General features: G+C 46.8%; 1 protein-coding gene and 1 long non-coding RNA gene across 14 annotated transcripts in view; both read right to left on the reverse strand.

Annotated features, from left to right (window-relative positions):
- Positions 1-17,513, reverse strand: part of PTPRT (protein tyrosine phosphatase receptor type T) — a 1,067,282-nt gene extending 1,049,769 nt beyond the window's left edge. For all 12 annotated transcript variants that reach the window (XM_047746505.1, XM_047746499.1, XM_047746504.1 and 9 more), the window contains exon 1: positions 17,420-17,513. In XM_047746505.1, coding sequence (XP_047602461.1) covers positions 17,420-17,507 — 88 coding nt within the window. In that variant the 5' untranslated portion in view covers positions 17,508-17,513. The remainder of the gene's footprint in view (positions 1-17,419) is intronic.
- A 9,955-nt stretch (positions 17,514-27,468) lies between these two features.
- Positions 27,469-121,231, reverse strand: LOC125110045 (uncharacterized). Of its 2 annotated transcripts, none has more exons than XR_007130429.1 (3): positions 121,013-121,231; positions 30,040-30,235; positions 27,469-27,607 (listed from the first exon to the last, which is right to left on the reverse strand). It is a non-coding gene; the product is annotated as an uncharacterized LOC125110045 (long non-coding RNA). The 2 variants fall into 2 exon arrangements; XR_007130430.1 differs by lacking the exons at positions 27,469-27,607; positions 30,040-30,235 and adding exons at positions 87,080-87,260; positions 113,464-113,643.
- Positions 121,232-142,200: the final 20,969 nt, after the last annotated feature.

Consider the following 142,200-nt stretch of genomic DNA (forward strand, 5'->3'; position numbering starts at 1 on the left):
CAACAGCTGTGCAACTTTTGCCCAGTCGGTTGAGCATCTGACTCTTGATTTCAGCTCGGGTTGAGATTGCGGGGTTGTGAGATCGAGCCCCAAGTCAGGCTCCACACTCAGCGTGGAGCCTGCTTGAGATTATCTCTCTCCCTCTCCCTCTTTCTCTGCCCCTCCCCCCTGCTCACACTCTGTAAATGAATAAAATCTTTTTTTAAACAAGTAAAAGGAATAATGAGTCGTACTGCATGTGCCATGGTCCCTGCCACCGGGAATGTTTTTACTCTTTCCTTAATACATCAATTATTATTTTCCTTTACAAAAAAAAAAAAAAAAATAGAGGTAACTGGTTCAATTTCAGAGTGACCGATTTAGGATAAACCAGCCATTACTGTATAATAAAAAATACAGAATCTTCAAATCAAGAGTTAAAATGTTGGAAGTGATCTTAGGAATCATTGAATATCCATTCATTCACCAGCATTAAGTGAGAACCAACTATGTAAGGTGTTATGCTGAGCACGGGAGATCAGCAGTGAACAAAGCGAACTCCCTGCCTTCACAAGGCTTAAATTCTAGTAGAAAAAAATGTCAGAAAATAAACACCTAAGTAAACAAGGAAAATCTTTAAGAAAATCAAGTACTATGAATGGAGAGAGCCAGGCTCCCTCCCATTTGGCTTGTAAGGAAAGTGACCTCCAACCACAGGGGACTTAACAGGCCAAAGGCCCCACAAGGGATTCGTGGTGCATCTTTGCTCTCTAGACCAGTAGCTCCCAAATTTTCTCATGCATCAGAATCACCTAACAGGCCTGCTAGACCACAGATGGCTAAGTCCCACCCACAGAGTTTATGATTCAGTAGGTCTGTGGTGGGGCTCAAGATTTTGTGTTTACAAAAAGCTTCCAGGGGATGCTGCTGGTTCAGGGACCACACTTGGAGAACTATCACTGTTGAGGAATAAAGCCATATGAGAAAGAGGCAAGGTAGAAAGGGAGACCCCCAACCCTTCTCTCTCTGTTCTACAACCTCCTCTCAATGCTCCCCATCTGCTAAACTCAGTCAAAAACCAGAGGGCAAAGGAGTCAAGGTCATGTGTCCTCCTAGAACTCAGATCAGTAAAAAGAAGGACTCCATTAATGCAATTCCCTCCCCTTACCCCTTTCCAAATTAAAGGGCACTAATGGCCATCTGCTGTTCTGAGTCTCTAGATGTCTTAGCATCCCTTCTGTGGTCCCTTAACCCCAACCTACCCCATAAATAGTTCCTTCATTAAAGCCTCCTGACACATTGCAGTTGAATTGTTTTCTGTCAGGATCTAGAGGGATATACCACAGACCCCAAACAGCTCCTCTAGTGATGACAGTTTCAGAAACTGGCAAAAACTATTCTATTTCTTCCTACACCAACATCTATAAATTGCAGGTCAAATATCAGATCACCTTCTTTGCTACATACATCTGAGTTGTATATGCAACTTGTAGGAATCTGCTCAGCCCAGGCAATGAGCTCACTCTGAAGAGAGCCTTGGACAGACATTGGAGAAAACAGCCCATCCTGGTTTACCCAGTACACTCCTACCTCTAGCGCTGTAGGTCCCATATCCTGGGAGATACCTCCACCCTGAGCAAACCAGGACAACTGGTCACCCAAGCCATGTACCCTGTACACCAAAGAGCCCCAGCAAGATTGTTTGAGCAACAGTACCACCATCAAAAATGGTTAACATTTACTGAGCACTTTCCATGAGCCTGGCCCCATGCTGAGCTGCTTACACACATCACTTCATTGATTTCTCAGAACCACACTACAGGCAAGTTACTGTTATTAGCCTCATTTCACAGATGATAAAATTGAGGCTCGGAGGGCTCAAAGAACTTGTTCAAGGTCATGCAGCTTATAAGTAGCACAGCACCGACTTGAACCCACACAGTCTGAGACCAAAGGCTGCCCTTTTAATTGCTATGGTTTCTGTCATAACAAAGAAGATGGGTCCACCTACACCAGACCGGATTCCATGAGAAAGATAACCAAGAACTACCAAAGGGTCATTTTCAAGACAGAGCTTGAAAACTACAGTCGCAAGAGCAACAGAGGGGATTTACACATTCTTCAGTGTAGGAACCAAAAGGGGATTTACACATTCTTCAGTGTAGGGCACATAATGAAAAAGTCACTGGGGACGTACTTGGTGTTTTTGGAAAATTGCACAGGCCCTTCTATTTCAGAATCAGAGATTTCTGCAGCAAAATCTGTGACATTTAAGACCGGATACATCCTACAGATTCAAAGGCAGTTCCACCTGATGACTTAAGCCTCAGTCTCTCATACGTAAGACTAGAATAATAATCAGCTCCCTTAAATCTACAGGGGGCTATCCTGTGGGCTAAATGATCTCAATTAACTGTGTCCAGTCAAAAAGTGTTTTCCCAAAATGCTTTGTTTGCTGGAGACCCAGAGGTCCAAAGTCCAGAGTCTGGGTTGAACCCCTCGTCCCATCTGAGATTCTGGGGGCTTTGGCACCCTCCACTGCTCAAGTTCCAAGGTCGAATCAGCATCCGCCACCTCCAGGGGCTCAACCTTTGTTCCAGGACAAGTGGGGGTCCTCCCCTATGAATCACCACCTTTCAAGACTGGGATGATTAAGACAGACTGATTTGGGGGAAGAAGATGGAGCTTCTCTCACAGAAAGATAACCCCTCTCTTCCGTACCTCTTCCTGCCATTAAAATCTTCTAACATCCAACATCACATGGTGGTTAAGATCCTGGACTCTGAAATGAGATGACCATGAGCATGACTGTGGACAAGCCCTTACACCTCCACAAAAACAATCCCTTCTCTGATACGTGGGATTGCCATGCCTGCTTCATGGGATCACCATGAGAATCTAACAAAGCCTTGGAAACCCCTGAAACGAATTCTCCTTGCACATTTTGAAGAAAGGCTTTCTGCCCAGGAATTTCAAAGAAGACCTAAGTTTTCCCCCTACAGGTGAATTTAGCACAGCACCTGGCACAAAGTAAACCAGAAAGAGAGCAGAACATTGTGGCTAAAAACACAGATTCCAGCCTCGTCTTACTTGGGTTCAAGTCCTGACTCTACCCCTGGCTAGCTGGATGACCTTGGCCTTGCTACTTAACCACTTTGTTCCTCACTTTTGATGATAACTGAACCCACATCATAAGGCTATTAGGACGTTTCTATAAGTGACAATGAGTAAAGCCTTTGAAAAATGTCCGGCTGGTTTTAAGTATTTAAAGCATACAATAGCGTTCGTGTTTGCTATTTGGTAGACATTTCCTCTCCTGTATTGATTCCCCTGGTGTTCAGTTTGAATCCTTCCTGCTCTGCAGACATACCGCACTGCACCTATGATTTTCATATCTTTAGAATCTGTTTCCCTATTATTATTCTGCTATCATCCATCACCTCACCAAATTACTTGTCATCTCCTTGTATATTCTGCTTCCCATTCCAACATACGCCAAATGCTCCTCTCCTCCGTATACTCTTCAGGGTTTAGAAATCTTCATCCCAGGGGAGTGAAAATTCCTTCTGTCTTATTCTAATCCAGACTGTTCCAATGGAGCTGCTGTTTGAAATGAACAATCCTGGCAAAAGATTCTGTTTGTATCATCTCCTAGATGTGGGGATTCCAAACACATATTCCTTTTGAAAACAAACTATGGATAGCATTAAATAATAAAACCGATTGATCAGGAAGGGGTAGATTTTTATATTATGTAACCTCTATAAAGATTTCAAATGATCTGATCATCAGGGAAAAAAATAAAAATACTAAAGTCAGGCACCAGAACTTGAGCCCTTAAAAAACAGACATCAAAGCACCTAGGTGGCTCAGATAATTGAGTGGCTGCCTTCAACTCAGGTCATGATCCCGGGGTCCTGGGGGAGAGTCTCTCATGGGGCTCCTTGCTCAGTGAGTCTGCTTCTCACATCTACCTGCCGCTCCCCCTGTCTGTGCTCTCCCTCTCTCTCTGACAAATAAATAAATAAAATCTTTAGGAAGGAAGGAAGGAAGGAATGAACGAACGTACACAGACATCATCAGGTCATTTCACATATAGTAAACTGTGCCCAGGTTCACAGCACCTCCTAACACTGAAAAGATTGTGCAACATGACTCCTCTATCTCAAATGTGCCTTTCTGGGATCCCAAACAAACCCAGGGGCAGAGGCTGTCCCATGGCAGAATCTCTGTGATTTCTCCATGGAGGTACCGGGAGGGGAAGGGGGTGTTGCAAGGGGAAAGGCACTGATACCTAATAAGGTCCCCTCCCTCAGGGCCCCAATCACTCATGCTCCAGTGTTTCCCTATATCTGTGACACAATTCTCTACTTCTTTCTTTCTAACCAGATGCAGGGGTCTTAGAATTCCCCATAGGAATCCTAATTACAGACTTTAAAAGAAAGCAGTCCATATAGAAAACAGTACGTAAATTTGTTTCGAAAGAATGAAGGAAGCAACACATATGTTCAAAATCCTTATCATCTGCACTTTACTGGCAAACTTTAAATTCCAAGGGGATCACTTTTGATGGAAGTAATTTAAATGCAGAAATATTACACAGAGAAGTGTAATTAACACCTATGTTCTTCTCTATCAAGAAGTATCAACTAACTTTAACAAATTTTCTTTAAGTGTATTCCTCTTTCCAAAGGGACTAGAATATTCCAGATAAAGTCAAAATGCCCTTCATCTACCACTTCAGCTGCATTTCTCCCCAGACCTCTTCTACAAAGCATAGCATTCCATTCTGCATTTTATACTAAAATAAACATGCATAGTTCGGTTATTAATATAATAGTTGACTGTTATGCTTAGAAAATCGGTTCTTTTTCCTTCCAAAAGAAGAGGATGTGGCTTTCCAGATGCTGAATTTGCTTCATGAACCAGAAGGGCCCAATAATACTTGCAAATATGCCTTAATAGATATGCAGATTTTTAGTATAAGATCTTCCAAGATGCTGATATAAAAGGGCAGTGGCACATCAAAAATGGGGCTGTTTCTGTGCATAAGCAAGATTCTACCTGATTCACTAGCAACTATGCACCCTATTAGGGAATGGAGAAGCCAGAAAAGGTCGGGCCAAGATATACTAAACCTGCCTCCCCTCTGTGTAGTCAACTCACTTCCACGATATCCTGTGTCTCTGACTGAATAAACAGGGAATATAATTATGGAAGTTCTGGAGCACATACCAGGTCTCTGCCAGATAATCCATAATCCAATTGAAACCACGCCACTGGTATCAGAAGTGGGATAGGCATGACTAGCTCGCCATGATGGCCAGATTTAGTCAGAGATCAGAAATGCCAAAGTAGGAAGCATTAAGTAAAAACATGCCTGAAACATAAGAATTTTCATGAAAGAGCTCAGTCAAGTGGTATTCATTTCCCGTTCTTCTGCCTCCAACCATTTGGACCAGACATATAATAAAAGATGGCTCAAGATGTAACTCCTGGAATCTTCTATATGACCCAAAACAATGGATAGGACTAATGATCTCCAAAGGGAGTTAAAACCACAAAAAGCAGGAAACATCTGAAGTTTGAGCCAAAACCAATGGATCACAAAGATTAGTCCCCTAGTTAGACATCTGAAAAGGTAACGTGGCATAGGGTGGGTACCAAGGACTCCTAGAGCTCCAGGTGGAACAGGTGGGCAGCAACTTTCCAGGGACAAATGATAGCTGCTGAGGTTTGGCAGGTGAGAAGAAATGAGAATGGAACTGAGAGACGCTTCAGTACTTGCTAAGCCAATTCTCAGGTAAAAGCAGTAACAATATGCTTTCACACACAAGTGAATTTAAATGCACGCTAAATGTTTATATGTGGGAAGAGATAAAGATAAGAAAGGTAAGAGGGCTGACTTCATCAGCCTTCACTAAAAAAGTGACCAACAAGGGGAGTAGTCCTAAGTTACACTAAAACTCTGTTTTAACGTATGTGGACAAGAGTCACATCTCGGAACTCTGGGATTTGTTCAGGTTAATCGTACTCCTCCACCAAAAATGATGTTCAGAGAGTCAAGTCCCAGAAATAATGTTCTACTTGGAACACCCATCCTCTGTGCAGAAAATTTAAAAGATTAAATTGAAATGGGAAATTTGCATAGATAGGTATTACCCCCCCACAAAAAGTGTTTTGAAGCTGTGTTTGAAGCAATGGCAAGAGGGCGTGCATGTTTGAGCTGAGCATCACAGAATTTGGAAACTGTGAAGTTTCCTCTTTTTCAGGAGGCTGCACGGTTCCTCTGTGAAGCTAATTTAAATGGCCTCAAGGCAATACAACCCCAGTATTAGAGAGCTGGCCTCTGCTTTGTTCCAGACAATGCTGTTTCGAGGACGATAACCATCCTAAGCCAGACGGATAAAGGGAAGAGGTTGGCAGTGCTCCCAGCTTCTGAACAGAACTGATCAGAACTCCCCTCCCCCACCCCATCCCTAGTTTGAGACAAGTTAGAATCTTGCCTTAAATCTTGGGTTCTGAAGTTTCTGAACTGAAAACTGGGTTCTGAAGTTTCTGAACTGAAAATCACCCCAACATACACACGTTTCTGAGAACAAAAAGCAAAAAATAGGGATGCCTTGGTGGCTCAGGGCACACCACATCCCACATCAGTCCCACATCAGGCTCCCTGCTCAGCAGGGAGCCTACTTCTCTCTGTCTCCCTCTGCCACTCCCCCCCAACTCATGCACACTCTCTCTCTCTCTCATATAAATAAACATACATATATATTTTTTTAAAGATTTTATTTATTTATTATATCTTTTCATTTATTTATATATACTTAAAGATTTTATTTATATATTTATATTTGTTTATATTTATATATATTTAAATTTATATTTATAAACATACACACACATATACATACATACACACACACACACACAATGCAACAGGTGAAGAGATGGTATATGAACAACAGTCAGCACAGGGAGGAATCAATGAATTAAAAAAAAAACTAGCAGTGAAAACAGCAGATGGTCCAGATCTGGAACTAGGAGAGGGGCGGACATGGAAATGACTGTGAAATCAACACTGGCAAAGTGGACCGGCACAAAGGCCGTGACCCTGCCCCATAAGTGTGGCTGTGCAGGAGCTATGACCTAGACCCCCTGGGGAAATTGGGCCCCCACCTCCCTCACACTGGGGTACCTGGCCACCCAACTCTGCACAGCCTGACCCAGCAGGACTGAAGATGACAGTTAATAAATGAGAATGTACTCAAAAATCCAAGTCCCTAAAAGTGTTAGAAAGACAAACATTTTTCCCAGGGGGATGAAGGGTGAACTCAAGGTGTCTTAGCTTCCTCCCTCCCCAGGGCCACCTCGTGGAAATGAATCCACGAGGGCTGGGAATCAGGGCCACAGTAAACCAGTAACCCTCCTGCCTAACAGCAGATGTCACCTTGGCCAACACAATGGGGGCCTTGGCACCACCCCTCCCACTTGCCAAGGCAACAGGTCATCTACAAAATCAGGGAAATTCCTGGAGCAGGTCCCCACCAGGAAGTCCAACGTCTGGTCAGCCCATTTTGATTTTTGACAAAACCATCCTTCACTGGAAGATCTTATGGTTCCAAACCACCGCTGCCCTGAAAAACATACTATGACTGAATTCCTTCTGGAATGACTGTACTATTACCACAGCAATCAAAACTTAGAGTACAGGAGGACGTGTTTTGAGCCATAAAATTATCAATATATTTACATTAAATCTTTAAATCACTGTAACTTAGTAAATTCTCCATGCTTATTTTACGTGACAATAAAAAAAACCCTCTGGAAGTGGGTCCAAAAGGTCTAAAATAAGTACCAATTTTTAAAATTGGGATATCTAAATGTAATAAAAATATGAACTTCCAGCTAAATTGTAGCCCTAATCTATTGGTGTTTGCTACAAACTGGTTCTTGTGCAACCTAGATCCTAGTGTGACAGTTTTATAGTCTTACAAAAATTTGATAGTACTTCAACTTTTTAAAGTTGGAGAAGTTTTCTGACGGGTCTTCATGTTAATTCAATTTTACTTTCTGATGCTCCTAATTAACTTTTTTTTTTTTTTTTTTTTAAGATTTGGACCAAGGCAATTCAGAGCCAATAAATCTCTGTACTCAAAGGCCTTTAAGAGCAAAAGCTTGACACTGAACTGACACTGATTGCTGAAATAATAAAAAGAATTAAAAGATTTGCACACACTTTAAAAGTTATATTTGTATTTTCCTCCAAGATACAAGGTTTCCTACACTAATCTATTTTTCGAGGTTCCTGGAGTAGGCAGCTCCTGAAATCATTCCTGACGATCACCACTTCCTTCAAGCCCATATTTGACTCCCTCTCCTTGCGAGGAGGCCAGACCCAAGGACTCACCTTGGACACACAGACGCTGGCAAAAGTGAGGGATGTCACTTCCAAAATTTGGTTACAAAAGGCTGACTTCTGTGTTGCTCATGCTGTCTCCTGCCCTGTCAATTGTTTGCTCTGATGGAGCCGGCTGGAACCATGATAGGATAGGGGGCTCCTAGAGCAAGGAAGTCAGAGCAGCCTCTAGCTGACAGTTCACGAGGAACTGAGCCCCTCACTCCAACCACAACCATGCCAGTGAGGCTGGAGCAGAGCCTTCTCCATTCCGGCTGAGCGGACTGGAGCCCCAGCCAACAGCCTGTCTGCAGCCTGCGGAGAGATCCAAAGCCAGAGAAGCCAGCTGGGCCACACCCAGACTCCCGACTCCAAGAAACGGTGAGGGATGTAACTTGTTATGCAGCAATAGGTAATTAACACGGTTCCCTTAGAGGGACATGGGACTGGGGTGTTTTTGTTTTGTTTTTTGTTTTTGTTTTTTTTTTTCGGGGGGGGGGTGTTTTATTTTTTTCTTTTCACAAAGTTGGTACCTAAGAAACACTGACAGGTGAATTCATCTGGACCCAGGCACTTAGGGGCCGACTGAGAGATCCTTAAGAAAAAAAGAAGCATTAGCATCAACTTTAAGGCTATACTCTAAGCAGTGACAGTGACAAAATTATTTTTAATTAGATCAATAGGTCTCATGCCCAAAGCAACCCTAAAAAAACTAAGAGATAAGCAGTAATAAACACATGCTATTTAAAATATCTTTCTTAAAAAAAAAAAAAATTAAAAAAATAAAATATCTTTCTATCCCTAACATTACTGCCTGCCCCTGTTTTATTCCATTCTCTTCCAGAGTGCCCCTAAAACTCAGACTCTGATGTCTCCACAAAAAGGAGCCACAGCTCATTAAAATAAAAAAATAAGTGACCACATGATTGGGACAGAAAACCTAACCTAGAGGTGAGCCTGGGCCCGCTTGTTGTCACAGAAAAATAAGGACGCTCTCGAAGACGTCCGGAAGCCCTGAAGAAGGATCTGGTTCAACGGGGTTCCTCTGACCAACCTGTGACAGCAAAAACAAGTCATCATTACGGTCAACGAGAGCAAGTCCGGAGCATCCAAGACCGCTCGTGCCTGATGATCTAACATCAAACTCTCTTTAAAAAGTTCTCCTTGTAGCATAACAAATAGCATGGAGGACAAGGGGAGATGGAGAGGAGAAGGGAGTTGAGGGAAATTGGAAGGGGAGGTGAACCATGAGAGACTATGGACTCTGAAAAACGATCTGAGAATTTTGAAGGGGTGGGGGGTGGGAGGTTGGGGGCACCAGGTGGTGGGTATTGTAGAGGGCACAGATTGCATGGAGCACTGGGTGTGGTGCAAAAATAATGAATACTGTTATCCTGAAAAAATAAAATTTAAAAAAAAATAAAAAAAAAAAAGTTCTCCTTGTTGCATGGAGGTTCCTCAAAATGTTGAAAATAGAACTACCCTATGACTCAGCAATCGGCACCACTGGGTATTTACCCTAAAGATACAAACATAGTGGTCCGAAGGGGCACGTGCACCCAAATGTGTATAGCAGCAATGTCTACAATAGCCAAACTATGGAAAGAACCTAGATGTCCATCAACAGACGAATGGATAAAGAAGATGTGGTATATATACACAATGGAATACTATGCAGCCATCAAAAGAAATGAAATCTTGCCATTTGCAACGACGTGGATGGAACTAGAGGGTATCATGCTTAGCGAAATAAGTCAATCGGAGAAAGACAACTATCATATGATCTCCCTGATATGAGGGAGAGGAGATGCAACATAGGGGGTTAAGGGGGCAGGAGAAGAGTAAATGAAACAAGATGGGATTGGGAGGGAGACAAACCATAAGTGACTCTCAATCTCACAAAACAAACTGAGGGTTGATGGGGGGAGGGGGGTAGGGAGAGGGTGGTGGGGTTATGGACATTGGGGAGGGTATGTGCTATGGTGAGTGCTGTGAAGTGTGTAAACCTGGCGATTCACAGACCTGTACCCCTGGGGATAAAAATATATGTTTATAAAAAATAAAATTAAAAAAAAAAAAGTTCTCCTCGCGGACATGAATCCATGATTCCATGCTTTGTTCCGAAGAGACAAATGGACTCAGAAAAAACGACTATGTAAACCCCCAGTTTGAGTTTCGGGAGGACCAAGAGAACTGGTTTTGTGAGCCCGTGATCAGTTTCAGAACCACTGGGATTTAAAAAAAAAAAAGAATTAAAAAAAAGAGGGGTAAAGCAAAATCAAGGTGATCTGAGAGAAAACAAGCTGCCCAGGGTTCTGGGAAGCTGGAGCTGGGGATGGGGGTGGGGGTGTCAGCACGGCTTCCTCCCTGGGAAGAGGATAAGCTTCATGAGGCTAAGAAAAGTCTGAAGTTAGTAAACATCTTTTTAAGGGCAGCATATGGACTGCCAGTGCGAAGTTCTCCTGGGATGTGGATGGAAGCCCCCTAGAAAAGCAGGGAAGAAAAAAAAAAAAAAAAAAACCGCAGGTAGGGAGCTGTTGCCTTGCTTCTCCCAGCTGTTCACCCTGCTAGGAGACTAAAGGGCCAAAAACGTGTTGCATCTGCCCCTGAGACAGAGGAGCATCTCCTCTTCTGTTAGATTTTACATCCTGGCTTAAAGAGAAAGAAAAATGAATGAATGGTCTGTTCTCTCCCTCCCCCACCAATCCATACCCTTTGAAAATACTCCACATACACGCTATTCACATCTGCAATTTTAATAAAATTAGCACTCCAAAAAAGCGGTTTCCTTATTCACTACTCAACAATGAACAAAGACACCTAATTGCTCAGATCCTTGTCACAAACTTGAGAGTCGAAAACTTTTTCGTTTTTTGCCAAACTGATGAAAGGTAAGACATGTTAGCTCATTGATTTAACTCAGTCTAAAAAGTTCCGAGGAAAAAAAGAAAAAAAAAAAAAACAAAAATAATGCCTCGCAAATAACTCATGCAAAAGCCTATTTTGGAGACTGACAAGGGACAAGTAATAACGATGCCTGTTTTGTGCGGGCACCTGGCTTGACAATGTACAAGCGTTATCTCTGGCTCCTGCGGCAGTGAGGGAGGCACTGGGGTGCCCATTTTACAGATGCAGAAATAAAGGCTCAGAATAGGGATGTAACAGCTTATCAAGTTCATATCCAGGGCGCCAGGATTTGTAGAGTTATACAACCACCACCTTCTTCCAATCTTCCCATCTCTCCATCACTCCAAAATATTCTCTCGTGCCCGTGTGCTATAAATCCCCACTCCTACCACCACCAGCCCCAGGCAGCCACTGATCTGCTTTCTATCTCTAGAGATTTGCCTTTTCTGAATAGCTTATGGAGTAGATAGTCTTTTGCATCTGGCTTCTTTTGCCCGGTATGTTTTTTTGAGGTTCATCAACGTTAATATATATCAATAGCTCATTCCTTTTCATGGCTCATGGCATCCCATTAGGTGGATTCCTAGTCGATGGACACCTGGCTTGTTCCCAGTTTGGGGGCTTCTGTGAATTATGCTGCTGTGAACATTCATGTATGTATCTTTGTGTGGATGTCTGTTTTCATTTCTGATGGCTATACTCCTACAAGTGGACTTGCTGGATCCTACAGTATATGTAGGTTTAACTTTCTAAGGAAACTGCCAAACTGACATCACGATTTTTAATTCCCTCCAGCATCAAATAAAAAATTTAAGCTGAATATTCAAGAAAATTGAAAAGATTTCAGATCTGGTCCACTTTGGCACCAGGGGCTGTGTGTGTGTGTGTGTGTGTGAGTGTGTGTGTGTGTGAGAGAGAGAGAGAGAGAGAGAGAGAGAGACATTCTTCAGCAGCCCGACTCCAGTGTGGAGAAAAAAATCAAGACTGTAACACTGGGGACTTTAATTTGTTAGTTACCTTCAGTTTATTAGTTACCTGCCAGTCTGGTAAAGGTTCTGAGGAGCTCTTGCCTGTGTAGATAACTGGCATAGGTCAAGGGAAATAACGCTGACATTTTGGGATAAAACTGGCCAAATGATCATCATTCCTGAATGGTTCCTATCATCTTCTCACCATTATGCCTTTTTTTTTTTTTTTTTTTATTTGACAGACAGAGATCACAAGCAGGCAGAGAGGCAGGCAGAGAGAGAGGAGGAAGCAGGTTCCCTGCTGAGCAGAGAGCCCGACGTGGGACTCGATCCCAGGACCCTGAGATCATGACCCGAACCGAAAGCAGCGGCTTAACCCACTGAGCCACCCAGGCGCCCCATCACCATTATGCCTTTTTGACACATTTTCCCATTTTCCCAAAAATTCCCATTTTTCACTGTTGACTTCCAGAAGGTCTCTTAGGAGCGATGCCTAGAATATACCTGGGTCTATCATCTTTAGAACTACAGTTCTTCGTAATCATAAATAAATGGCATTGCCATCTCCGTGTCCGCATTGCTCGGGCAAATAAGAGTGTCCAGCAAGACCACATCAAATGCTAAATCCCATGACCGCAACTTGCCACCCCGACCCAACTGGCCATGACACCAACGACCACTACGGCATCTGATTGTTATCAGTTTTCTTCCTCTGCCAACCAATCTGAACCCATTTTATAAGATTTCATGAGACACTCTATTTGCTGTTATCTACATGGTGTTTCCTCCTAGCCCCAATTCTGCAATTCTGTAATGTGCTTGCAAATGCTATTATACTTGTAGGACATGGTTTGTTTTCAATAATCTCATAGCTTTTTTTTTTTTTTTACTGGAATGCCATAGCTCTCTACATGTTTACTTATTCTTTGCTTGTTTATCAAGTGCACAAAGCATCTCCCACCTTCCCACTGCCTCCAGAGCACCAGGCACTGCATTTCTACGTCAGGTAAGAGAGGGACATGGAGCAGGGGAGGCAAGGAAGAGTGGGTGAGGGACGGGGTAGGAAGGGAAGGAAGATATTCCCAAATACTCTCCTGTTACAACGTGTAACCATCTGGGTTTTTATCAGTTTTCATTTAGAAGGTAAAATGTGCTTAAAACTAAACATTCCCTATCTGAACTCTTGAATGGCCAAATGTATCAGTGTCAGCTGTTTGGTACTAAATTACTTTCTAAAAGCAGTTGCAGGGGCACCGGGGTGTCTCAGTCTGTTAAGCGTCTGACTCTTGATTTCAGCTCAGGTCATGATCTCAGGGCTGTGAGATCAAGACCCAAGTCGCCCTGCATTGGGTATGGAGTCTCCTTCAGATTCTCTCTCCCTCTCCCCCTCCCCCTCCTTCTCCGCAACCCCCCCCCATAAAAATAAACAAAATAAAAACAGTTGCAAAATCAAGTGCCCCCCAGCAGGAAAAACTAAACATCATCACCAAAACCCAGCCATGTAATTTTTTCTACTCATAACTGAGCTTACCACCAATGCCCCCTTGACCTGTGTCCACACACCAATGCCAAGGCCAAGTAACAGACCAGGCTCCCCTTTAGGATAAGGCACTACTGTGCACTGGCCAACTACTCACTCTGCATACATCATCTCTAGTCTTTACAAACTCCAACGAGGTGGCTACAGTTATCCTCACTTTACAGATGAGAACCTGGGGATGGGAGAAGGTAAATGACTTTCCCAAGCTGACATGGCTGGAAAGAGGCAGAGTGGGATTCACATGGAGGACTTTAGACTCCAAAGCTCTTACTCGGTTCCCTAAGTCAGGCTGCCTCCCGAGTCCAACTCCCCAGGCCCCTACGAAGGTTGCCACAGACTCTACCATCTCTTCATCATCACCAATAAATATTTATGAAGGACCCTCCGCCTACATGCCATTGCCCTTGTTTCCACAGCAACGTGCTGTCAGAGAGTCACGGGAGTATCCCGTGCTTAAAGGAAGGATGCTGTACCATCCTGTGATCGTGGCTCTGAAAGGTGACAGTTACACTACTCCCGCGGATGCCGTCACAGCCGGCAGCCACAAGCCCGCAAGCGCTATGCTAGGGACCAGCAAGAAGGAATGGAATAGAGTGGAAAGGTAGTAGGTTTTTACCCAAGAAAATGGTCTGCTCTCATTGTGGATGCGTTTGTGATTGCTGCTGAAAAAGATTTCCAAGCCAGGTTTGCACATTAATTATTCTTTTATTAGGAAAGAAATCAAGCAATCCAGGAGAGAAAATAAAATTTGACTGTACTGCTAACAGCTCCCCAGAGATAACTGGCGATGAGAATCGAGTTAAATGACTACATTGCTAACAACTGCAATCTCAAGTCGGTCCCCTCTACGATCCATTTTTGCTCTCAATGTACAGAGAGGCTGAAATCCACTAGTAAATGGACTAATTATCCCTTTATCTGTTTGTTTGTTTCTCTCTTGCCCTATCCTAAATGATGTTTTGCCACACTCTCAGCAAGCTGATTTCAAATGCTTTTATTATCATTCTTTACAAACATCACCCTGGCTCATGAAACACATTTTAGAGTAGGAAGAAGGAAACTGCCTTTTGATGACAAGCTCTCACCACTGACCTTTGGACATGGTGACCAACATGTTACAGCAAAGCCTATCACCCTGTGTATTAGAAATTAGCTTACAAATTTGAAGTGCTTTTAAGACTGGGAATTTTCAGATTAAAACAATATGGAAAGCATGCCACCGAGTTTTAAAATGTACTATTTACCCAAACTTGCCAAAAGTTTTAAATAAGATACTTTAAAGGAAATCAAGACATTGTCATATTTGTACTAGATTTGGATTCCAGCAATTTCAGCATTTAGAAATAAAGTAAGATGGTAAATCCACTTTAAAAAGTCAACACTTGCAGAATTCCTGCATCTACAAATAGAGATCTTTATGAAGAAGTCTGGGGAAAAAAAAAATCTAATTTAAATGGCCCAAGACGTCAGCATTAAACCAAAAAGCAGACAGATATGCACAGAAAATCCCCATTTTTACAAATTAATGAGGCTCTCTCGCACACAAGCTACTCCCGCATGTTTAAGGAGTCCCTGGAACAAACGCAGTCACTTGCAAAGTATATGCTCTAGTCGGTTTGCAGAAGCCAAAAGGCTCGGGTAGAACCAAAAGAAACCAGAGGAGCCTTCAGAGTAGGTATCTTCCCAAACTGTGGTCCTGGATTGCTTTTCTTCCCCTTGTGTTCCAAAGAGCAAACAAAGAAAAGGTGCTTGCTCCTCACACCTCTCTAAATGTTTTAACAAAAGGCTGCTGAATAAACACATTACTCATTTAAAATTTGAAAAGAAGTTCTATTCCTGCGATGAAAGCAGCTCGATTTGCATTTTAACAGTTGTGGGCGAGCGCCACCTGGTGGGAGCAGCGCGAACAGCGCGCTTTCTGCCTTGGACAGTTTACCCAACCCGGCAGGGTTTCACCGCTTGCTACCAGAGAACAGCGGCGGAATATTTTTAATATTTGGAGATTTGGAGGGGTGGGCGAGGGGGTTGGCTGGGGGGAAGGAGGCTTCGCCGTGGGAACGTGAGTACTGTTAATGCGGGACAGGCCGGCCAGGCCCTGGAGGAAAGTAAGAATTTAAGTCACAAATCACGCCCGAGCCCCCAGGGCTGCCCCCAGCATCCCCTCCTCCTCTCCCCTCTGTAGACACCTTATACAGACCCGAAATGGGACAGGAATTGGACACCATCTTTAGAATGGGGCGGTGCCTGCTAATCCACTTGCTAATCCAACCTTCCAGCCTCACACACCTCAGAAGTGTCCTAGTCACCTAACTTCCCAGCCCGGAAACAGGCTGTCCCTTCACAAACTCCCATCCCCAGTTCCCCTTTTGCTCTGGCGCGAGAGAGACGCCAGTGCATTTCCACTGGAAGGTCACTCCAGCGGTTCCTAACCTCAAAGGCAGCCTGTTTAAAGAGGTTTCACTCCACCGTGAAACCTCTTCTTTTTTTCTTCTTCTTTCTTTGCTTCTTCATGATAATATACGGGCACCGCCGTTACTTAGCAATCCGAAACTAATCTTTTCCTAAATCTCACTTGTTTATCTCGGCCTGTCCCTGGGATCCCAGCAGTCTCCGCTCCGTGTGGTCCCACCAAAGCCAATCGGTGGTCGGAAACTTCAAGGTGATTTTGAACTTGGAAGCATACCTACGCCACTCCTTCCCTTCTCTCCGCCCCCCACCTGCCGCCCACTCTTGGAGGGCTCGGAGCTGGAAGCGGCCTGCGGCGGGCGGGGTTTGGTGAAGTGTAAGACCCGGGATGGTGGTGGTCTCCTGGGCATGCCAACTTACCATTAGGAGCACACCAGCCCCCCCCCCCGCCCCCACTGAGAACTACCTCTGCTCACCTCCTTCCTACGGCCAAATGAGTGTCCGTCCCCACCAAAAAACAAACAAACAAACAAACAAAAAAAAACCACAACTTTTCGGGAACAGTCAGCCTCACAGGTCGAAGCCACTCTTGCTTGAAGGGCCTTAACTGGGGCGCCCATACACTCCGCTAAAAACCACGGGCTAGGAAGGAGGCAGTGCTGTCTCAGTCGTTAACATCAACACCCCCACGGTGCCTTCAGCGGATTGCTTCAGGACTAGCTGAGGGGCGCGGCGTATTTAGAGCAAAGTCTGAAGCTTGCCGTCTCTCCCTGGAAAAAAGAAAAGCCACCGCCCCGGCAGCCTCGGCCTGCAGGCGACCAGCGCTCCCCGCGAAAAGCGCGCGCTGCCCCAGAAGCTGCGGGAAGCGAACGCTCCACCCCGGGCGTCGGTGCCGATGCTCGTCTCGCCGCCCCAAACACTCCAGGGACGGATTCCGACAAGTGGGAGGCAGCAAGTGGAGACATTCGCAACAACCGCGAAAGTTCCTCCAGCCCCGGGGCCGCCAGGAAAGTCGGGCGGGGAACTTCGCCAAACGCGGGCTGCCGGGGGGACGCGCGGGCCCGGGCGCATCCGGACGCAGCTGGCGGCGCGGGCGGCGGGGAGCCGGCTCCGGCCCTGGAGACGCGCCCCCCCGCGAGCCCGCGCAACTTTCTCCCCCGGGGGCCCCGCGGCGGCGGCGGGAGCGCCGGGGAGGGAGCGGGGCCCGGCGGGCGCACTCACCTGCGGCGCTCTGTGCGCGGGCGCCGGGCAGCGGCGGCAGCTGCAGCCGCAGAAGCAGGCTGAGGGCAAGCGCGGCGAGGCTCGCCATCCGGGCGGCGGCGGGAGGCTCAGCCCCTTCCCGCGGGGGCCGGGGCCGGGGCCGGGACTGGGGCGGGCGCGGGGCGGCCCCGCATCGCCGGCGCGGCCGCACGCAGGGGCTCCGCGGCGCTCCCGGAGCCGGCGCCGCTGCGCTCGGAGCCGAGGCGCGGCGCGAACTGAGGCGGGCGGCTGGGCGGGGGCGGGACGCGGGGGGCGGGGGCGGGGGGCGGCGTCCCCCGAGTCCTAACGCCGCCGCCGCCGCCGCCGCCGCCCGCCCGGCGCTCCGCCCGGGCCGCGCACACACCCTCGCGCGCACGCCCGCGCCCCGCACACGCCCGCGGCCGGCACCCGCCGGCTCCCCCGCGCACCCTCGCCGGCGCTGGCGGGCTCGGGGCCGCCGGCTCCGTCGCGCTCCCACACGCAGCACCGCCCCCCACTCCGCGCTGCACCCCCGCGCCCCCACGCGCGCCGGGGTCCTGGCCTCCTCGCCCCGCGCCGCGCGGCGCCGCCAAGCATCGTCTGCCCGGCTGGGGCGCAGGTACCGGGGGCGGTGGGGGGAGGCGGGAGAGGGGGAGCAGCCGTGTGAACTCGGAGTGGGGGAACAGGTGAGTGGGGGCCGGGTGGGAGAGGAGGAAGGGAGGGAGCGGCCGTCTCAACTTGGGATTGGGGGGGAAGGGGACAGGTGAACGGGGGGAGGGGTCATCTGCCCAAAGCTGGGGCGGGCATCTGCCGGCGAGGGGCTGGGGCACGCCCTGAGAGGAGAATTTCATCCAAGAGTCGACACCCCCCCTCACCGTACGCCCGCGCACACACATACACACACGCTCTTCTGGGGGCATCCCACCTCCTCGGCCACCCAAGCACCCCTCTTTATTCACCCCCATCTCTCCCCGTCCCCACCCCCACGCGGGAGGGGGAGAAGACTGGGCATGAGGCATCCCTCTCTCGCTCACTGCCTTCCCCCCTTCCAGTTCTCGAGAGACAGAACCGTGTAGCTTTTTTCCTTTTGCTTCCCGGTCTGAACAAAGACCTGGTTGGAAATGAAAGCCTAAAACCACAGATCAGAGTCCGAGCTGTCCCTTGCAGCTCAGGGGCTGGGACTCTGCTCTCCTGCGAGCCAGGATCTCATGGACAAGACCTGGAGCCGCTTGGGTCCTGGCTGGGAGCACGGGCTGTAAAAGCTGGGAACAGGGACACCTAAGCAATGCTCCAGGAATTCATACTTGGTGAACCTGGCCAAAGCCTTCCTTCTGTTCCAGCACACCCTCCCCACCCCCACCCCCACCTTCCTTGCTGGGATTTCAAGGATTGGATTGGACGGACTATGGGGCAGAAATATGAAAGTCAGGCATGGTTAGGGTTTCCAAAAGTGGGAAACCTCAGGCTGCGGTTTGAGTGGCGGTGGCAGAGAACAGGAGGCCTCACTCTCCCACCCCTCCAGTTCCCTTGATGTTCAGTGGACAGGAATGCTGCTGGTGAGCCAGGACCAGGGTCCAACCTTGACACCAGGCTGTACCTGCCCAGGGTGAACCCTGGCCCTCTATGCTTTCCCAGCTGTCCTCCATACCTGGAAACCGTCCCCTCCATTCCTTCAGGAGTGCATGTTCTCACCTGCTGCTGCCTGACTAGGCTCTGGTGTCCAGTCACACGTCGTGCTTTTGGACCTGCTGTTCCCTCCACCTAGAAGGCCCTTCCCTGCATCATCTCCCTGGTAAACTCACACTGGTCCTTAAGGCATCTCTGGGAAACTTTAGCTGAGAGCCCATTGCTGATTGGGAAAAAGGGGGAAGGGGGCTGCTTTCCCCATCTGCCTTTCATCAGCCTGAGAATCTGGAGAAACCTGCCCACATGCTCATCGCTGGCTCAGGACTGAGGTCAGTGTCAGTACTGAAGAGGGGATGCTGGGGCCTGGGGTGAGTTTGTGATATCTGGAAATTGTGGAGTGACACTCTGCCCTGTATCTCCTTTCAATTCCAGTCAAGAAGATGACCTCTTGTCCTCAGGATGACTTTACCCTTAACCCCACAGGACCTTTGGGATAAGTTTCCCCATCTAAACAGTAGCTTCCCTTTCAGCTCTGTGGAGGACCAGAAGCAGTCAGACATTTTAGCTGCAAATCTCTTAATCTGAGCACAGTTTCAGGGGAAGCTTAAACCATTCAGCATTCTTTCAACAAGTGAACTGGCTGCCCACCATATGCCCAGAATGGCAAGACTGTGGGTTTGCAGCTTACAATAGATGTGGTCTGTTCCCTCATGAAGTTTACAGTCTGGTGGGAAAGACTGGACAAAGAGAAGAGCAGTAAAGGACCTGGAGATGCAGAAATGGCCTCCATCTCCCCAGCCCCTCCCTGGCCCACAGCGGTGGGCCGTCCTCCAGTGAGGAGCAGAGAATCAGGGGGAAGACATCTTGGGCCATGGTGTCTCACTTACCCATAGGGAAAGCCTAGTAATATAACCACTGTTTTATGCCCATCTTACACACCAAGAAACTAAGGCTCAGCGAGGGCAAAGATCCTGTGTAGGGAGGCAGGGAGGAGTGACTGCCACGTTGGAGCCTTCTGTCTTCTTGCTATGGCACAGGATACCACTAGCCATTTAAATTTAAAATTTAAAAATTCGGGAGCACCTGGCTGGCTCAGTCAGTGGAGCATGTGACTCTTGATCTTGGGGTTGTGGGTTCAAGCCCCAAGTTGGGTGTAGAGACTACTTAAAAAAAAAAGAAAATCTTAAAAATAAAATAAAATTTAGAAATTCAGTCATCAGTAGCACAAACCACATTTTTTTAATTTATTTATTTGACAGAGAGAGATCACAAGCAGGCAGAGAGGCAGGCAGAGAGAGAGGAAGGGAAGCAGGCTCCCTGCTGAGCAGAGAGCCTGATGCGGGGCTTGATCCCAGGATCATGACCTGAGCTGAAGGCAGAGGCTTAATCCACTGAACCACCCAGGTGCCCCCACAAACCACATTTTAAAAGCTCAGTAGCCACCTGTGACTGGTGGCTGTCATATTGGCAGATATAAACATTTCCATCATTACAGAAAGTTGTTAGTGCTGCTCAAACTATAGCTCGTGAGCCAAATCTCACCCACTGCTTGTTTTTTTAAATAAAGTTTTATTGGGGCACAGCCACGCTATTCATTTGTGTACTGCCTATGGCTGCTTTTTGCAAAAGCTCTATTAGACACCGCTGCTCTGGAGCGGGGGTCAGCCATCTACCAACACTGGGCCAAACCCGGCCCCGTCTGTTTTTTCTATAAATAAAGTTTTATTGGAACACAATCCTGCATATTTGTTTACATATTGCCTATGACTGTTCTCTAGACTACAGAGGCAGAGTTTAGTGATTGTGACAGAGATCCTGTGGCCCACATCTGAAAATAATTACTATCCTTGCCCTTGACCAAAAAAGTTTGCCAGCCCCTCCTGTAGAGGCAGTCTCACAGCACAATCTTACAATCACTGGTCTAGAACTGGTTCTCAAATTGTGGTCTTCGGACCAGTGGTATCAGTGTCTCCTGGCAATGTGTCAGAAATGCAGAGCCTCAGGCCCTCCCCTGGACCTACCCAGTCAGAAACGGTGGAGGTGGGGCCCAGGAATCTGTGTTTTAACCAGCCTCCCAGGTGAATCTGACACACACTCAAGTTGAAAACCACCAACCTAAAACACCCATGATGAATGTGCGCATGTGACGGGCACAGTAGAGGTGCCAGTGGGCTCTCGTGGGAACACAGCCATTGGAAATTTCTCAGCCAAAGATAGCCCTTGTGCAGCAAGGCTTTTGACGTCCCCTCGATGAGGCCATAGCAGCCGGGAGAGGACCCCTCACCAACCACCCATGCCAGTGTCCAGGCCCCACTGCCTGGAGGTCCACCTTCCCCCCGAGTTGTCAGCACATTTGGAGTTGTCTCTACACATAAATTTATGGGCCAGCTGTCTCTTTTAATCTGGTTGCAAGACAAAACCATCAATAGATGTCAGACACATTGGCAATGATCTCTTCATTAATAATTTCCTCCTTTCTGAAGAAAAAAAATTAGTAACAAGCAATCATCAATAATTCAAAAATACAAGTTAACCTTTCTATTCGCGAGTGGCTTTGCACACATCACGGACTCTCTCAGAGCCAGTAGTTCTGGCCTGAATAGTGTTCTATGGCACAAATATTAGTATGCATTAATGCTGTCTGTCAAGACACACCAATATAAACAACCCGAATGCAACTTAGAAACCATGAATAGTTTTCAAGTGTAACCTCGTGATCCAGCCGTTTTGTTCTGTGAAAACATGCATTATCCAATAATACGGCTGTGTCCAAAAGCAGGACTTCAGGAAGGAATCGTTTTCAGCTTGAGGCGCTGGTGGTTAGAAAGATTTCCCTTGAGCTGAACCAACACTCCCACTCTGTAAATCTCCTCCTTTGGCAGTTGGCTCCTCTCTCTGGGAACACATGGGAAGAGCCTGGACCCACTTCCAGGGGACTCACTTGGACGCTGGTGTGCTCTAGGTTAACATTCTCGATTCCTTACACGCTGCTGTTTCCTATATGATTCCTGGTCTCCCGCCATCTGGTTCCTCTTCCTGGACATGCTGTATTTTGTGTAACACCCCTCTTTGGGGTGAGGCCTCGCACCTGCCCACACTCCCCTCGCCTCCGTTTACCACCCAGGTGACCACGAACTCGGCACTCTTCCTCTCCCGTTCTGTTTCCCCATCTGTGAAATTGGGGTGATTATTCCCACCTCGCCGAGCTGAGTGAGAATTACATGAGTTAATGGATGTGAAAACATCTAGAATAGGACCTGGCCCACTCAAGAGATCATTTCCTTTGCTTTCTTTCCTACTTGCAAGTCTTGAACTAACATACCACCCCAGCCTTGATTCCAGGCCAACTATTACAGACACCTGGTCGGCAACACAGCACGGACAGCCAGCTGCTTCGCCCGCGGGCCCAAACACCAGCGCATGGTCCAGACTATTGGCAAGTAGACCTACGTGCTTGGGATGCCCTGGATTTAATGCAAGGACCACATCTCTCTTTCTGCCTAAGTGGGATCTGCCAAACAGCGGTTTCTTTTAATTAAAAAAATATATACAAAACAACACTAAGTGATGTGTGCCACGTACCCACCACGGATGATTTGTCTCTAACCTGCGTCCAGCCTCATGCTGAGCAGTGGGGTGCCAAGATACCATAGCCCCTCCCATAGGAGCCCACGGTCAGCCCACATGGGGAGGTCACACCAGCCCACTGGGGACAGGGTAGTTTGTGTCAAGGTCTGAACAATGGACATCGATCCTGACTAAGATATGGCTCCAGCCTTGACCTCTTCCTCCCAGCAGCGTCATTCTCTGAAGCCACAGAAAAGCCATGTGCCCTGGAGCTACACAGGAGCACTAAGGTCCCCAGACTCTCAGCCCCTCCAGACCCAGGTTCAGAAGGATGCAGGCAGGGATGCGCTCACCAGGCTGAGGCGGAGTGAACCTGTTGCTTCTCTGTACGCTTCTCTGCCCTACCACAAGATTGACTCAAATTTCAGCCAGCCCCTCTCTGCCTCCAGTCTCATCCTCCCAACTCACCAACACAAAGCAGCCAGAGCCATTGTTCAAGGACACCATCACCCCACTGTCCTGCCCCTCAGCAGCTTCACGCCATTCATGAATGCCCCATCACCCTCCAAATCAAGTTCAAAATCCTAAACATGGCCAACAAGACCTTCCACTGGCTGGATTTAGCCTGCCTTTCTCAGCCCACCTTAACTTTAATTCACTCAAAACTTGCCCCACATGGAGCCCTCACCAGATAGAAGAGGAAAGAAGGGCATCCTGGGTCCCAGGGACAGGGACTGCTCGGAGTTATGAAAGAGTCTACACATTCAGAGAGGTTGGGATGGGCCAAAAGGATCAAGGTCTTATGAGCAGTGGCTCCCTCTGTCCTAACTCCATGACATGCATCCTCTACTCCAGGCCCCTTGGGGCCTTTGCGTGTGTCATTCCTTCTCTCTGGAGTGCCAAATTCCGAATCCTAATCTTCCCGTCTCCCTATCTAAGCCTCCAAATCTTCAGCACTCAGCTTTGGGCAGGTATGTAGTGGGCAGGGAAGAATTCGTTAGCTCTGATCCCAGGTGACCAGGGCGCCATTGGCAGAGCTGCCTTCTCAATGAGGGTGGCAGCATCTGGGGCTCCTAGGACTGTCTTACACACTGCCATGCCCTCCAAGCCAAGCCCTGGCATGCATACAGTAAGCACTCAATAGATGCTCGCAGGGACCAAATCTGCCTGCCGGGGTAAAAGAGGAGCTCAGGATGAGTGGTTTTCAGACACGGAGGTTCACTGGCCCCTCTATCAATCTGTACAAGAAAGTTGGTCATCAGAAAAGCTGGAACAAGATTCACAGGTGCTCAAGGTGAGATGTGTCCCAGGTGACGTTTCCCAACTGTCCCTGATCCTAGGAACCACTGGAGCTCTACTACTCAGTAACCGCCCAACTGATGAACCCAAAACTTGAGGAAAGAGCTTGGAAGTTTTCTCTTTTATCAGGTGGTGCACGGGGTGGGGTCACATGGAAGGTCTTCGAAGGGTCATCTGTCCCGGCCAGCATGAAAGCAGTAGGGTCTACATGGTGGTCAGACTGCTGGTAGCACTTGGCCCAGGCTCAGAGCCGCCACAGGCCTGTCACTGGCAGAAAAGATCCAGAAGAAAAGCTCTACAGGCTTGACGGGCCTGTCTGCTCACCATGCAGAGCCTCCTCCAGATGGGGCCCAAGTCCCAGGAACAACGAATGCCGGAATTCTGAGAAAAAAAAAAAAAAACAGCACCAAGAGTTTTGAAACAGAAAGGGTACAAAAAGAGTGTCTCATTTTTTAAAGAAATGTTTTAAACTTCTTCCAGACCTGATGTTGATGGAACGGGGTTCATCAGAATCCTTGATTTTTAATAAACTTTCATGTTTCTCTGCATCGCCCTCCCTTAGGAATATTCCTTATTTGCTTATGTTTATTATGATTTGTGATCATCTGGGCTGGGTATTTTACTCTCATTCATTTCTTATTTTATCAGTGTATTTGGAGAAGGTACTGGGGACCTCCCACCCACCATCAAAACAAGGCCCCTGATGGTAGCAGAACTTCGGCCGTTGGAGTCCAGCCTTTGGGTGCTGCCCCAGTCAAAGCAGGTTGGTCGGAGGGCCTTTGTGGGGAGATTCCAGAGCCCGGTCATTCCTGGGCTCCCACAGGACAGCCAGGTTTCTGCGGCAACGGTTCTCAATACTTCTGCCTGTTAGCATCACTTGCGGCACCTCCCTTCAGCCCCAGCATTTTTTGAACCGGAGCCAGGCAACGGTATTTTTTTAAATCTCCCTAGTATTGCCACTAAGAACCACTGCCAGGGCTCCTCCCTTGGAGTCTCCCCACCCCTGGGTGGGTGAGATATGAATCTAAAAAAAAATTGAGGGTGGCGGATTGGGCGGGGGCGACACAGAGCTCTACCCCCTTCATATTCTTAAACCCTTATAAAAATGCCCCACCGCCTTGCCCATCTCGAGGAATCCCCGCATGCAAGGAAAGGATCATCACGGATGAGAGATGGGTAAGTGGACAGCACACTTCCCAACATGGGTCCCCGGGACACACCCACTCCAGAGCCACTCTGGGGAGCCGTTCGTTCATTCCTCATGCAGCTGAGTCAGAATCCCTTTTAATTTGCACACCAGGGGATTCTAGGGCACATGAAGTTTGTGGAAGGCTGATACAGTGTTAGGAATGAGGGAAGTTGAAGCCTCCGGGTACAGCTCTGAGCCTACTGAGGCTGGGTCTGTATCTTGCCCATTTTTGTGTCTCTGAAACCTATAAGGGCTTGGAGGATGAATACCGAGTCTAGAACATAAACACACATTGTATTGCAGGAAAAACTCTTTTTCTTACAAATGACATATCTAGCTTAAACAAGCTTAAGAGAAAAAAGGAATCCAGTGGCTTATTTAGGTGAGCAATCCATGAGCACCTTCAGGCACGGCTGCATCCAGGTGTTTGGCTACCTCTTTGTCTCTCCATCTCTCAGTGGTGTTTCTGTCAGTGGGCAGTCAGGGAAACTGGGCAATAACCACTCCATATATAGCTCTCATGGCTAGCATCCTCAGAAAAGGGGTGGGGGGAAGAACCTTCTGCAACACTCCTACCAAACTCTAGTGAAGACCCTGGCTGATTTGGGTCACATCCATTTCCTGAAACAATTGATTTGACCAGGGAAGTGGTAAGGAGGGCAGTATTGTAATTGGCCAGCGTTGGCCATTTGTCTACCCCTCCATATAGGGGATGGTCACCATAACTGACAGCCCCATGAAGACCAAATGGAGTGGGGAAGGAGTGTTTTCTCTAAAGGATGTTGGGCAGTCAGGTAACCTCTGTCCACCCCACAATGTTCATAAACCCCTTTAATAAGTGGTCTGCAGACCTAACTACTTACCCAGGGTCTGCCCTCTGCTTAACCTCCTTCTCCACTCCCTCTGATACTCTATTCAACCCCTGATACCCACGGAGACCCTGTGAGTTTTACACGACCTGCCCTTCTTCTGTACTAAGGCCTAAGTGTTAGCCTCAAAATATTTTCTTTTTTTTTTCTTTTTCTTTTTTAAAGATTTTATTTATTTATTTGTCATAGAGAGAGAAGCGAGAGCGAGCACAGGCAGACAGAGTGGCAGGCAGAGGCAGAGGGACAAGCAGGCTCCCTGCCAAGCAAGGAGCCCGATGTGGGACTCGATCCCAGGACACTGGGATCATGACCTGAGCCGAAGGCAGCTGCTTAACCAACTGAGCCACCCAGGCGTCCCATCCTCAAAATATTTTCAACCAGCGAGCTACTCCACAGCCAATCCCGTGGAATAAATACTGGTTCTTTCAGTTTCAGAAAAGGACAGCTGTTGAAGAAATATTTTACTCCACTGCACAAGAAGGGATTTCACCCAAAATGATAGCCACAAACTTCAGCCCTCAGAATCCCCTCGCCACCCCTGGAACCACGCTGGGTCATGGCAGAAGTCTCCCCCAGCGCCCCCGAGATCTTTCGTTGGCTTGACAGGCCAGACTGCACACGTTTATTCAAGCCATTCTCATGTCAGATAAAACGTTGAAAAATCATTATTTCTACAAGCTTAAAAAAATGCTAATAACTCAAGGCAGAATAAGGGTGAGTTTGTTGAGATGAACGTGAAGAATGGAGGGGATAATCTTGGAATTTAAAACCACAGAAAATACCACCTGGGAACACAGAAATCATTTGTCTTATCTGGAAACCTGTCTCCAGAGCAGCAAATTTAGGGATTGGTTTGAGGACAGAGTGTGCCCAGTGCCTTGGGGAGGGGGCTGAAGGGCGGGGTGGGGGGGGGCAGAGGTGCTGCTTTACCCAAAAATACCATTTATCACTGTCTGCCTCTGAAGCTTAACGATGGATAATCTTGAGCTTTTTTTCCCCTTTGGTGTTGCTTCTGCCTTTCTGAAATGTCTGAAGGTGCATTTGCCATGGGCCAAGCCCATAGCTGAAAGTCCCCAGTGCAGGATCCACACTACAGTTCTCATTATTCCTAATGTATAGGGGAGGGAGGTAAGGCACGAGGAGGTTTGGTGGTTCAGGATGGATGCTGGTCTGAGGCTGTGTTTTCCTCTCAACCTGTCTCTTTTAAAATCACTCTTTTAAAATCACTGTAATCATGTCCCCAACCGTGAACCAAGAATGTTGGAATGAGCAGGGAACACCGAGCCCAGCCATCTCTAAACCCTTTTCATTTTACAAGACATTTCAACAGAGCTTGGTAGTAAACAGAAAGAAAATTCCGTTTAGCCAGAAGCCGGTTCCTTTGCAATAAGTTCCCACCTAGGTTCTCCCCAGAGCACGAAAATGTGCTGTTATAGTCTGGGTTGACTTTGTTTTCTGAAGCCTTCAGGGTTTTTAAAAAATTTTTCAGGCCTTACCTACCCCAAGAGGAACTGACAGGTGATAACAGAGACAATGTAGCCCTAAAAAGTCCCCAGATTAACAAAGGCAGATCCTCCTCAGTGCTCAGGTGGGTCAGGGCCTCTGCTTTGAAAGACCAGACTTCTGCATAATTCTTGTTTCCTGTGAGAAGAATATTAAGGGCCCATGAATGTTTCAAAATATGAATGTATGGAATTTTGTGACCGCTCAATAATCAGATTTCTCCCTCTGATAGGATTCAAAAAAAAAAAAAAATCAGGAACTGACAAATGTTAAATACTTCCTGACTGATGGTAATGCCTCCCCCTCCCTTCCCCTCTTACTTCTCCTGTAACTCTTCGAACATGAATTTATTTTCGATTTGAAAGCCAATCTCACTGGTTATTAGATATTCTCCCTGCTGTCACTATCAGTAAATTATTAAACAGCTGACCAAGCTTTGTTTTAAAATTATCCTCTTATGGGGCGCCTGGGTGACTCAGTGGGTTAAGCCGCTGCCTTCGGCTCAGGTCATGATCCCAGGTCCTGGGTTCGAGCCCCACATCGGGCTTTCTGCTCAGCAGGGAGCCTGCTTCCTCCTCTCTCTCTGCCTGCCTCTCTGCTTACTTGCGATTTCTCTCTGTCAAATAAATAAATAAAATCTTTAAAAAAATAAATAAATAAATAAATAAAATTATCCTCTTATGAAGCCCAGTGATCTCTTTGCCGTGAGTACTGAATGGTGTCGCGGTCTCTAAGGACACATGAACGATTCCTACTTACCACCTTTCGCAAAACGTGTGCGCAATGTGCAGCAAGCACTTGACCTGAATCGGTTACTGGAGATGCCTGTAGTTCAGATACATGGAGCTCCCTTCACGCCTTACACTCTGACTGGGAGAAGCACGTGTAGTTACACCTCGAGGCTGCGCTGCGTCAAGAAATAGCACCCAGACTTCCCTTTTGTCATTCCTCACCTCCTTTCTTGTCCTGCCAGCTCTGAGCCTTGACATACCTCGAGGGCTCTCTTCCTTACTTAAAGCAGCAGCTGGTTTTCACTGGGTTTCCACATAAAGGAAAGAAGCCAGGTGGGGATAAAATTAAAGAGTCTGTGTCTTCGCTCCTTCATCTATAAAACGGAGATTACGATTCCGAGTGCATGGATCCTATAATGTACACCATGCACTAGCACTGCGCCAGGCATATAGTAAGAGCTCAGGGTCTCGTAGCTACGTTTTTGGCCTATTAATGCCTGCTTGAGTCCAGACTCCCAAGGCTGTGACAGAGACCCGTCTCAAATTCACTTAAGCCAAAGAGGAGAGGCGCTGGCTTACTCGATCATACCGTGGTATCAGGAAGACAGAACCTGCTTCAAGTATTTACAACAGAGGGAATTTAATTTAGGGAATTGGCTATAGAGGGGATGCGGGACCTGAGAGACCAACAAGGGACAGGAACTTAACTCAGAAATACACAAGAGCAAGAAGCTACTCCCGCTCTTAAGGCAGAGGGACAAAGGTACTGGAAGCCTCAGATTATGGTAATGCACGGACACTGGAACCACGGCAGCTGTGTCCAGAGGAAGCTAAAAGCAAGGCGGCTGCTTCTTTGCTTCTGGCCAAACCCAGCTGAAAACCAGCAGATACAGGAGCCCAGGAAAACACAACTCCCTGATTGTCTAACCTAGAGCATGTGCTCTTCACCACCATAAAATAATGTCTCCCTTGTACGACCCCATGAATACCACCCCCACTGGCCCTTCCCTTCCCTTCCCCAGATGCTATAACTGGTCCTTTTCTTGGTGATGAAGTATTTAAGGGGCCCCGGTCAAGTAGTTGGTCCTTCTATTGAGTCTACTTGCTGGGAATGTTCACCAGATTTCTGGAAAGCCCCCTGAATCCAGTATGAAGTTGTCAGCCTTGGCATCCTGGATCCGAGTTTCCAAAAACACCCATTAGGGAGACATGACCAAGATGTCGTGGGACTCCAGGGTCAGAACATTGTGTCTTAGGGCTCAGCACTGGGTATTGGCTGGGTCAGGAAGGACCAGGTAAGTAACTCAAGAAAAGCGAGCACTGTTATTCACTCTGCTGCCACAGGAGTTTTTGTTTTTATTTTTTTAATTGAAAAGTGGATGCTCCATTTGGAAGCCAGACTCAGCAAGTCCCAAGCGCAGAATCCGGTTTGGAGAAGTCAATCCGGTATTTTAACTAATGATCATATCTTGCAGCAAACTCTGAAGGCAAAGAATGAGATACGCTGTGTCTTGTCAAGAAATCTACGAAGGAAAGGGGATTCCGTGGAGATTATGGAGTCAAGAGTCAGTGGTATTCATCTTCAAAGGGACTGGCTCACATAACACACGCTCCTTCCGCAACTTCTGAATCCCAAAGCCACAAGTGAAAACACTTCCTATCTGATGGAAAAGTATTCCAGTCTGCGGGACCAGGCTCTTGATAAGGCAGTAATTACCAGAGAGAATTTCACAGATACAAAGGCATTTTGAAATTATTTTAATTATTCAAAAGCCTGATTAATTATCTAGCCTAAGGATCAGAGGCCAAAGAAGGAGAAAACTGTATGGAAGACCTTACCATGACCGGGGAGGGGCAATTTCAATTGCCTTCAAACAGAGAGCTGTTCTCTGCAACTTCGTAGCTACATCTTAGAGCCCCGCAGTGCTCACAGAGGATGGACCGCTGGACTGGCCATTAAGATACCGGGCTTCAGGTCTGCTCCCAGCACTGACCCACTGCATCCTTGGCTAATTGCCTTCCCCTTATCAGAACTCTGTAAAATTAACAGGGGAAAAGATAGAGGGGGATACTATAGCTCGTCCCCGGGCCTCTGTCAAGTGCTGTATTCTATAGCAATATGAGACTTTTTTTTTTTTTTTTAAAGTACAGACACCACTGGAATTTTTCCTGAGACAATACAAGTCCAGGGAAACTTTATGAGCATGGAAGGGCTCTGATCATATTCGAAGCTGAGAAAACAGTCAGACACTGGTTTGGGGTATATTCAGATGGGAAGAGATTAGATTAGGAGTGGGATAGCATGAGACTTGTCAAGGAGATGGGTGTGTCCTAAATCAATGTCTTCCTTTGGATGGAAAAAAGTCCTCCCAGCCATGGAGTGTTTATTGAGCATCTCACAGACACCTGGGGTCCTGTATGAGGTACTGTCTTCAAGGAGTTTCCTAGGGAAAGGATGCCTTCCTTAGATGGTAGCACACTGAAAGGTCTATTTGGATGATGATGTCAGAATATTCTGGAAGCAGAGACATTATCTACTTTTACTGACACGGTAAGTCATGCCCCAAGCCTCTCTGCAGACACAGTGGTGAGATTATCTCCTCAAGCACGCGCCCTGTGCGGGCTTGATGGCTTTCCTCACCTCCAGCCTAGCTCCCAACACTCATCCCTAGCTTTTGACCAGGGGTGAGTGTTGGAGATCCCATAATGTTTCCCATGGGAGAAATTTTCAATCAGCATTGGGACAGTTGATGGAAAGCTTTCCATTTGTTCCCTAGATGGTTCCTCTGACAACCCACAGAGAGTTCCTTCTTGTCTGTTTCTAAGAGCACAGCACAGGGGTGAAGAGCATGAACCCTGGAGCTAGATTATCTGGTTTGAATCCTTGCTCTGCTGTCCCCTGGCTGCATGATCTTGGGCAAGTTAGGCAACCTCTCTGTGCCTCAGTTCCCTAGGTATAAACAAACTTATTGTGATAAAGATTAAAGTGTGTGCATGCAGTGGATGTGATACAATGATGTACAGACAAAAAGCTATGTTCCATCCTACAATTCTCTTCAATTATAGGATTCAGTTATCCCGTGTCTAAAATGGGACAATAATTCTTATGCATTTATTCAACAAATATTTGCTGAGGTCTTATTAAGTGCCAGTCATTGTTGTGGGAGCTTAAAATACCACACTAAATATAACAAAGTCCCTGACCTGAAAGAGTCTGCACTTTTGTGGGTGGAGGGGGCAGTCAGGACAACCAAAAAAATGTGTGATGTGGAAAAAAATATAAAGCAGATGAATGTGGTGGTATGCACTTTTAAAAAAATTTTTTTAATTTATTCTCAGCATAACAGTATTCATTGTTTTTGCACCACACCAGTGCTCCATGCAATCCGTGCCCTCTCCAATACCCACCACCTGGTTCCCCCAACCTCCCACCCCCCCACTCCTTCAAAACCCTCAGATTGTTTTTCAGAGTCCATAGTCTCTCATGGTTCACCTCCCCTTCCAATTTCCCTCAACTCCTTTCTCCTCTCTAACTCCCCTTGTCCTCCATGCTATTTGTTATGCTCCACAAATCAGTGAAACCATACGATAATTGACTCTCTCTGCTTGACTTGTTTCACTCAGCATAATCTCTTCCAGTCCCGTCCATGTTGCTACAAAAGTTGGGCATTCATCCTTTCGGATGGAGGCATAATACTCCATAGTGTATATGGACCACATCTTCCTTATCCATTCGTCTTTTGAAGGACACTTTTTAAGATATATTGGTCAGGGAAGAACTTTCTGAGGTAACGACATTTGAGCAGGGATCTGAGTCAATGGAACAAGTAATCTGAAGGCAGAAGGTAGACTGAAGTCCTAGGGAAGAGCAAGTGCCAAGGGCCTGAGGCAGGACCAGGCATGACACAGGCAAGGAACAGCTATGAGACCACTGTGGCTGGAGAAGAGGAGGGGAAGAGAAAAGGGTAAGTGAGCTCGCCAGGGAGAGTTTTAGGGCTTAGAGCACACAGAGCCTCATAGGCCAGGTCAGAACACGCAGAGTATCCTAAATGTGCCTGGAAGCCATCAGAGGCATTTGAGGGAAGGGTGACAAGTTCTGACACATACACAAATTACCACTCTGCAGGGCAGAATGTGATGCACTGGGAAGAGACACGAAGTGTCCAAGAAGTTAGAGGAGAGGAGTTATTTCTGACTCCGGAGAGCAAGATAAGCTTCAAGGAGCTGAGAAGACGTTAAGTGGGAGGAAGCCAATATTTCCCATCAAGGTGAACCTGCAGACATGATACGTGTGCGATGAAGCTGTTAATCTGTTTGTTCCTTCACTTCTCAGTGCAGTGTCCTGTATTCAGCTCTGATGACACAGAGATGACTGCCATCCAGCTTGTGCCTGCCTTCAATGAGTGCACAGCACAGGCCCAATGGAGAGGAGAGAGGACACAGGTGTTCATTCCTCTGACGCTACTAAGACTCTGGGTGTTGGTGGCCTCCAGGACTGAATGAGGTGCCTTTCATGTCCCCACAATTCCAACGGATTGGCAGGTATTTTTCCCACAGGCCACGATCTGATGATACTCCCCCTGATGGAGGCAGCTCCATCGCCAAATCCATTTCACAGATATGCAGTCATCTTCAAGAAAACCTGAAATCCATTTGGCTACCATTACAGTACCAAGCTCCTTACCACGGCTTGCTGTCCCAAAGGAAGAAAAAAAAAAGTTAAAATCCATACTGAGACAAGAAGTGGTCCCAAAGAACAGGCCATGTAGCTTCAGCGCTAATCAAGCTCTTGGAGGTCCCAGTGAAAACTCTGCCGAGTGTTTCACAATAATTAACTAATCTAATCTTCGAAATGGTCTGCCACCCTGCACATCCAGACATGTCTCCCAGGGCTCCCCAGCAGGATTCAGTCCCGGTTCCCCGCAGTGGTGGCTTGCTCAGTAACTCGCTGTGTCTCGGCCATTCTCTTTCCTGTCTTCCTTGCCCTTTCATCTACCTTTACCTCCCAATTAACTTCTTGCTCTTAAATCCATGTCTCCAGGTCTGCTCCTGAGAGATGAAGATTAAGATACTGCCAAGGGAGGGAGGGATAGGAAGTACCATATTATTATCCTTATTTGGCAGCCAGGAAAACTGAAACAGAGAGGTTAAATAATCTGCCCAAGGCCACAGAGCTGGTAAGAGGAAGACAGATCCTGGCTCAAACCCAGCCAACCACGCTCCAAAATCTGTGCAATTAACCCTGACATGCTGCTGCTTCTGCTGGGGGGACAACCCAGACCACTGAGCACCAGCCTCATTTACTTGATTTTGTAAGACACGCAGGTTGGTGAGCTACACAGATTCATCTATAATCTCCTCTTTGGAGATCCAGCATGTAATTCGGAAGTGTGTTTGAGAAGGTATTTGATGTTATTTTCAATGCAGTGGCAGCCACACGGTGATCCATCAGCCAACCCTCTTTGACAGAGAATTGATCTCCCAGGTCAGGAAGCAAACCTCAATTTACGTAGGATGCACTTGGAATGCGCCCTCTTAGTAGCACACGGAAGATAAAGCAGAGTCAATGACAGTTCTTATCAATGAGTTTGTTATGGCAAGAGGCTCTTTGGGCTGAGGACCACGGCTGACACTCCAGATGTGTGCTTTTTTTTTTTTTTTTTTTTGGTATGATAAACACGTTGCCTGTGTCTTTTAGCCCCACTTGTCAATTTCTTGACGTTTCCAAGTCCTCTTTTGATCCAAGCATCTCCATCCAATGGCACAAAGGCAAAATGAGTACTTACTTGGTTCCCAGGCCATCAACCATTCTTTTTCCTTCAAACTAGATCTCTCTGATTTTTCAATTTTGTTTCATGTCTGGATGAGTAATTTCAGAACCGGGAGGTTGGTGAAGTCTGAGCTTCCTCACTCAGGATTTCTTGCCTTTGCACAAAAAGAAAAGCCCATTGTAGCAAATTGTCTGTGTGATTCATTTGTTGCAGGCACTGACGAAAAAAATTTTTTTCTTTAGAGACATTTGTAAGATCCTGGACCATTATGGTAGGAAATAACCCCCCAGAAAGTAAGACGGGCAAGATGCAAAAAATTTAATATTAGATTTGTTTTGTCATTAGAACGCTTATCCCTTCTGCTTTTTGGGCAAAGTTTGAGATAAAGAGGATGAAAAATTGAGGAATGGAAGATCTGATCAAAATTGCCTCTTCTGGCCTAAAGATTAATGTTTTCAAAACACAAATTTATTTTCTTATGGCAAGGTTTTCTGTTCTTTATTCATGCCTTTAAAAAATTAAAAATCATGTGGCTGGTTTCTCCCTGCTTCTCATACAAGATTTTCATGCTCAACCAACAGATAGAACTAAGTTGGTTTTTTTTTGTTTTTTGTTTTTGTTTTTTTTTTAAAGAAAGTGGGGAGGGAAGGAGGAAGGAAGTGAAATGGGAAAGAGGGAGGGAGGGAGACAGGGAAGAAAAATAGTATGTGGAGGACATTCTTTCGATTCCAATCTGTAACTACCTCATTGGCCATCCGCAATGAAAATGCAACGGACGTTATCCAATGCCTCACTTAACTTCATCTGTGTGAATTCAATCTTTTAATGCATTCGTTCCATCATCTCAGCTACAGAAGGATGGTGGCTTTGGTCAAGAAAAAGAGTCTTTTAGTTGGCTTCATTCAGTATATATATACCTTGAAGCTCTTCCTCAGAGCCTCACTGAGGATGTTATAGAGCATAACCTAGCCTCACACTGCTGGACTCTTGAGAGGCTAGGTTATGCTCTATAACAACCACCTCAAGTCTCAGAGACTTGAAACAATACAACTTGATTTCTTACTTATATGATATCTATCTGCTGCAGAAATATACTAGGACCTCCAGTCTGCACTGTCCTCACTCAGGGGCCCAGGCTGATGGAGGTTCTATTTCTGTCCTTCAGTGGTTGCTAAAGCAGGAAGCAGGGAGGTGGGCACTCCTGCACTGGCTCTTAAACATCCCACCCAGAAGGGACGCAAGTCACTCTGCTCACATTTCATTGGCCAAAACAAGTCATGTGGTCACAATTTAGTTCAAGGGGGTAGAAAAACACAGCCCTACGATGTGCCCACAAGAGAGGGCAACCCAAAATATTTGGTGAGTATTTAATGCCAACAATACATGCAACTCTTTTTTAAGCATTTTTTTTAGGTTTTTATTTAAATTCCAGTTAGATAACATACAGTGTAACCTACAAGTCTTGATACGGTGGAACTCATTGTCTTTAAAGATGGTGATACCAAAACCATTTTTAAGCAGTTCCCCAGGAGAGGAACAAATTAAATGCTGCAAGTTCAAAGAAGATTGGGAAGCCGGGCCTTACAAAACGAGCAGGATTTTTACAGGTAGAGATGAGAAATGGGGCTTTTTAAAAGTGCAAAGAAGAGCAGGGCAGGGGTGAGATCACTAGAACGTAAGTTATGTTATGAAAGAATGAGTAGTTTGTGTTGCCGTTAAGTAGTCTGTGTTTAGAAATTCGTAAGATCTCAGAAAAGGGGAGGGGTCAGCCCCTGGAAAAACAGCACATCAGGCTACGGAGGCTGAACTTCTTTCAGAAGACTGGGCTATCTATCACACATTCATTCATTCACTCACTCACTCACTCATTCATTCATTCATTCAATATGTACAAGTAATGATCATACCAGGCCCTGATGATGTAGCAGCAAGATAATGAGAATGGAAAACAGGGAATGACTTTGGCAAAGATTTTGAAAGGAGAATTGAAAGAATGGAGAAAATTGATGAAGGGTGAATTTATGAGGCTGGGAGTAGAGGCCAAAGGTGACCCTGGAGGCAGAGTACGTGTTAGAGCCAAGCACCCAGAGAGCTCAGGAAGAATGGACGTGCAGAGGATGGGGCTAATGGATCACAGGATGAGCTGGATTCGAGGTGCAAAAGAGCCACACAGAGGGGCATGCCCACCCAGCCACATGTCAGCTCAGCCGTGAGACAGAAGGGAGCCCTCTAGTGGACACTCTTGGAGCTCAGCCTAATTCTCTCACCCTGTTACCTCGTCTGTGGAACTCTGCCCTGGTGTTGGGTGGAGGGGTCATCCTCTGGCCTTTGCCTCTGATGGCCCATATCTGTGACCCTCTAGAAGACTGTCTTCAGGCTCCTGGAATCACTCTGCACATGGACACACACACAGAGATGTGGTGTATGGACCCAGGTGTTTATGTCTCCCTGGAGTAGACCTCAGTCAGTGACTGGCTGGTAGAGGAGAGGAAAAGCCCAGTTTTCAGGACAGCTATGGGGTGTGGCTTCTGCTCCAGCATTCCCAATGAGTTTGGGAAGAAAGCTCTCCTCTGTGGACTTTTGCCTGAAATCACATCTTAGGTCCTTCCCTGGCCCACTTCCCCTACTCTCCTTACTGATTTCTCCCGGGAGCAGTTCCTTAATAAATCACTTCCAAAGAAATACCTGTCTCAGGGTCTGCTTCTGGGGAGCCAAGCCTACATCCAGCACCTGTAGTGTGCTAGGCCCTTTGAATAGAACACAACCTGGGTTGTCAAAGGTCACCATCTGGGGGGGAAGCAGGTGTCTGCATTGATGATTTCAGTACAGTGTGTGAAGGGGCTATAAGACAGAGATGCTGGGAGGCCCTGGGGAGGCATGAAAATCAAGTCAAGGAAGGCTTCATAGAGGAGGTGACCCCTAGACTAGGTCTTAAAAGAGGAACAGGATTCTGCTAAGAGAAAAATAGGGAAGGGCAATATAAGCAGGGAGAATACTATACCAAAGTCAGCAGGCATGAAAGGGATGGGGAAATGAGGTGTAGGGAAGCTTCCAGTGGTCTTCTATTACTGGACCATAAAGGACAGAAGAGACAGTGGAGGGCAGAGGCCACAGATGAGCCGGGAACCACCTCGGGGGGAGGATTTAGGCAAGAGAAGCCAGTCTGGCCATTAAGGAAGTAATCATGGAGGGAGGACACAAGGTCTTTAGGCTGTCCTCCCAGTTCACAGTGCTGTCCCAGGGGCAGCTCTCACAAAGCCTAGTCCCCATCCCAGCGGCACTTAACTGCACCCCCCAACTTCTCATCAGTTGATACTGTGACCTACAAAATAGGCTCCCAGGGACAAAATGGAATAAGCAGAAACTACCTGGCCCTTGTCTGGGACACTTTTTTTTTTTTTTTTTTTTAAGTTTAGGTTTTCCCAGAAGCAGAGTCAGACAAGGATTTGAGCAGCTAGAATTCACTGGGGAGGTGTAGAAAGTACCAGTAGAGGCACGGGGAAGTGAGACAAGAAAGGTGAGGCAGCCAGTACAGGGCGTCTTATCAAGGATCAACATGACCACTGCGGGCAACCAGAGCCAAATTTCAGGGGAGCTCCGGGAAATGAGGCAGGACACACACCTGGGTTTTCCTACTCCAAGAACAAGGTAGCTGGGGTATTTGTACCCCAATTCCCATTAATCCTGGCCTGAAGGCTGCTCCCAAGGAGTGTGAATTCCCTGGAAGGGAGCAAAAGGCCAGCAACAAAATGCAGGTGCAGACCACTGGAAGTCAGGTCACTGTTCCCTGACGTGGGAAGTGGCAGGGGGGAGGTTGAGCAGGACACCACAGTGGGCACTGCGCTCTGTGCTTCTTGCTCCCCTCCCCGGTTATGGAGGAGAAACACCCCCTAGGGATCTGATTTCCCCCCTTTCTCCTCTGCATGAAGGTTAGAAGAAGAGTCAGAAAGAATCACCAGTCAAAAGGGGGACTCTATCAATCCAGAAACCATTCAAGTGTCATTGTCCCTAACCTATTCGGGGCTGGCATATCTGCCAATTGGCACAGATTCATTTCCTCACTCCATAAAGCAAGTGAGCAAAAGAGAAAACTAGCTCATAATAACCCTTCTACAAAGTCGAAGCATAATTTGACTTTGGAATCTCCTGGTTCTTTTCACCTGAAAACGCTAGCATAAAGTTGCTTTTAACACACCACATTCTGCTAACGCAGTGACATGTACTTTTTCGAAGGCCACCGCCATGAGGAAACCGAGACTCCCTTTTTAAGTCCATCGGTTTGCAAACTGCTGTGGGGCCTAGGAGCTCTGCAAGGGTGTCTGAGGCACAGAGGAAGTGGGGAGAAAGAGTTTGTTCCTGCTCTGTGTCCCCGTCTTAGTCTTAGTTTGGGTCTCCCTCTACCCTGAAGCGGAGCCTGAGACAAGGATCCAAGTTTGGGAGGCAATCCCAGGAACCACCAGCAGGGGAGTGAGGAAGGATTAAAGAGAAGGGAGTGCAGCCAGTACAAGATGTTAACAATGCAGTTACCACTGTGGACACCAGAGGCTCGCACCTCCTGGGAAACTCTGGGAGCCAATCCAGATAACACACCCACCTGAGGAGTGAGGGACCTAAGGTAGAAATACCCCAGCTCCCAGCAGTCATGGGTTGAGGCCAGCTGGTGGTACGTGTTAATTTGCTAGAACTTCCAGTTTACAGGCCAGGTGGCAAAGGGACTCGGGCAGCCAGGGAAAGCCCTGGGGGGAAGAGGGGAGGGAAACGTGTGCTGGCAGCTGGAACTCGGTGGAATGAACTGACCTTGTGAGGGCAAAGGAACCTGAAGGAGGCAGCACTGGCCTGGGATCCAACCATTTACTCTTACTTCTCTAAGAAGAAAGGCTTACATCTTACCTGTTCCATATATCTAGGTGTTGGGCTGTTAAATGCAATAACAGAAATAAGCTAACACAAAAAAGTTCTAAAACCTCGGGTCTGATCCAATGCATGTATTTTACGAACAAGGACAGAGAGGCCCAGGAAAGAGAGTATGCGACTCCCCGACGCAGAGCCAGGACCAGACTGAGGTCTCCTGAGCCACAGACCAGGCCTCTCGCCACACTGCACTCATTTCAGCCAAAGCCCATTTTGCTGCTGTTTCATTTTTCCCAATTCCATTTCTTCACATTATCCTCGCTCTCCGCGAACGCCCCTGTGACCTCGGCTGGACTGTTTCTCAGCACCAGCCACTCTGAGATCTCTGCTAGTCATATATAATGCCATTCTCTTTCCATCTTTATCCAGCTCCTTTGACAAAACCTTTTGTACATTTGCAAACAGTGACCAAAAGTAGAACCAGAGCACTGATGTTGGCACAACCACTTTGGAATTAAATGTAAATACTCCCTCACTTGGGGAACATGCTGGGCTGATAAAACAGCTTCTGCAAATACAATATCAAGGGGTCTGTTTCTAATACAGCTGCCTGTTGTCTTTCATGTTTGAAGATTATTCAAAAGCCTTGGGCTACTTCATACATTAATACGTGGATGTCTTAATTTATAAAACCGTCCTGCATCCTGTTAATCTCCACATCCTGAGTACCTGGAACTCTTTCTAGCACATGATAAGTGCTCATAAACGTTTGCAAAATGAATGAAGAGAAAAAAAAATCATGGGCTCCAGACGCTATGCCTTATTCTCAAACAGAAATTGAAAGACCAACTGAAGGAATTTTCATGTGTGCTCTGAATAACAGTGATACACTACGAAACATTGATCATGGCTTCCTTGCCAGAGAGTTTTCTTGAAGTATACTCACAAAAAATAATAAATAAGTCATTCAATTGTTAAATAAGTATTCATTCAGTGCCACCTCTACGTTGGGCACTGGAATAGAAGAATGAGAAGTGAAAGGAGGGGGTGGGAAGACTTTTCTTTCTTGAATAGAGCAGCCCAGACAGAATATTGATCAAGTAGTCACACAAATTAAAGGAAAATTGGCAACTGTGAAAAGTGACTAAGGTGGCTTTAAAAATAATGTCTGCAGGGGCCCCTGGATGGCTCAGTCAGTTAAGCATCTGACCCTTGATTTCGGCTCAGGTCATGATCTCAGGGTCATGTGATCAAGCCCCATGTTGGGCTCCACACTGGGTATGGAGCCTGCTTAAGATTCTCTCTCTCCCTCTTCCCCTGCCCCTTCCCACCTCCACCAGCATATGCACACACACTCTCTCTCTCCATCACTTGCTCTGGGGAAAACCAGCTGATAGAAGGAATATCCATTTGATCAGGTACTGAAGCCTTACAAGCAGCCATGTAAGTGATCCTGGAAGCAGATTCTCCATCTCCATTCGAGCCTTCAGATGACTGCGGCCCTGGCCAACAACCTGACTATAAACTCAGGAGACCGCTAAGCCCAAACCACCAGCTAAGCTACTCCCATATGCCTGAAGCATAGAAACTGTGAGATAAAAATGTTTACTATTTTAATATGCTAAAGTTGGAGTAATTTATTACATAGTAATAGGTAGCATGAAAGAAGTATAAGATGTACATAGTGTGAAGTGGAGGGTATATATCCACCTGGGAAGTCAGGAAGAGCTTCTCTTAAAAAGTGATTAAGTAACAGAGGAGCAAGAAAGCTGGGAAGAATAACCCAGGGAAGGACAGGGACATGTGCAAAGGCCAAGAGGTAGGAAAGGACATAAGTTGGAAGGGATGGAAGAGACCAGACTAACTACAGCATGGAGATCAAATGGAAGAATGATTTATAATGAAACTGACATGGTGGAGGGACCCATCCATGGAAAGCCTTGAGACATTTGTCAAGGACTTTGGTCTTTATCAGGACAGCAGTGGGAAGCCTTTGAATGGTTTCAAACAGGGAGATGACTTGATCAGACTTGTGTTTCTTTCATGTCCTTTCAACTATTATTTCTTCTCATGACATTCAGCTGACAGCTTCCTCTCCCGGGACATGTTTTGATTTCCACATAGACTTTCTGCAAATAATGGAAATTATATAGGCTTAAAAAAACCTGCTCATAATTTTCAGTGCTAACTTCATGCTAAACTTCATCCTATACCAGTGGGTTTAGTCAGCTTTGAGAGGGTGAGATGGAGGTCTGGCACACACAGGTAGTGGAGGATCCCCTTCAAGGTCATTTCCAAAAATCATGTGCCATTGTTAGTATGTAGGTGCACCTGTGCTTTTTTCAGCAAAAAGATCTAGGGTTTTTTTCATGTTTTCAAGGAGATCAGGGTTCCCTAGAAAAGAGATTAGAACAAGGATTTAGAATCAGTGAATTACTGAGCAAGTGTTCTCAGGGGAAATTTCTAAGGAGAGGCAAGGGACAAGAGCCCAGCAAGAATGTGACCTCATGTCATGAGGAGCTCTGACCTGATCTACAGGGGGTCTCCGGAGCACAAACTGGACCACCAAGTTGTCCCCATTTATGGCAAAGGGCAAGACTTTGGGAACCCCATGTCAGTCAGTCATTAGCTGTAGGTTGTTCCCATCAATTGTATGGACAATTGTCTGGAGAAGAGGTACAGTTTACCAGATAAAATGAAATATTCCCATTTGCTAAACATGGCAACCTTGAGCAGGGGGCAGCTGTGAGCTATTAGCAGCCAACGCTTCCCGCAGCTGGGAGATGGGTAAGTCAAGGGATCTTGGGAGGGTGCCCAAACAGGGTCTACCATAATCTGTGACCCTGAAAAGATTCAGAACTCTCCATCTGTAGGATGGCAGTGCCTGGGTGGTCAGTAATGTCCTGGGAAGCCATCATAAATCCTCACACCTAGAGGCCAGGATGGGGCCCCCCGGAAACCAGGACACAGCTGCCTCCTGCTGGGATGCACATCCAACTGACTCAACTTTCCCGAGGAACACAACCCAAACCCAGAACTTGCAACTTACCAGAGCTTGGGAAGAAGCCACGGGCCAAAATCAACCACAGCATCATCAACCAAAGTTGCACACAATCCCCCAGAGGGACCTCTAGAAGTTCACATGGTCAGGTCCCCCATATTCCTGTGAGTGTGGGTTGGGATACACAATGGTGGTTAAAAGCAAAGACTCTGGAGCCTAATCACCCAGATTCAAACCCCAGTACCTTCACATACCAACTGTGTAACTCTAGGCAAATTCCATGACCTCTCTGCAACCCAGTTTCTTCTTTGGTGAAACAGGGTGATAACAACAGTCCATTCTTACAGGGTCCATACCAGGATACAATCAACTCAGTTAATTCATTTAAAGTGCTTAAAACTGTGCCTGCCTCAGTGTAAGCATCAGCAAATGTTAATGATTACTGTGGTTATTCAGCTATCAAAACAAGAAGGCAGAGACTTTAAAACTGAAGATTTCCAAATCTGCTTCTTCCTCAGCTCCCAAAACATCCTTCACACGGCACACGTTCTATGTGCGCCATCATTTGGTCCGCTGCCCAATGCTTGGCCGTGAGCTTCCTGGGGCCAGATGTGTGTCGTTTTCATCTTGGCACAGTGCTATGGGCAAACTGTTGGGTCTGATAAATATTTGATCAGTGGATGCCGCCACTGCCAGAAATTCAACAAGGAGCCTGGCTGTCACCTGGGCCCTGCACAGACCCTTCCACTCCGCCCAACCTACAGCCCCTGGCAGGTGGGACTGCACGTTCAAAGTCTTGACTGTCACTCTCTGACCCTCAGTTTTCTAGACCACGTCCTGGGAACCAGGTCTAGAGAGAATCTCTGGCCACCATTTGTGGGTCCTCCCTCCATGCCAGGCACTGTACAGGACACTTCAGAGTCACCTCCTCCTTTAGTCACCTCAACTGCTATGATCTGAGTGTTTGCATCTCTCCAAAATTCATAGGTTGAAATGCTAACCTGCCTTGTGACAGGGTTAGGAGGTGGGGCCTTTGAAAGGTGCCTGGGTCGTGGGGGTGGCACCTTCCTGAATGGGATCGGCATCCTTATAAAAGAGGTGCCACAGGGCTCCCTGGCCCCCTCCACCATGTGAGGACACAGCAAGAAGTCAGAAGTCTGCAACCAGAGGAGGATCCCTCACCGGAACCTGACCGTCCCCATGCTGACCTTGGGCATCCAGGCTCCAGAACGGAGAGTAATAAGTGTCTGTTGTTTATAAGTCATCCAGCCCGAACAAACTAAGACAACAACCCTAGGCTCTCAATGACCCCCACCATACAGAGGAAGAAACTATGGTTCAGTCACATAAGTAGCTGGTAGATTCTCTTAGTCCCAGGCCTGATCCACAACGCCTGGCATGGGGGGAGGACCCAGAAATGGTGGCCAGAGAAAAAGACACACTCTTGCCAATGCCAGCTGAGCTCCCTGAGATGTGATGGGCCAGGGAGGAAGCTGAACTCAGGAAGCGGGTCATGTTCTACGGCCAGCCACCCCCTAACTCACAGGAGGAGAGCTCGCACTCTCCAAAGCTGGGCCCAGACTGCGAGAGGGGACAGGGCAACCCCTCGATGTCACAGGGATGTCGTCCAAGGTGGTAGTAGGAGTACTAACAGTCTAACAGTAAGTACTGCTTGTAGAGTACTTGTTAAGTGCCAGGCTTGGCACGAAGCCCGTCTTGTTGGGTTCGCCCAAAGTGGGCCGAGTCAAGGATCTGGGTGCAGATAGTTGACTTGGGAGGTAATCCCAGGAAGCACACTGAGAGAATAAGGAGAGAGACAGGGAAGGGAGGAAAGCCAGTTGAACAGGCACCTGGGATTCGGTCCACACTGGGGACAATTCGGGGAACTCTACGTTGCACACCTGAGAACGATTCCACTGGACAGTGAGGTTTATCCACCAACTCTAACCCCTCGTTGGCTGAGAGTCACTCCTGAAATATCAACTCCCCTGCACTTCTCAGTGTCCTGTGTTGGAGCTAACCAGCCTCGTGTAGGAAAGAAGCCCCTGGGCAGAGAGGGTCACGGGTGCTGGAGGAAGGAGGCCACGGGCATGCTGGAACCACCCAGAAAACCTGCAGGGGGGACAAGAGGGTCAAGAGAATTACAGAAGGGCCCCAGAATATCTACTACAGCACCGTCCACGGATTGCCTCGCTAGCCCAGGAGCCAGGCACCATTACTGTGCCCATTTTAGAGTTGAGACCCAACAAAATTAAAGATTTTACTCAAAGTCACAGAGCTGATGGGCCAGGGCTAAATCCAGGGGACCAGTTCCAGAGACCATGGTCTAGGGCATGATGAGACCCTGTGCCCTGGTCTGTGGACTCCCCAGCCGGTGCTCTTTTGACTCTACCTAGGAGGAAGTAGCCACCTCTGAATCCCTAGCATTCCAGCCTCCTTCAGCTCCAAGTCCTGAGTATTTTTCCACATACCACTCAGGCCACCAGCCTACAGTTTGGAGGGATGAAAGGGGCTGGGTTTTGGTCACCCTGGAGAGGAAAGACTTGGGATTGACCTTTGTGCTAACCAATGCCAACTCCATTCTGCATTGCAGAAGGCCTCTTGAGTTGTTAGGGGAAGAAAAGTCTCTTCCAGGTCAGAAGACGCCCTTGTGCATCATATTTCAGACAAAAGAATGAGGTTCCCCCAGTTGCTCTCCAGCAGGAACGCAGGATATCAGTCCCCCAGTGCAGCAGAGCCACCCTAAGGCCAACAATCTCCTAGGTACGTTCAACCATGCATTCTCCCAACGCCACCTTGCTTTGGAAAGTGTCAGCACAACATGGAGACAGCTTTTCCATTTTTCTTGCCTCTTCTCTATTTATAGCATCACAAGGCACCTTAGGAGGTAGGCAGGGAAGGGGTCATATCCACTCCCTGTACACACCCAGATCAGGACTGGCAATTAATGGCAGACACACATAGCTAAGCATGGCAGAAGGAGCCCTAAGACCAGACTGGAGTCTCTGTTTCTTCATCTGTTAGCGGAAGCCATGCCCTTATCAAGCATACCCTTCCCTTCATGGTTCGCAGAATCTTCAAGATGACCAGCAGAGTTAATGTCCCTACCTCCAGAAACTCCCTCCTTGATTCCATCACATTTCCCTATTTCCTTCCCAGTACTCAACACAACTGTATTTATCCTTCTATGTGGGATGTCTATTATCTGTCTCTTCTAGAGAATGTAAGCTCCATGAAAGCAGAGTGCACATCAGACTCGTTAAGCCCGCACCCCCGCCGCCCCCCCCCCCCCCCCCACCGCAGAGATGCAGCAGGACAGGAAGCTTGAGAGAGTCAAAGCATGAAAAGTACTCAAGCCACCTTTGCTGGAGCATCCACAGGGATAACAGGAGAAGAAACACAGCAGCTTCTAGGAGCAGAGACCGACCCTTAGCTGACAGCCAGCAAGGAAACAGAGCTCTAACTCCTATAGCTGTCAGCAACTGAATTCAGGGACAACCTGACTGAACTGGGACTTGGATTTATCCTCAGAGCACCCAGAAAGAACCACAGTCCTGCTGACATCTGGGTTTTGGCCTTGTCAACGTCTAAGCAGAAAACCCCACTGAGCCATGCTGCACCTGACTTCTGACCTACAGGACTGGGAGATCATACCTGTGTGTTCTTTTAAGCTGCTAAATTTGTCGCAGTTTGTTCCAGCACCTGCCAAAATTGATGCAGGCAATGGTCATAAGCACCGGCATAATAAATGTTTGGATGGATGGATGAACTAGGAATACACTTTTGAAGCTGAACTCAGAGGTTTTTTGATTTCTCACGTTTCGCTTCTTGTATTAGTCAGCTTCTGCCACAGAACAAATAACTACAAGTATCAGGCAAACAGCAATAGGCATTTTTCTCTTATTCACAACCAACAACTGCCCGAAGCACATTCTTTCTCTGTGAGAGGTAGGGGCACAAAAAAGCAAGATCACCCAGGTAAGCACACCTCAAGCCTCCGCTGATATCACATCTCCTAACATCCTGTCGGCCAAAGCAAAGTGCATGTCCAAGCCTGAATCCTCAGAGCCAAGAGCCCCAGGGAGGCACGTGGGATGCGAATATTTGTTGAACGACGATCACACTTCTGCAGTGTATCATACATCACTGTGGGTATGTGGGGGGAAGGGTATGGAAGGGGTAATAGCAGTAGCAGTTAACATGTTTCTCTAGTAATATTTGCTATAGCTGTGGAAGCATTTGGAAGGCACAATTACAGCATGGGATACAACAGTTTGAATGCCCTATCCAGCCCTTATTAGCTCCGCAACCTTGGTCAACTACCTCCATCTCCCTGAGCTTCTGTTTTCTCATGCACACAAGGGAAATAACAGAGAGAGAGGTCCTTGGCACATAGTCAGCCCTCAAAACCATCCATTCTTCAGCCCTCCCAGAGTGCCTTCCCTAGGACACACTTATGCAGTAATGGGGACATACTAGGCAGGTGTGCCCTGAGATGATGTTGGTGGTGACAGATCCACCCAGGCAATGACTGAGGGTGATCTGTGATGTATGTGTGTGTGTGTGTGTGTGTGTGTGTGTGTGTGTGTGTGACATGCTGCACTCAAATGCATCCCCACCCCTGCCCCATAGGCTCTTAACAAGGATTAAAAGGGATGCTGAAGAACCCACAGAAATGTCTTATAAGCCTTGATTACAAAGAAAAGGTGATTTCCTTAAAGTGGATCTTCCATCTACTGGAAAAAACCAGGCACCCAGGACGAAGGAGATAAGCAGGGCTGTGGAGAAGCTCCCAGAACCGTGCAAACTGGAGTCTTCAGCACAAAGCACGCTTCTTCCCTCAGCAAGCCTGATTGACAGGCCCAACAAAACCCGCCAGCAAACTCCATCCATCTACTCACAGGGCACTCAGACCCAGCTCCAGTCACAGAGCCCACAGCCCGTCCTTGGAAATGGACTTGGAAATGGACATAAATGGTGCCTTTTTGTTTAAGAGCATTTCTGTTATGGGCATAATACCCCCATTCTTTCCCCAGTTTGTATGTAAACATCTCAAAATAGGATTATTTTTAAAAGACCTTGGGACACAATTCTGTTTGACAGAGCTGCGGATGCTGGCTCTTGCTGGGGCGGGCTGTGTTCCTGCCTGCTCGTCTCCTTTCCAAGAGCACTCAGCAGTCATTCCAGGCAGAGAAGAGAATTTGTTCCCAAGTCCATCTGGCCTGGAAGCCCAGTGACTCATCTTTAAAGTCATGGGCCATTTGAGGGTCAGATGGCCAGTCATGTGATTTGTGACTGGGGCACCCATGGCCATTTTGCCTGTAATGATGACTCATTTGTGGAAGCTACAAGTTTCCAAAGCCCTGGTCACTGACTTTAAGCTCATTTAATCCCTATATACTGGAGTTGGTTGTTAGAGCTCTTCAGGTAAGAAAACTTAGTCCCTAAAGTACTACAGACCTTCACTGCCATTCCAGAACTGGTAGAGGGGATGCTCAAAGCCAGGTTCTCTGTCTTCGAACCCAGCTGCTTCACTGGTTCCCCAGTGACTCTGGTCACTCTGCTGCTTCCCCCAGTGACTACCCGGTGGGAAGTGGTGCTTTCAGCACTAGACCCAGAATCAAGTGTTACCAGCCCAGAGCAGGACTTCAAGAAGTTCCTTCCTCTTGCCCTCTCCCTGAGCCTCCTCCCTCGTTTGTGTGTTTTCTTGGTTTGGTCAGTCCCCAGAAACAGACCTGAGTCGAGGATTGGAGGGCAAGTAGTTCATTTGGGGAAAGGAGAAAATACCAGTAGGAAAGTAGGGAAAAGAAATAGTGTATTAGTCATCTATCTTGGTATGCCAAATTGCCCCCAAACTTAGCAGCTTAAAAATAATAAACATTTACTGTCTTACAGTTTCTGGGGATCAGAAATCCAGGCACAGTGTGTTGGGTACCTCTGGCTTGAGGTGTCTCATGAGGTTGCAAGTCAAGCTGTCGGCCCGGGCTGTGGTCTCCTTGAAAGACTCAGCTGGGGAGGCATCTACTTCTGAGCTCCTTTGCGCAGTTGCTGGCAGGACTCAGTTTCTCCCTGGCTATTGGCCAGAGGTTTCCTTCAGTTCCTTGCCAGGGGGACCCCTCCACAGGGAAGCTCACGACATGGCAGCTGGCTTCCCTCACAGTGAGTGAGAAAGCAAGAGAGGATATTCCCAAGCTGGAAAACAGCCTTCATATAGCCTAATCTCAGAAGTGATGTCCATCCCTTCTGCCATATGTAAGTTGAATCCCACTTTAGAACTCCAGGAGGGGTTTACAGAAGACTATGAGTGCCAAGAAGTGGAGATCAGCTGGGCCTTGACAATCCTTGATCATCCCAGTCCTTGAGTAAGGTTCATTCTCCAGGGCTTTGTCCTACCTGTGAGCACAGAAGGCTTCTCTGGCTTCAGAGGATGTGCTCAGGAGAGGAGACGCAGACACTGGAGGGTGAGGCTGGGGTATTCCTATCATTGTTCCCCAGATCCCTCCCACTGCACGTGCCGTAGAATTGGTTGCACCTTTTTTTTTTTTAAAGATTTTTTTTTTTTTTTTTAAATTTCAGAGAGAGAGAATGCAAGTGGGGAGAGGTGCAGAGGGAAGGAACAAGCCAACTTTGCACAGAGCACAGAGCCCAACACAGGGCTTGATCTCATGACTCTGAGATCATGACCTGGGCCAAAATCAAGTAGGATGCTTAAACAACTCTGCCCCCCAGACCCCCCCTGGCTGCATCTCTTAACTAAAGGCCACAGCTACTGCCTAGCAGCCTTGCCCAGGGCGCTCCCCTCTCCAGAGATTTAAGCCTAGCTTTCCCTTTTTGTGGTAGACTACCAATAAAGGGCTTGTTATCAGATCACCTGCCGTATGGATTTAAGCTCCACTGAAAACCAGTATAGAACATGTTTCAGTCATCCCATGTGAGGGGAGGAGGGTCTGGGGTATTTACCAATTACTATCAATTACCATTTCCCAATTACCACTGGTCACTGATTGTGGGGGTGGGTTGTTAGCCAAGCCCAACAAAATGCAGCCTGAACGAGCCAAAATCACCCCTAATTCTAATAATTACTGCCTCCCCTTGCTCCTTCAGACCTGGGGTGAGAAGAGATCCCCCACAGTTGCTAGCTCATGAGTGCTGTACGATCTCTTCCTGGTTTCCCTGAACTATGCCTCCCAATTTGTAAACAACAGCTTCTTCATTAAACTCTCCTTAGTTGGGGCACCTGGGTGGCTCAGTGGGTTAAAGCCTCTGCATCTCGCTCAGGTCATGATCCCAGGGTCTTGGGATCGAGCCCCGCATCAGGCTCTCTGCTGCTTCCCTTCCTCTCTCTCTGCCTGCCTCTCTGTCTACTTGGATCTCTGTCTGTCAAATAAATAAATAAAATCTTTAAAAAGTAAATAAATAAACTCTCCTTAGTTAATCATGTCTGATGGAAGACTGAGAAGAGGACAACTCCGGAGACCTCTGACACATCTCCCAGAGTCACTCTGTTCATAAAGCAAAGTCTTCAAAGATTTCATTTTTGCTACTCCTGCCATGTCCCTTCACTTCATACCCTCCAAATTTTAAGATCCGGTTCTCTTGGCTCATCCCTCACGTTCCCTTCACAATCACAAAGAGAGCTAGCTCATTTTTCACACTGCCTTCTCTATACTCCCCAAATTCTGGATCTTGATGATCCCCTTTTTGTGTGGTTTAGCATGTTTTCATCCATAATTTTTAGAAAGGCAGAGTCACCACAATATCTTTATTGCTTAAGGAAATGACCAGACCACCATTCGTCCTAACTTCTTAAGAGAATTAAGCTAAACATGCATTCACGTCCGAATGAACTGTGCCAAAAAGAAAGAAAAGTTAAGATACGGTCAGCAGCTTGGGTCAAAGTTCAGAAGCCAAGTGGTCGCTTAGCAACCACTGCTCTGGGAAGGGAACCTGACAACTCGAACAACTTTTATTTTTGGTGTCTCTTGAATTGCACTTAATTATCTACCAGTGCATGGAAACAGCCTCACAATCAAGTACCCGTGGTCCCAAACAGAAGGGATATTAAAAATATTAAATAGGAAACATGGCATGGGCAGGAGCAATCAGAACAGACCCCAGGAGGTTTGCTGTACCAGGGAAACCAGCTGAATATAAACGTTGGGTCTGGATCACGTGCACGGACAGTCCCCCCAGAGCTCCCCATGAGTTCCCTTGCTGCCGGCAATCTCTCTTCTCAGCAGGAGAGCAATCTGTTACCATCTTTGTGAAAGGCTTCATGATCTATGGGGAATTGTTTTTCTACAACGGAGGAGTAGTCTCCTGTTTCCTTCTTGGTTATAAGTGAATTTGGGTTATTTAACCCAACATGATTTACTCCGCGGATATACTGTCACGGCGCTAAGGTTAATAATTCATTAGCAAATCTGTCTGAAATCACTTCCTTGTATTTGCTTCAATTCTAATGTGATCGCAGGGCCCTCTGCTCCTTCCCCTCCCGCTCCCATCTCTAGCCCACTGCATCGCTTGGAAAATTTCTGTGTGAATGAAGCTTTGGGTCCTAGGCCCAGGGTAGAGGGTGGATTCCCAGGGGCTGGTCAGGGCTGAACAGAGCTAAAAATGATACCACATTTCCCAATCTTAATGCAGAGAGTAAAGTGATTTTTGTTCTCACGATCTATTTTGAAAGGCCAGGTATAATTTCTATTCAATTTAGGAAACTTTTATGTGGCACTTACCAGGTGTCAGGTGTTCCTCCAAATGCATTTTAAATCTTAGCTAATTGAATCTTCATGACACCCTCATGATGAGGTCCATTCCTCTTCTTTTTTTTTCTTTTTTTTTAAGATTTTTTTTTTAAATTTATTTATTTGTCAGAGAGAGAGGGAGAGAGAGCGAGCACAGGCAGACAGAATGGCAGGCAGAGGCAGAGGGAGAAGCAGGCTCCCCGCCGAGCAAGGAGCCCGATGCAGGGCTCGATCCCAGGACCCCGGGGATCATGACCAGAGCTGAAGGCAGAGGCTTTAACCCACTGAGCCACCCAGGTGCCCCTGTAACTTTTTTTTTTTAATGTTTATTTATTTTAAGTAATCTCTACACCCAAACTGGGGCTCGAGCTCACAATCCCAAAATCAAGAGCTGCAAGCTTCTCCCGGGCGCCTGGGGAGCTCAGTCAGTTAAGCCGCTGCCTTCGGCTCAGGTGGTGAGCCCTGAGTCCTGGGATGGAGCCCCACATGGGCGTTCCTTGCTCAGCGGGGTGCCTGCTTCTCCTTTTGCCTGCCCCTCCCCCTGCTTGTGCTTGCTCTCTCCCCCACTCCCTGTGTCAAATAAATAAATATAATCTTAAAAAAAAAAAAAGAGTTTCATACTCCTCCAACTGAGCCAGCCAGGTGCCCCATGAATATGTAACTTTCTGTCCTTATTTGTTGCTTAGTTTAATCCACATGGGATTTATTTTGGTAAATGGTATGAATTACATTGTTATAAATATAAAACATATATACATATAATAAAAATAGTTTCTCCAAATGGTTAGCTAATTGTCTCACCATAATTGGCTGAATAATCCATTACCTCCCCTACTTTGTTCTTAAACTATTTTTTTTAAAGATTTATTTATTTCTTTATTTGATGGGGGAAGAGGGACAGAGGGAGAAAAATCTTCAAGCAGATTCCCTGCTGAGAGAGGAATCCAATGCAGGGTTCAACTCTCAACGTGGGGCTCAGTCTCAGGACCCTGAGATCACCACCTGAGCCAAAATCAAGAGTCAGATGCTTAATAGGTTCCTATAGTAAGCGATTTTTAGCTTTGAATTTGAAATAATGTTTTTAAAGGTTTTATTTATTTATTTATTCATTTATTTATCAGAGAGAGAGAGAGAGAGCACACAAGCAGGCAAAGTGGCAGGCAGGCAGAGGTAGAGAGAGAAGTAGGCTCCCCGCTGAGCAAGGAGCCCGATGCGGGACTCGATCCCAGGACTCTGGGATCGTGACCCGAACCAAAGGCAGTGGCTTAACCGACTGAGCCACCCAGGCATCCCTGAATTTGAGATAATTTTAAACTTTCAGAAAATTTACAGAAATAGAATTGAGAACTCCTGTATACCCTTCACCGAGTTTCCCCTAAAGTTAGGAATTTACGTAACCATAGTGTAATTACTGAAACCAGAAAATTAACATCCACATGCTACAGTTAAATACTCTTTAGACCTTATTTGATTTTCTCCAGTTTACCCACGGCTATCCTTTTTCTAGCTCAGGCTCCAATCCAAGATCCTATGTTGTATTTAGTGTTCTTCAACCCAAGGGCTCTTCGGGGGTTTCTGTCTTTGTGATCTTGACATTTTTGAAGGATACTGTCCAGCTATTTTTGTGGCATGTCTCTTAATTTGGGTTTGCTTGATATTTTCTCATGATTAGGTTGCAGTTATGCATTTGGGGCAGAGAAGTGACGCTGTGCGTCTTATCAGGTGGCACATGTCGACGTGTCTCATTACAGGTTTCTTCATTGTAATGTTACTACTTTTTCTACTAGTGATTAATGAGCATTTTGTGGGGGAAATGCTGTGGGACCATGCAAATAATCTGTTTCACACCATACTTTTGCTCACTAATTTCAGCATCGATCGATGGCACTTGCCTGCAGTCATTTTTCCTGCCATGTTTGCCTAGTGGCAATTTCCTGCTTCCATCCTTCTTTCTACGTGTATTAACTGAAATTCCTCCTCCAGGAAGAGCTGTCCCTTCGCCCTCAACAAGTACAATGATTTTTATTTGTATGGACTTGTTAGTATTTATTCCATGGATTATAATCCAAATCTTACAGTAAATTCTAATATACCATTTTTTCTCTTTCCGGAATTACTATCCTGTTTCATGGATAGTTCAGTGTATTCCTGCTGCAGGAATATACTACCTTAATCATTCCAATTTTATAATACACATTAGAATCTGGACACTGAATTGAAATCTCCTTGTCATTTTTATTATTTTCCCAAAACTTCCTTGACTGTTTTCCTCTATTTATCTTTCCAGATGAGTTTTTAAATAATTTTGTCAAGTTTCACAATAAATTCCTAAGGGCACTGGGTTGAAATTGCAATCAATTTATTAACTAATTTGGGGGAAATTATTTTCCTTACAATCGTAAGCCTTCCCATCCAAAAACATAATATGCCTCTCCATTTATTTTTTTTAAAGATCTTACTTATTTACTTGAGAGTGAGAGAGACAACGCACGCACACACACAAATGGGGGTAGAAGGGCAGAAGGAGAGGCAGAGGGAGAAGAGACCCCCCACTGAGCAGGGAGCCCGACTTCGACTGGGATTGCGATTGCAGGGCTTGATCCCAGGACCCAGGGATTATGACCTAAGCCAAAGGCAGAGGCTTAATCCACTGAGCCAGCCAGGCATCCCACCTCTCCATTTATTTAAGTAGGCTTTCATATGCACCTGTGATGTTCAGGCATTTATATCATGTAAATACTGCACCTTCTAATTATGGAAATTTCTAGGGTTTGTTTTGTTTTCCAGAGTTTGTTTGTTTGTTTTTTATAAACAGACACTTTACTGAACTCTCTGATTGGTTCTAAATTTTTAGATTATTTATTCTTCAACAATTATTTACTGAGTACCCACCATGTGCCAGGCACTGTTGTAAAAAAAGAAAAGCTAATTTAATTTTGGCCCTCACAGAGCCTAAATTCCAGAAGGTCAGGTAGACAAATAACAGAGAAAAAGTAAATGTTTACAAATAGCATTGTTATTTATAATAAGGCAGTGTTAATTTTTTTTTACAAACTAAAGCGGCATAAGGAAATAAAAAATGAAAGGATGGAGGCATTATTTTACACATGGCATTTGGGAAAGCCTCTCTAAAGGAATGGTATTTGGGCACAGATCTGAATAAAATTGAAGAATGAGCCAAGAAACCATCTGGGTGAAGAGCATTCCAGATGGAGATAATAGCTTGTGCAAAGGTCCCGTGGCAGGAATTAGTTTGGCACATTTGAAGCCTAGGAAGCCCAGGGTGATAGGAACAGAGTGAGAGAGTATGGAGTGGTAGGGGATGAGGACAGAGAGGTGGGCAGAGGTTAAGTCCTGCTATATCTTAAGGCTTTGGTAAGGAGTTATATTGCATACTCAGTGTGATGAGACACATGGAAGCAGAGATTCTAATAAAAAGGCTGTGGAAGTCATCCCAGTGAGAGAAGAAGCTGCGACCAGGGCTTTAGCTGTGGAATAGAAGTCAGATTTCAGATACATTCGAAAGATAGTGCTGGCAGGACTACTAACAGATTGAATGGGAGGAGTGAGGAAAGGATAGAGTAGTGGAAATGTACACCATATCACACAGGTGGGGAGAAATTTCACACATCACATAACTATCTTCAAGGATCCAGACTCAGTCAACACTTCTATATAGTGAACACATAAGGTTGTAGTTAATGTTCTTTGTTATTTAAAAAAAACAAAAAAGACAGGATCTGTCTTTTTGGATCCTGTCTTTGGCCATAAAATCAATCCACACACTCCCAGAGATGATCAATATAGCAACTGAATTATATGTCAAATACACTGTGATGTAACAGAGCAAACACACTCAGGTCTAGGAGCCAAGGCTCTAGGCAAAGTCGAGCCTCTCCAGCAATCTCCCTGGGCTCAGTTTCCTCAAGTAAAATGTAAGAATTTAATGGGATCCTCTTGGAGGTTTCTCCCAGTTCAGGTGTTCTAGACTCTCCATGAACTGCATTCACACAGGGAACTCGAGTCAAGGATGACAACTTAGAATGGACAAACAGGAGAGAGCAGCCGGTTCTTACTGTTTTGCCCCAGGACACCCTGGGACTCCTCAAAGCCCAACTCTCCACTGTGGGAGCTCAGTATACAGAAGCTGCCTCACTTTTCTAGTTAACTGAGAGTTAACAGGTACATACAGGTCCCCAATTCTCAACTATATTATGCTTGTCAACCAACACTCTACTGAGCACATTATATTTTATCAATGACTCAAGTACCCTTCAGGCTCTGGAAGGAGCCTGAAGGTCATGATTATAATCTCTAATTAGCTTTGTTCTGGAGCTGCGTGGGAGGGCTGGTTAACCGGAAGTTTCGGGTACATGAGTCCTGGATAAAGAATGGTTGCCTCGATGGATTAAGAACAGATTTTGTTCATTTACTGAAGTGCTTGTTAATTGTGAATAATTACTGGAGGGTATAGTGTAGCCATCACCTACACATATAAATAACCATTTGTACCATGACTCCAGGCTATTAATACACTCCGAGGGCTGTTCTGATATAATGCTGGGAGAAGCGTGGGGCACACATCCTGTTTGTGAATTTCTATTTAGCCTGACTTCAGAGGATGCCAGGAGGAAAAAAAAGACAAACTCCACTGGGCTCTAAGTTAACCTGAATTAGTCAAGGTTTGAGCAACTAACATCCATAATGAAAACCGCTTAAGGATAAGGTATTTTTGGAAGCCCCCCACCAAGGACTATAAACGAATTAAACTCTGTGATGCCTCAGATTCAAAGCAAAGCCCCCTGCTATCTTCAAAGGCTTCTGCCTCACCAGCAAGGAGAAAGGGAGAGGGTGGTCCTGGTGTTTACTGACTGCCATCCACCCTGCCTTTTCCTTGTCAAATGTTGGGTTCCAGGGGTCTGGGAGTGAGTGAGTGAGTGAGTGAGTGGTACAGAGGAATAAGCAGAGACGGAGGAGGGCAGCTCAGACCCAACTGTCTCACCAAGTGACGGGTTCTACATGTTCCCCCAAGAAAGTAAATTCACCCCAGTATATCCCTTGGACCCCACTGCAACATGTCTGACCCTTATGACCGTTCTCAGCTTCCTTCCATTATCTTTGGGCTCTGCCTAGAACTCCTCCATCTGTCCTATGACCTTCCACAATAATACATGTTCTTGCCTAACTGAGTCATGTGTTAGTTTGAATTGTGTCCCGAAAAAAGACACGTTCAAGTATTAACCCCAGGTAACTGTGAATGTGACCTTATTTGGAAATAAGGTCTCTGTGGACATAATTAGTTCAGATTTAAGTTCACGTTGGATTAAGGGGGCCCGGAAGTCAATATGAGTAGAGGCCTTATCAGAGAGAAGACCACACACACACACACACACACACACACACACACACACACACACTGGGAGAAGGGCAAGCAACAACAGAGACAGAGACGGACGGATGCATCTAGAAGGCAAGGCACGCTGACAGCCTCCAGAAGCCAGGAAAAGGCAAGGAAGAATCCTTCCCTAGAGCTTTCAGAGAGAACAGGCTCCTGCCAACACCTTGATTTCAGACTTCCAGCCTCCAAAGTCATGACAAATTCCGTGTTAAGCCACCCAGTTTGGGGTAATTTATAGAGCAGCCCAGGAAACCAATGCGCTGTATGATACAGACAGGTTCAAACTTTTCTGTTCAGTGCCTTTTCTTCAAATCAAAAATGTACAAGGAGCTCAGTCAGCTATTGGAAGAACTCTGATCAATGTGATGGGGCAGGGGGGTGCGCAGGAATACAGGCCCCCTCCTCGCTGCACCTCCCTAACCCCCAAGCTTGGCACGCCTGACATCCCCTCGGGCTCCATAAAGCACTGTCCCACCTGAGAAACTAGAAGGAAGGCACAGCACAGGTTTCTCCTGGATTTGAAAGTCAGCTCTCCCTACTCCTAACGTGCAGCCTTAATTTCTTAGGGCCTCAGTTTCCTAATCAGCAAAATAAAGATAAACCACCTCCTCAATTTAGTCACTACCCAGCGGAAAGGAGACCTTGTTTTTGCAACACACCCATGCTGGGCCTATGGTAGGGGCTGAGGTGTGCACACACGCACGTGCGCACGCACACACACACACACACACACACACACACACAATTCCTCTGTCAATGTCCTGAGCTCCAGGACCTCAGAATGTGACTCTATTCAGAGGCAACATTTTTAAAGTGGTAATTAAGTTAAAACAAGGTCACGAGGGTGGGCCCTCACCCAGAAGGACCAGTCTATTTCTAAAAAGACGTTAGGACACCAACACACATGGGCTTGTGAAGGAAGGGCATGTGAAGGCACGGGAAGAAAACAGCGGTCTGCAGGCCAAAAGGAGAGGCCTCGGAAGAACCAGTCTTGCCCACATCTGAAGCTCTGGTCTCCAGAACGGTGAGAAAAGCAGTTTCTGTTGTCTGAGCCCCCGCAGTCTGCGGCATTTTGTTATGTGAGTCCAAGTGAACTAACACAGCCTGGCACACGGAGGGCACGCTAACTTCTTCTCCATTCCTCTGTGCCAGACTCATGCCAAAACCACTACATCTATCACATTTGATTCATTCTAGACAGGCCTTCTTTTCCCATCCTGATGTCTCTGAAAGGGGGCTGTGTCCGGCAGCCTCCAGCAGCCAGGTCAGGAAGGCACCATGACACCTCCCAGGGCAGGCGTGCGGCCCCCAATCTGCCGAGGGCTTGACTAGAACAAAAGGCAGGAGAAGGAGGAATTTGCTTTCTGCTTAGGCCAAGACGTCCATCTTCTCCTGCCCTTGGACAGGGGTGTTCCTGATTCTCCAGCCTTTAGACACAGAGTGGGACTTAGATCTTGGCCCTCCAAGTCTCACCTTGGGAACTGGACTGAATTCCGGCTTCTCCAGCTTATAAATGGCACATCTTGGGACTTCTCTGCCTCCACAGCCATGCAAGGCAATTCCTATAATAAATCTACCTATTTAGACAGATAGAGATATTCTATTTGTTTTGTTTCTCTGGAGAACCACGATGAATACACAGCCACTTGAGGAACAAGCGAGTCCTAGCTCTTGTCTGCAAACGTTCCCTTAACACCTCCTGGTAAATTCTAAAAATCCTACCATCAAAATTCGCAGAATGGGCAGCTCGGGGGGAAAAAAAATCCTGAGGGCAGAGTTGAAAGCACTCTTCCAAGAATCACGGTATCATGAACCCTCTTGGGTAGCAGAGGACCAGATTACATGGAAAAATACAGACATCAAAGACGGAGTCAAAAAGCGATTCCCCGAGAAATTCAACTCTGAAGGTGGGAAAGTTTCAGGAAGAGCATCACCCATTTGATTTGCTTGTATTTTCCCTTTAATGTGCACAAACATGTGACATATGATGAAATCTGTGTCTATGTGAATTTAAAAGAGATCTTTCAATACATATAAAACAAAAATTCTAATGGAATCTACATTTGTTGGCAGTATTGTTTTCTTTCTTCATAACGCATAAAGTGAAAGTGCAACTTGCTATTAATGGTCAGGGGCTTTGGTTTGATGGACTATGGTATTATTTTAATTGCCAGGAGAACTTTAGGCTGTAGATATGGTTGTCCCCATTTTACAGATGAGAAATGGGCTGAGAGGCTAGAGCTGCTCAGAGGCAACTAGAAGCTAATCGCCACTAGCCACATCAGGCCGGGCTTGCAGCCCAGCCTTGGACCTCCAGACCCTTGGCCCTGGTTACGGGTTCCACCTTTTAGGCTCATCTCAGAGGCCAACCCCTAAACCTGAATTCCAATCCTGAATCCAGCCTCGGGCAGGAAGTTACTGCCGGGTAATGAAATTAGTTGGTTTTTCATGCATATATAATGAATTCTTGGCAATAAATATGCCTTTATGGGTGGCAGACTTATCCATTTTTATAGTGCAAAAGAAGAACCTGTCTGGTGTGTATTTCTAACAGGCGCTGCCCCTCACACCTGCATGGGTAAATCACAGCAGCGTGAGATGGCAGGCCAGGAAGACCCCAGAAACCTGTGTTCCGAGACTCACAATCTTCACAGGCTCTAGGAGCCCGCAGTGCATGTGGGCAGCATCTACACAAAGCACTGGGGTGCGGACAGTTTACTGGACACAGGGCGGCTATTGTGTGGTCATAAAGATGGTGTTTTAGAGGATTAGTGTCGTCTGCAGGACTCCAGGCATGGAGTGTCTAAGTAAACAGGGAGCGTGAGGCTGGGAGAGGGAGGGGGAGAGGGAGACACCATTCCCAGCCTGGCTCGCGATGCAAGCATCCAGAGAGCACTCTGGAAGGAAGCAAAAATCTTGGGAGACAAATGCTCTGCAGCAGAATCTCAGGGAGGGCTTACGGAAACACAGACTGTGTGTAGGACTCCAACACCAGAGAGTCCGACTCAGGAGGTCTGAGCTGGGTAGCCTGAGCTAGCCCCAGGCAGCCTGGAACTTAAGAGCACAGACTCTGGAGTCCAGTTGCCTGGATAACCTCTCAGGCCTCGGCTTCCTCATCTGCCAAATGGGGGTACAAAGAGTACCCAGAAGATAAGATTGTTAGGGTGGTTAAGTTGTTACAGGTGGAGTTTTCTCTGCTCAGTAATTGTGAAACTGAGTGATGGGTTGATGAGGGCTTATTGTACTATTATTTTCATGGGTTTTTTTTTTCATGTTCTGTATAAATTTTTCTATAATAAGTAGTTTTTTAAAAGGCTATGATGATACTCATACCCAACTCGGGGAATATTCAGTTCTATTCTCTGTATCCCCAACCTGCCCCCCACCCCCGGCAAAAAGAAACATGGTAACAGAATTTCTAGAAACCTGCGTTTGAGAAGTGGGAATGAACCAACGTAACAACAAAACATAACATAAGGTAACGTAACATAACGTAACTGTTGAAGTAACTGCTTGTTTTACTTGCCTTGCATTTTATTTACTTCAAAAAATGAAGATTAGTAGAGGTGGGAGAGGTTTGTAAATGGACAAGACCTCTTGCTACCTCTCTGTGCTTTTTTCATGCTCTCTTCTGCGACTCTCCCCCTCCTCCCCTCTCCCCCTTCCTTCCCTCTCACCCTCCCCTCTTCCCCCCTTGTCCTTCCTCCCCCTTTCTCCATACCACCTTCCCTGCCCCCAACTCTCATCCTCTCCCCATCTCCCTCATATCTGCAGCACACGTGTATCTGTGTGCCTACAGAAGGAAGCAGAACAGTTTCAAAACAGCAAGTTCAGTTTGTTTTTTTTTTTAAAGATTTTTTTTTTTTAATTTATTTATTTGACAGAGAGAGATCACAAGCAGGCAGAGAGGAAGGCAGAGAGAGAGGAGGAAGCAGGTTCTCCGCCGAGCAGAGAGCCCGATGCGGGGCTCGATCCCAGGACCCTGAGACCATGACCTGAGCCGAAGGCAGCGGCTTAACCCGCTGAGCCACCCAGGCGCCCTGCAATTTCAGTTTTTACCTCTTATGTTAGCACATTACTCGCAGCGTATGTACACACAATTATTTCTGCGATTAGTCTTGTCGGGGAGAGGAAGCGCCCAGATTTGGATCAAACACACCTGGGTTTCCATCCTGGCTTAGCCTCTTGCCAGTGTGTGGCTCTAGGTTAAGAACCTCCTAGAGTCCTAGTCTGCTCATCTGGAAAATTCAGGGGACCTGTCTGGGTCCCTGAAACCAGGGCCTGACGCAAGGACACAGGTCCTTGGAGAGGCAATCCTGGGGAGCAGGACAGCAAGACACGGAGAAGGGGAGGCCAATAAAAGGCATGTTTCCCAGTTGGTGCCCGAGGCCAAAGGGCTCAGCTTTGTGAGAGACTCTAGGAAAGGCACAGGATGCCTCCCAGAACTGTCCACAGGAAGAACATCAGGCATTCATCCACCAGTTTCCAGTCCCCACTGGCTGAGTCCCCCACATTCAGGACCGCACCTATATGTGGACTGAGGAATTTTATGGCTGAAGCAGGAGAGAGGCAAGACAAGCAGGGGGCACAGGGCTGCGGGACGGTCAGCATGCATGGGGGATGGTCGGCATGCATGGGGGACAGTCAATGTGCATGGGGGACGGTCGGCGTGCATGGGAATGTCCGTGCCTGGGGCTGAAATCCAAGGGGAGACAAGGGAATGGGACAAGAACCCCAAAGTGACTGGGGAAGCCTTTAACAACTGCAGAACGAATAAGAAGGACATAAGCTAAAACCTGTGATCCAGCTGGTCCACGACAGCCTCCTGCCCTGTTCCCTGTCACCTTGCTAGCCTGGGAGCCAGGACCCTCCTGGTCTCTGTCCTCATTCCTACCCTCCCCTGACTCTGAACTCATAGCAGTCACTCAGTAAATCTCTTTCCCACAGGTGTTATAAAGTTCCAAAAAGGTCTTCTCTCCTAAGGATGTCTTTGGCCATCCATTTGTTCATTCTTTTCATTCCTTCAAAACACCCTGCGGCACTCTATCAAATGCCCTGTGCTTGGGATAATAAACTCGTCATGTGTTAAACTGCTACAATATTGGGACTTATTTGTTATAGCAGCAAGCATAATTCAAACTAACCCACCGGGCCCATAACACGCTCCCTGCCTAGTAAGAGAGAGGAGACGTGTACCCAAGCCTCCTAGTGGATACAGGAGGGACAGGAGTTTCAGACACTGTAGGAGTTTCTCCTGGTGACAGCTGACTGTTCCGCCACGTTGCAGAACTGCCAGAAGCACCAGCCCTCACTGGACTGGCGCCACCTGTCACTCTGGGATCAGGGCAGGATTTCTAGAAGAATAGGCATTGTGGCTTGAGCCTCCATAGGGTGAGTAGGAACCACACCTGCAAGGAAGGGACAAGGCATTGCAGCGGATGAAACAAAAGGAGAGAGATCCGGTGGATGGAAAATCAGAGCCGTGTTCAGAGCCGGAAGAGCCACCAGCGTTTACTGAGCAGGAGCTAGAGGCCAGACACTGGGTTGAGAGTGTTACATCCCTTAGCTCACTTGACCCCACAACTCCCTCATGAGGCAGAAACTATTATCTCATTTTATAAATAAAAAACTGTGTTCCAGAGATGTACAGTCACTTGCCGAAGTCACAGGAAGTGGCAGAGTCAGGATGTGAATCCAGACAGTCTGGCTCCAGATCCTGGGCTTTAAACTGCCCAAGGACCCTGGCCACAAACCCTACAGTTATAACAGCACTTTACAGTTTGCAAAACTCCTCTGGACTTATCTGGTTTGTCATGGCAACAGCAGCTGTTCCCATTTTACAGATGAAGGAACAGCACTAAAGGTCCTGGGATTCAGCAGGAATCACAGAGTAAGCAAGCACAGAGTAAGCACAGAGGCCAGGACTCAAACCCTGTCCTCCACCCAGCCCAGAATGCAGCAGCAAGGAGTCTGCAAAGCTGTCTCTCTCCTCCTTGCTCTGCACGGGAGGTGAGGTGTCTATATTTAGATCATTACAAGGAGCTGCTGAGAGAGTGTCCTCAGGCTATGCATCCGGCCTTACACACACATTCAGTGCAGATCCAGGAGAAGGCCAGGGATAAACGGGTGGGAGAAGGTCCTTGATTCCAAACAAAAATCGAGATGATCAAACACAGCTCAACCCACAAACGGAGGGTGCAGGAGAGAAACCAGCTTTACCTCCAACCCTGTGTACTCAGAAGCTTTTCCCGGAACCCAGGTCCCACCCAGGAAATTGCCATTTCATGCATTAGTTTATTTTTCCTATGTACTTTGCAAGGCTCCATGTTTCACTGAGTCCTTATCTTCTTGATCCAATCCCACAGACCGTTGGGTTGGCAAAAGTTCAAATCCATTCAGACCATTGTAGGGCCTGGCTCGCAACAGGGACAAATGCTTGTGCGCAGAGCAAAGATCCCACTGCCAGCCGCACTCAGGGAGGATGGAGTGTCTGGTGAGTCTGTATGGTAGGGACGACCTGCTGTTCACCAAAATGCACACTCTCCTTCTGTGTGTCCCAACCAGGAACTACATTTCCCAGTTACCCTTGCAGCTAAGTGAGGTCCTGTGACCAGTTCTCACCAATCGAGGATGAGCAAAAGTGATCTGTGTCTCTCACTAGGCCAGATAGTTAAGAAACAGGTGGGCTTTTTCCCCTGGATGCAGACCCTGGTGAATGGTGGAGGCACAAGGTGGAAGGAACCAGAGTATCCCTAAGGAGAAAACACTTGTATTAAGTTACTGAAATGATTAGGGTTGTTATAGCAGCGAAAATAGGCTGAACTAATGTATCTCCCTTCCTGACACCTGGCAACTTCAGCTCCCCATGGAAGAAGGGTTGGAATCCTTGCTCCCTGAGGACAGCTGAAGTCTTCAACTGCTCCCTGTTGAATGCTGGCCTGACATCACCATTGAGTTCCTGCCTCAGTTTTCCTGAACAGAACAACAGATTCCCCTTAAGACAAAGCTGACTTTGGTCCCAGTCCATTTGGAACCAGCTGCTCAGACTTGGTCAACATCCTCCCACCCCATCTCTGGACCGAGACATGTTCAAAATGGACCATGGCCTCATGGCATAGGTGATGCCCACCTACCTCCCAATTCATGTGACTGCACCCAGCAGCACTGCTACTGAATTTTGCTCCTGGTTAACTGATATTGGTACTGTCTGGGTTTGAGCCTACAACCTCTAGCCTTACTGGTAGCTTGATACCAGACCCTGGAGGCCAAGAGTAGCATAAGAGGTAGAGTCCGGTACAGACTTTGAAAAGCCTGAAACCAAACCATAATTTTCAGGATAAAGTTTGTATTCCTCTGTTCATCCAAAAAGCCCACCTACTCATCTCAGTCCTCCCCATCTGCTGGCTCCCAATCTGCCTCCTCCATCAGCCTAGCCCACCTCTGCTCCTCCCAATGTGTGGAACTACGTAGCACCCTACAGCTGTGGAATGCTTTCCCTGCCATCCCAAGTGCCCTTCTGACTTTAAATGGGATTTCAGAGCCTGGCCGGGGATCACTGCTGAGTTTTTGCCTACTCAGAATCCCTTTCTCTTCTAGAAATATAAACCCATGGCGGGGAGCCTTACTATGAGGTTAATTACAGCCAACTCCACCACCTTCCCCACCAGAGCAGCAAATAAGAAATTATGCAGGGCTAATCCAGGAAACTAAATGTTTAATACCCACAGAGATCAGGCCTCTTTTCCTTTAGAAGCTGCCTGGAAGACAGAGCCTAGGGCCTTCTCTGATCATCTTGTCCCCACCCTATTCGAGAATGGAGTCAAGAAGGAGACCTCAGAAATGGGGTGAGAGATAAGACCCCAGTCAGAGCCCCTCTACCAGACCAGTGTATCCATCATAGGTGCTGTCTAAAACTGCAAACAGCTCGTACTTGAACCTTCCTTTTATAGCACTGCCCTTGGCCCAAAGAGACTCATTTTGCCAAGAAATTCTGAGGAGGTTATGCTTCCCATTCCAGAAGTAGGCGCAGAGCCAATGCCTGCCTAATAGGGGAGTATAAAAGGCCAAGCATCTTGCCTGAGAATGGGCCCATTCTGTGATAGGTTTTCATGCTCCAGAACTCTTCATGGGATCAGGCTGCAGCTAGACTCCAGCTGAAACCACATTCTTCATTGGCTCAAGTCTTGCTTACAGATGCACTCCCTTGCCATTCCTCCTGAGAGTACTCCCCCAATAAATAACATGCACAAGAATCCCCATTGCAAGCTCTGCTTCTAGGGTATCCAACCTGAGACTCTTCTGGATCAAGCCATGCCTGAAGTCAGACCATGGACTTCTAGCTCCAAGAGCCTACAAATTCACTTAAAAAAACAAAACAAAACAAAATAAAACAAAATGTTGTTTGGAATTGAGTTTCTGACAGTTGTATTTGACCTTGGAGACCTATTCATTTAGTGAAAAAGAAACATTCATGTAGCAATCCTTATTCTCAATCTCACCTCCATCATCAAACCAGAGTGAGGAACACTTGTAGCGTGTTGGCTCCTGGAGACCCATGTGCCTACAGCCTGTGCAGGCAGACACCCCCACACCCCACAAACCCGTGCTGCAAACAGAAACTGTCACACTTCCCCACCCATCTTGGGAACTTTATTCAGTGTGTGATTCTAAAGAGGGTTGCCAGATCAGGCCATATTTCAACTGCAATATAGAGGACCAACTGCTTAGTCTCTCTTTGGTCTATGCTGAATACACATAATGCTTGTATTTGTAATAAATGTTTAGAGAAAACCCGCTTCAGTTCTCAGCTTTAGAGAGTTGCATGCCTTTCAAGGATTCTTGCATCTGACTGTCACAATGCAGAGACTGCTGGCTATTAGGATCTGTCTTGAAATCCTCCAAGAGGTTGGCACCGTGTAGTATTAGAAAATTATGGTGTTTTGCTGTGTCGCCACAAAAAGAAAGATTAAACACAAAGCTGGGCTTAATAAATAAAGTTGAAGGTTGCTGAGCAGAACAAGGGAGCCCACTCTTCATTCCTATGGCCAATGCCTTGAAAAGTCCAGAATGAATTACAGACACCCCAAACTCCAGTTCTGGTGTCTTCAAGATGGGCTGTTACAAGTGTGACAAGGTTTTACTGTGTGTTCTGGATTTCATTTGGGGTCAGTTACAAATGACAGACTTCCCATTCAGCGTTATGTGCAGCAAAGTGACAGTTCACTCTCCCACCAAATTCCTATGAAGTGGTGAAATCACTATTACCATCTCCATGTCACAGAGGAGAACCCCCCAAGCACAGAGAGGTTGAGCAATGAGCTCAAGGTCACACTGCCAGTAAGAGGCAGAGCTGAGATTTTGACAGACGCCTCTCGGAATCCAGAAGCCTGTGTTCATGAAGCTCTACTGCCTCGTGCGTCGAAGAATATCAAGTGGATTTATTCTTTCTTTTCCTTAGAAAAGAAAAGCGGCTGCCTTTGGCTTAGGTCATGATCCCAGGGTCCTGGGATCCAGCCCCGCATCAGGCTCCCTGCTCAGCGGAGAGCCTGCTTCTCCCTCTTCCTCTGCCTGCTGCTCTGCCTACTTGCACCTACTTGCATCCAGTAAATAAATAAATAATAAAATCTTTAAAAGAAGTTTGGTAACTTTGTACCAGGCACTGTGAATAAAGGTGACTCATAGTAAAGATTTCCTTCTGAGATGACCCTTTGGAAGTCACGGTGCCCAGAGTCTCCATGGCCCAAATCTGCTTCAGTCTGCGGTCCCCGGGCAGGATACACACCTGGGGGTGCCCCTACACGGTGTATGCTTGGAGGCCTGGGGGTCAGGTCCGAGCTGCCTCAGGACCACGATGGGCATGTGAGGCCCATAGTTCCTGCCACCCCCGTGACATCCCGCTCTAAGCCCTCACTCCCTCGTTTGTACAATGGGGACGATAAGCCTTGCGGGGGTGGAGGGTCTGTTTTAAAAGTTAAAGAACATCATAAAACCATGAAACACAAAGTTTCTAGGAGCCCTTGGGGAGATGTGTTCCAGATCCACAGGTCTGGCTTGGAGGTGATGGACCTCAAACCCTGTCAAGGGTTTGGCACATATGAGCTTCTTAGTCATGTCTGTCTCTGAATCTGAATGGCTCCAACATGCTCATTTTACAGATGAGAACACTGAGGCCCAGGGAGGGGCAGGGACTTGCCAAGGTCCCACGTTGATTCTGGTGAGAAGCTCTGCTATCTCAATGCCCAAGGCTTATTCCCTTTCATCCTGTGCCCACCAACCTGAATCAGGGGCTGAGTGGCCCTGTGTCCCCTGGGCCTCACTACAGGGTGTGTCCATACCTCCCTGGGAAGGGGCTCCACACACAGACCTCCGGCAGCTGGGGAAGTTGAGCCAGCAGAGTGGGGCAGGGGGCCTCCATGAGCAGGCATCTCCCCAACTTCTTCTAGGGTCGAGGCTCCAACTGCCTCCTGCCATGTGACCAGCCTTACCTTCGGCTTGAGTTGAGGGCAGGCACCCAGGTGGGGCAGGGGAGACCGGAACAAGGTACCCCCCCCTCCCCCCACTGGGTAGCAGCAGGAGAAGGTGGCAGGCTGGCTTCTCCCGTGGCAGGGGCAAGTCAACAGAAACAAAACAGACTGCTTCACCTTGAAGCCCCAGATGTCCCATGAGACACACAGCCCTGGGCACCCCTTCTACGTCCTTTTCTCAAACTAGCCGGTCTATGGATCTGAGCCCCAGGGGAGTCCCAGCCCTCAGCCCTGGCCGCCCAAGGGATGTTCACTAAACACACACCTTCCTGCTTTAGCTACGTCTGCAGCTCTGCTTGCCGCCCTCCCTGCTCAGACCTAATCTTACTCCTCATTAAACTTTCTCTCCCTTCCATTTGTAAGGGTGTGCAGGGATGTGAATTTTGAAGTCCCGTATAAATATGTGCTTTAGAATTAAACTGGCTCAGCGACTCTTGACAACGATTTCTCGGAAATTAAGCCCAGACAATTTGTTTGGCTGGAGCTGAGCATCTGAAACAGGCATGATGGAAACGTGGTGAGTGTGCTGGGCGCCAGGCAGCCTCAGAACGGCAGCTCCTCGGACACATGCTGCCCCCTGGCAGCGCTGGCGGCTAGTGCCAGCCCAGGGACCCGAATTCCACACGCCCTCTGTCTGCAGAGCCACCACCCAACTCCTGGGCACCCACCAGGCACCAGCCCTGGCCCAGGGCCGCTTCCCTTCTCTCTGAGAGGAGCCTGGAGCTCCAACAGGGGGACGTAAATTTGGGACAGGGGAAGGGAGTGGGACTGATTTCCGTCTCTCTGGTGGAGGGGGCTCTGTGCTGCAGGAGATGAAAGAGGAATGAAGTCCTGATTCATGCTAGCCTCGAAAAAACACGACACTAAATGGAAGAAACCAGACAGAAAGTCTGTATGTGCATGATCGCACTGATACGAAATCTCCAGAAGAAGAAAACCTGGAGAGGGAAGCAGATCAGGGGTTGTCAGGGGCTGGGGGTGGGAGGGAGAAGTGACTGCCAGTGGGGTTTGCATTCGGGATGATGAAAAGGTTTTGGAACTAGATAGAGGTAGACTGGTACAACATCGTGTATGTACTTAATGCCACCGAGTTGTACACTTCAAAATGACTCATTTTAGATGTATTTTACTATGATAAAAAAAAAAAAAAAAAAACAACGCACAGATCTCAAAAAGAACAGCAAGTATCCCATCTTGCCCTGACTCCCCGGCCAGCCCTTGGAGAGACCGGCACAACTTAACTTTCTCCAGAACCTTTCTGAGCATCCCTGGACAGTGTTCTTGGCTGTCTTGCCATTTCTGCCAATCCCCTCTTCTGGTAGCAGGCTGGATGAAATGCCTTCTGCTCCTCCCAAGCGCTTTGGCGGACCCCACCTGGCTCTGGGGGACATCTGACGTGGACAGGGGGCCAGTGTCTGTAGAGAGAATCATCTCCTTTCGTGCTTAGGGCATGAAAGCTACAGACTCATAGGATTTCCTAGTGGTCTTAGTATAGAGACCTTTCCAGAAAGCTTTGGAATGGCCCAGGAGTGGCAGGACCAGGGCTCTGCTTAATGACAGACACTGTGCTGGGCTCAGAAGCTCCCCTCTGGTTTGGTCCATCACCTCCAAGCCAGACCTGTGGATCTGGAACACATCTCCCCAAGGGCTCCTAGAAACTTTGTGTTGCTAGGACTCTGGCAGGCCTACCTGCCCGCCACCCGCCCCCATCCTCTGGACATATGCATCTGGTGCTCGCTTGCTTATCTCCAGTATACGGTTTAATCGTCATGTATACATGGAGCACAGATAATGTCCATTTCATTGCTGGTGAAACTGAGGCCCAAAGAACAAGAAGTTCACAGGAAGTCAGTGCCTGGTCTGCCCAGCTTATCCCTGGATCCCACTGTCTCTAGGAGCTGGGCTCCCATCACACAGCAGCGGGGTGGCCGAGGCAGAGCTCTGAGTCATCAGGCACCTCTCCCACCTGCCTGAGAGCTCTGAGAGGGCAGGCTGTAGCTAGGTTCACCTGGGAGCCCAAGGGCCACCACAGAGCCTCTAAGGTGGAAACAGCAGTGAGCGTTGGCTCAGATGAACGTGGAGCGGGCCGCATGGAGGCTGAGGCAGCAAGAACTGGTCTGGAAAATGACCACTGACCTGAATCTTTGCCCAGAACTTGAGATAAATGATGAGTGAACACTGATTGGGCACAGGACATCTTGCCTGACCTGCTTCATCTTCCTTCCTCTCTCTCTTTCTTCCCTCCCCCTTCTCCCCCTCTCTTCCTCTCTCTCTTCTCTTCCTCTCTCTTTTTCTATTCCCCTCTCTCTTCCTCTCTTCTCTCTCCTTTCTCTCTCTTCTTCTCTTCGCCCTTCTCTCTTCCTCTTCTCCTCTCTCTCCTCTCGCTCTTCCTCGCTCTCTGTCTTCTTTGTTAGGCTTTGGTCCTATATCACACACACATAAAAATCCAACTTTTCGCAGAATTGTTACAGAACAAGACATTTACCTCAGTGGTCCCCTGTGTGCTCCCCACCCACCCCAACCTTGAGCAGTCAAACTGTTCTAAAAGGGGATGAAGGGTTGCTCGAGATCCTAGGATTCAGCCTTGAACTGCTAGGATTAATTTTCTCCCACACTCGTTGAATGACAGAATCAGGCTTTAGGAAGATCTTGCCAGGTTGGAGCGGTGGGCCAAATTTAACAATGGAAATCACAAAGGAAAAGTACAAACCCCACACGGGGTTCAAACAAGAAGTGACGTTCAAGCGGAGGCACAGCACGCCCGGAACATCTGGAGTGTCTGATTTTACGCCGGGCCACACAACCACAAACATGGTGCTAAGATGAGACCCGTGAGAGGGCCCAGCTCCCACCAAGTGTTCACAGCCTGCTGAGTCCATTCTGCACTGCAAACCAGGGTCTTTCCAGAGGGGTTAGCCCCTCACTCTCTCTGGCAAATGTACCTGTGTCTCCTTTGATCACTTCTCCGCTTCTCGTGTCCTTATGTCCTCAGACTCCCAAGAAAGAAACAACAAAAGGACCCCAGCCTTGACCCTCTCCCTCTCCTGCCACGTGTGGCATAACCAAGCTGTCAGTTCTGCCTCCTGAACACATCCTTTGTCTTCCCTCTCTGTCCTGCCCATCATTCCCTTATCTCACCAGCCCCAGGAGCCTCTTACCTGGTCCTCAACTTCTCATTGTCCATTCTTTATATTGTGTTGAACTCCCTTGTCCCATCCTCTAAACATCACCTTGGCCCCATTGTGCATAGGATAAAATCCTAACAGCCCAGCCCGACACTCTCCTGCCCACCCTCCCAACCACCTGTCTGCCTCACCATGTCCTAATCTCATGCCAGGCAATCCATCTTTCTTCTTTAGCTTTTGAAGGTGTCATTTCCTCTGACCTTCCGTTTCCCAACCTATCACTCCTATTCACCCTTCAAAGCAGGCTTGGCCATCCCTTCCTCTGGGAAGATGCAGGCAGTGTGGTCCCTCTGTCTTCCAGGCTCAAGAGCGCCCCAAATTATCCTTATCATGCCACCCTGGCCCTATGACTATGCCTGTCTCCTCCCCTGATAGCAAGATCTCTGGGGACAGGCTCTCAGTCCCAGTCATCTCCTGAGCCCCAGGGCTGAGCACTGAGCCTCGTGCACAGTACTCACCAGGACAAGGAGTCACAGATGGGTGCAGGGGTGCACACGTGCACGCAGGGATGTAAACAATGTCAGGATGACTTCAAACCACCTCTGGCAACCTCCCACCCAGTGAGCAGAGGCTCCAGAATGGGCATGTGTTGGTATGAATCTGCCATTCCCTGACTTGGCTTGGCTCTCCTCGAGCCTTCCAAGGTGTAGACATCTCTCCGCATGGATGGGGATCCCAGGATTTCAGGATATGTCTTTCTTCGTGCAGGGCCCTTGCACCACTGACCTGTTCCAGCACTAGAGGAAGACCAGCTGTGTTGGATTTACCCAGAGGCATTATGTGAGTCTACACCGAGAGACCTTCCCCAGAAGTTGTAGCAGGTGGAGTTCCCAGGAAGCAGACTCAGACCAGCAAATGCTCCTGGGATTTCTCCCCGAGGAAGGCACCAAAATTGGGCAGAGGAGAAGCTGCCCTGTGACCAAAGTGTCACCGACTCCATGGGGTGCTCCACCCAAAGTGGGCCCTTCAGAGCTGGCCCAAGCAGGGGAAGGGGGCCTGGCTTCCATATACACGTCAGTGCGGCTGCCCTGGCAGGAGACATGACCTAGAGAGACGAGGCTCCCATCAGCCCACGCGGTGCCACAAAGGACTGAGAGCCAGCAGTGTCCCCAGGGAAGGAAGTCCTTTGGTCCAGCGTGGGGATCTGGACAGCACACCAGAGCACACTCCACAGCCTACGGACTTTTCCCATGTATTTCCAGAAGCCCTACTGGGAGCCTGCCGGCGGTACTCAGGGCCCACACTGTGGCACTAGATCCCATGTCCCAGCTGGTGCTCCCAACTGGCTCGCCCCTGGTCCACAGTTCTGCAGTCCTCTCCCAGGACCCAGCCTGCTAGGTCTCGGTCCCCGGGCACTGGCAGGGCTCCCACAGGCAGGGGCAACCAGGTCCTGCGGCACCTCTGGGGTATATCCCATTTCCTCCCTCACCAGGCCTGTTGAGACTTAACACTGGTGTCAGCTCTGGCCAAGAGGGGACGATCTTTGGACAAGCAGGAGGCCTTGTAGGAGGGAGGCCTCTGAAGCCCCTTCAGACACAGGAGCAAGGCTGGTGGTCACTTGCACACACTCAGATGATTCAGGGAATCTGGGACTCAAGATCAGGGTGCATCAAATCGAATGTTCCTGTCACATGCCTCACGGTCGCATTCTTCCCTAACCAGGGCCTCACCACAGCCCAGTGGATGGAACTAGGTTTGAAATACATCTTCTTTTACTCTCAAGATGAAGTCCAGGGCCCGGCCTTGGCTTTCTCTGCCTTCAGCCTTCAGAAGAAGAGAGTTCCTTCCCTTATGACTGACAAGGGCCTCTGGCTTTCACACTTCACTTTTAATGCCCATTAATCACTCATAGTCTTCCCTTTTCTTTTTTTCAATGTGTCAGCTGAGCTTAGCAATAGCTGTCCCATTCCTCTAAGTTTACAGAGACCTTGTGCTCCACTTCTCAAACGCCTGATACCTCGTGCTGCCCAGTGCTTCCCAGTCTTCAGCGCACCATCCCAGCTCACCACTGGTGAAATGTTTCACATTTCCCCTGCTGCCCATGTCAGGAGCTCTCTGTACTTGACTTCCCACCAAGGATGCAATCCTCGTGGCCAGCTGGGTGGCAAGGGACCTGGCTCCAAAGTCTCATCTTAACACTGGCTTTGTCAGATCACTCCTCAAACCAACTATCCCAGTTTGGGTATCTCAAGAAGCAGACTCAGATGGAGAGGAGGGGACGGCCCTAATCCCAGTGTTCTCTGGTCTGTCTCTAGACCCTGGGTGTATTAGTTGAGATAATATTAGCTGCTGTAAAATATTTATACATAGTAGCTCAGACCTAATATAAATGTATTTCTCTTCACATAACGATTAAAGAGGTATCTGGGCTCAGCAGATGGCTCTCCTCCGAGTGATGATTCAGGAACCCAGGCTCCTTTTCTCTTGTGGAGAGGAGCCATCTCCAACATGTAGCTTCCAAGACCTCCGTGCTTCCCATATGGCATAGATGGAGCGATTATGGACAACACAGCTGGGAGGCATGTAGGGGCCTGTCCTGGAAGTGACACCCTATCACTCCAACCACATTCCATCAACTAGAAGCAGCTTAGGGCCACACCCACCTGCTGGAGAAGTTGGGAAACATGAGCTAGCTATGTGCCCAGAAAGAAGAGGAAATGGGCCTGGCCAACAGCTGGCCACTTTTGAAAACATTTGAGAAGTGGCAACTTTCCACTCCGGTAGAAAACTAGGGAAATGTTAGAATGTCAGTCTGAGATTCTTCAACTCCGCCAATGATGCTAAAGTCATGTGAAATCATACAAAGTCATCCCAGAACTCTTGATTTTAAATCCCAGCTTTCCTCTTTGCACTCCAGACCTTCTAGAACCCACAATCTTCTCTTAAGCTTCCCCCTAAAGCCTCCCCGAGTCTGCCCATCGCATGCCGGAGCAACATCAACTACAAATAGCTTATGTGAGATTTAGAACCAATGACAGAGAAGGAAGACAGGATGAAATTTTGGCTCCAGACCCAAGAAGCATGCTTATCTCCAGGAGAAAACCACAATGGCTTATTTCTTTACCTCTTCAGTCTCTTACAGGAGATATGACAGTTTCTTACAATTTTTTTTAAAGATTCAAACACTCCAAGGATCAGCAGTGGACAAGTTAATGAGAAATACAATTGTTGCTGTTAGAAGTAAAGAGCTGATCATGGTGAAATGTGAGGAAATTATTGCATTTATCTAGGGTTTGTCAGTTTAAGTACAGGAAGTTAATGTTGGGGAAACACAAATGGTCTTTGAACCAAGTGAATAATGTAGCTGCTTTTTCCTGCCATTTTTTACAACTGTTATTAAATTAAATACGCATAAGTTCAAATGCCCCCAAGATAATGCGTTTCAGAATACCTTGTGGGAATAAGTCATACTTGCATTTTCAGATGCCAATCTGAGCCTACATATTGAAATCTCTTTCCTCCTTCCTACCAATAGAAATGAATAAAGAATGTCTAGAAGTTTTGAAATGAATAAAGAAGTCTAGAAGTTTGATAAAAGGGAAGACTCTATCTCCACGTTAGAAAGCAAGGACGGGTATTCTCAACACGCCGAAGTCATGTGGAAGGCCCATGGGATGCGGTGTAGGTGGCACCAGATTGAGGACTGAGGAGAACACTGGCCCACTCACAATTCAAAATAGGCAAGGGAAGAGCCCATCCGGAAAACAGGCAGTATAGATCTCTGCTAGACCAGGGGGCCTGCTTCATCCTCCCACCCAAAAGAAGTAAAAGCTCAGAGAGTGAGGGGCTTGGGGGAAAAAAGGTGAGGTGTGAGACACGTGACAAGGGGCAGATCTGAGCTTCCTGAGAGGTGTGGGGACAGCAACAAGTGTCGAGGAGTCCCCGAGCCCAGATGCTCTCAGGTCCACATGCATCTCAGCACGCACTTACTTCCCAGGACGCCAGCCTGCCCTCCAGCCGCCAGCACCCACTGAGAACTCTCTCTGACCACAGGGCCAACTCTGTGAAGTGACCCGGAAGCAGCAGGCCCCGGGAAGTAGGCTTTATTTAAAAATGCCCCAGCTCCCTCACGTCTGAGGTGAGATAGATCTGAGGCACCTGCTCTCCCCTGGCTCCCAGAGTTCCCTGCTGGGGAGGAGACGCAGGTGTCCCCAGAGGCAACCTGTCTGGGGCTGCGCCTGGTTCCCGCTGCCTTTTCCTCCCTCACTCGCTTCCTCATTCCCCGGGTCTGAGGGGTCCCACAATCGGCTCTCTAGGAAAGTAGCTGCACTTATTCTCTCAGGATCTGGGGAGACCCAGACTAAGCAGAGTTAACCCAAACATTGTGAACGTGTAGCTGGTGGGTCAAACCGAGTGGGGCCATTGCCACAGCAGGGGTATTAGAGCAGGCAGTGGAGCCCATCGGGGATGAGGGCTGTCGTCTCAGCTAACGTCAAACTATTATGAACGTAGGGAAGGATCCACCCAGACGGGAGGACACCCCTTTAAATGCTTCCACCCTACACACACACACACACACACACACACACACACACACACGACAAGACTGCCTCTCTTTGGGAAATATTTGAGCAAAGAGAGACCCTCATAATATCTGACAGAATCCATCCCAGTCTTGGGCAAACATAAATCTCTCAAAGAATAAGAAAATAAAGAAATATCACCTACCGTAAAAAAATATTTCGTGGGGAAAAAAAAACAACATCCCAATCCTACAGAGTCTCTGCCAATGTTTTCCTGCATCTGCACTTGAGAAACCTTGAGGAAATCTCTCTTGAACAGATGCAATGAGATCTAAACACACATCACAAGATGTCAGCACGGGGGGAAAACCCGGGTGAAGGGTCTGTGGGAACGCTCTGTAACAGCTCTGCACCTTGACTATAAATCTAAGACTGTTCCAGAATAAAACAAAAACAAGGCAAGACTAAACAAAATGAAGATTGCAGCTGTGAAACAAAAAGCTCCGAAGTCAGAAAGTACTTTCAGCAGGAAAAGCAAATACGATCATCAGAATATCTAAATGTGGTGGAGGCCAAACAATGGTTTGGATACTGCCAAAATCCAGATTAGTCATTTGGAAGATCGGTGTGAGCAGTTTCCCCCAAACTCAGAAGAAAGGGACGAAAAGATAAATATGAAGAGACAAGAGAGGAGAAATATAGAATGAGTCCTGGAGGCTCCATAAGCTCCCATTTGGAATTCTAGAAAGAGTGAACAGGACAGATGGAGGAGAGGCAATAATGAAGGAAATAACAGAAGGAAAATTCCCTCAACTGTAAGCAATGGACCCGCTCCCAGGGATGGTAAGGCAAGTGCTGGCAGGGAAACCTGCAGTGAGCCGTGCTGTGGACAGGCGCCAAAGCTCAGCCCCCAAGCCACACCTGAGCCTCTTGGCATCTGCCAGGTGGACATGGCAGAGAAGAAATTCGAAGGGCACTGGCTTGTCTGGGTTGCAACACAATAATCGAAGGTGTGGAAAAGTCCAAGATTCCTGGCATCACTCCCAGTAACCTAAGCATTTGCACAAGTCCAGAGCACACGAGGAGAACGTAAAGGAATCCTGCCAAGCATGGCTGGACCACTCTGGGAAAGGAACAGAGCTCGGGCAGCCTTGGAGGGGGTTTTCTTTGGGGTGAGGATGGGGGATGAGGATTAGGTAGGTCCCAATGCCATGTTTCCTCACACCCTTAAAATTTCCTTGCCTTCCAATGCCTGCTCTCCCAATCCCATCACTCTCCCTATCCAGGCTGCAAAGCTTAGAAGACTTTGGACTCATCCTGTGACCCCTCAGGCCTACTGGCTTCCAGAAGATAACTTTTTATGATTGGAGTCTCCCTACTATCTACCCTTTCCTCTCCATTCCCACAGCCTCAACCCAAGTCCAAGCCGTTGGACTATTCAACAATAACTCATGTGGTCTTCATGCTTCCAGGCTCTGAAACCCAACAGTCTATTACTGCCAACACTTGAGTCAAACCTGATGTTGCAAACTCAGATGCCCACAGGTGATGTAAATGTGTGAAGCAAGCAGGGTTCACAATAGAGAATGGTGAGGACTGTGGTAAACTGGAAAGCAAGTGCCCTGACTAAAGGAAACAGTCACTACTCCCCTCCAGCCCCTGTTCCCCATGGGAATGTTGACCCAGCAAGGTTGGATCTTCCAGTTTTTTAAAGAAAAATGAGAAATTCAGATTTTGTTGGTTAAAAAAAAAAAAATCCTGGTTCTTAAAAGTTGCCCCTAGCAACCACCATTTTACTTTGTGTCTCCATGAATTTGACTACTCTAGGTACTCTGTATGAGTGCCATCATACAGTATTTGTCTTTTTTTTTAAATATTTTATTTATTTGTCAGAGAGAAATCACAACTAGGCAGAGAGGCAGGCAGAGAGAGAGGAGGAAGCAGGCTCCCTGCGGAGCAGAGAGCCCGATGCAGGGCTCGATCCCGGGGTCCTGGGACATGACCTGAGCCGAAGGCAGAGGCTTTAACCCACTGAGCCACCCAGGTGCCCCTTGTCTTTTTATGTCTGGTTTATCCAACTTAACATCATGTCTTCAAGGTTTATCCATGTTGTAGCAAGTATCAGAATTTCCTCCCTTTGTAAGGCTGAATAATATTCCATTGTGTGGCTATTCTGCATTTTGTTTATTCGATCATCTATCAGTGGACATTTTGGTTGTTTCCACATCTTGGTTATTCGGAATAATGCTATGAACATTTTTGTACAAATATCTGTTCAAGTCTTTCCTTTCAGTAGTCTGGGACATATACTCAGAAGTGGGAATTCTGGGTCACATGGTAATTTGATGTTTAATTTTTTGAGGAACTTCCATATTGTCTTCCTGAATCATACATTTTTTTAAACAGTGAATTCTATGGTATGTGGATTATATCTCAATTTCCTTTTAAAGGTTTGAGCAATAAATGATGTGAAATGTTTTGTAAGGCAACTACCCTGGGCTCTTTAAAACATCAATGTCAAGAAAAATAAAAAAATGTAAGAGAAAAGTTGCAGATCAAAAGAGAGTAAGGAGACCCAATGACTACAACAAAAATCGGTGAGGGAACGAGGTGGACACTGGAGGTTAGGTCACCTAATACCCAACCCCAACCCTTTCTTTCCTACCTTCCTCTGCTATAAAGGCTAGAAAGGAGTGAGTGAGTGTGATTCAATTTCCCAGCCTCTCTTGTAGCTTGAGGTGTACCTGTGACACAGTTCTGGCCAATGAAATATAAATGGAAACTTACTGACAATTTCTAGGAAAGCTTTTATTTTCATATCTCCCCTTTCTTTCTGCCTGAGAACCCAGAGGTGAGAATAGAAATAGAACAGCCATCTTGCAACCACAGATTAACAAGCTCAACAACAAAAGTACCAACATGTTAAGAACAGAGGAATGGGGGGTGGCGCCTATGGGGCTCAGTGGGTTAAGCCGCTGCCTTCGGCTCAGGTCATGATCTCAGGGTCCTGGGATCAAGCCCCGCATCCAGCTCTCTGCTCAGCAGGAAGCCTGTTTCCCCTTCTCTCTGCCTGCCTCTCTGCCTGCTTGTGATCTCTCTCTCTCTCTCTCTGTCAACTAAATAAATAAAATCTTAAAAAAAAAAAAAAAAAAAAGAACAGAGGAATGGAAATTCAGACCTGAGTCCTTGATGGCATCATAGGTCTGCCACACTAGCCCTGGACTCTCTGTACCTTTGAACTTCTTGTTATGTGAGATTTTAAAAAACATAATAATAATCCTTCAAGCAAGTGACATAATTTCCATTATTGGCAGCCTAGTGCATTCCCGAGTGTTACAGGAAGATTTCCAGAAAGATGGCAAATTGCTTAACTTCCCTATGCCTCAGTTTCCTCAGCTATAAAATGAGACTAATCCTGGGGATTTGATGAAGACACATCGTAGGGTTGACGTGAGGATGAAAGTAGTTACAACTTGTAAAGCACTTAGACAAGAGCTTACCTGTAAAAAGGCAATAACCCAATACATGTTCGTTGTTATTAAGGTAAATTTATTCGTTGTTATTAAGGTATCATTATTACTACCAGTAATGTTTTTATTGCATAATGAGAGAATGTTCATGAAACCCCAGTCTCTGAAGCCCACTGAATTGATCAAAAGGAGCCCCAAGCAGAGACAGAGTCTCTAGTGACAAACCGAGGCAGCCTCTATGAACCCGTTCCACAGATGCTGACTCGTGAGGTGGAGCCCAGACCATAGGGAGACACTGGGAGGCAGTGGGATTTTGTGGGTCAGAGCAAGGACCCTGGAATCAACTTCACTGGATTTTACTCCTGAATCTACCGTGTATTAGACTGAAACGAAGGGTAAGTCGCGTAACTTTTATGAGTGTCTTTTTTCCTCACCTGTAAATCGATGATAAGAGTCGTCCCTAACTCAGCAAGTTGTTGGGAAGATCAAATGAAGTGCATAGCCCAGAGCCTGGCCTCTAGTTAGCACACCATGTTAGCCACCCCAAGTCCATTAGCTGCTGCTGTCGCTGTTCTCAGTCCCATCCTCTCCAGAACCTTGAAAAAGGTGTTGGATAAATACTTTGGTGGAATCACGGTAGATGAATGGATGGGTAGATCGATCAGTGAATGGACAGATCGATGGTTCAATGGACAGATGGACGGACACTGTCTCTTGGAGGTCAGGGAGCTGGTACTGAGAATCCCATTAGTCTGATAAGGGTTAACAACCTCAGCGCACACACAGCCCCATTCGTTATAGAACCTGCCTGGACTCCCTCTTCTGCCCCCACAGAGTAAAAAAGATATCTCTGATTCACAGCCTCAGTGTACAGAGCACCCCCCTTGAAAATCACTTCTTAACAAAACTCTGAAAAATACATCTTGCCACTGCCGTGAGAATTATAGGTTGTCAGCCTCCCAGCATTAGTGCAGATCCCTAGACTTTATTTATTTTTAATAACAAAGTTGCTGGGCCCTTCGATAATGGGGGCCATGCCATCTCAGAATCTCCTGACTGCTGTCTGACAGGGAAGGGGGCCACCTATACCACCCCACCCTGAGCACGCAGGCCAGCTCCACGCAGACAGCTCCATAAATCATAATTAGTTGCCACCTTCCAATGTGGGTGTGGAGGGTGACGGGCAGTGAAGCCCACACCAACCTCAGGCACAAAGACAAACCTCAGCCTGATTCACTGCAAGGTAATTACAGGGACTGTCAGAAGCTGGTGTCGGCTTTACTTTCTAGTCAAAGAAGCTGCAGGAACCTAAAAACTCCACATATTCAAAAATAATCACTGAATTCCCACAGCGAATTTGTGGGTCCATCACTCACCAAATAAAGACGTCTGCAAAGTACTGCTTCTTTCAAATGGAACCAAAAAAACTGAGTTACTGCCTTTTCAATGATCTGCAAAAGGCGGGGGGGGGCAGGGTTTATTAAGCATCTACTATGCACTGCGCTCGACATTTTAAGTGCATTTCTTCACTTCAATTGCCCCTCTTTGTGGGGCTGGCTGTACAGTTCCTCTCTTCCAGATGAGGAGACTGAGGTTGAGGAGTTAAATAATTGGCCCAGGGCACAATGGTGAGAAGGGGATCTGTACCCATATTTGTATGACTCCAAAGCTGGTTGAGTATCCAGAAGCCCTCGCTGGTCGTCTTGGGAGTTGGTGCATCCTGCAGCTGATCTGTTCTCTGTCTGCCACAGACCTGCCCTCAGTGGTGTCCATTCCTGTAGATGCTCTGCCCCAGCTAAAAACAGATGCTTACGCTGAGCTGGTCTGGGCCTGTTGCCCACATATCCAAGTCAGGGTGCCCGTAGTGAGAAAGCTTCCAGATCACCTGTCTACACACCATGTCTCTGGCTCCTTGAACCCTGTTCCAGGGTTTCACTCCAGCAGAGCCACAGCCAGACACCTCTACCTAGTTCATACCACCCCAAACCCTTAGGGCTGTCCCAGGCCTCTCTGGGTCCCTGACTCATGACCACAACATCTTTCTTCTCATCTCCCTGAAACATATTTATTGAGTGCCCTCTCTGAATCATGCCCAATGCCAAGGTCTGCGGCTCCAGCAGTAAACAAGATGGCCACAGCTATAACCCTCATGGAGCTGTTAGTCGAGGGAAGGAGACAGACACTAAATAATCAGAGACCAAACATTTCCAGAATCATCTACTCAACTCGCCAACACCCCCACTGGATCTAACAGAGCAATCAGCACTGAGCAAACATCATCCCATGGAAAGTCTCAGTTAACCATCTACAAGGGTCTATATAGTTAAGAATTAATATTATTCCCAGTTTACAGATGGAGAAACTGAGTAAGCCCAAGAGCTCACAGCTGACAAGTGGAGGAGCCAGGGTATGAGCCCAGGCAGGGTATTCCAGAGACTACCCTTAAGGATGCCCAGTGATGTGCCCTAGGACGATGGACTCAGGTAGCCAAAACCCTCATTTGTTTAAAAACAAGTTTAAAAAATAATTCATATGGAGGCTGGCACACTCATGCTAGCCAGACAGCATCTTTTAAAACAGCTTGTTTTTACCATTCGACAGGTGTCTGGGTGGCCCTAGGCACAAATCAGGACTCATTTCTTTGCCAGGAGTGGAGAGCAGAGGCTGAGGATAGAGGACAAGCCCTCCCGATGGCCCTTGGCAGGCCCAATCTGTCTGGCTGGCTGGTGTCTCTTGTGAGAGGCCGCAGCTGATGGCCCCTCTCCTCCCAAGCAGTGGGTGGGGCTCACCACTTGGTGCAGACAGCAAGCAATTGATTTCAGATTCCTCTCCCACTCTTTCTCTCCCTCTTTCTGGATCCCAGAAACCCATCAATTACCATGCACGCGCGGCCCATTCAAAGGATGGATATTACCTTCTGCGCTCACAGCAGAGCTGCGCATCCCTATCCAAGCACAGATGGAAGACAAGGGCGTGGGGTTAATTGATCAAGCAGCACGGGCTTCTAGGCGAGGGCTGGCATAAAATGGCTCATTTCACAGATGCACAGGCCCCTTGCTTGCCAGTCTCCTGTGACTAAACCAGGTCACTAACATGCTTTTGAACAAACACACCTGAACTTACACATTCAGGTACATCTTATGTCCTCCAAAGTGGTCACCTTGGAACACCCCAGTCATCTTCCTCCGTCCTGCAAAAGTGTTAAATGTGAACCAGACACAAAGCAGGCAGTAGGGCTGGAAGACGGGGCTGGGGACAGGGGGGCGGTGGTGTCACATACAACTCAGTGCAACTTAATTCATTTCAATCCATATTTCTTGAGCACCTACTGGGTACAAGGCCCCAGGGTAGACCATTAGAATGTGGAGGTGCGTCCTGCTATCAGGAGTAAGATAGACAAACAAAGCAGTGTCCTGAAGATGGCAGAGTGTGAGGAGGGCAAATAGTGGGGGGAGAGTAAGGAACAGGTTGGGGGACAATACAAGACAGATGGTGTTAAACACTAGAGGTGGTAGTGGGTGTTAAGCTCAGAAAGGCAACAAATGTCAATAATTTTATTTTCTCTAAACTGATCTCGGGCCTCAGCTTACAGAGCTGGCAGGAAATTCATACTTGGGGTTCCCTTCTTGTCTCCCTGGATCCTGTGAAGGTCAAAGATCTTACACAGAGCCAACTCTAGAGATGTTCAGTTGTCATAGGTCCACACTGGCTGCCTTTGTTAGGGATATTGTCCAAGTCCTTGAACCCCAAGGAAACTTGGGAGTTCCTTGTTGACAGATAGCAATGCTGCCTCCATGCCATGCTGGGCTCAAGAAACTGCTCAGACTGGGACCCCCAATGCCAGGGACTCAGCCTCCTTAAAACCCCTTCATAGTCATCCCCTCTTAATCCTGTTACCTCCAGGAATTCCCTTCTCCTTACAGAATCCCAAACACCATGTCTTTCCTGCTCTTTGGGAATTTTCCCTCTCTCTTCCTATCTGTCTGTCTGTCTCTCTCCCTACCCACTCACCGTCTAGTTCTGTCCACTAGGTTCTATTTTATCCCTACCAAAGGCTTCTCTCCCTCCCCACTTGGCATAACCCCCTGTACTCAGTAAGCCTAGGTTTTTCACAATAACAAAATCAGGGAAGAGGCCCTTCTTTGGGCAACTTCTTTTATCCTACAACACAAGCCTTCCTCAGCAAGAAAGACAAAAGCCTCTTCACCTTAGAATAGGGAATGCAAGAACATAACACGAGTTAATGTATTAAGTTATCCCATCTGTCAAAGGAAGACTCAGAAACGGAAGTATTTAGAAAAGGAAAAAAAATTTTTTTTTCTTGCAGAGAGCACAAGAGAGTCAGGCTTCAGAAGGATTGGCTCACCAAATACAAAACACAGCAATTATTTCAAGGAAAATGACTGCAAAATCACCTAGCTCACTGGGTCTGCATTAGTTTATGCATGACGTGAAAACAGCAACTTTCTCACATGATTATCACATTCACAAAAGTATCTTCACAGATTGCAACAGCAGGAGCCAAGGACAAAACTGTCTTTGTCAGAGGGTCCAGAAATAAGGAAAATATTCAAGGATGTATCACGTTAGAGGCCCTAATATTTTGGGTTGGTCTCAGGGTTTGTGAGTCTATAACTATTGGTTCAGGGTCTTTTTCCCCAGTGTATGGGAAGGACTGGATCATACTGGAAGCCAGGAAAAGTGGCTATTTTGGTTTGTGAAGACCATACAACCTAGAGAAAAAATGCAGTGGGAATCCAAATGAGTTGATCAGAGGGGATCATAAAAGAATGAGTATGGGACCTTAAAAGTGTGGGCAGCTTGGGCAACTGGAAGAGATGGAGGGCACAGACACAGGGACACATTCACCCACCCAAGAGGCTAACAGTGGGTGACGGGGGCTGTGAGGCAAGGCTGGTAGAGCTGGAGGAAGGTCAGACCGAGGACGGTGGCTGGGCTTCTCTGACAGCTCAGCTGTCCAGACTGTGCCAAGGATGGCAGCTCTGTGCCAGCCCCCTCAAACCCGAAAACATTAGCCTGACCCTGAGGTCATTTAGTCCAAGGTTTTCCTACAGGTGAAGGGGAACTAAGGCCAGAGAGCCTGGATGTGTCCTTAAAATATCTTTAGCAATAGCACATTTGGCCTTCAGGTCAGGGGATTGAGGGGTGAGGGCGGCATGGGTTTTTGGAAAGAGTAAGAAGACATTTAGAGTCAGGTGTGGTTCGTTAGGCAAGGACCCGGATGAGCCAGGCCACTTCCTGCTAACAGGTTTGTAAAAGTAACCTTAACGGACAAAGACAGGAGGGAGAGCAAATTCTGACATTGTTAACAGCCACTAAAGGCCATTCCCAGGAGAATCCAAACACTGGGAACAGACTGATCAGAACATGGACGCAGCCTCCGAAAGGGGTCAATCCTCATTTTGGCAGTTACACTCTGGGGTCTTCTTTTTCTTCTTGTGCATTGCTCATTTTAATTGAAAAATAATAATCCGTGCTCACTCTGAAACATGTAAACGATGAAGAAGGAAATGGACCAAAAAGTGAGGGCCCCTTTAATAGCTAAACCCAATCCTACCCTCCTCCCCAAAGACAAACGACCTTAGCAATTCGGTGTCTACTTTTCCAGATGTTTGCACCGATTCCCCCATATGTATGCATACAAACTCATTTACTGGAGGGTTTGCCTAATCAAAGGGCATTACACAATATAATCTTCGGTTCTGCTTTTTCTCTACTGAACTTGGCATCACACTCATCTTTTCTTTCCTGTCATATACTTGACCGCTTTCTTTCAAAAAGCTGGAAGTTACAGTGTGTGGGTGCCGCATAACCGATGTAAGTGTTCCTAATTAATGGGCATTTCGGTTATTTTCCAGTTTCTGACTAATGTAAATGATGCCACCACGCGCATCTACATTTTTGTATATAGATATGCCTGTGCCCTACAGCGGCGATCCCTAGAAGTGAAATGCTGAACAGTGAATCTACTTCATACTCCGGCACAAGCACAGTATGAGAGGAAGGTTCATTTGGTTCTCCCCTCACTAAATAAGGAATTCATGAGCTCTTAAGAATATTTGTCAGAGGCGCCCGGCTGGCTCAGTTGGTAGAACACGTAACTCCTGACAGCAGGGTCATGAGTCTGAGCCCCATGCTGGGTGTAAAGATTACTTTAAAAAACATAAAAAATAGGGGCACCCAGCTCTTGATTTCGGCTCAGGTCATCATCTTGGGGTCCTGGGGTTGAGCCCCACATTGGGCTCCGTGCTCAGCAGGGAGTCTGCCTGAGGATTTTCTCTCCCTCTCGCTCTGCCCCCTGGCCCCCACTCATGCTGGTGCTCTCACTCTCTCTCCAAAACAAATAAATCTTCTAAAAATAATAAAAAATAAAAATCTTCCTCAGTTTTATAGGGGCCAAATAGCACCACATCACAATTTGTGCTCCTTTAATTATAAGGCTGGATTGATTTTTGTTTTAATTCTAGTATAATTAGCATACAGTGTTCCATTAGGTTCAGGCAACATATAATGATTCAATAATTCTTTACATGTGGGTCTGTCGTTGTGTACGTAGGGTCCTCTGAGAAGCAGATGGCAGGACAGGATGGAACGAGGAAGAGCTTTGCTGGGGGAAATGCCACGTAGGCCAGAGGGAGGTGGGGAGCAGGAGGAGACAGGAGAGCCTTCAGACCCACATACAGGTGTCCCACTTGTGAAAAGAGAGGGGGAAGGAGGACCGTGAGGGATAACTTTCAGATCACGATGCTGCTCTGAGAAAGCCTCAAGCAGACCAGTGGCGAGTTTCCAAGGTGGCCTGGGTCAAGGACCCCACTGTGTTCTGTCGCTGGCTGGGAACAGCCTCGGGAAAGCATGACCCAGCATGACCGCCATGGTGGATCCAAAGATGCTCTAGCTTGCGGCTGTCAATCAGCCTTTTCTCCCCCATCGGAAGTTCTCTTGAAGGGGAGACTGACCAACCCCACCTCCACGGCCACCACTGGAGTCATTCTTCTAGAAGTTACCTGGCCATACCCTCGGCCTGATTTTCTATGGTATCTCTGTGTTTTCATTACGGATCTGCAGAAATTCTTCACATGTTTGGTATAGCAAAGCTTGTTTGAATACACTACAAGTATTCCCTCCTATTCTTTGTTTTAAATCTGACTCTGTGTTTCACCATATAGAAGGCTTTAAGTTTTAAAAAAAAATTGTATAGTAAAATCTGTTAACTTTTTCCATTAATGCACCTGTGTCTTACTTAAGAATGCTATTTTTAATTTTTTAAGATTTTATTTGAGAGCGAGCGAGCAGGACCTGGGAGAGGGGCAGAGAGAGAGAGGGAGAGCAGACTCCCCATGGAGCAGGGAGCCCAACACTGGGCTTGATCCCAGGACCCTGGGATCATGACCTGAGCCAAAGGCAGACACTTAACTGACTAAGCCACCCAGGCACTCCTAGAATGCTGTCTTCTTTTAGTAGAAAGAGAAAATGAGAGGAGGGTGCCATCATTTTATCTCATACTTTTTCTGGCTCCACGGTACATAAGGGACAAAAATTTAGTATAAATGATTACGTTATGCACTGACCAGGCCTTGGTTAAGTTTGCTTGTCGCAACTTCTAGTTTTTTTCTTTTACCACCTAACTATTACAGAATATATTTCTATATTACAAAATGTTTTGGAATCAATGGGCAGGCTCTATTTATTCAAGTCAAAGTCCACTTCTGAAAGAAAATCGCTGCAACCGAAGACATGGGCAAAACTCCACATTCGAGAGAAGAAAGTGACACTGCTTCCATGGTGGGCTGGGCCTGATGATGTGGGAGACCGCAGCTAGGAGCAAGGTATGAGAAGGAAGAAGAGGAGCCTGTGCTTAGAGTGCCCTCCTTCTACCCTCAGCGAGTTGGAGAGCCAGTTCTGAGGATGATGACCCATTCCACACATGCTTTGATCATTCCATCCAGCCTCCTTTTGGTTTTCTCCCTAGCAGCTCTCATAAGCTCTATCTGTTACATTTATGGCTTGGGAGCAGGGGTTTCCTGGCTTTTTCATGGCTCCTGATGGTCAGGTGGTTGTGGGACATCTGCTGACCACTATCTCACTTGGAGAGGGATTTGGGGAGAAAGGGTCCACTTTATAGAACCACAGGAAGGAGGACCTTCCACTGCACCACACTTAGCTATTCTCTCTTATCTTCCAGTATCACTGTCCTCCTTCCAGGAGCCTCGAAGGAGACAGCCCAGCATGCCCCTGGATGCCCTCTACCACACCCACACTCCCTTGGCTTCTCCCAAGGCTCCAGTACTCCCCCAAGACCACAACAATTAGCCCCAGACAATTACCAGTGATCCGGGACTGTCTTGATCTCACGTTTTTATGTCAGGATGAATTTGGATTCTGAAGTTGATCTTATTGTGAGGGTTTTACGAGGGAAAGATTAAATCGTCCTCTGATGTGTGCTTCATTAGGCCCCAAATCCTTGAAGAGTCATTAAAGCACCTTCTCATTGAAATGCTCTCAGTCTCAGCCTGATGGATATCTGCAGGAATAATCTCTCCATTATTTGGGAACTAAACTGGCTGGGAAGCTCTGCCAGATGTGATTTTGCAGCAGTACTTTGTGTCTGGCTCCTTTGTGGCTTGTGACCCTTCAAGTCCATGAGTGTAACAACATCAGAGCCTGAGCCTGTTCTGTTTTTCCCAGGAAAAAAACATTCCTGCCCTTCCTCTAAAGGGTCATGTTTGCCCTGAGTTGGCTTCACTCTCACCATGAACCCCCAGCTGCAGGTCTAGTCTGAGGCAGGTAGGGCTTAGTCCACGGTCATGGCACAGCCTGAGACCAGGATCAGGGCTCAGTCTAGATATAGTGTCAGGCTCAGTCTGGGACCAGGATCAAGGCTCAGTCTAAGACCAGAGTCAGGGCTCAGTCTTAGATGAGGATCAGTGCTCAGTCTATTACCAGAATCAAAGCTAAGTCTGCAATCAGGGTTGGAGCTGTGTCTGGGTCCAGGGTCAGGATCCAGTCTGCAGCCAAGATCAGGGTTCAGTCTGTTGCCAGGATCAGGGCTGAGTCTATGACCTGATTAATAGCCCAGTCTGTGGCCAAGGGCTCACCGACTGACCCTGGCCTGGCATCAATCCCATCTCAGCTCAGCCAGCATTCAAGGATTTGACATCTTATCTGTGTACTCCCAGTCTCAAATATTAGCCAGACCTACTCTCAGCCAGGCTGTGCCAACAGCCACTGAGAAATTCAAGCTACCTCCAGTGAGAGAAAGCAGACGGGGTGTCTGCAGGTGACGATCTGTATCAGAGGCAATGTGGGGAAAAGCTGAGGCAGCACTGTAATGGGTCTGGAATGGTAGCAGAAAAAGCCAATGTGACACCAGGACCTCAGCCTCAGAAGTCCAAGGCAAAGGCAAAGAGATCCTGCATTATTTCCAACCCTTTCCCAGAAACACTTACCACTCATTCATCTCTCCGATTTCAGCAGCAGAAAGAGCCAGAATCTTTGGGGAAGGGTCCTTGCTGATGCCAAGTCTCCTTCTGATCATGGCTAAGAGGGGAGTTGTTCTGCTTGGTATGAAGCAACCAGACTTGCTGGGTGGCCTTCCGTGAATCAGTCTTCCTCTCTGGGCTTCAGGACATTCCCCTGCAAAAGGAGGAGTTGGAGTGGCTTGTCTACCATGGCCCCTCAGTTCAGCCAGATGGGGAGAGGCTGGGAAGGAAGAGCACTGGAAAGGTCCTAGGCAAGACAGTGAGCTTGGCAGGTCTAAGGACCAGGACTGAACTTAGTGTGACTGGACACGGTATAGAGAGGACAAACCAGGGATGAAGGCAGAAAGAGAGGTAGCAACTAAGCCCACAGGGCCTGGGTACAATGGAAGAGGGTCTGGTTTTTATCCTACAGGCAATGAGGAGCCTGCCGAGTTTTAAAGAGAAGAGTGAGCACCACAGGGCTGCATGTTAGAGTCATAGTGCATAGTCTGGGTGCTTGCTGTGTGAAGGATGGTTCAGAGGGGACAAAGGTGCAGACAGGGAGGAGACCCCACAGTGGTCTGGACAAGAGATGCTGGAGGCCTGGGCTAGGGAGGGGGCAGAGGAAGTGGTGGCAGAGGGACACTTACAAGAGTATTCAGTGGGCAAAATCCACAAGACTTGATGGCAAGCAGATATGGGGGTGAGGGAGGGCTCAAGGGAAAGAGGTGAATTCCAAGGCTCTGGCTTGTGTGAAGGATGAATAGTAGTGAAACCCATTGACATGGGAAGATTGAAAGAGCAGGGTTGGTGCAGGAAAATGATAGTGAATTCCAATCTAGAATTGTTGAGTTCAAGATGCTCATGGGACTTCTAAGTGGAACCATCTAAGAATGAATGAAGAACATAGGCCAGGAGTTCAGGTGAGCAACCTGGGCTAAAGATAGGAATTTGGGAGATGTGAGCCCTTACCCAGGGATAACGTATAGGGAGAGAAGAGACGGGGACCCAGGGTGGAATCTTGGGATACCCCAACATTTAAGGAACCAGCAGAGGGAGAGAAGTCAGCAAAGAACCCTGAGAAGGCATAAGAAGAGGTAGGGAAAACAAACTTGAAGAGGCGATGTATGTATTGGAAGCTAGAGAGAGAATGATATTGAATATGTCCAAGAAGCAGGATGTGAGAACTTAAAGGATACGGTGACCACAGAGGCAATCAGTGACTCTTCGGAGAAAGTGGTTTCTGGAGCCCTTCTAGGGACAGAAGCCAAACCAATATAGTAGAAGGATTGAGTAAGTGGACGTGGAGATTGGAAGTGTAGACAACTCTTTAGAAAGGTTTTCTCAAAAAAAAAAAAAAAAATAGAAAGGTTTTCTCTGGAGGGGATGGGGTAGGATCATAGCTGGAGGAAGGTGTGGAATTTAAGGCAGAGAAGCGTGTTCTAAGCACAAAGGGACTTATGTGTGTATATGCTGTGGGAAGGACCCACGGGAGGAGGAAATTAAAGGTACAGGAAAGAGAGCTGCTGGGGGAAAGAATGGGTCATTGAGTGTCTGGCACCTACCATCTTACAAGTCCCTTCCTATCCAATTCTAGTATTTAATTCTGTCAACCTGCCTGTGGCATCACATAACCATGCTCACTTCCTCACAGCACTTCCCACTGTCAGTAAATTATTTGAATTATACTTTGGCTATTTATTGACTCTTTCCAACAGATCTCAGCTCCAGAGACTTTCCAGTCCCCGTCACTTCTTTCTTACCTTTCTTGATTTTTCATCATGCCCTTTACACTGCCTGATATTATATTACTTGTTTGTTACCGGTTTGGGTCTACCTCCCCCACCAAAAATGTAAACTCCAGGGAAGGTGGGACTAAGCCTGCCTTGTCTCCATTACACCCCAGCACCTAGCACAGTCCCAGATCATAGCAGGTACATAATCAATGTATGGAATGAATGAATGAATGAATGAACCAATGATCTAAGAAAGGGTTCTGAGAACTACAAAGTACTGTTCAAAGTGAAGGACAGGGAGAAGAGCCTGACACTCATCAGACCTATTCCATCTACCACATACACAGTTTCATCTAAACTTCATAGCAACTTTTTGAGGTAGGAATGATTGGCCCCTTTTCAGAAATGAAGAAGCTGGGCTCCAAAGAGATTTTAAACACTGTTAGAAATCACACGGCTAATATGTGCTGGCACCAGAATTGAAGGCCAGAATGCTGGGTTTGGTTTATTTGCTTTTCTGAAAATCCTGAGCTCATTTTCTGCCTCCTACCCACAGCCTCTGGGGATGATCACAGATCCCTCCCTCCACCTGTCCTCAGGACTACAGGCCTGGGAGTGGGGGCTGACCCAGTCCCATGTGTGCTCCAGAACCAAACCCTTGCCTGTAGCCATTCGGAAGGAGGGGAGCCCTCCACAGGGGGTAGCTGGGGCTGAGTGGAAGGACAGTCAGGAGAGAGATTTGAGAGCGAATCTGGGCAGGACCCGATGGGTGTAGGGATGTGGCGGCAAGAAAGAACAAGATACCTATCATGGACTCCCAGGCTTCAGGCTCGGGGCGTAGGTGGCAGTGCTGAGATCCAGAGAAGGCTGAGATCCAGAGAAAGAGGAGCAAGTATGGGAAGGGAGGTGGTGGGAAGGGAATGGTCAAGCCTGTGGACATCCAGGTGATGGTGTCCAGTGTAAAGCTCAAGTCCAAGTTGGGAATGATCAATGGAGCCATCATGGTAGATACTTTCATGGAGGCAACATGGTGAAAGGGAGGGCCCAGGGTGGCCGGAAGGTCTGTGAGCGTGCTCAGAGGAGCGAGCAGTTGGTAAAGCAGGAGGACAGTGGCCCTCCTGAACTATGTAGCTGTGGAGACAAAAGACAAGACAAATGAGCTTTGCTGTGTGTTCCCGCAACAGAATATTTTGCAGCCTCCCTGGATAAACAAGCTTTCATCTACCACCAAACCCTCTGTCAGCTGAAGCAGCTCAGGGAAAAGATAACACTGCAGGTTTGGATACTCCCAGCTGCTGTGCCTAATTACTACACAAGCAAACAAACCCAGAGATTTGGAGGCCAAGAGGGGCTTGCCTGTAGGGAGGAGGGACATTTCCCCACTCCCGGGGGACGGGTGGAAGACAAGCACAGACATTTACTGAGCACCTACTGTGTGCCAGACACTTGGCAATGTCATCTTACTTAATACAGTATAAAAGGCATCAGCCCCATTTTGCAGATGTGGAAACAGAGGCTCAGAGAGACCTGGCAATGCACCTAAGTTAAGAGTTTCACCCCGGTGTCTTCCCATGGCACTTCACAGCCTCCCTGGAGAAGGTCCAGGTCTGTTCCCCTCGCACTTTCCCCAGTCTTGCAGAGTCAAGTCCAAATGCCCTGCTCCTGATTTTTCAGCTCTGTTTACTATTCTTTCCAAAAGATGTCTGTTTGCAAGAAGTAAAACTGTTGGATTCAGCAGTAGAGCAACAGGTATAAAGGAAACTGCCATGAAGAGCACAGACTTCAGCTCCCAGCACTACTGTATATTCACAGCAGATTTCTAAAACATCATTTGACATAGATGGTAATGCCAAGGGAACCCATTTGCCTCTTTCCTCCTGCCCTGCCCCGGGCACATACGTCCAAGGTCAAACCAGGAAGAGGAAAGGAGGCTAGGGAGCTGCAGAAGAACCAGACTGCCCCTCAAGGAGATGTCAGCAGTCTTCTTCTGACTCAGGAGACAGACCAGCTCTCCTTTCTGACCTGAGATGGGAGAATGAGACTCAGAGAGGAGCAGTGAACAGAGTGTGACAGAATTAGATCCCAAGCCCCACAGTGATCTTCCCAAGACAACCTGCAGCTTCATAAGCCAAGAAATCCATTTACAAGGAAGTTTTATATATGTATTACTAGTAAGATTTAAATTAATTTCTTTACTTCAGAAAAGGATCCCCCAATGCAAATGTGAAAAGACCACATTTCTATAAAAAAGAGAATGAATATCCGAAGAGCAACCAGAAAGTTCCTAGCACTGTCTGTCATCATTAATTTGCAAGACTGTACACCAAACCCCAACCATACTGGCCTTTTTTTTTCCCCCAGTCCCTTGAGATGCCCAGCCTTGTTCCTATTTCAGGGCCTTTTCGGTTGTTATTCTCTCTGCCTGGAACACACATCTCTAACCTTATATGGCTAACAATCTTGTTGCTGGGATCTCAACTCAAATGTCACCTCTTCTGAGAAGCCTTCCATGACTACACTACCTCAGACAACCACAGTCATTCTACACCAGTGGGTCCCAGACTTGAGCATGCATCAAATTCACCTGGAGGGCTTGAAATGCACATTGCTGTGCCCCAGTCCCCAGAGCTGCTAATTCAATGGGTTTGAGTGGGTCCTCAGAATTTATATTTCTCCCAAGGTTTCAGGGTAAGTTAATGCTATTAGTCTAGGAGCAATACTTCAAAAGCCACTGTTCTATAACATCACCCTGTCTTGTGGTCTTCATAGTGTTTTTCATAGTCTGAAATTATCTTGGTAATCTATTCAGTTACTTTACTATGGCCCTTCATACTGATTGGATACACCCGGGAGGAGTGTATCTGTCTGTGTGGTTTATTACAGTATGTCCAGTACCTAGAGCAAAGCCAAGTACATGTTAGATGCTCAATGAATATTTGTTGAATAAACGAGTTAGTGGATGGATGGACGGACAGACGGACGGATGGATGATGGATGATATATGGATGAAGGATGGATAGATGGATGGATGATGGGTGATGTATGATTATGGATGGAAGGGTGATAGATGATGGATGGATGGATGGATGGATAGATAGATAAGATGGGTGAATGAATGGATGGATGCTCTGCATTCCTGCTTCAGTACACACCATCTTTGTTCTACACCAAGTCAATCCACAGGTAAAACCAATCCCATTCTTGATTTCCAAAATCCCACTGAAAAACGCAAGAATATGAAACAGTTTGCCAAAGATGTTGGAAGGCCATGGCCAGAAGGCACATATTACAAAACAGCAAACAAGTGAAACTCCATTTAGGCATAGCTGATTTTAAAGGTCACTGCAGTTATCCTATCATACCAAATGGACCAAATGGAAGCCATCTTGAAGGCTTCTCTCTCCTACACCTCCCCTCCTTGGCCTCCTCCTCCTCCTGCTTGCTCTTTCCCTCCTCAAAAGATCTAAAAAAATAATCTTTCTCACTTTCCCATGTAGAGCAGTTTAACCATAATTTTGGCATTGCTTAAGGATCCCAAGCAGACCAGTACACCTCCCCTGTCTTTAAACATTCCTGCATCTTTGAGACTCCTTCCTCTCCTCTAAGACTCATGCGATCCCTCATATCACTTGACCATCCATGTCTGTCTCTTTGGCTAGTCAAGAGATTCAGACTAAGGATCCAAGTTCAAATTTAGTCTCTTCTCTGACAAGCTTTAATTTCATGATGCACTCAGGAAAAACACCAAATGTTGAATATCACATGTAACCAATGCCATCACAACATTCATCCCAAAAAGCCTTGCAAACTGTACAGCATCCTAGGAATACTACCCATTATTACTTCCCTAGTTTATAACTCCTTTGAAAGGGAGACTCATAACTTATTTGTGTTTTCATCCACCCCTCCAATGCCTTACACACTGAAAATACTTTATAAATGCCTTAAGAGTTAAATAGCCTCTCGATATCACACTAATGAGCATTTAAAGAGGGAGCAAAACACCTCCTTTTAAAACCTTCTCCCTCCCATGGTGATCTATACTCTGATTTTATTTTCTCTGTTCTGAAAGCTCCACCTTAACCCACATGCAGAAATTAATCTGTTTACAGAGAGGTGACTGCCTCCTGATGGCACAGCCCAGATAACCAATCAGTGAAGTATGAGAAGGCCCTGGTGAAAAATTAAGATCTTGAAACATTGTTTTTGATGCATTCAGCAAGCTAATCCAGTGCCTCTTCATTCAGAGTTTGGTTTTGGCTGCTCTTCTGAAATTATTATCCCTAATTATTCGGAAATTCCAGATGGGGGCTTCCTCTCAGAATCCTGGTCACCCACATTCCTGCAAATCCCCCCTTTCCCACCATGGGCAGGAGCCATCACTGCCCAGACCACTGTCACATCTAGGCTCAAATACTGCCTTGGGATTGCTTCATTTTTATTTTGACTTTTTAGTATTTTTAGGGATTACTTAATTTTTTTTTCTTTAGGGATTACTTAATTTTAAGAGACACTGAGGTGCCTCGCCAAGGAGCTGCCACAATCCACAAGGCCCTAAAGGATGGACCATTTGCCTCCTGGGGAAAAAACAAGCAGGACTAAAGCCAATTCCCACAAAGGAATAGACCCCAGACAACATTAAGGCCTGGACCAGCTGAGTGACGCTACGTCTAGAAAGATCACCTCTGAGTCTCCCGGGCTCACAGCCATCGCTCAGAAGGGCACTACAGCTGTGCTTTGCTGGTTTGTTGCCAGAGTATCCAGAATAATCAGAGAGTTTAGGAGCACCCCGGGAGACTCTAACAAAAGTCATGAAAATGGCAAAAACTACCTTCTCTCATCCAGCAGTAGCATCAGCAAAAACTGTGCAACTCCTTAAGAAATTTTAGGGGTCCCTACGAGACTAAATGTCTCTGGGAATGCTCTGTGCTGTCTCATGCTTTCTATAACTGGATTTCCTCTATAGAATTTAAATCTTTAACAGAAGTACAGAGAAACTATAACATTATAGGGGTCCATCCCACCTTAGAGTAAGTCAGCTTCCCACTCTCAGGAAGTGGCTTGATGCCCATGCCTGTTCTCCAGTCCCCATACATGTGTGGGGCTCGGAGAGCCTTCGTTTTATGAGACTGAGCCTCACTCAGATTCTGAATCTTATCATACGATCCTTGGGGAAAGCAGGACCATATTCTCTGAATTGTCCTCCAGGTTTCCCTACTTCTAGATGATGTAAACATCCAGCTAAGAGGTTGGACACATTTGCCTCAAATGATGGGGGACTGAGCCACTTCCCCTTTCCTTCAGCAGCAGATACGCACCAAGAGAATAGACACTCTCTGTCCCAGGTCTCCCAGGGCAGGAGAGAAGTTGATGGTGGAGCTGCGAACTCAGTGATCTTTGCCTACCTTGTGAAGTTCAGTGCCACTGTCAACTGTTCACACAGTGAGCAAGAAAAGCCACTCTCAGAAGTAGAACCATTTGCTTTAAGTACCTCGTGGTCTTTAGTTACCCCAGAAGGAATAGAATCGACCCTACACTGTCGAGATATATCATATTGAGAATCTCTAGAGGATGGAAAATGCAACTCTCACCGACAATTTGGGACAAGTATTGCTGCCTGAAGTTTTTTCTGTCCTCCTCAAGGAGCATCACAAAATCCATTTGACTGGGTTTAATTTAGCATATGTGGAAGCAGATCTGGCCAATTCCCCAGCTCTATACTTCTCATGCCCTGGTAGAGAGCCTACAGCGTCCTTAATGAGCTCTGAGTAGGAATCTGGCCCTGCACCTAGGAGAGAGCCATTCTCTCAGAAAGCTGAGGAGTTCCCAAGACATTCTGCCAACACTTCCCCTCAGGATACTGTTTCAGTCAGACCAGGGAATCGATGTAAGAAACAACCCCAGTGTCAGTGACATCAGGACACAAGACAGGTCCTTTGGGAGTTGTGGAAATTTCTCCTCTGAGTAGTCATTCAGAGACCCAGGATCCTTCCCTCTTGTGGCTCCACTCTCCCCTCAGTGCTTAGAGTTCTCTCCATTTATCCAGTGGATAGTAAGAGAGAATGTTGAAAATTGCACAGGAAATTTTTATGAAGCATGCTGGGAATTGGTCCTATATAACTTCTGCCAACAATCCATTGGTCAGAACTCAGTCATATGATCTGGCCTAATTTCAAGGGAGTCTGGGAAATGTAGTCAATCTCCATACCCAGGAAGTAAAGGAATGCTACTGACCGCCAGCATTTATGTTGTCATCGAGTAGGGTCAGCCTCTTCTGGACTGTGAGCTCCTCAAAAGCAGGATCTATATTTGCCTCTCGGACTCATGAACTCCACACTCTTGTAGGCATTTGAGTCTGTAATCTCTGTCTTATTGTGTTTTCAAGTCTTCAATCACTTATTCCCTCAATCAGTCAGTCAATCAGTCAGTCAGTCAGTCAGCAGATGTTTGCTGATTCCTTGTTCTGAGCCAGGATAGTGAGGATGAAAACAAGAGACAGCTCTATCCTCAGAGAGCTCATAGTCTGGGGCAAATACAGAAACACATCACTGCAAATGTACGATGTTCTGTGGATCCCAGATTTGTTAAGTTTGATAACCATCAGTGTTTACACACATCCCCTTGGCATTCACCATTCCTGTACAAGGTGCTGGCTTCCCTGTGTGCAGGCTAGAAGTGCTGGGAATAAATGTCCCCAGGAACAGCTTTCAACCAACAACTAGCCAAAGTAGCCAACGTTAGCAGATAAACACCCCACCTCTCTAACCCCTCAGGTGGGATAACCATGCTGAGTGTTCTAAACTGACAACCAGAAGTTCCCAGTGGCCAATGGTAGTAACCAGCTCGGTAAGGCAGTAAGGCAGTAAGGCAGCCTATCCATTCCCTTCCCTGTCCCACTGGCTTCCTCCCAGAAAAACTACTTTGCATGCAAACCCTTTTCTACTTGTGGGGGACAATCTAAGACATACCAATAAACAAATGGGGCGGACAGACTTACAGGCCTTCAGATCTATTAACCTGAAATGGAAATTTAAATGGAAATTTAAATTAAAATGGAAATTTACTGTTGATTTGCCTGGAATGGACCAGGGGTATGTCCAAACAATTCACTAGCTTTTCTTCTAAAATAATCATAGGGGCGCCTGGGTGGCTCCGTGGGATTGGGCATCTGCCTTCAACTTGTGTCATGATCCCAGGGGACCTGGAATCAAGGCCTGCATCAGGCTCCCTGCTCAGCGGGGAGTCTGCTTCTCCCTCTCCCTCTGTCACTCCCCCTGCTTGTGTTCTCTCTCCTTTCTCAAGTAAATAAATAAAAACCATAAAAATCAGGCTTAAATGAATGAAATATAATAATACTAAACATATTAATATAAAATAATTAACAGAATCAAGAACACACTGCCTGAGCAAAGGGCAGAGTTTGTGAGTTCCAGCTGCAGGAACTACCGAGGTTGTGTCCTTGTGGCCTCCCTGCACATTAAATCAGCTCATTCAGTCCCTTGTACACAGGCCCCACAGCTGCACTGACATCCCTTCAACTCACTCTTCGGCTTTCTCTTCTTGAAAGAAGAAAGGCCTGTGAAAATCACGCAGCAGATGAGAGCTCCAGAATCTTCTGGATATAAAATTCACATTATTTCATCAGCTCCTCCAGACTGGCCTTTGAGGAAGGCTGTATCACCTACCTCTCCTGTGGGGCAACAGGGGTTCAAGGGAGTCAGGGGACCTGTCCCCAATCACGTGACCCAAATCCACATGACTGGAAACCCACACTACCGCCTTCTCCTCAGCCTGTGTGTGTGTGTTTCCTGCATCTACAGACTGGGATGAGAGTGTTAAGACCCAACCTCCAGTCCTAGAGAAGGAGTCACAGCAGGAATGGTCATTTAGCCTGCAGGTTGCTGCTTCCCTTTGGTCTGGAAGCTTCCCAGAGAAAAATCAAGGCAGAGTAGGCAGTGGGATAGCAGGACCAGAATTTGGAGCAGAAGAAACAAAGAGAAATCTTTTTTTTTTTTTTTTTTTTCAATCATGAGCAAAGGCTCAGGGAGCTGGGAATACCCAGGGGCAATTTAAAGGGGGTGTTTTTTAAAGAACCTGATAGAAGCTTGTGCTAATAGTTTGCACAGACAGCGAAAACAAAATCTCTTTATGCAATCTCATTATATGGTCACAAGTAGGTGAGGCCAAAAATACAGGCCCCTACCTTTTGGGGCGACAAAAGGACTAACTGGCAACACACATAAAGGGCCAGCACGGGGCCTGGCTGGTTCTCAAGAATAGCTCAATAAATGTTTCGCACTCCTCATGCCTTTCCCAGTTCTAGCTAATTAGAAGGTCCCCAGCCTGATTTTTCACTGCTAATGTTTGCCTTCCAGGATCCCATACTGCCTGCTTCTATCAAGAAGCTAAACCAATATTTCCAACCCATCAACACTTAAACACGAGGCCAATTTGTCCAATACACTGTCTATTTATTTTCCAGGCTGCGATCTTTATGATGCATATTCCTGAGGCAGTTAATTTACTCTTGAATACATCTCTTTGTGTATTGGTTACCCATTTCATTAGCTGCGATATGGAGACTGGCTGGGACATGTGGGGGATTTTTCACTGAGTGAAAGAAGGTTTTTAATAAGCCCCATCATCGCTGGCTTTATGGTGCCATTTGATGAGCAACAAATGTATTCATTTAGCAGCTGCATTCCTTAATCAGGTATTCACTGGGTAACAGCATATATAAATATGGAGAAACACAGAATTTAGGGAGCTGAGTGCAGTCATTTTCCACAGGGATTGGAGCATTGTCTGTATTCACCATCAGTTTGCAGGCAAGAGCCTCTCCTGGCTGTGCATGGAATTCTGTCTACCAGCACGCCCTGCCCAGATCTAATTCACTGCCACCTATCAAGGGAGCTCATTCTCCGAGGGGCCGGATCTTCCAGAAGACACTTGTCCCCTCTCCCACATCAAATAAGTCCCCAGCATTTAGGCTTCTTTGACCAATGGTACTAAACCCTTCCTGTGGTTCCCACTTTACTTGTGCTCAAAATGCCCCTTGGGACGCCTGGGTGGCTCAGTCAGTTCAGCAGCTGCCTTCAGCTCAGGTCATGATCCCAGGGTCTTGGCACCAAGCCTGGGGATGGGGGGTTGGGGGGGGGAGTGCTCAGCAGGGAGCCTTCTGCTCTCTCCCCCTCTGCCCCTCTCCCCTCACTTGTGCTCTCACTCTCTCTCAAATAAATAAATAAAATCTTTTTTTAAATGTCTCCAGATTTAAAAATTTCCAAAGTGGGTTAGTTCTTTTTTTAAACAGCTTTACTGAAGTATAATTGACAAATTAAAACTGTATATATTTAAGGTATACAACTTGATGTGCTGATACACATATACATTGTGGAACAACCCCACATTCAAGCTAATTACATACACATCACTTCAGAAGGTTACCATGTTCTTCTCTTTGGTGTGTGGTGAGACCACTTAAGACCTACTTAACAAATTTCAAGTACACAATATAGTGTTGCCATACTACTGCACATTAGATCTCCAGAACCCCGCATGACTGAAACTTTGTATCCTTTGACCAACATCTCCCCACTTCTTCCTTTCCCCACCCTTGGCAACCAGCATTCTACTTTTTACTTCTAAGAATTTGGCTATTTTATATTCCACATATAAATGAGATCATACAATATTTCTTTCTCTGTCTTGTGTATTTCACTTAGCATAATATCCTCCAGGTTCATCCATGTTGTCAAAAATGGTAGGATTTCCTTCCTTTTAAAAAACAAAAAATCTTAAATCTTTTTTTAATTAATATATAACATATTATTTGTTTCAGGGGTACAGATCTGTGATTCATCAGTCTTTTTTTTTTTTTTAAGATTTTATTTATTTATTTGACAGACAGAGATCACAAGTAGGCAGAGAGGCAGGCAGAGAGAGAGAGAGAGAAGATGAAGCAGGCTCCCTGCGGAGCAGACAGCCCAATGCGGGGCTCGATCCCAGGACCCTGGGATCATGACCTGGGCCGAAGGCAGCGGCTTTAACCCACTGAGCCACCGAGGCGCCCCTATGATTCATCAGTCTTACACAATTCATAGCGCTCACCATAGCACATACCCTCCCCAATGTCCACCACCCAGTCACCCTATCCCTCCCACCCTCCTCCCCTCCAGCAAGCCTCAGTTTGTTTTCTGAGATTAAGAGTCTCTTATGGTTTGTCTCCCTCTCTGATTTCATCTTGTTTCATTTTTCCCTCCCTTCCCCATGATCCTCTGTCTTGTTTCTCAAATTCCTCATATCAGTGAGATCATATGGTAATTGTGTTTTTCTGATTGACTTATTTCACTCAGCATAATACCCTTTAGTTCTATCCATGTTGCTGCAAATGGAAAGATTTCGGTTTTTGTGATGATCTCCTTCCTTTTTAAGGCTGAAAACATAAATATATATGTATATCTATATACATATGTATGTATACATACACACACACTATTGATATAGTGTGTGTGTATGTATAGGAGAGAGAGAGAGAGAGAAAAGAGATCTCACAGCTTCTTCATCCATTCAGCCTCTGGCAGACATTAGCCTGTTTTCATATCTTGGCTACTGTGAATAATAATACAATAAATCTGGGAGTGCAGTTACCTCTTCGAGATCTTGATTTCAATTCCTTTGGAATCCCACCCAGAAGTGGGATTACTGGATCATATGCTGGTTCTACTTATATTTACAAAAAAAAAATTTTTTTTTGAGGAACCTCCCTGTTTTTCATGGTGGCTACATCAATTTTCATTCCCACCAACAGTATACATACAAGGGTTCCCTTCTTTCCGCATCCTTATCAACACTTGTTGTTTCTTACCTTTTTGATAGTAGCCATGCTAACAGGCATGAGGTGTGTTTCTAGGAATTTCCTTCACTTTCCTTGGGCCTGAGACAAAGGCCATTGGGTCACTCAGGAGGCTGAAGATCAGAAGAATGTGTTTGTGCTGGGTGCCCCATTGATAAGGAAAGATAAGAGGCCCAGCTAGACTGTCGGGTTAGGACAACAACCCCCACCTGTGTGCTGTGTGCGTGGCACCTAGAACAGGGTCTGGCACATCTGCATTCTCAGCATAAGTTAAGGAAAGGATTAATCAATTAAGGGACTGTTCTGGGTCCAGTTACTTCCAGACTGTAAGTGAAATCTCCCAGATATGCCAACCCCAAATGGCTTAGCAACCAGCAGACTTCCCTCCCCCTATTCAGGCCAACAGCAGCCTGAGACAACACCTTCACTCTGTGAACCCTGAGGGGAAAAGAGGGGTAAAGAAGGTGAATGACAAAGCCAAACGGAGCAGATGGAAGAAACCTACCTAAGCTGCTGGCAGCCAATGAATAAGGAAAACCAATCTCAGTTTGGAAAGGGGAATGTTTGTAAGGACTTGGCCAGGATTGTAATCAAAGGAGGAATTGCATTAAATGTTGTGGAAATAATACAGACTTTTTTTTTCTAGTATCTCGGACTGCCTAAACCTCTCATTACAGGCACAGGGTCAAAACAGGCTCCGGATCGGAGACAGGCAGGCTAGGATCTCTAACACATAGGTAGGCAGGAGGCCCAAGGTGAGGCTAAGGGCTACAATAGGCTCAGGTGTGGGTAGTCTTGTTAAGAAGCCTGAGAACCTGCACTCTACGCAGAAGCCAGAGTGCAGGCAACAGGAGGGAAGATGTCACAACAGCACTGGGATTCTAGAGCGTGGTCCTTGCTTAAAGGAGCAGGAAGGTAGGAATCAGGAAGTATCTATGTGAAGTGATAGACTAACAGCTCATCTCTTCCAAGGAAACTTCCCTGACATCCTCTCCAGAAACGAGTGCCCCTCACCAGCCTCCACAAGCTCTACACTTAGCTCTTCTTCACAAGTGACAGCTTTCCTGGCCACCTCAACCACTGAGATCTCCTTATGGGCAGGAACCATATCTCAAGGGATGTACAAAATAAAAGTGAAAAGGGAAAAGCCTGCCATTCAGGTCATCTGTTTGGGGAAGGAAAAAAAAATCACTCTGGAACCAAAGGACCAACTAGAGATCCGCTGCTCAAAGTCGTGCTATTCAGAAGCCCAGCAGCACGGGCATCACCTGGACCTGTTACAATGCAGCATCTTGGGGGGCGCCTGGGTGGCTCAGTGGGTTAAAGCCTCTGCCTTCGGCTCAGGTCATGATCCCAATGTCCTGGGATCGAGTCCCGGATCGGGCTCTCTGCTCCGCTGGGAGCCTGCTTCCTCCCCCCTCTCTCTCTCTGTCTGCCTCTCTGCCTGCTTGTGATCTCTGTCAAGTAAAAAAAAAAAAAAAAAAAAAAAAATCTAAAAAAAAAACAAAAAAACAAAAAAACAAGGCAGCAACTTGGGCTCTGCCCAAACCTCCTGAATCAGAGTCTGTGTAAGAACAAGGTCCCCCGATGACTTAGATCTCATTATAATTGAAAAGCAATGGGCTAAAGAGCTGAAACTTGGGTCTTTGGGACTCTAAACTCATACCTCTCTGAACTCCCACATTTCCATGTTGCTTTGAAAGTCATAGTGATATATGATATATACTGTCTGGTATCATTTCTCTTTGTGCTCCCCCTGAATTGACGTGAACAAGGGAGGAAGAAAGTATTGTAAAAGAAAAGGGAAGTCGTTAACACAGTGCTCAGTCCAAGCCGATCACAATGTTGGCAGCTACCATGTGCATTCTCTTATCCTATCACCAAAGCAAGCACAGAAGTCGTAAGAATCATGGGTATCATTTTCCTGATGGAGTGAAATTGAGAATGGTTGAGCAACTCTACCAAGTTCCCACAATTTGGACTTGTTTTGCTGCAAGAAGCAGACACCTCATGGAACTCAAGCAAGGACGAGTTATTATAAAGAAAGTAGATTACCCAGCATGCTAGGATAGGAAACACACCAAAACCAAATCTTACGGACAACAGTTGAGAGCGAGAGTATCTGTCTTTGTTTCTAGGGAACCCATCTTGCCCTTGAGATGGGGATTCTTGTGCAAGTGACTTTTTGAGGTGTCCCTCAGGAGAAAAAGAGAGAAGGAAGCAGGACAAGGAAGAAGCAAGAAGAAAGCTAAGCAAGGATGTCATCTTAGGTGGAGACCAGCTTCAGCCTGATCTCCGAGGGAGCTCAACAGCATGAATGGAAACACAAAGTTGGTTCCCTCTTGAGGAAAGGAAGCTGGATTTTTGACCCCATGTGAGTCAGTCATTGGCAGCTGGTGGCTGGGGGCAGAGAACCAACATGGCTGGCAAGCTATTAGGTCAAGGGTTTCTCTGGAGGGGGAAAACTAGGAGGTATTAGCAACCAACACTCACAGGAACTTGAGGGATTGGGGTGCCTGCCCAATGTAAAGAAGCACCAACTTTGCGTGTGTGTGTGTGTGTGTGTGTGTGTGTGTATGCGCACGCACACGTGCACGTGCTTCCCTGTCTTGGGGACAACCTCGACTCTAGTATAAGGTTGTCTTTGCCCTATTCCATTCTCTCTGGCTCTGAAAGCATTCCTCCATTTGCCTACAATTGCCCTCCACTGCCTTCTAACTCTGGTGTGTATATGACCTAAAAGGACCATTCCAGACCAAAAATGCCTTTTGACCAAAGGTTTCAGGTCCCATCCTCACTGCTCAAGCCTCTTAGCCAAATGTCTGAGAATGCAATCTGACCAGCCATCCAAGTCATGGGTCCCAGCTGACAGATGGGGCACCCTTAAGTCACATGTCCACCCCAGCCCAATCAGCGGAGGCCTGGAATGACATAACCAAATGTGATCAAGAAAACTGGGGGATGAATGAATCTGTTCTTCTCAGAAAAGTTACAGATGAAACAGGCAGCAATGGAAATTTCTACGGCCTATTAGCTGGAATCCAAGTTCATATTTCTCAAGTTTGTAGTCCTGCCACATTATTTCCTTTTCACAGTGTAGCTGTTCAGAACTCAGCTCCACCCAGCCTCAAATCCAAGCTCTACCACACGCTCATCATGAAATCTCGGGCAAGTTATGTAACTTCTCTGTGCCTCTGTTTCCTCATCTAGGAGGTAATAATAGGTTGTTAGGAGGATTAAATGAGTTAATATTTGTAAAATGCCCAGAGTAATTCTGGCACCTCATGAATGTAACAGTAGTGGTTGCTAAATAAATGGGTATAATAAATGAATTTTTCAAACTCTTAGAAGGAGGGAGAAGGAGCTGAACAGGAGTGGCCCCATAGGGGAGAAGCTGGCCAGTGCTGCAGAGACTGTTGTCACATTGAGGTGTCTAGGATGGAGCCCTGGGAGACAGACAGGAATGTCACCATTGTGGCTCAGACAAGAAAGACCTCACTGTCCCCTTTCCAGGACATCAGTGCCATGGCAACTGGAGATGGCCTGGGGCAGGATGACATGTCAAAGCTCACAAAGATCCTGGTGATAATAATGACCAATATTTCCAGCGTCCTACTATAGATGCTAGAGGTGCTTGCTCCAGACTGAGTCTGTCCTTCCCTCCAAAACTCGTATGCCAAAGTACTAAGCCCCAACTACCTTAGAATATGACCTTATTTGGAAACAGTGTCTTCACAGAAGTAATCCAGGTGAGATTCAGTCTTTCAGCTGGGTCTCAACCCAGTAGGACCGGTGTCCTCCTAAGAAGGGGACATCTGAACACAGAGGCACAGAAGGAAGACAATCAGAAGAGCCACAGGGAGAAGGCAGGCAACCCCACACCAAGGGAGAGAGACCTGGAATAGATTCTCCCTCACAGACTCAGAAGAAACCAATCCTGCTGACACCTTGGTCTTAGGCTTCCAGCCCTCAGAGCTGTGAGACATGCTGATGTTTAAATCACCCAAGTTGTGGTCCTTTCTTAGGCGCCCCAGCAAACTAATCCAGTGTCTTCGTCTGCACTAAACACAGGCTAGGCACTTCCTCAGCCTCAGCTCAATTAATCCTCTTATCCATTCTGTGAGGGAGAGGTTGTACTGTCCCACTTCCCAGGTGAGGAAAACAAAGCATGGGGCTCCAATCACCAGTTCATAAAAGGCAAACTCCTATCAGCCTGAACAACGCCTGGCACACAGGAGGCCCTCCCTGGGTTTTGTGGAGTCTTGTGACATGGTCATTAGACCAAAGGCCAAGCTGACAACTAATCTAACAAAGCTTTGAGGAGGAGTCAGGACTGTCCCCGCTCTGGGGAAGATCAGCTATGAAGCCAGACCCCAGGGAGAAGCAAGCCTTGCCTAAACCCCTCACGTTGCAGGCTCCAAGAAGCAGGAGGACCATGAAGCCTCCTAGCGCTGCCTACTTCCTGGTTCCTGCCCCATCCTCCACTCTTTGCTGAACAGTCCCTTTCTTGCCCATCCCCGTGCAAAAGCCCTTGCTTCCTGAGAACCAGAGAAGTGCTCTTCCTTGTCCCCCTGAAGGAGATGGCCATGTTGGAGGCTGCCTGTATTCCTGGCAGAAAGCTGCCTGCATCACACTAAAATAAACTCACTGACAACCCACTCTGGGCTTTCCTACATGGGGCACAAAATAGACAACGCCATCCCTTTGTCTGAGAAATGAGAAATCCATCAACAAAAGAGGCCCAGCAGAGGAAAGTCAGAGAAGAAAGGAGAGGTGGCTGCAGACACAAAACACACGCTGCTTTGTCTCCTAAATTACTTCTTTTAAGGTATACATGGGTAGTTCTGATTGTGGGGGGAAAAGTTAATTCGTAGAAAATTGGGAGAATACAATAAAAGCACAAAGAAGAAAATTTAAATCATCTACAATCCCAGCTCTTGAAGATAACCACTGTTTATGTAGGGGGAGAAAGGAATTGTTTGTATGAGTACACTGATCCTGTTTTGTTTCCTGCTTTCTCATTTTTATGTTGTAAAAATGTTTTCTGTGCTAAGTCAAAGGGTGCTATGTGTTCTCCAATATCCACTCTGCCATTCTCCTTTTATGAGTGGAACCCTCCAAACTTTTTTTTTAAGTTTTATTTTTACTTAAGTAATCTCACATCCAACATGGGGCTTAAACTCATGACCCCAAGAGATCAAGAGTTGCATGTTCCTCCAACTAAGCCAGCCAGGCACTCCTTTTTCTTTTCTTTTCTTTTTTTTTTTTTTTTGTCCTCCAAACTTTTTAATGATTATCAGTATTTGTTTCAAGTTTTTATTTATTTACTTGACAGAGAGAGAGAGAGCGCGCGCACATGCAGGGGGAAGCAGGCAGATGGAGAAGCAGGTTCCCTGCTGAGCAGAGAGCCCAACATAAGGCTCAAACCCAGGACCTGGGATCATGACCTGAGCCAAAGGCAGATCCTTAACAGACTAAGCTACACAGGTGCCCCTGATTGTCAATAATTTTTTTATTTTTTAAATTTTTTAAAAATATTTTATTTATTTATTTGAGAGAGAGAGAGAGAGAGCATGAGAGGGGAGAAGGTCAGAGGGAGAAGCAGACTCCCTATGGAGCTGGGAGCCCAATGTGGGACTCAATCCCAGGACTCCAGGATCATGACCGGAGCCGAATGCAGTTGCTCAACCAACTGAGCCACCCAGGTGCCCAAGTCAGTAATTTTTTTAAACTACATTTCCCAGACTCCCTTGCAGCTAAAGGTAGCCATGTGACTGAGTTCTAGCCAATGGAAGGGATGCATATGCTATTCCCAAATGTAGCACAGAAAGGGACATGCCCTCCATTGCTCTCTTTTGTCACTTTGACCTACTTCTCGGAGAATAAGGGTGACATGTGGACTGCCTTGGACCATATCTACAGAGGGCAGAGCTACAAGATATAGGAAGGCTGGGTCCCTTAGTGGCCTCACGGAGCAGAGCCACTGCAAGACCTGGACTAATCATCTCCAGACCACTACATGAAAGAGAAACTTCCATCTTATTTAATTCATTGTTAATTTGGGTGTGAATCTATATGCTAGTACATGTCTCTAAATCTTCCTCCACAGTATAGTTTAAATGGCTGCATTTTTTCTACCATATAAATATTCAGCATCAAAATTTATTGAATTAAAACAAAAGTTACTGAATTGAACTAATTATAAATTGTTGGGTCATTTGTGTTGCTTTCCAACTTTTCTTTGTATTAAATACCACTGCAATAAATATCCTTGTACAAAATATCCTTTGGGCATATTACTGATTATTTCTTAGGACATGATTATAGAGGCAGAACTCCTAAGTTAAAGGGAGTTGGGGGAAATTGGAAGGGGAGGTGAACCATGAGAGACTATGGACTCTGAAAAACAATCTGAGGGTTTTGAAGGGGCGGGGGGTGGGAGGTTGGGGGAACCAGGTGGTGGGTATTGGAGAGGGCACGGATTGCATGGAGCACTGGGTGTGGTGCAAAAACAAGGAATACTGTTACGCTGAAAATTTAAAAAAAAAAAGTAAGAAAAGAAAAAAATAAAATAAAAATAAAAACTTTAAAAAATTTTTTTTCTTTCAAGATTATTATGTATTTGTTGTAGGAAGATAACTTGATTGAACTTCTACCTGAACTTCCTCTTATACAAATCTTTATTTACACAGATCTCCAAGATTCACCCCATAGCTACTTTTAGTTTTATCACCCTCTCCCTCCAGTATATATAGGAAGGAGTACAAGCTCTGGAGTCAGGTTTCCTGGGTTCGTGTGTGTATAATCTTGGGAGAATTACTTAATTTCTCTATATTCATGTTCCTCATTTTTGAAATAGAGTTTCCAAAAATGCCCACCTCGTAAAGATATGAGAATTAAATGAATTAATATGGGGGGACCATTTAGTGCCTGCCATATAGGAAGTAGGTCACTAACCATTAACTATTACTATTTTCATTCTTTCTAGAGTTCTTTATGACATTTGCTTTTCATTTAAAGGTATATCTAGGGGCTTCTGAGTCAGCTTAGTCAGTTGAACATCCCACTTTTGATTTAGGCTCATCAGGTCATGATCTCAGGGTCATGGGATCAAACCCCTCGTCAGGTTCTGCACTCAGCCCAGAGTCTGCTTCTCCCTCTCCCCCTGTTCTCACTCATTCTCCCTCAATCTCTCTCTCTCTCTCAAATAAATAAAGAAGTTCTTTTTTAAAAAGTATATTTAGATTTACGCAAGGTTTAAACTTTCCATTCCTACTGCCCACCACTGATAGCCTGAATTTTCCATTCTTTCATTTTTTAAAGATTTTCTTTTTTGACAGAGAGATGGAGAGAGAGCACAAATAGGCAAAGCAGCAGACAGAGGGAGAGAGAGAAGCAGGCTCCCCACTGAGCAGGGTGCCTGAGGCGGAGCTCAATCCGAAGACCCTGGGATCACGACCTGAGCCAAAGGCAGATGCTTAATCGACTGAGGCACCTAGGCACCCAATTACTAGCTGTTGAATTTTCCATTCTTAAGGTGTTTGCTCATACCTTGCTATTTTGAAATGCATTTTCCAGCCTTTTTTCCCCCAGAAAAGAAATATACAAGTGGTATAATCTCTGTCTCTGCATACCTAACAATATCTCTAAATTGTCTTCCAATATAAACGACCTCTTGCCCGGGCACAGAATTTTGGGGTAACTTCCTTCAAAGCTTTGACTCTGATTTTTTTCTCCTGCATGTAATGCTGTGAAGAAATTTGCAGTCAAGTCAGTCTGATTTTTCTCCCTTCATTTCTTTTTAAAATGTTTACCTTCAAGTATGCTTGTAAGATTGTTTCTTTATCCTTGAAATTTAAAATCTCTCCTGGCAGTGACTATGGGATGGCTTCTTTTTCTTATTTATATAGGAAAGCTTCCTATCTGTAGATTTAAATCTCCCTTTAGCTCTGTGGAGTTTCCTGTAACTGTACCTTTAGATACTGCTGCTATTGTGTGTCTCACTGAAAAATAACAATGTTCTGTGTTTCCTTTCCAATCTCTCTTTCCTACCCTCCATATCCTTCATAGGCCCTCTGATCACTTTCAACTCCTAGTGTTCTGGGAGGCTTCCCAGCCTCAAGGTCCATTGATTCCCTCTCCTAAATATTTCTTCAATCTGTCTACCTCTCTCCATCCCAACTACTCCCACACGATCAGATCTCTCTGCTTCTAGCCTGTACCTCTACAATTCATTCTCTAAGGAGCAGGGGAAAAACAAAAACAAAACCACAAGCGTGTCTTTTAAAATATAAGTTAAATCATTCTTCTCTCTGGTTGTAACATCCTCCAGTGGATTGCACTTAGAATAAAATCCAGCCACCTCATGGCCTCCAACACACTGCATGATTTGGCTATGTGGATTCTAAGGGTTGTCCATCAGCCTATCCAACTCGGACCTGTTGGGGTTGACAGCATTCTAGAATAGAGCTTGGAGTGTTGGCAGATACTAAGAAGGTGGAACTTCTCTTACAGAATATGCCCAAGGCACAGTTATCAGGATGAGGATAAGAAATGGTGAAGATGCAGGACATGAGAACACAGTATGGAGGAATGAGGAGTCACAGCTTTGAAGGGCCAATAGGTCCTAATAAAGAGCATGTTTATCGAGCACCTACTATAGACAAATACTGTTCTCTATATAGTCCATTTAATTTTTGCATCTTTATTAATTATGCCCTGTTTTGATACAGAAACAGAAGCTCAAAGGGGCGCCTGGTGACTCAGCCAGTTAAGCAGCCAACTCTTCATCTCAGCCTAGGTCTCAATCTCAGGGTCCTGAGTTCGAGTCCTGTATTGGGCTCCACACTGGAAAGTAGCATGGAGCCTACTTTCAAAAATTCATTAATTAAAAAAGAAACAGAGGCTCTGAGAAGGTAAATAACTTGCCTGAGATCCCATGGCTAAGAAAACATGAGACAAAGATAAAATTCAGGTCTGTGTGATTTCAAGGTTTCTGATGTTTCCCCATAACTTGTGGCCTCCCTAAAAGATGCATTCTAACACGGCCTCCGGAGATGGAGCCATATGGAAGTGGAAGGCTTTAATAGGTCCTTGTTAATCATCCCCTTGCTCTGTTCCAGAGATCATCAGTCTTCATATTCGACTAGGCTAAATTTGGCTGAAGTAATAAACAGACCTCAAGATGGATGTATCAATCCTGGCTAGAGGCTAGCTTCTTCCCTTGTCCCTTCCTATGGATCCACCATGCTTGTCACCAACTGTCCACCCAGGAGAAGGAGGCCTTTTGTCATCTGTTCTTTATGATCCCTGGAGATGGAAAAGACAAGAGATGAAAAGAGCTTGGATTCCTCACTCATCACATGGGATCTCACCTATCAAATGTCCAACTGCTCTATGTCATAAGCAAAAAACAAAACTTTTATTGTTGAAAAGTCACTAAGATCTTGGAGTTGTTTGTTATAGCAACCAGCATTAATTACACTGACTAATACAAGTAATACCCCAAGTTTAAAAACTGAGGCTCCAAGAACCATGGTTTATATTCAAGTCTTCCTCATATCAAGTTCAAGACTCCCGGCCCTATGGCACCAGCCCCTAGTGACCTGGAGCTTCTCCCGGCTCAGGTTCCAGCTCTCTGGGGAAGTCTAAGAAAGTCACTTCTCCTCTCTGAGCCTCAATTTTGCCATCTACAGAATGAAAGCTTCATCCTGGATGGTGGCATGGGGCACTTTGAAGGTAAGTCTTCCTGTTGCCCACAGCCCAAATGCATCATTCCACAAGGACTCTATGTAGAGTCACCACCCACAGTTTTTGGGTTCATTGCAAGAGGAGGTCAGAACTTTTTATTCTCCAAAAGAGTTATTCCAGCTGATTATGTAATCATCTACATTTAGAATGCCTTTACAGTAACCATGGCAACAATGGCATATGTGTATGTTTCAAACTTTGTTCCAAATCTGCTGATGAGGATAAAGAAATGGCTCTTTGTGTGGACCTTACAGAACCAAGCTGGTTCTGCTCCCTCCTCTGTGGGACTTAGCTTGGCTGTCGGCCGTGAGGAGCCAAGACCAGGAAGGGAAGGGCTTTCCAAATGGAGGTGACCGATATCTAAGCTGAATTTTGCCAGATGATCTAAGGTGTTCCAGGCACAGAAGAGAGAGAGGGAACTCTGGTTGGAAGGTAGAGCATGTGCAAAGGCCTAGGGGACTGAAGTGCTTTGCTATGTCCAGGAAACAAGAATATGGTATTTCTCAGGCATACATAAGAAGAGAAGACAGTGGCAGAGGCTGGGAGATGGACCATTAAGGATTTTGTATGCCACGTTCAGGAATTTAGACTTGATTCTCAACCCACTCTCTCCCACCCCATATCACCTCTAGACCTTTTGAGTCAGCATGTCCCAGGGTGGACCCAGGCATCCACAATTCTTAAGGCCTTTCACAGTATGGCTGTCCCTCAAAAAATTAAAAATAGAATGACCATGTGATCCAACAATCCTACTTGTGGGTATATATCCCAAACAATTGAATGCAGGGTCTCAAAGAGGTATATACACCCCCATGCTCATAGCATTATTCACAACACCCAAGAAGCAGAAGCCACCTAAGTGTCCACTAATGAATGGAAGGATATCATGACAACATGATCTATACATACAATGGAATATTACTCAGCCTTAAAAAGGAAGGAAATTTGGACACAGGCTCCAACATGGATGAAAATATCCATCTGGAGGATAGGATGTCAAAATAAGTAACATACTTAGTAAAATTATTAAAATAAGTAACATGCTTAGTAAAATAACCCAGTCACAGAAACACAAATATGGTATGTTTCCACTTATATGAGGTACCTAAAGTAATCAGATTCACAGAGCAAGAAAGCAGAATGTGGCTGCTAGGGTCTGGGGAGGGGGACTAGAGAGTTGTTTAATGTTCACAGTTTTGGCTTCTCAAGATGAGAAAGTTCTGTATTTATACTGCACAACAATGTAAATATAATTAACATTATGAACTGTATACTTAAAAATGGTTAAGATGGTAAATTTTATGTTATGTGTTTTTAACACAATTTTAAAAAAATAAAAATTTTCCCAGCGTATCTGATGGCCAGCTGCTGGGAGCCTGGGGAAACACTGAGGGATTATGATTATGGGTGTTATGAGATCAAATCTACATTTCAGAAGGAGCAACCTGGCTGAAAACTGCAAAAGGGAGTCATACAAGCTAAAAGCTGAAGGTAGGAGATATTGGGCCAAGAGAGACCCAGGTTCTGAAGTCCTGAACTAGGCCAGGAGTGGAGGGGAGAGCTGAGAGATGCCTTGTTTAATCAGGTTTCATTAACCCTATTTTACAGGTGAGAAAATGAGGTGCAAAATATCTACCTTGTAGCAGGTCAAGTAGAGAGGATTCATTTCTAGGTAAGTCTTGTTCCAGGGGGTCAACTACACACAGTTCACTGCCTCCTTAGGGAGGCAGGAAGCTCCTCTCCTATCCAAGAGGCACATAAAAGGTGTATGTAAACTTCAGGAAAGAGAGACTCTCTTGCTGTAGGAAATGGCTGAAAGACCTCAAGGCCATGCCACCGGGACTTAGGCCAAGCCCCAGATGGGGAATATAGCCCTGAAAGTGAAAGATTCTTGTGTCTAAAAGGCCCCTGGCTTCTGGAAGGCTGTTGCAAGCTTCAGGGATCACAGCTGCCTCTGATCTTGGCCAGAAGAGGCAACAAATGACAACAGGAACTCAGCCTCCCCTCAGGCCTCAAGGACATTTCACTCTCTCCTCCTACCTCAGGGCCTTTGCACTTACTCTTTTTCTGCAAGGAAATTCCTTTTATCTCCCACTTTCTTACATCCGCCTAACCCTTACTCCTCTTTCTGATCTCAATTTTAATTGCAAAGAAGCATTCCTTCACACACACACACACACAACCCAGATCAAGCCAGTGGTCCCCTCAGTCCCTTCTCATATTACCCTCTACTCCTACTCCTACCATCCTAGTCATGTGGAGAAACATGCCCCAGCTGGGCTAGGTAACCCAAGATTTTAAAGAGACCATTGACAAAGATAGGTCAAGGGGAAGGAAACACAGAGGTTCATGCAGTGTTACAAATCCAAAAACAGTGGAGTATCATTAACACGCCATGGCCTCCTGGGGAGGAAGCTGTACCAGAACCTGAGAGGTGGGTGGAGAGCTATGCCATTCAGTAATGACAAAGCCAAGTCCCAGAGATCTGGGGGAAAAAATACATTTCCCTCCCTCTAGTCTCTGGCCAGGCCGCTGTTGGCCGAGTCTCTAAAAGCAGACAACAGAAGAGCCAGTAATGCAATGATCAGCCTCCGGGGCACAGAGGAGGATAGAGGGAAGAAGGTGGAGCATGGATCGGGAGAGGCAAATGGAAAGCATCCAGCACACCTGGTTCCACCTTATAATAGGGGGATATGCACATCTGATTATTGAAAGCCTGACTGTCCCATTCAACCTTGAACTCCATGAGGGACTAGGTCACAACTATATTCCTAGCAGCTAGCATAGCACATGCACATAGAAGTCATCCACTTTGTATTTACAGGGTATGTGAATGAAAGAGTAAAGCTGAATGAATGAGTAAACTCCTCAATGTGAAGATCAGACACTCACAGAGGGAAGGCCTTAGGATGGCTCAAGACCAGCCATTCCCAGAAAGCTGGGGAGGAATGGTCATCAGAGAGCTGCAGACATGACCTTCAGCTCCTTGCCACCCAGCCTAGGTTCAGCCCAATATAAGGGCAGGGCCTGGAGTAGATCAGCTGCCCTAATGTACTATATTCTCCCCCAGCTAACTCAGACCTGGACCCTACTATCCCAGACCCAGTGTGGGACCCCAGGGAAACCCAGTCCTATTGCCCACCAACTCCTCTGGAGGATCCTGTCCATCCCTCTGCCACATCTGACCCCTGCATTGTCCAACCTGATCGTCCTCAAGTCAACATGTCTCCTCCAATAGTGTGATTAGGAAAGGCTGCCCAAAACTGATACCACCTGCCCACAACTTAGTCCTGTGGCCAGATTATACCCCACCCCACCCCACCCCCAGGCCTTACCTAGACCAGTCCCACTATCTTCCCTCTGGCTACTGTTAGAATCGCATAATTTCAGATGGCAATTTCTGCATAACATCTAACCAGTTAAGGTAACCTGGGAGAGGAAGGCATCTGTAGGCTTTGCTCATAAGAGATGCTTCATGCCAGTGAGGTCTGGTTCTGCCTTCCTGTCATCTCCCTCTACATGGAGAAGGATACCAAGTCTGCTATGTATGGATGTAAAAGTTGTTCACTGCACAAAGGTGTTCAGCTGGATGGAACAGTGAGCACTGAAATCCAGCCCATGCTCCACTGGCCAAGCTATGCACCTGGCATGAGCTGGGTCTACCCAAAGTAAGGAGGGCCTATCTCTAATTTGAACAAAGATGCCTATGGGCCAGGGGGCCACCCTGAAACAGATCCTATACAAAATCTGGGCAAAAGAGCTTGTACTCAACACACCTGGGGCCTGGAATAATCTCTATATATCTCTGAATTTTAGGAAGTCAGATGGCTTCAAGGCCAATCCTTCCTGTGGAAATTCATTACACAAAAAAGACCTTCTGGAGTAACAAAAGATATCATTGCAATTACATTTATCAAAAAAAAAGCATGGCAATCAATGTCTCATGCCCAGACTGTATTTCAAATGCCCTTAATCAATGGCTGTGCTAATTACACATTTATTGCAATTAATTTCATTTCAATTATGCCTTAATTACTAACCTTGAGTGAGATTGGGGAGCTCAGAGAATTCATGTCACCACAGAGCTAGGACCCAGAGATAAGTTGCCATCATCCTTCGATTGAAAGATGCTGTTCCGTTAAAAGTTGGTTTATTGGATCAAGGCCTTCTTTGGGGAAGGAGGGGTTGGTTTCTCCAGGGAGGCAATTCATAATGTGAGTCTGAAATTGAATGCAGGAAAGCAAGCAGCTGTGCTTACTAATTAACTGGAGCTGGTGTTTAATTTGCTTCTTATTGATGCCTGTTCCTCACTGACTCGTTGGCTGCGGTCAGAGGATAAATGCCTTCAGAGTTCATGCTTTCGTGTGTCCTCAGCCTCTGGCTCAATCCCACTTTCTTCTTCTCTTCCCTCCAAAGGGGGGCTCTTTCTTGCACCCTCCTCATATCTACAGGCTCAACTCTACATTCCTGAGGCAGGGTGGAAGGTTGGGGCCCCTTGGCATCGATGGCCTGCCCATGGACCCCCAAGAAGAACACCATTCCAACAACCCAGACGGGGGTATTGGGAAGGAACTTGCCCTGTAGCAGAGCAGAAGCAGAACTCGGGCTCTGGAATCCCGTAGTCCTGGGTTCAAGTCTAGTTCTGATCATTCCCAGTTCTGTGGTCTTAAACAAACCGTTTAATCTCCTGGGTCAAGGAAATGAAAATTTAAAGTGCCCAAAACACTTGGTAGGGGCTCGGAAATGTCAACTGCCTTCCACAATCAACCCATCTCTAGGGCTTAGAGCAAACCCACCTCTGGGACATTTGTTTCTAGGAGAGCAGATAGTTCCACAAAACATCTTTTTAAACCAGCTCAGGAGAAGGAACTGTGGAAATCTGCTAGTCTAGACCTTCATCTTAATGAGGGGGAAACTGAGGACAAAGAGGGGAAGCCAGAAGTCACACTGTGAGTGGATGCCAGAATTAGACTAGAACAAGGTTCACCTGATTCCCAATCTTAGAACTTCCCTACCACATGACAAGATAGCCTCTTCAGAAAGCCATCTGTCAGTATCTGGTAAAGACTGAGACCTAAATATCCTGTGTCTGTGCTCAAGGAGAGAGGTATAAAGATGTTTACTGCAGCTTTGTTTGTCTCCAGAAACACACGTATGGACAACCTAAATATCCCTCAGTAGAGAAACGCAGAGGCAACATGTGACAAACTCACAGGCTGGGATACCGCAGGGCCATTACAATGTATACACTTGGCCAATGTCATCAGCATGGATGAATTTCTAAAACTAAATGTTTGGATTTTTAAAAGATTTTATGTATTCATCTGAGAGTGTGAGCACAAGCAATGGGAGGGGCAGAGGGAGAGGGAGAGGCAGGCTCCCCACTGAGCAAGGAGCCCAACCTGGGGCTCTGATCAAGACCAGAGCCGAAAGCAGATGTTTAACTGACTGAGCCACCAAGATGCCCCCAATGTTTGAATTTTTAAATTAAGCTTCAAAATATTTATAGCATGATATCACTCATGTTAATTTTTTAAATTCACAAAGGCAAAGAAATATTAAAACATGAGCAGGAAGAACATGTCAACGGAAGACAGGATTACCTGGAGGACGACGGGAGAACAGGATTGAGTAGGGGCACAAAGGGGCACTTGCGGCACTGCACATAGCATTTTACTTATGTTTTTAAGAAAAATTCAAGGGGCGCCTGGGTGGCTCAGTGGGTTAAAGCCTCTGCCTTCGGCTCAGGTCATGATCCCAGGGTCCTGGGATTGAGCCCCACATTGGGCTCTCTGCTCAGCGGGGAGCCTGCTTCCCCTTCTCTCTCTGCCTGCGTCTCTGCCTACTTGTGATCTCTCTCTCTCTCTGTCAAATAAATAAATAAATAAAATTTAAAAAAAAAAAAGAAAAATTCAAAGCAGGGTGCCTTGGTGGCTCAGTCAGTTAAGCGTCTGACTCTTCTTCAGATCAGGTTGTGATCTCAGCGTCATGAGATCACGCCCTGCATCAGGCTCTGTGCTGGGCAACGAGCCTGCTTGGGATTTTCTCTCTCCCTTTACCTCTGCCCCCCACACTTGCGCGCACATGTGCTCTCTCAAAAGAAAAAAAAAAAAAATATATATATATATATACACACGTGTGTGTGTGTGTGTGTGTGTGTGTGTGTGTGTGTGGCGGCTTGGTGACTTGGTGGCTCAATCAAACACCTGCCTCTGGCTCAGGCCATGATCCCAGAGTCCTGGGATCAAGTCCCACATCAGGCTCCCTGCTCAATGGGGAGTCTGCTTCCCCTCTGCCCCCCCCCACTCATGCACTCTGTCTCTCTCTCTCTCTCAAAAGAAATAAATAAAAACCTTAAAATATACACATGTATATATAAAATGATCAAATATTCAAGTGTGTTAGTTTGAGGTGGTAGTTTCTTGGTTTTCTTACTTTCCAAATCCCTCATCCTGTTTTAAATATTTTATCACTACATTGAGAAAGTAAAATGATTTATGCTTTGATTATCACCCTTTACTAAGAACAGAGGCACTGAAATTTGTGATGGCTGCAGATTAACACTTAATGCCACCAGAGACAGGGAGACCATATGTCCCAGGTGGACAGGCTCCAAAAAGAGCTTGTAGGACATTGAAGGTACTCAACAAATATTAAGTGAATTGATTAACTAAAGAATTAAACTGTAGTGGCTACTCAACATTGCATTTTTCTCTCCTTTGCTTATAAAGGGTCATGGTAAAATCAGTACAATGGCAGAGTGGGGCAGAGATCAGTGACAAGCTCACTGCAGTTACTCAGATCCTAGACACTTGGAGAGGGATGATGGCATCTGGAATCAGGGAGTGGTTAGTGGACACAGAAGCAGATTTCAAAGATGATTAGGAGGAAAAATTGGTAGGATGCACGGATGGAATATTTATGGGGTTGAGTTCCATCTTGGACACAATGCATTCAAGGAACAACCCAACCTTCAAAGGGTAACATGCACTTTCAGTTCTCCTCCAGTTCCCCTGGGGCTCCGGGTGGTAGGCTCAGCCCTGCATCAGGGCAGTGTACATTGGCTTGATGCTCCAGAGGTCTCCCTGCCATCCATTCCTGGGTTTTCAGGAAGCCTCCAGTGACTCAATTGTTAGTGGGTAGGCAGTCAGATGGGCAACAAGTTGGGCGGCAAGTTGGCTTAAGTACAGAGAGAGGAAGGTCTCTCCCTCTCACCTCTGCATTGTCAAACTTCTGACAATTTAAGTGGTCTCCTTAAGAATGTTCCCCAACTTTACCACTAGGCTTCCATCCTGACTGGGTCCCTAAGGACCCTGTCCATCATCTGCAGGACAGGGGTTGGTGCCAATTACATAAAAATATTGAAAGGGTTCCTGGCCCCTGAGCTCCTGAGGAAACGCTCTGCTCTGGCAGCCCTGGCATAGCACCCGACAGTCAACGTCTGCCTTCCTATCCCCTAAAAAGGAACGTAGAGGAAAGCCCTTCTGTGAGTGGAAGCTTTGACAGTGCCAGTGAAAATTATGCAAAAAAATGATTAACATAATCAAAATCTTTGTGGGTCATGCTGGAAATGCCTTTTCTTAAAACATTAGCCTTGCTCTTGGGTCTCGTCCATTCTTTTTCTGTCTTGAAAAGTGTGGAAATTTCGGCTTTGTCCAGATGGACTCACGAACTCTGGGTGGCTACAAATGGATTTCCCAAAGGCTGTGCACAGTTGGTTTTCTTTCAGCTTTTCTTAATTTTCATTTATTTTTCTTCCATCCTCGCCCTGGCATTGGGCCAGTGCTTTTGGGTTGAATAAATTTAAATGTCATTTACTGATAATAGGAAAATCATGCCCACCTTTGAGCCATGCCACACAATACAGCTTTCCAGAAGAGGGGATGATAGGCCATCAACACCCCCCACCCTACTTAACCATAAATCCACCAGGCACCAGTACACCAAGTCCCAGTTTAAGTTGTGCACAACTCCAGGGTACCTCTCATCATTTCAATGACTCTTGCAAACTTCTCAAAAGTTTCTCAAAACGAATTGAATTTTCATTCAGTATCCAATTAAAAATAAGCTCATATCATGCAAGACTTTGAAGCGGGAATTCTTTGCCTGGGTTCTACAGGTCGATGGAAAGAATTCAGTGATTTATGAACTTATTACTTTTTCTCCCACTAACCTCTGAAGTTTAATATTTTCTTCCATTTATGAATATAGGCAACAAGCCATAGTAGTATTAGAAGGACCTGGGATTTCACCAATTAAACCCATGGATTTTTTTCATATCACCTAACAGTTGCTATGTATTTCAGATATTTTGAAATACTTACATGCAACACTACTTTAAACTCTCCACTAGGTTGATAGGTGAAGTGTTAATAGAGAATGCTTATCACAAAATTGTTTTCTTAATAATTAGGTAACTATCTTTCTTTCTTTTTAAGTAGGCTCCACACCCAGCGTGGAGTTTAATGCGGAGCTTAAATTTACAGCCCTGAGATCATGACCCAAGCTGAGATCAAGAGTCAGATACTTAACTGACTGAACCACCCAGGCGCCCCTAGATAACTATCTTTCAACATAATTGGTTTCCTTTGGAATCTTGTGTATTTGTTATGCATTTAAAACTCTTTTTTACTGAGCGGAGGTCCATAGGTCTCACCTGACTGTTGCTCGGGAGGGGTCCAGAGCAAAGAACAAGTCTTGGAACCCTGCTTTGGAGGAGGAGAATAAGGAACAGGAGGGGAAAGTGTATGAACCCTGGATGGAGAAGCTGTTAATATGCCATCTTTTCCTGAGCTTACCCAAAGAAAAAGACGTCCCAGGATCAAAGCAACAAGATGCCACCTCCCTTCCACCCTTCTTCCTATACACTTCTCAAACTTCAGTCTCACATGATAAAGAATTTAGCTTTGCCCAAGGAGAGATCCTGGCCTCTGTTCCTGGTTCCTAGAAAATAATCTCCAAATCCTTCAAATTTCCTGGGAGACAGGAGAGTGAACTGGGGGGTGATTTGTTATGCAGCGATAGCTGACTGACATACCTCTGGATACCAGTGCATACCCCACTTGGCAGAACTTCCTACGTCCCCATTTTCTCTAAGTCAGTTCCCCAAAACCCAGCCCATGGCAGAAGCAAACCTTGGGCCAGTTCCCAGTTCTCCCGCCTCCACCTTCCCTGTTTCTGCTTTGATTCTCATTAGCTGTGTGAGCTTGTGAAAAACATTTAATTCTGCTGAGCTTCACTTCTGTAGGGTTGTTGGGAATGCCGGGAAAACAAACACACCTTCCTGCTTAAATGCTCTCTAGGACAATTCTCAGCCTATGGAGGGTGTTCAACAAATGGTAGTGGATCAGCCATTCCAGATAGATTCCTGAGAACTAGTATGAGCATCACTCCACCGAGGTGCTACAGAATGAGCCCAAAGCCAGGATGGATGGATGAAGGATATACAGGGATCTGACTGGATGGGTGGACGGATGGAGGGATGGATGAGTGGAGAGACGGCTAAATGAGGATGTCTGTACCTTTGGAAGGGTATGTAAACAAATGGCTGAATCATTTATGGACAAAGAATGGAGGCCCTCATCTCTGTGGACACCCAGCTACCTCACAATTGCTTCTTTTCCTCTCCCCTCCAGCTCCCACTCATTCCTCTCCTTCACAATCAACTCCTGGGTTTATGTTAAGTGTCCTATTGAACAAATCACAAAACCTAAATTGGCCGGTTGAGGGTTTCTAGCATTCTAATTGTGAAGCATGCTTCTGAATGACTTAGGAGCTGAGGGGAGCTTGAAAAAAGCCCAAGATCCTGAGAGAAAATGAGAAACATGACATTTTGAAAAGGAAGCCAATTTTCTTTAACTAAAACTGTTGCCTCTGTAAACCATATTATAAATCCAATAAATTCACATAATGCTATGGTAAGTCCTTTACAAAAGAGAGAGAGGGGAGGGGAAAGGAAGAAAGAGGATAAAAGATAGGAAAAATATTGCAGAGATTTCCAAAGCCTCCCTCCCTTTAAAAACAATTGCTTTGAACCTTATCATAATTATTAAGAGTTAAACTACCTGGACTCAAACACAAGCTCCACCAATTCCAAGTGGTGTAACCTTGGGTAAATCACTTAGCCTCTCCATGCCTCAATTCCTTCATTTATAAAATGCAGATGATAGTAATACCTGTTTCATTGGGTAGTTGTGAGGATTACAGAGAAAATATGGATAAAGCTTTTAGAAATCTTCCGGCTATGTGGTAAGTTCATGGCAAATGTGAGCAAATATTATTACTATGACTCCCACATACAATGGTCAAGAACACAGCAGCAGGCAGGACCTGGGTGACCTAGAGGCCCGCAGGAATACAAATAAGTTTAGCGCTGCTCTGAAGACTCCTGGCACCCCCCACAGCTTCACATACTGATATTCTCTGTCCTGAGCACCACCCCAACCATGATCCTGACATTGGCTGCTCACAGGTCCAATCCCACGTGTCCTGTAACCTAAGTACAGATGTGGGCCATCTGGTCCAGTCTCAGCAGTGTTCTAGTGAAAGAAACAGTCCAGCAACCCAAAAAGTAATATAAAGTACTTCAAATAAATATTTACTCAGTTTCTCCAAGAACTTCAAAGGGAGACATGTATTCTTAATAGATAACCAACATCTTCAAAACCTCCTTTTTACTGCCGCTTTCAATATCTCTCACATAGCATCTCCCTGAAACTCACTCTCTCTCCTTCACTCACTCTCAACCTCCAGACCGTGAGGCTTTTCTATTTCTTGCCCCTTCCATATGTTCCCATATTAGCTCTTTACTGAGTCAACCACCTTAACCATTTCTCAGCTTTAGTGCCTTCTGTCCATTTCCTACTTCACCTGGATTCTAAACAACAAAGGTGAACTCAGGAGCTGACCAAGCAGTCCAGAATTCTTCCCTGTAAAATCAGGGAAAGTTAAAAATTACTGGCTCATAACCATTGTCTCTGCTACACCAAGTTTTCTGATATCTCCCTGACTTTGCTCAAGCTATTTCCTCTGCCTAGAAAGCACATCACCTTTTTTGAGAAGATTTGGTTGGACCGGCATCTATGTTAAGGGGCGGGGGGTGGAGGAAAAAGGGGTGTGAGGTCCAGTTTAGGCAGTCTGACTCACCTCTGGTCTGGTTTGGAAATGCAGAATGTGCTCCCACGTAGACTGGGTGACCCCTGCTGAGTACCGGGTCCAGCGGACATAACGGCTAGTAAAGAGGAGGACTAACTGACCCAAAAAACTTAGATCTTATGTCATTTGGGACAAAAGAGCCCCATGGTGGGAACAGAAAGGAGGGCTGGGAAGTAGGCCAGCATTCACCCTAAATGTTGATAGCTATCAACTGCCACTCACGAGTCTCTAGGAAGTAAGAACCCCAGACTCAGAAGGGAGCACAAGATTCTCCAGACCAGCAGGTCCTGGTAGCATCTCTGTACCCCAACTTCCACCCTGCAATGTGGGCCATGGAACCCCTAGGCCAGACCTTTGGGGGAAAAAAAAAAAAAAAAAACAACCCTTAGATATCTCTTCTTACCCAGCAGTTTACAATTTTCAATTGACTTTTACCTTCGTCCGCATGACCCCATGAGACCACCAGGGGCGGAATCCCAGCTCTCACTGTAGCTCCAATGACTTTAAGTGTGTCACCTCCCCTCTCTGAGGCTCAGTTTTCTTACCTGAAAAAAATGGGAGTATATTAGTCATAATCCACGAAGCTTTGCTGTGTAAGAAACAAAGTTCAGAAATCAATGCCTTTACACCACACAAGTTTATTTCTTGTTCATAATATCCAAGGTAAGCCTGTGAGGAGCTCTGCTCAACACAGTCACAGACTGACAGAGTCTCTTCCATCTTGTAGTTGCACCATCTGGGACATGGGCATCTGTATTCATATGGCAAGGGAAGAACTAGACCACTGCCTTAGAAGTGACACGCATGACTCCCACTCCTATTTTATTGGCCAGAACTGGTCACCTGGCTCTACCTAATTCCAAAGAATCCAAGAAATACAAGAAAACAAATGGAGGGGCGCCTGGGTGGCTCAGTCCGTTAACGTCTGCCTTTGGCTCTGGTCGTGATCCCGGAGTCCTGGGACTGAGTCCCGTGTTGGGCTTCCTGCTCAGCAGGGAGTCTGCTTCTTCCTCTCCCTCTCCCCCTGCTTGCGTTCCCCCTCTAGCTGTCTCTCTGTCAAATAAATAAATAATATTTTTCAAAAAAAGAAAACAAATGGAATCTTTGGTAACCAATACCATCTCTGCCACAAAGTACGATAATAATCCCTTCCTCCCAAGGTGACCCGCAGGATTAGATGAACAATTATATTGCAAAAGGACCTTTAACATTTAAACCTCAGGAAAATATGTATTGTGGGGCTACTATCTGCTAGGCCTGGTGCTAAGCTTAGCTCTTTACTGAGTCAACCACCTCAACATCTAAGTGCTGAAAATACCCTCAGGGAGCTTACAGTCTAATGCACGAGGCAGACAAAAATCAGATAGCCACACCAGTGAAAGTGTAATGAAGCACTGAGACAGATGCCCTAAGAGAGAGATGCATAGTGATATAGCAGGGAGTCTGGAATCATCCAGGGGCCCAGGGAGTATTCTCTGAGGTCATTCTTGAGTTAATATCTGAAGCTGGAGCAGCCAATAGGTAAACAAGTAGTTAAAGAGAAGGTGGCTCAAAGAGCATTGTTAGCAGAAGGAACAGTACAGACAAAGGCCCAGTGGCAGGAAAATTCCAGTATGCTTGGAAGACGAGAAAAAGCCCAAGAGGATTGAGTCCTGAGACCAAAGGGCAGGTCAGCATGAGGGGAAATCATTGAGTTCAGCAGAGGCCAGACCCTGCAGGCTGGGACAAGGATTTATTTATCCTCTATCACCAGATCAAAGTGTGGTAACAGTTATTATGGTCATCATTGTTACTTTGCAGAAGTAGAAACTGAAGCCCAGAGAGGCCAGGAGACCCAGTGGGAGTCCCGTGGCCATCAGAGGAAGAGCTAGAACTTTGATTCAAGTCCTAACTAAAGTGTGGCCTCCCCCAAAGGCCTCAGAGCAATTTAGAACTAAAATCCTTCTCACCGGGGCGCCTGGGTGGCTCAGTGGGTTGAAGCCTCTGCTTTCAGCTCAGGTCATGATCCCAGGGTCCTGGGATCAAGCCCCACATCGGGCTCTCTGCTCCGCAGAGAGCCTGCTTTCTTCCTCTCTCTCCCTGCCTGCCTCTCTTGCCTACTTGTAATCTCTGTCTGTCAAATAAATAAATAAAACATTTTTTAAATAAATAAATAAATAAAAATAAAATCCTTCCCACCCATCATGAACAACACCAGTTCCCTCCTGGGGCTTATTCAACCTCCCAGTATGGCACTGGCCAGGGCCTGGCCAGCCCCATGGAGGGCAGCTAGGATGGTTGAGGCCAAGAGTTGGGCAAGAGGTTGCAGAGACCTCTGGCACTTTCCTTCCATCTCAGCTATGCCGCTGTTCCACCATGGGGCCTTGGGCAAGCAATGCTCCCTTTCCAGCCCTCGGTCCCCAGTCTCTGAAATGAAAACATTGAACCAGATGGTCTCTGAGGTCCCTGCCAGCAACAGGAGGCTTAGGTGTGTTTTCCAGTTTGGTAATGAAGGGGGAAAGTGAATAGGCTCCAAACCAGTCTTTATCTGGAGAACCGCAATTTGCCAAACAAGAAAATCAAAGGGAAATTGCAAAGATGATGAGGGATGAACCTTTTTTAGGAACAACAACCTAATCACAAGTCACTGCTAGAGAAGAAATGTCACAAAAACCTTGATTTGCAGTTTTAGGGAGCAGCGTGCCATGGGAGACAGGCAATTAACAACGTGAGAAGCTTCTCAGAGGCACAGATGAATCATGGAAGGCAGCGTCTATAGGCTGGAAAGGATGCCAGACAGCATGTGATCAAAATCCTAGTCTGATTCATAAAGTCCTTGTGGAGCTGCTCCACCAAGAAGCCAGTACGAATCTTCCTGGACCACCTCTTATAATGGGGAGCTTCATACCCACTCCCCTTTTGGACGGTGTCCAGCATAATTCAATGCATGCAGCAAGAGCTCAGTACGTAATTCTGAATGAGTGCGTGATGAATAGCTCCGGTGCTGCTCTAATATCGCTTCTGGTACTTTCACCCAGGAGTCCTGGTGCTACTCTCTGGAGCACCCTTGGCTTCATGACTGCCCATCTTAGGAAGGGATCCCCAAAAGCAGACTCTGATTCTGGAGGTGCTACTAAGAACTGCTAGTTGGAGAGTGGGGAATTGAGATAGGGAAAGGAAAGAAACTAATATGGGACATTAATCAACAGGTTAACACCGTGGGGAATTTTTGCTTAATCCCTCCAGGGAACCTCTAGGAGATGGTAGGGAACAGTGTTGGTGGATACACTCGCCACGTGGAGCTATGCAGGACCTGAAATGTGGCCCGTCCAAACGGAGATGTAGAGTAGATATAAAATACACACTGGGTTTTAAAGACTTAGTATTTTAAAAAGTAAAATACCTCATTAATGATTTTTATATCACTTACGTATTGAAATGACAATATTTTGGATATATTGGGTTAAAATATAGTATTAAAATTGACCTTTCCTGTTTCTGTTTGCCTTAAAAGAACATATGTGGCTCACTCAGTTATGGTTCCCATTCTATTTCTATTATTCAACGCTGACGTGGAACATACCTTAGAGCTATTCCACTCTAGGGGTGAGGGAGCTCAAGTTCTACCCAACAATTTCCATGCATCATCGGTTGAGTGCTGCTTCCAAGGGTGTAATTTTCCCAGCGTTACAACTTACTCCATGCACCAAGCTTCTGCAGCCAGCAAAAGCCCTCCAGAGGAGTTGCAGGACCATGCCATAGGAAGCCATCAGCATGCTCAAGGGTCTCGAGTACAGAGGAGGCAGGCAGAGGACCGGCAGCCCCCACTGTGCAGTGCCTTTCATCATAACTAATATACACCCATAGGGAGCAACAAGCCAAGTTCCCTATTACACAGTTATTACTCCCTCTTGTTCATTCATTCATTCATTCACTGAGAAGAGAAGCATCTGAGATATGCAGATGCTGGCACACCAAGCCTGCCCCCTCCCCGCCGAGGTCTGATTTTATCAGTGCCCCTGAAGAGAAGAGAGGAGGAGACCCTCTGGATTGCTAGCAGAGCTCACGAGGTGCTCGACCTTGTGCCCGGGATCAAGGAAGGAGCAGAAAATGAGCACAGAGGTGAGAGCAGGAAGGCTTGTCCCCAGATGGTGCCCTCCAACCCAAAGGGGAACCTGGTCGGACCAGCTCAAAGGTTTGACTGAATTAAACCAAAACATGTTCCATTCTCCAGAGAGCCTAGCATGACAGCAGTCAGGCATGGCTGGGGAGAGTGTGGCTTAACCTCCCTGTTGGTAGGGGATATACTGCTGCGGCCAGGTTATGGGGATGGACGGCCAAACCCACAGCACTTGACATCAGGCGGATGTGACTGATGGCCGTTTGCTGATCAAATATGCTCCCAGCCCAGGTGGGGAAGACACTGCATGTCATACCAGCCTCATGGGCATCATACTGCGGAGCAGAGTGAGCCCCTGAGGGCCGTGGGAGGCAGGCCTTTAATAGCAATAGAATGAGGATGCTATTGGTTTCTTTGAATAATTCCACCATCTGGCAGGGGACTGAAATCTGCTACTCAGGGATAAGCAGGGACTGCACCCGGTCTCCTTGAAAAGGTTCCGCAAAGGGACCCTACCTGTGGAAGCAGAGTAGAAAGGGGAATTCGCCATCAGGCCAAGCAAAGCCTCCCAGTTTCACCAGATGTGAAGACAGCACACCACACTGTACCTTAATCTTAGATGTTCTACCACAGAACGCACCCCAGGGATGATGACAGCAGAGGCCACAAAACTCATCTGGTCTGAATCTCAGAACCCTGCTCGTTAAATATGCTTCGTCCAGCCTGAAGGGTGAGTGATGGAGACACCCATTCACTGCTGACCCTCCCGCCACCCCCTAAATCACCCAGCCCCAGCCAGGTCGAACATCCCCACCCCCAGCTATCTGAATTCATCACTCTCCTTCCTATCTCCCTCATTTGATAGAGACAGACATTAATACATCTGCCCTTTGCTCCTGGAAGAAAACAGACTCTGCAACCAAGACAATTAGTTTTGCCCTACAGCGCTGAACATGGAAGGAAGCTGGCTGTCAGTAATAAGGGTTCAACCTGGGACCCTCGCTTCCAGACCCCCACCTCCCATCCTCCCGTCTTGTTTGCTCCCGGTGACCTCACTCAGCCAATCAGAGGGCCGTGTCTGCTTTCTGCACTGGCCTTTCTCAACTTCTATAATCAATGCCTGGCTTGAGACACCAGCTAGAGTGAAGCCACAGAGAGATGAACTTTGTTCCGCTCTTAATGTAGCTCAGGCATCCGGCTAATAATGAGCTTCAGCGCACTGCACCACAGAGCAATGAGCCCCGGGAGGGCACGTGAGAAACCCTATGTGGCAACTGCTCTGCTTGGGTGGGAACTCCAAGCTGCTGGGGCTTGAAACTCACTCCAGCTCCCTCCTTCTAGCCGCATTCTGAAGGGCAGGTCCCACCCAGACCCTCGGGCCATAGGCCAGTGCTGATGGAGAGTGATGTCTGGGAGCCATCATCTCACCCCTGAACCCCAAGCATCTGGAAGCATTCCTAGAGCATGACCAAATCCATGTTGTTTACCGGAATGCCCCGGCTGGTAAGCCTTATTAGATCCAATTTCCATCAGAAACTAGCAGTTAAGTCAGAGCTGCTGCTCTGGGCACCTGGGGACAATAACCCCACAGTCCAGAGAGGGTTGAGAGAATCTATAAACAAGACACTAAAATTAGGATTCAGGTTCCTGGAGAAGCAAAGGATACTGCCAAAGCTTTGCCAGGAGTCATCCAGTGGGCAGGCAGCCTGCTGGGAACTTAGACCATGCTTCTGTCTCTGGGTTTTGGGTTTTTCTGCCTCAGTCAGAAGTCTTTGCTGGGCAGGAGGGAGGTGGGGGCAGTGCAGAGAGTGACCCTTCTGAGAAGGAGGAGAAGCCAGCTGGCAGATGGGAGGAGGGACATTCTGATCACCAGTGTGAGGGCTGCCCAAGACTGGGTGCCTCACACAGAAATTGATTTCCTCCCATTTTGGAAACTAGGAGTCCAAGATCAAGGTGTCAGCAGGGTTGATTTCTGCAGAGGCCTCTCTCCTTTGCTTGCAGACAGCCTCCTTCTCCTTCCCTCCATGTGTGCATATCTGTGTCCTAATCTGTTAAGGACCAGTCCTAGTGGATTAAGGCCTCCCCCTATGACCTCATTTTTACCTTAATTGCCATTTTAAGGGTCCTATCTACAACTACAGTCAAATTCAGCATATAAAGTGGGGACAGGAGGTACAATTCAGCCCATAAATGACCCATTCCCTTTCAGAGTCAGCAAGGTCAGTGTGCCTCATATAGGGCAGGGTTTCCTTTTCCTAGGGACCAACAACCCCCACCGTGGAGTAAAGAATCAAAAGAAGGGCCTCTGTGTAAAACAGCCTAGAGAAGGAAGAGCAGCACCCTGAGAAGGAGAATGGGTAGAGGGGAAGAGGAGGGGGCAATGGGATGGGGGTCACCAGGTCTTAACACAGATGTGAATACATTTCCTTGGCAGTGCGCCCAGGAAGGAGGGACAGGCTATGAAGAGCTTGCAAGGTAGCAGGATATTTTGTTTTAAGAAGAAAGGACAGGATCTCTGTCGTCACCTCCCTGCAGAAGGGTAACCAGTGTGCCACAGAGGAAACACTGGACCTGTGGGTATAAAGCAGACAGAGGCATCTTTCAGGCACAGGGAAATGAAAACATTGTAGGCACTGAAGTCTTGGAGTAACCTGCGAGCACAAGTAGTGACCTCCCCTCAAAGTGTTCCGTTTGGGCTGGACAATCATCAGGGCACTTAGAGAAGTTTTCCTGCTACTTTCAACTCTTGTGATGTATCAAATAAGAGACTTAGACTACATAATTGAGCTCGCAGCCTGCCCTGTGGTCCTTCAGGCTTCTGTAACACAGCCTCTCTCTTTCCACACTAGATGAATTTAGAGTAGCTAATGACACATAATTCTGGCATGGAATTCGTGACATCCATCCAAAATGTCCAAGCTACCTACTATATATTCATAGTAGCTACAACTGTAAATCAAGAGATCTTCATACACACGCACGTTCACATGGACACACATACACATACACTTACATGCATGCACACACATGCACACACACAAAACAGCAGGACAGTTTATCTAAAAAGTGTAAAAGAGAGGCGCCTGGGTGGCTCAGTGTGTTAAGCCTCTGCCTTCAGCTCAGGTCATGATCCCAGGGTCCTGGGATCAAGCCCTCCATCATGCTCTCCGTTCAGCAGGGAGCCTGCTTCTTCCTCTCTCTGTGCCTGCCTCTCTGCCTACTTGTGATCTCTCTCTATCAAATAAATAAATCTTTAAAAAATTTTTTTTAAATAAAATAAAATATAAATAAAAATTGTAAAAGAACTTCTGAGCACTGTCCAGAAATTAAGCCTCTTGGAAGAATTTGGCTCTTTGTCTATTAGGTCAGGAATAGGATATCACTCTAGAACAGTGGGGTAGGCAGCATAATGCTCTCTCCCCATCCCCCAAATGATCTCAACACCCTAATCCCCAGGCCCTATGAATATATATTCTCTGTTGAGGTAAAATTCACAGAACATAAAATTAACCCTTTTGCAGTACACCCGGTCAATGGCATTGAGTGCATTCGTGATCTTGTGTACCCACCACTTGTACCTAGCTCCAAAACCACTTTGTCATCCAAACACAAACCCCATGCCCATTAAGGCACTCCTCACTCCTCACAGCCCCCAGCTCCATACAACCACTGGTCTGCTTTCTGTCTCTATGGATTTACCTCCTTCTGGATATTTCACAGTAGTGAAATCAGGCAATGTGTGACCTTTCATGTCTGGCTTTTTCTACTTAGGGCAATGTTTCTGAGGTCCGTCTACGTTGGGGCCCACATCAGTATTCCATTCCTTTATATGGCCGAGTAATATTCCATTGTACTGAAATTTTGAATAAGAGGCTTCTCTTTCGGGTGCCTGGGTGGCTCAGTGGGTTAAGCTGCTGACTTCAGCTCAGGTCATAATCTCAGGGTCCTGGGATCGAGTCCCGCATCAGGCTCTGTGCTCAGCAGGGAGCCTGCTTCCCTCTCTCTCTCTACCTGCCTCTCTGTCTACTTGTGATCTCTCTCTGTCAAATAAATAAATAAAATCTTAAAAAAAAAATTTAAAAAAATTTTTTAAAAAGACTTAAAAAAAAAAGAGGCTTCTCTTTCTCACTTTGAAGTGGGCTCTGAAATTATGAAGCTGGTCTTAACTGGCTCTGCTGGGGGTGTGGGAGCTGGTCGTGCTCAACGGGACTGCTGTCTGCCTCCCCCTCCCTCCCTGCACCCTCTGCCATGCAGCCGAAAGGACCTTCCTTTGGGGCAGCCTGAGCACTCCTCTCCTTGTATAAAATGACGGGGACTCACCTGCCCCCCCCCCGCCCCCATCTGTGTCTCAGCCCCTTGGCTGCAGGCTCCAGCTCTCCGAACGGCCAGGCTCTGGCGACCCTCCACGTGTCCATCCAGGCTCCCTCTCCAGCAGGAAGGCCCTGCCTCGCTGCCCCCACTTCCCTCCCAAATTGATTCCAATCCTGTAACTCCATGATTCTAGGGTCCTCGTGCTCAAAAATGAGGCAAAAGTGGCGGAAGGGCCGTGAGATCAGTATTGACAAAGCTGCCATTTGCCCCAAGGCTGACCTTCCAGGAAGACAGGCTGAGAAACTGATGAGTCCATTTAAGCTTTCACACTGACACTTCTGGGGATCATAGAGCTTACTTACGAGGGAACTTATGTAACCAATGAGATATAAATAAGCACATTAAAGTATTCCTGCTCCAGCCCAGCTTAATGGCCAAGAAACTAATTGTCAGAAATTGGAAAGGCTCTGAAATAAATACAGCACTTCATGTCATGTAGGGAACCTGGCCAAAGACGTCAGATTAAACGCAGGGATGCTGAGAGGATGCTTCCAGACAGCCAGTGAGCAGTTTTTTTCATTTCAGTCATTAGCTTTTCCACTTTCTCACATCCACCATTACTGAACAGTAACCAGCACCCAGCATGATTTTGCCTCCTTCCAAGAGCAAGGAGGGGGAGTCAGAAATCCTGGGGTCCAGAGCTCATCCACCTGGCTTGTATTCCCAGCGGCCAATGCCTCTATGGACAGGGGCATCTGACACCAGGACCTCATCCACGAACATGGGTGTCACAGGCCAGCATTTGTAGGCTGGGTCTCCAGCTGTCAAGGCCAGCACCTGCCACCTCAGTCTTCCCCTCTCCTCCCCTGGCCCTGGGTCACCAGCCCCCTGGACTCACTCCACCAGGGCGGCCCTCTCCTATCTTCAGTCTCTCCTCCTCCACAGATTCCTTCATGCCACCACTCAGATGTGCTCATGCCCCCATCCAGACAGAAGCCCCCTGCCCTGGTTCTGTGTCCCCAAGCCAAATGCCCTCTCACCCCTTCCCCCACCACCAGTGGTCCACATCTGATGCCCAGCCTTCCTGTCCTCCTCTAGGACCCCCCAGTCTCTGGCTTCTGGTCATGCATCGCTCCTCCACAGAAAGATCTTTCCAAAGCATAACAGAACCCAACACCCTTCCCCTAAACCTTCCAATAGGCTCTAATCCCCAAGAGGAGGCCACGTCTCAAGCTGGGCATTCAAGGACCATCTGGACCTGGCCCTGTCCCCTTCATCTCTCAGCCAGCACACACCCTGCAGCACCTGTGCCCGCCCTTCTCAGGCTCCTCACCGGCTCACCCTCCTCAAACTGTCTCCCCCACTCATGCCCCTTCCCCTATTTCCTGCCTTCCATCCCTCCAAGCCTTGGCTTCCCTATCCATAAAGGGGTGGGTTTGAACAAGCTAGTCCCTGAGGTGCCTCCCTCCTAGTTCTAAAAGGAAAATGTAGCACACACACCACTTACTCTTTGTTCTGAATACCCAAGTGCTTTCCATGGAACACTCCAGAACAGCCAGAAAGGATCCCAATGGAAGCAGCAGGCATTCTCTCTCTCACACTTTTTTCCTTCCATTCCTTTCCATGTATTTCACCACCTCACGAACAAAAATAACCTGGTTTGATTCCCTAAGGAAAAAACAGGCAGCTGAGAGTCAAATTAGTGTCCACTCTCAGAAAATCAGAACAAAAAGTAGAAAGGGAATGAAACAAAACAAAGATCAACAAGATAACTTAGCTCCTAGCAGTTGGGGACCTGAATGGGGCCAGAGGGACTGGGGAAGTTGAGGCAGGAAGAAAGGTTTGCCCGGTTTCAGTATTGGGATCCTGTTCACAGGTATCATGAATCACATATTTTTTATTTTTTTTTAAGATTTTATTTATTTATTTGGCAGACAGAGATCACAATTTAGGCAGAGAGGCAGGCAGAGAGAGAGAGGAGAAAGCAGGCTTCCTGCTGAGCAGAGAGCCCGATACAGAGCTCGATCCCAGGACCCTGGGATCATGACCTGAGCCGAAGGCAGAGGCTTTCACCCACTGAGCCACCCAGGCACCCCCACATATTTTTTAAAGCAACATTGACGCCTGTCAGTTCAGTTCAGACATGCAACCATTCATTCTTACTTATAGGCAAGAGTTCACCTGCCAGTAGGGTCTCTGATCCACAAAAAGTGTGTAAGTCTTTATATTGGGGGAAGTGGTCCATTTACCTTATCTCTCGTTTGATCCTCAAATCAACACTGATGGATGTCTGGGCCTTCTGGGGAGGAAGACAGATAAGAAGGTGTGCCTTGGGGGACGCCTGGGTGGCTCAGTTGGTTAAGCAGCTGCCTTCGGCTCAGGTCATGATCCCAGCGTCCTGGGATCGAGTCCCACATCGGGCTCCTTGCTCGGCAGCGAGCCTGCTTCTCCCTCTGCCTCTGCCTGCCACTCTGTCTGCCTGTGTTCACTCTCGCTTCTCTCTCTATGACAAATAAATAAATAAAATCTTAAAAAAAAAAAAAAAAAAGAAGGTGTGCCTTGGGATCACTGAGGACAGGGACCCTAGCTGTTACCTCTGGGTAGTGAAAAGGACTTGTATTCCATCCTTTTGTCATATCTTAATTATGTGATTCTGTTTCAATCAACATACGCTAAAGTTGGCTTGAACGTTTTGTTTTCTTTTGTTTTTTAACATACACAGCGATGACAGAAGTTTTATTCCGTTGGCTGTTCGAGAAAACAAACCAACTCTGGAAGGCCAAATTACCTGTTGGTCATCGCCAGTGTGTTAAAATGTCTTTTATATCATCATCTGCAAACTATGGCACACGAGCCAAATCCAGCCTACCATTTATTTTTGTCAAGCCCACAAACTTAGAATGCATCTGTCTATCTATCATCTCTCTATTCATAAGTAGGCTCCACACCCAGCATGGGGCCCAACACAGGGCTTGAACTCACATCCCTGAGATCAAGACCTGAGCTGAGATCAAGAGTGGACACTGAACCCACTGAGCCACTCAGATGCCCCACTTTTTATATTTTTTTAATGATGTTTTCAAATCCAAAGAAGACTATTTAGTGACAGGTGAAAATTATATGAAATAGAAATTTTGGTGTTCACAAATAAAGTTTTATTGGAACACATCCATGCACAGGGACTTGCAAAATGCCTATGGCTGCTTTTGCACTCCAACAGGAGTCTACCTGGCCAGCAAAGCCAAATGGCGCTTTACAGAGCTTGTCAGCTCCAGCTCTAGGATCCCACCTCCTGTGGTTTCAAGTATTCAAGAGTTAAGATTATATTAGAAAATGAAATTTTAATCAAACATCTGTGGAACCCTGAGTATATTCTTGAGGAACACTCTTTGAAAACCTACTTAAGGATTTCATACAGTAATGTGAGCTTTTAAAAATCTTTTCCTCTTTAATTTTTTCGCTATGGAAAATTATAAATATATTCAACAGTACACAGAAAATATAATGAGCCCCCAACGTGCCCACCACCCAGCTTCAACAATTATCGATTTATGGCTGATCTGGTTTCAACTGTATCCCACCCACCTGCACCTCCTGCATTATTTTGAACAAATCCCAAACAGTATATAATTTCATCTGTAAGTATTATGTCACATACACTGTTTTATTTTATTTTTTTTTTAAGATTTTATTTATTTATTTGACAGACAGAAATCACAAGCAGGTAGAGGCAGGCAGAGAGAGGAGGAAGCAGGCTCCCCGCCGAGCAGAGAACCCGATGCGGGACTCGATCCCAGGACCCCGGGATCACGACCCGAGCCGAAGGCAGAGGCCTTAACCCACTGAGCCACCCAGGTGCCCCATATACACTGTTTTAAAATAAAATTTTACAACTGGGGAGACCACGATAAGCTGCATATAGTAAGGAGTTTGCTGCTAAAGAGTCATAAGCCTGTGGGGGAGGGAGAGAGGAGATACACTGTTTAATTGATTGAGAAATGTTTATCACTACCTGATCTTCCAACCAAACTCTGGGCTGGGTGACAGTCACCAGCCATCAGGATAGGGCAGCTCCTCCTTCCCCCATCTATCATGATCAAGGGAAATAAACCGGACAGACCTAGGGGCAAGGAAAGGGGACTGCTTAATTTAATTCAAGACTGCAAAGGAGACAGACACGCTTTCAGCTTAATGAGTTTAGGGAAGCCATGTGAGAACTGGCATAAGATGTACCCAGGCAGTGGGTGACATCTGGCTTCTCTTTCTCTTTAATAGCCAGGGTCCACAGGACCTGGCCCATCATGCAACTAGACCCTTCCTTTCATCTTCTTCCCCTCTGCCACCACCAGAACCCCAAAGACATCCCCCCTCCAAATTCCCCTATCCATATGAAGAAAGAGGAGAGCCACGTGGGGGGTCAGGAATGGAGGAGAGAGGCAGAGGTGTGAGCAGGAAGCTTCCCCAGAGGTCAGACCCAGCCAGTCAGTGTACCTGCATCCATGGGGACACGTGAGCTGGATTAGGGATGTCACACTCGGGACAGCCAGCTTTCTATGTCGACTTGGCTTGGCTCAAATACCCAGTTTATTCAATCCATCACTAATCTAGATGCTGCTGTGGACGTGTTCTGTAGATGTGGTTAACATCGACCACCAGGTGACTTTCAGTAAAGGAGACTGTGCTCATGTGAGTGGGCCTCATCTAACCAACTGAAAGGCCTGCAGAGCAAAACTGAGGCTTCTCTGGGGAAAAAGACATTCTGCCTTAAGACTGTGGCATGAGGGCGCCTGGGTGGCTCAGTGGGTTAAAGCCTCTGCCTTCGGCTCAGGTCATGATCCCAGGGTCCTGGGATCGAGCCCCAAGTAGGGCTCTCTGCTCAGCAGGGAGCCTACTTTTACCTCTCTCTCTGCCTGCCTCTCTGCCTACTTGTGTTCTCTGTCTGTCAAATAAACCAAAAAAAAAAAAAAAAAAAAGACTGTGGCATGAGCTCCTGCCTGAGTCCCCAGCCTGCTGGCCTGTCACCCAGGTGCCTGACACGCTAGCCTCTGTGATCATGTGCGCCAATTCCTTGAAATACATTTACATACATAAATATGCCTCTGAATGTAAGGATGAAGTGTTAGCTCATTGAATCCTCACAATAGCCCCAAGAGAATAGGTACTATTGTTCCCACTGTACAGGTGAAGACCCTAAAATCCAGAGAGGCTTGGGGTCGCTGTGAGCTAGTCACAAAGAGCTGATGGAGCCTGGGAGCAAAGCTGAGGGAGGCAGTTGTTGCTTCCTTGCAAACTTCCCTGAGGTAGAGTCCAGTTCACTCCACTGGAGGCACTTGGAAAGGGGTGGACAAGAAGAAAACACCGGAAGCCAAAGCAGGTTGCACTTTCTGACCCTACTGCAGCAGCAGCAACGAAGCCCAGAGCAACCCCAATAAATTATACCCTCGCAATTCCGTGTCACCACAATAAACATTCTAATACAGCCCATCTTTCTATTTTCTCATTTACACAGTCCCTCCCGTTGTATCTTATTTACTCTGTGCTTCCGGACTTACTAAACCAATCAAAGATACCTGGATCAAGCCCTATGGCTGGGGGAGAGGGAGGGATGGTGCTGAAGACGTCCATAGAAGCAGGCAGATAGGGGGCGCCTGGGTGGCTCAGTGGGTTGGGCCGCTGCCTTCGGCTCAGGTCGTGATCTCGGAGTCCTGGGATCGAGCCCCGCATCGGGCTCTCTGCTCGGCGGGGAGCCTGCTTCCTCCTCTCTCTCTGCCTGCCTCTCTGCCTGCTTGTGATCTCTCTGTCAAATAAATAAATAAAATCTTTAAAAAAAAAAAAAAAAAAGAAGCAGGCAGATATTCCACGACACCCAAGGAATCTTTGAAGAGCCACATCTGGGGGGCCCTGAGACGCGGTGGTCCCTCCCTGGACGGTCATCCAGCCCACTTCTCCACTCCAGCTCCAGTCTGGGGCCCCAGCCACGCCCATGGATGCTTCCCCCTGCTCTCCCTCGAAACATGCTTGACTGTTTTTGTGATCCAAACACAAGCAGCCTGACAAGGTGCCGACCTGCCCTGAAACGCATGCAGCAAACCCACAAGACAGTCAGAGGAAGGAATCCTTGAGCAAGGCCAGCCGCGGGGAGAGGATCTGGGCGGGGAGGGGGGGGGGGCTCTCTAAATAACAGGGCATGCCTGCTCAAGAGCCTCTGGAAGACATTCTAGCTTTCCAGAAACGAGACGAGCTGGACGCCCCGGAAGAGAAGGAACTTGCTTCCTCAAGGGGAAGCCTCACCCACACATGATCTTCTAGCTCATAAGAAAAGCCCAGTTTAGGGGACACCCGGGGAACCCCAGCATGACACAGGTCATGGCGAACAATGGGAATGCAGCCCAGTAAGCCGAGGGCTCTCCTACTGGAGGGCTCTCCTGTTGGTGAGCTCACACGGGGGTGAGCATTGGTGATCGGGCCACTGACTCCCCACTAAGTGCTCACGTGGCCCTCACACCAGGAGGACTCAGGGAATCCTGGGAAAACTGTCTCCTCAGCAGCCTTCTCTTTGGCTCCAGCTCTGCCTCCAAGCCCTCCCCACTTGGGTCCACTTCCACCATGCCCTCTCTTCCGCCCCACCCGGCATCCTCCTCTCTTGGACTTGACTCCTGAAACCCCCTGGATGGGCCCATCACAGCGATGGCCTCACATGGGTCTGTTAGCAGGAGGGTGTCCCAGGGAACCGAGACCTCCCTGGGCTCCCATGCCAGGCAAACTGCGCCTGAGGTCCTCCCTCCTCCTCCTTTCCTCTCCCCTCTTCACCTCCCCACACCCCCCGCCACATACACACTCACAGGGTTTATTCTATCCCAGGCGCCGCTCTAAGTGCTGGAGAAACAGGAATGAACAAGGCAGACGCGGTCCAGGCCCTTCGGGCGATTCCAGTCTATTCATCCGTTTCAGTCATCAAATACCGACAGAAAACCCACTACGCACCGAGCCCCGTCCAGGTGTTGGGGGTACAGAAGTGAACAAACACAATGGAAGCCCCTGCCCCCCTGGAGTTTACACTCTCAGTAAAACACTAAATAAATATTTACACAAATTACTACTTACAAATGTGTAGCTGCTGCAGGGCAGAGCTCAGGATGTTAAGAACGCGTGCAGACAAAAATCTAACCTGGCGGCCGCTGGGGTGGCTCAGGCGGTGAAGTGTCCGACTCTTGGTTTCAGCTGAGGTCGTGACCTCAGAGCCTGCTTCAAATTTGTTTCTCACTTGGGTCCTCCCCTCCACCTCCGCCTTCCTGCTCACGCATGTGCACATGCGCCAACGCATGCGCATGCGCTCTCAAGATGGCGCTCTCGGAAGGAAGGAAGGAAGGATAGAAGGAAGGGAGGGGGGAAGAAAGGAGGGAAGGAAGGAAGGAAAAAAATCTAACCTGGTGACCCCTTAGGAACCACATTAACTGAGGCCTCATGGAGGAAGGGGACTCAGCTGGAAGGGTGAGGGTTAAGGAAGGGCATCTCAGCAGAGATGGCAGAGATCCGATAAAGGCTAATTCAGAACCCAAGAAGAGCAGCGTGAGTGAGAGAAGAGACACACGGTAAAGCTCAAGGAGGGCAAGCCTCAGCTACCACCGAGGGCCTTGTGACTGGGGATCTGAGTCTACCCAGAGGGCCACAGGGAGCCACAGGGGAATCTAGAGCATGATCAGATGTCTGTTTATAAAACATGAGGCTGGCAACTGGGCAGGGGGGTCAGATTGAAGGCAGAGAGGCAAGGTAGGAGCTACTGTGAGGCATGCAGGGAGATGGGGGTGGGGTGGGGAGGAAAAGGGTTAGGATTCCAGGGAAGGCTGTGGAGGTAGAGGGGATGGACTGAGAGAATATGGGGAGGTAGGGTCCAGCAGAGAGAAAGAGGACTATATTCACTGCTGGGTCTGCTGTGAAAAAGTACCACAGACCGGATAGTTCAAACTACAGAAGTTCATAATCTCAGCTCTGGAGGCTGGAAGCCCAAAATCGGGTGGTGGCGGGTATGGTGCCTTCTGAGGCTGTGAGGAACGCACCTGTTTAGATGACGCTTCTCGGTCTGTGGATGGCCGTCCCAAGTTCACGTGACCTGTCTCCAAGTGTCCCCTTTTTATAAGGACATGGGGCATACTGGATTAAGACCCACCCTAACGACCTCATTTTAGCTATGTTAAAAAAACAAAATTCAAACAAGTCCATTTGAAGATCTAATTGACTTTATTAAGAGCTTCATGAACCAGGCAGCATCCCACCTCGCAAGCAAAGAGAAGCTCCAGGTTGTACAAAATGGAAGGTTTTTTTAAAGAAGGAGAGCAAAAGAAAAGAAAGAAGTGTTCCAGGCCAGGACATCATCTTTTCTTGGAGAAGGGAACCATGGTTTTTGTCTTACAGATGACCTCACTGGTGCCCATCAGGAAATTTCAGATTGACAGCTAAATGGTCACATTGCAAGGATCCACTGAAATTATGATTAAGTCTCAGTTTTCTGTCTTGGGAGGCCAAGGAGTCCACTTGGGGCTTGTTTTTCTTTCTGAACCAAATTACTTATCTCAAGACCCTATCCCAAATAAGGTCACATTCTGAGGTAATGGGGAGTAGGACTTCAACATGAATTTCAGGAAGACCATTCAGCCCATAACCCTAAAAACAGTCTGGTAGGGAGTGAGGAGAAGTTTTCATGGCCTTTCATGTTGTTAGAGAGACTCAGGTTAAGGCAACTCTTGTTCACCTTTCAGCTGTTTGGACTTGGTCTGATTGTTCATCTGAGGCCATGCTTTACAGAGAGAGGACCAGGTGGTCTGAGAACCCCAGTCTCCAGTGATGAAAATCCAACCCTGCAGACATTCCTGCCCGACACCTCAGACAAGGGAGGAGCTAAAGGTTTGTTCCTCAAAACCAGGTTCACTTTTTGGTGGATGTCAACCGAAAAGACAACAAACAAGCCAAAGATTAGGAAAAGGGTTTTACTTGCCACAAGTAAGGAGAACACGAGGGATATTTCCCAAAGCAGTGTCTCCTTAACAACAAAACTGGAGAAGTTTTATGGTGGGGTGTATCCGTATTCATGAAGGGGGTCGCCCAGGGAAGATTTCAGCATGGAATTGGGACAAAAGCCATCTTAAGGGGACAGAGTCCTGGTCAAAGTCATGAGCCCTGGCAAGGGTCAGTATCATTGATTCTCTCACTTTATCAGTATGTATCCGAATGCTCACATGGGGCTTACATCCTGCAAAGATGACTCGAGAGCGTGCACTAGGTCACATTCTTGACTAGGTCTTGACTTCCGAGTCAGCACTGAAAGTTCTACCACTGACTTAGTGCCCCAGATATGATTAGGCTCTCTCTTGGCCTGATAGTGGTTGTTTGCTTTTAAACATTCTTTTGTTCCCCTAAAATCATTATCTACTGGGGTCTATTCCTCTGTAATTTCAACATATCCCAGGAATTTTTGCAAGAAATGTGCTTTGGACAAGTTGTGCCAATCAGGCATAGATCACAAGATGGGCAGGGAGCTACAATGACTTTTTTTATGTCTTGAAAGCTTTCTCTTTCCAGGGACCCCCTAGCTCCCTCTGCTTACAGGCCAGGCTAGCTATGAAGCATGGACTATCTAAGCAGGGCCGTGGGGAAGGTAAGGAAGCACAGGAGATTGTCCATTTCTCCTGTCAGTTTTCCAGAATGTCTGAAACTTTACCTACAAGTCTGACTGCCTCCTCTCAGAGGTCCCCAAATCTGAGCCACTGTCATCCAGGGGACCTGCCAAAATACACATCGCCTGGTCCTGCTCTTGGCAATTCTGTGGCAGGACCCCAGGACTGTATTTTTATCATGTGCCCCAGGAGACTTGGGTCTCTAATAGATGTGAAAGCTGCTGCCACACAGGCCCCTTCTTCCACTGAGCCTGAAGATAAACATGTACTCAGGGCTCTGTGGAACCCAGCAGTGTTGATCTGTGGGGGACTGGCAGAATTCCTAGCCTTTGATTATCCCACTAAATTGTCTCAAGACGGATTCTGATTTCCATTTCTATTCCTGCCTCTCAGCTCTGATTACTTCAGCAAGAGACTTTCAATTGCCCCATTCTTTTCTTTCTAAAAGAACAGCCTCTAACTTCAATTTTTTTAAAAAATATATATATAAGAGTCAGCTATTTCCCACATTCTGGAAGCTTTGTGATTCCTACCTCAGGGAAGGGTTTAGGAAAAGATTTTATTTCTCCTCCTTTTGATTCCTTTAAGTCAACAGAGACAGCCTTCCATCACACTGATTGAACCTTTTTAATGTAGTTAGTTAGAGATGGCCACTGGTGAGTTACTCAGCCACCAATTTGGATTGACCCCATGGTTGATGCTGGTGGTTCCCTGACTATGGACCTCCACACACCAAAGGCTTAGGGCAAGCCCCCCCGTCAACTCACCTTCTGTGGCTGAGGGTACAGGCAAGACCAGTGAGCAGGGCAAACCAGAAGTCCCAAGGAGGTCATATCCCCAGAAGGAGCCCTCAACCAAGTGGCAGACCAGGGAATCAGTGGGTCAAAGTGCCATCTTTTCTCTTCTCCACTGGGATAACTCCACGGTGTTTTCTACACTGGTTCCTAGAGTTCCCCAGCTGAACTGAGCTCTGGTGGCTCACAGTGGTAACCTGCTTGAGGCACACCCCTTACTGACTTCCTTCCCTTGCCTGTCTCACTGCCTTCGTTCCTTACAAGGGATTTCCTGGGCTCACCTCCCAAGAAAATGACTTGCACTCAAATCTTTGTCTCAGCCTTTCACCAAAAGGAACACAAAGAAAGATGGGCACTATCCTAAACTGTTCTCTCTGTGCTAGATCACGCTCTGCCTCAAGAACTCAAATCCAAGACTGCACTCTGTTCTGAATTTTATTACAGGATAAACATAATAGACCATAGCAGGTCTTTTCTGGCTGTGCTGAATTCAATCCTGTAATTTGATCCGCGTGTTCCTCTGAGACATCAGACCAAATGGGACTTAAAGCTCAAATAAATGGTCAGCACCTGCAAACCAATTTCAACCTACAAAGACCAAAACAGAGCTTCTGGAGATGGGATTGTGAAGTGGTGTAAAATAGTCCGGCAGTTCCTGCAGAGATCAAAGATACCCTATGAGCCAGCAGTTCCAGCCCAAGGTGTATACCCAAGAGAACTGAAAAGATATGTCCATATAAAATGTGTACACCAATGTTCATGGTGGTGATATTTGTAATAGCCAAGAAGTAGAAGCAACACAAACACCCATCAACTCAGGTGATGAATGGGTAATATATGGTCTGCCCATATGGGGGGATGAATGCTAGTCATCCAAAGAGGAGTGAAGTACTGGTCCATGCTACAACATGGATGAACCTTGCAAACATGGTGCTAAAGGAAAGCATCCAGTCACAAAAGGCCACATATCTTCTCATTCCATTTCTATGAAATGTCCAAAAGAAGCAGAGTCACAGAAAGGAAATGAGTGGTTACCAAGGCTGTATGAGAAGCAACTGCTAACAGGTACAGGGTTTCTTTGAGAGATGAACATGTTCTAAAATTAGACAGTAGTGACAGTTGCACAACCATTCTGTGAAAATGCTAAAAACCACTGAATTGTTTTACAAGCTAAATTTTTATTTTATGTGAATTATAATTAATAGAGTGATTATTTATTTAAGATGGAGGTATGTATTTCTGAAGTCCCCTGTGAGCCTGGACTTCTATGGTTTTTTTTTTTTACAACTTTCTAATTTTCCAGAAATGTCTTTTCAAAGCCATATTACAACCTCAGAAGAACACAAAACTAAAAGTCTGATTGTGAGTCTTGGGGTTAGAAAAGCTAAATTCCAAGCAGAGGCTGGACCTGTGAGCGCTGGCAGGCAACAGCAGAAAGGACATGGGGCAGACACCTGCTGCTTCTGTGACCTCAGCAGGTGGTGCCTGATACAGGGTTTCGAAACATTAAATGCGACACCTCTATAGGAAATGACATCTCAGACAGGCAGAAATGAGTCTTCCTAAAGTAACATTTGTGGGAGGAAGGTCACTCACCCATTCAAGGCATCTGAACCTTAACCGCTAATTAAAATGTAATTAATTTCTACATCATGATGTTCAACCAACACTAAGTCTGTAAGATTTTCCCCATTTCAGAGAAGAGAAATAGTCTTAGAGAAATCAAATGAGTGACTCCAGGTCACTCAAGTAGAACCTGGTATTGGTGGGGTTTGAACCCACACCTCCAGCTGTACACCCATGCACAGACAGAACTCAGGCAGCCTTCTGGCTGTGCTGATTGAATTGTAGGATTGAATTCAGCACAGCCAGTCAAGCCAGGATCAGCCTAAGGAATTCAAGGGAGCAAGGATGGGAGAAAAGTTGGGGCCCCATCCAGAGCTGCTTCCTCCACCAGCAAGGGAGTGAGCATGGCCATCCAAGATGACCCTTGGAGGGAAGCCTAGAATGACTAAACATTCAGATTGGGACCAAAGAGCCCGACAGTTTCCCCCAGAATGCACACAATAGTCCTGCTCTGCGGGGATCATAAGTGTGTGCAGATGACATGACGTGACTCACCAAGTCATACAGCTAGTATCTTGGAGGCACAGGGGGCAGAATTCAAACCCAGGCCTATATGACTCCAAGTCCTATGCCCTTTGCCCCTTGTTACCTATCTGGTAAACAACTTATAACAAAAAATTTTGTTGAATTTAGATGGGGATGGAAAGGACTAGAGCATGACCCCAAAGGTAGCAGTTGCTTTCCTTTTTTTTTTTTTTTAATTAGGTTAGTTACCATACAGTACATCATTAGTTTTTGATGTAGTGTTCCATGATTCATTGTTTGCATATAACACCCAGTGCTCCATGCAATACATGCCCTCCTTAATACCCATCACTGGGCTAACCCGTTCCCCCCACCCTCCTCTGCTCTAAAACCCTCAGTTTGTTTCCTGGAGTCCATAGTCTCTCATGGTTCATATCCCCCTTTGGTTCCCCCCCCTTCATTTTCCCCTTCCTTCTCCTAATGTCCTCCATGTTATTCCTTACGTTCCACAAATAAGTGAAACCATATGATAATCGACTCTCTCTGCTTGATCTATTTCGCTTAGCAAAATCTCCAGTTCCATCCATGTCCACGCAAGTGGTGGGTATTCTTCCTTTCTGATGGCTGAGTAATATTCCATTGTATATATGGACCACA

This window comes from Lutra lutra, chromosome 9 (genome assembly GCF_902655055.1).
Source record: "Lutra lutra chromosome 9, mLutLut1.2, whole genome shotgun sequence".
NCBI classification, from domain to species: domain Eukaryota; kingdom Metazoa; phylum Chordata; class Mammalia; order Carnivora; family Mustelidae; genus Lutra; species Lutra lutra.